Source organism: Coloeus monedula (assembly GCF_965178545.1).
Source record: "Coloeus monedula genome assembly, chromosome: Z".
Taxonomy (NCBI): Eukaryota; Metazoa; Chordata; class Aves; order Passeriformes; family Corvidae; genus Coloeus; species Coloeus monedula.
In genome coordinates, this window is record NC_138822.1 from 18,283,221 (window position 1) to 18,427,399 (window position 144,179).

Consider the following 144,179-nt stretch of genomic DNA (forward strand, 5'->3'; position numbering starts at 1 on the left):
GGCAGAAAAGCACAAGCTGAAAAGCGGGAAAATCCACTTAAACGTAAGAAAACACATTTTCGCCGTGCGGGAGGTGATACTCTTCGGCAGGTTGCCCGGAGAGGAGGCGGCACGCCCCACTCTGGAGGGCAGTCCAGCCTGAGCCACTCCGGCCTCGGGCCACCGTCCGGGGCCGACCCCACTCCGCGACGGAGTGGGATGGGCCGCCCACCCGCGGTGTCCGCGGGCCCTCCCCGTCCCTCCCCCGCCTGCCCGGCCGCGCTGCCCTCCCCGCGCCCCGCCGGGGTGCCGAGCGGCCGCGCTCAGCCCCGCCGCACACCGCGCCCCGGGGCGGCCGCGCTCAGCCCCGCCGCCAGCCCGGCTCCCGGCGCGGAAGATGCTGCGGCTCTGCCTGCTCGCCGCGCACGGTAAGCGGCGGCGGAGACCTTCCCGCCCGCCCGGGACGCGCCCGGGCGCTGCTCCGGGGGCAGCGGCGGCCCCCAGCCCCCAGCCCCCAGCCCGCGGCCCCCGGGTCGGGCGCGCCGTGATTGGGGCTCGCTTTGTCCTTGCAGCTCTACGGCTCGCCGGGGCGGCCTTGCTCTTCCCCGGGTCGTGCACCTTCGAGGACAGTGCCTGCGGCTACCAGTGGGACTACGCGCATCTGCCCTGGACGCTGCACGGGGAAGGTGAGAGCGCTGCCGCCCCCGGGCGCAGCTCCCCCTGGGCTCACCTTTCTCCCCGGCGCTGCCGGACCCCGCTCCGGGCGCTGCCGGACCCCGCGGCGGGGCGGCGGCATCTCGGGGTGCCGCTGCTGCCGGCGGGGCGGCGCCGCTCGGCTTCCCCGGGGAAGAGCCGCCGTCGCGTCCCTCCCGTGTGGGTGGCAGTCCCCTAAGCTGGTGATGGGCAGACCCTGCGGGAGGCGTCTGCACAACCCCGGCACAGGTATCTCCGCAGGTTTCCGCAGGATGCCTCGGAAATCTCCGTTCTTTCTGTTGGGAAAAGGTGTCTTTTATCAAACCATCTTTCTAAAAAAAACCTCACAGCTGCCACATACCTATTAAGCTGCATTATTTTTTTTCGAAATATATTTTGGGTTCTACTCCAAAAGTGGATGCATTTCCAGGGCAAAAGGCAATCTTTGGCAAGATTATCTTTACAACATGTTCAATTAAGACTTTTCTCCATTTTATGGTACCTTCAGTTCAACAGAAAAAGTCTTTCAGTAAGTTGTATTAGACTTACAAGACTTAATGCTATTGAAAAGAGGACAAAATCCAGTCACTGCACAGAGTTTCCCTGCAACTGTAACTAATTCTCAGTAAGTTTTCAGTGTGGGCTCCAATTTTTGAGAGAAACTACATGAACATACCAAAAGACTAAACAAAAGTATACACAGCATGATTGTAACTGGGTAATGAAATAGTTTAATTTTGATTACGTGCTCACCAAATTGTCATTCATGAAGTGAAAGTTGTACTCACACAGAAAAAGGGACTATGTGGTTTTAGTTTTTAAGCACTAAAACAGGTGCCAAGAATAATGAAGAGGTGAGTACAGATATGAAGAGATAGACACCCCCTCAGAACCCCTTAATCAGTGCTCCATTCAAAACTGGCTGGTCCAGTTTTGTATTCCGCTTGTCACTCAGTTGAGGAAAAAGATTTTTTTTCCTCCTGATTCGTGCCCAGTTATCATCTATGCAAAAGAAGTCACCTTCATTGTTACTTTTTAAATTAGTTAGTAGGCTTTGAGAATGTACAAAAAAAGCTCACTCAGAAAAGCCTGCAAGGATGTCATAATTAAAATACTTGATTTTCCTCTTATTTATTTGATATATATTTCTTAGTTTATTTATTTATTTAAATATACAAAGATTTTACTGTATTTTTGAAGATGCTAGTGGAAATTTAGTAACCATCTTTGCTAACCCAGCTATGCCTCCTGACATCATGCCCTCTTAGTCCATCTGTCTGCAAAGTAGTACTTCCTCCTTGTGATTTACAGGGTAGTGGTAGTGGTATTGATTCAGCTCCAAGGGACTGTGAGATGCTGGGAGCAATATCTGCAGAAATGGGTGTGCATCATGTTGTGCACATCCACACTACAGTGCTTCAAGACACAAGGATGTTTAACCAGAGGTTTGGATCAGCAGCAGCCTGCTTTTTTCAGTGCACAGAATGCAATTTTTGTTACTGTAGTTTGATCTTTCTGTACAAACATAAACATACCAGTGGCTGCACAGCTTCTGTTATTGCACATCTTATTTTCAGAGATACATAATGGAACTGTAATACTCTGGTAGAATATGTGGTATGCCAGCTCTTGTAATAGGCATAGTTCTGTCAGCATTTCCATTATGAACAGTTTTTCTGCAGTCTGTAATTTGATCATAGCAAGACATTCTGTGCAAACATTTGGCACACAAGGTATTATATTAGTCTCTTCAGAAATACATTCAAAGAATCACAACTAAATCTAGCTGAAAATAATTCATTCAAATCTACACAGTAGGTGTGCAAAACTAGTCTTCCTTAGATGCTCTTTCATTCTTTTGCCTCCTAAAACCATGCTCCTTTTGGCAGCACTGTGTCCTGGTGTTTGCTGGTCAGCGTATGTATATGTGGTAATTTACTGGGACAACAGGGGAAGTCAAAAATGGGAGAGACAGCTTAGCTCTGAATTGTTCCACTTCTCCTTGCATTGCTTCAAAGTTGCTTTATTATTTTAAAATGTTATTTGTAGTATAGAATTACATTCAGCAGGTCTTTTATAGGGATTATCTGACTTGCAGTGCAAGTTCTTTCATCTTATAAATCTCTCAGTAGTGTAGTCTTGTGCCAAACTGTCAAGGTGATGTAAACATAACTAAAACCGTGCCCAGGAATTTCCACTCCATACTTGAAAGTATTTTGCCCACTTGCCAAGGAAGCCAGTATCTTCTGGTGGGCCAGAATAAGTGAGAATGTGAGAATAAGTTTTGCTTTTGTTTACAGCTATGCAGTCACACTAAAATGAATATGTTTCTAAGGTTCAGCTGCTGTTTTAAATGTTTCTGGATTCTCATTAGTGTTCTGGTAGTTACAGCATACAAGATTTTTTTTTGTTTAATTTTAGAATTTTCATAATTGAAAATATTTTTATTCTTTTAGCTAAAGTTTTGATACCTGTAACTGGTATTTTAGGGCCCATTTTAATCAAGTACAAATCAAAAGAAAATACTCAATACTACAATGGATAGCTGTTTCACTCCTAAATGCTTTACTCAAGACTGGCAAATCAGGCCCTAGTGAAGTGGCAGTTTGTAAGAGCAGCCACACAAGAAACAATTCACGCATCTGTCCAGTAGACCTGTGCTCCCATAAAACCTCTGCTTCAGTGAAACCCTCTGTAAGCTTCAGGCTCTCTCACATGACTCTGAATTCTGGAATAGGACCATCGAGTATATCAAGGTGCTTTTTTCAACTGTTGGCTTTTTCAGTCACTGGCTAGCTCAGTGTTTGCCTTTTAGAACTATAATGATTTTAGCAGACAAACACCATACAAGGAAAAATGTAAAATACAGAAAAAACTGTGGATATAAATTTCTAGTGAGCCTGGTTATGGCTGAGAAGCACACCCAACTGAGGTCATGGCCCAGGCTGGGTAAGTACAGCATCAGGCTTGAGGCAGCATGTTCCTTAATGAGCCAGTTCTCTTTTCAGTGTAAGCTGGGAAACCCCATGCAACATGTTGTGCTTCATGTGTTCGTAGGATACCAGCTACACAAGAAACAGTAAAGTTGTTGCTCAGGAAAAGACCATTGTAATATGATCCTGGTTTCTGAAATGAGCAACAGATGAATTTGTATGTTACCAGTGATAAGATCTGAAAGCTTTATGTGAGTTGCTCCTAGACATAAATAAAGGGGACAATGGTCCACTTTCATTTCAGAGGTGTAGGCACTCCCCCAAAAATGTTCTTGCATTCATGATGCCTCTGAACAGATAATTTATTTTTACATTCAGAATATAAGACAAAGATCAAACTCTTGGACCCAGCAATGGATAGGAAATTTAGAAATCACATCTGTACATATTGCTACTGTAGTAATTAGAGCTAGTTGAGAAGTTTGAATACCATGTTGGTTCTACTAACACCTGCAGGTGTATAGAGCATGAGTTCATGTCCAGTTATTTTGGGGCATAAAGCTTTGCAGATGTATAGTGGCTGATTTCCATAGGAATTTACTTCTTTATCAGCAGTGTATGTGTGGCAAGGGAGATACCAGTTAATTCTAATACATACTGTCAAACGGTGCAGTGTAAGAGTCATCAAATAATCTTGAGATTTTCTTTAACCAAATTGCACAATTATTTTAGAGGACAGACATACTTTGTAAATGCAAAATGGTCCTTGAAACAAAGGAAGATGCTGTATGTAATAGGCAATAATCCTGAGTAGAGTAATAAATAAAACCTTGCAGACCCACTTAAAACAGCAGTAGGAAACACAGCCTTGGGTCAATTGCAGCCATTCTGAAGTGTTAGGTTTGGGCACTTTTTGCATTCCGCTTACCCATGTCCGGCACAGAGATGGCCATAACCTGATTGTAAGAACATCCTGCTCACAGCATTATTACAGATAAATTTCATTAGACACAATAATTATGGCATGTCTTTTCTGTGACTCTAGGCAACATTTACATTTTTGCTTAGAATATCTGTACAGGACTTGTGTGAACTGTGTGTATGTTTTGTTTTCTATTGCCCTTCACTCTAACAGACCAGTTTAATAGTGCTAAAAATAATGTGCGTTTTGGCGGTCAGCTTACATCTGCCCTAATTGAGTTTGCTATGCTGCATCTGCTTGCCTGGATTTAGGCACTAGATAAGAAACTGTGTCCATTACCACAGCAACCTATAGGGAAGAGAGATTGTTTATATTAGCAATGTGCTCCAAAAAGCCAGTGATCATTGTTAAATGTGCCTATGCATTGCCTAATGAGTTTTGTGGCACTGAAATACTAAAGGTATAACTGGTAGTTGATACAGCTGTATGCACTTCGCTCTCATAGGGTAATAGACAGCTTCAAATGCATATTTTTGTGTGTGTTGCCTTCCTTCTAAAATTCTGGAAATGTGTATTACTTCGTATCTCATGTTGCCAAGGGTATATTTTAATAGCACACATTTCAGGGGTTTTAATAATGTTTTCTGTTTCTGCAGTATTTTGAATGGAAAGAGAGATTTCACTCAGAAGAGTGATTACATTACACACAAATATGGCCTTATTTTCTTATCCTTAAAGCATATGCCTATTCTTGCCACATTATTCAGACACTGTTCCTGTGATACACTCCAAACCGGCATCTATCAGATTACAATTTATGGAAAGCTGGTGAGCAAGCAACATCTTCTAATAACAGTTTCAGGAAACTGAAGTGTGTCTTTTGAAACATATTTATCACATAGCTACACTTAAAAGTATATGGAAAATAATTTCAAGAGACAGGACAGCTATTGGAGGCCATCAGATAAGTCAGGCGTGAGAGCAGCAGCATAAGGAATCTCAAATCTAAACATTGCCTGCATACCATTTAAATAGCTTGTATTTACAGCTGTGCCATATGACTTAAAACTGACCTCTTTTGATCTGAGCTCTCTGATCTTGAATGTCACATCATGTGGTTGTAATATGCAGAGTAATGAAGCAGGTGATAATTGGTGATCTTACGTTTTGTGGCACAGCGAACACGTAGTGCTCCGTCACAAACCTACTGGCAAATAAATTAGCACATTTGAACTTAGTTTTCTTTCCATCTATCTACAGTACTTTCCTGTACATTGGAAATACATAATTTGAAAATGTAAAAAAAGTTGTAACATTGCTGGCTTTGTACAATTCTTGAGATGAGACAAGTGGTCTCACATGTTTGTTGTGAGATCACTGTATACTTGCGAATCAAGGAGACTTGCACCAGCTTGTACCTAGCTGCAGCAGAACCAGGCTGGCATACCACAGTGCTTGTTTGCTGGCAAGATCTCAGCTGATAAATTCACCCTGCCATGGGAGCATATTGGTTTGGGTCTTCCAAACCTGTAGCTGGGGCATCTCTGCACCAAGAACTGTCTGATGGAGGGTAGAAGCCCTTAGATTGCCACATAGTCTGTTTTGCCTTGCTCTGATAATTTAAATGTTCGTGTTCCTGGCCAAAGTAATTGAATTTGGAGTGACAACTTTCCTTCCTGAGGAGCGGGGAAGGAAAGACTGACTCACACACTTCTTTTATGCTTAGAATCTCATGTTCTTCTCATTTTCCTTTGCTTCTGGTGCCATTTCTCCTGTGCACTTGACTTTGGCTACTTAGCCACCACTCTGGTGTTAGCAACTCATTTTTTTGCGCTGTTTTCCTGTTCAGTCTGTCACTGGCAGTTTAACAGTAGCACCATGTGTGAGTAGCATTCCATCTTGCTCCAGCCTACCCCTTGTCTTGCTGATCCCAGTATGAAATCTGACATTTTGCTTGCCCATATAACTTCCATCTTAGGCTTCTGGGTAATAGCATTTTTATTGAACTATGCCCACATTACAGTTATTAGCATCTTTTTTCCCCACCTTCAGAGGCAGATCTTGTGCAAAAATAAGATGCCCAAGAGCACTTTATGTCCATCAAGGGCTTCAGCAGCAGTTGCCTAGGCATGATGACACTTGTGATAAGTCTGGCCTTTCCATTTGCAGCCGGGGAACAAACAAAGCCTAAATTGTTATCAGTGAGTCACTGCACGAGAGATGAGTTTCAAAGCATTCCTCCTCTCCACAGGATAGTAATGTTCTCATAAGATTATTTTCACATACAGCTGTTACTGATTCAGAGCTTACAGAGTCAACAACTGCTGTAGTGTGTTTTACACTGAGCCATGGAATTTGGCCACAAGAGAGGGAGGATGACCCTGAGAAAATTCATGTTTACTGAATATACCTTGCACTTCTGACAATAGGCTGGACTTTGTTTTGAATGAAAAACCTGAAAATAGATAATTTGCCACGTCTATTAAAAAAAAAAAGCAAAAGCTGTAGGAGGGCAAAAGAGTATTCGGGAGATGTGATGGAGGTGAAATCACCTCAGTCAAAAAATCACTTGCATGTAACCCCTGACCTTGGAGATGTGGTTGAAGTTTGCTAAAATTCCAGTACAATCATGCAAAACACTTGCTGAAAACTGCTAGAAATATTTTTGAATTGCTTTCTGAAAAAGAATGAAAGATGCAAATGAGCAGAAGTTAGGTTTCTTTCAGGAATTTCAGGATGCAGGCATGTCATGATTTCTTTTTATTAGTAAAACGCTGTCAGGCAGTACTTCATGGTTGTTGCACCTATTACACTATATGTGTAATCATCTTGAAAAATGAAGAGGAAAGCCAATCATTTGCCAGTTCATTTTTTGGAGGGAAGGAAAGGTATTTTCGCTATAAATTTTGGTAAAGATCCAACGTGAGTCAAGATCTGCGGTGAGGTAAGGTAAGCTTGCACTTGTGCTGAAAGGATGATCACAGACACTCTAGAAGCATTTCTACTAGTAAAGAAGACTTGTTCACCTTGCACATGGTACAGACTTCAAAATTTTAATAGAATCAGCCTGAAAATGCCCTAATATTCTTGTTATATAGGATGCTATCAAGTAGAAGCATTGGAAGTTTATTGAAAAAGTAAGTCCAGACCAGTTACAACTAGTTGGTTTGTTCCCTTTTTTTGAGTTCTCCCATTACATTACCCTCTGAGATGTTTCATCCCCAGCCACTGTGTGCAAAGAGCAGTACAAGCAAAGCTGTAATTACTTGACTAAACTTAAAGCTTATGAAAGAGGGTCAAATCTTCTATGGTTACATCTCAAGAAAATATACTTTTAAGAAATAGAGAGATTTTCTTTTAATGTTTGAGTTTTTACTGTCTTAATAATACTTTTTAGCAGTTATGCTACTGAAGGCCAGATAAAAGGCCATAGTCATCCATGTAATTTTATATAATGCTTTGATTGCTTAGAATGCTTTATATAATTTGAAGAATTTTATTGCTCCCATTGAAAAGAGTAAGCATGTTTTGTCCCATCCTTCCCTGTGTGCCTCTAGACAGGCAGAGGTTAAAGTGTGATTATTGTAGTCCTTCTTCACATAATAATCAAGCCAAACATTCCTACAATTTAACATAACAATGTAGTGCTCTTTCCTTAAGAGAGTGTCTTCTACGCAGTATGGCTGTTCCTCCAACACATTTTCCTTTGCCAGATGTGGCTCAAGATCAGTATTTGAGACTACTCTAAGAGTGTGAGTAATTGTGTTGGTGTACTTTGAATGCTGTTTTAAATAGATATATTCTCTGATAAATATGAGCTACATGTTACTAACATTTTGCTCTGTTCTGAAAACCTTGTGAGTCTAGTATGAAAATAATCATGAATCATGGTAATTAGATCTCCGTTGGAAACATTAGTCAAAGTGTTTTAGGAAACAGAGTCTTCACAGTTTTCAATTAGCAAACCATTAAAAAGTTTAAAGAGGCACTGTTGTGACTTGACAATTTTCTTCAAAGTTCCTGGCCCACAAACTGTGTTTGGTATTAAAAATACATAAAGAGCTACAGAAATGGAAGGTTACAGCTGTTGTATACAAAATCATAGTGAGATGCAAATTTATTGAAGGAAATAATTCTCTGTCTTTCAGATTCTCTTATTTTTTGGATGTTATATCACTGACAATTGATCAATACTGTAAGACTGTTGCTTTGTCTATCCCTCATGGTTCAAAAAGGCTGGAGCAGGCTTCTGCATGACAGTGGTGCCTAGGAAAATGCTAATGCATTTGTGGCAAAATGTTATGCCTGGAAGGCAAAGAAGCCAGACAATCATACCTGATCTATGAGTAAGCAGAAGATTTCCCTGTTCTCTAATAATAACATTAAAGATCATGTTCTAATGCACTAAACAAAATTTAGATTTACTCTGTAAACACGTCAATAAAATTCTAAGTGTTCCACAAAGCACTTTCTGCTTGCAGTAGAAATCCTCAGCTGATAAATAGATGGGGAACCTTAATTGTCCCATGTACTTCCTAATTCATTTGTACATCTGGCAATGAAAATGTGTCTTCTTTCACAGGCCTCTTTCACATTTGCTAAACAGTGTTTTTTCCAGCCTGTAACATAGTTTCTTTTCACAAATTATCATGTGTACAACTTGAGAAGGCCCTTGAAGAAGGCTGGAGTCAGCAGGTGGAATGACTGCTTTCTCTGGGTTAGAGAACTGTGGAATGCAGCAAACACCACTTTAATGTCTGTCTCTTCATTCCAGGGCTAGATGATGAGGTTGGTGTCTGGCTGTAAGAATCCAACCAAACTCATAGGTACCTGTAAGGCAAAGTCACTTCTGAGTTAAAATCTTTATGGATACTACAAGACTTGTGAGCACTGGAGGGTCTTTCGGGAGAACATTCCATGTTTTTATATTGTGGCCTAGTTCGAAACAGCTTGGCAGAAAAGGCCCTGGGGGCCTTGGTGGGCACCAGGTTGGACACGAGCCAGCAATGTGCCATTGTGGCAAGGGCAGCTAATGGTGTTCTGGGCTGAATTAGCAGTGTTGCCAGCAGCTCAAGAATGACCCTTCGTCTCCATTCAGCACTGTTGAAGCCCTGTCTGGAGTTCTATCCAGTTCTGGCCTTGTCCAATTCCAGCCTTCCCAGTACAAGAGTGACATGAACATACTGGAGAGGCCCCAGTGAAGGACCATGAAGATGATGGAGTGGAGGATCTCTCCTATGAGAAAAGTCTGCAAGAGCTGGGACTGTTCAGCCTGGAGAAAAGAAGGCTTGAGGGGGAAGTTTATAGAAGAAAAAAAATAGAAGTACCTGAAGGAAGAATGCAAAGGGAACAGAGCCAGGCTCTTTCCAGTGGTACCCAGTGACAGGAGCAGAGGCAGTGGGCACACACTGAAGCACAGAAGGTTCCCTCTGAACATCAGGAAACACTTTTTCACTGTGAGGGTGGCTGGGAGGCTGTGGAGTGTCTGTCCCTGGAGATACTAAAGAGTTGTCTGGACATGGTCCTCAGCAACTGGCTGTCGGTGGCCCTGACAGAGCAGGGTAAGGACAGATGACTTCTGAAGGTGTCTTCCAACCCCAACTATTCTGTGATATCTTCATATTTTTGACTGAAAGTTAAAAAAGCCCTACTTGCAGTGGTCTTTCAGAGATATCTTCACACACAGTAAAAGAATAAAAGAATTTCTGGTTCCTTTTAAAGTTAAGAATCAAACAGAACAGTCACATGTTATGTGTAGATGCCTGATCCATTTATATGTATGTATCTCTGCACCCTCATGCAAGAGAAGAAATGAGTTTGTTGTAGATGCCGTTAGATGATCTCTTAGTTGTAAGCAGGATATGGAGAACTTGCTACTTACTGGTGTCTTTGGGGCTTGATTTGCATGTAGCTAATGTTTCTAATGCTCATGGCTGCAGAATTTCATGGGAAGCAGATAGGTTAAAGTGTACAGCACTCTGATGCATTTTGTGACAGTATCTGTTCTTCATAATTTCCTACTTTTTAAGTAATTTCCATTTGAAAGCTTGTCTTTGATGTGTTCTGTTTTAGACACGGTTGTTATCCTGAAGAAGTTTTTTAGCAAAATAGTTGTGCTCCATCTAATCACTCTTGGCACATCATTCTGCACATGAACCTCCTCGACTGAGACCACAGTTTTGCAGCTGTTTGGCCAAAGTGAGTTGAGTTCATTTTAGGCCATATGAGAGAGTTGACAGAAATTGGCATCACTGTTTACTGGAGTCAGCAGGGAGGCAGATGAATGAATGGATATTGACTCTGAGTTGTTCTCAGCTCATCAGACTAGATTCAGGCAAGTGATGAAACAGATGTAGATGTCTGTGCTGTCTCCCTTGCATCTGTTTGGGAAATAGAGTCCTAAATTCTCCCAAGCCATGTATCCTCAAGCTGACCTGCAGTTCATTATCAGTATTTATGCTGTTGTCTTCTCCTAGCAAATCCCTTCTTCTCTCCTTCCCCTGAGTGCCAGATGCCTGGTGTACTGCTAAGTGTATTTGCTGCCTTAGACATGTAAACACTTGTGGCAAACAATCACAAACATTTACAGCAAACAACCACAAACATTTACAAGCTCTATGTAGGAGCTGGAGCCAGCAGACCAGGTACATGATGACACATTTCTTCATGCTTCACAATCTTCCTGAGATATTTGTTATCCCAGGAGAATCATATTTGTGTACCCAAGTGTCAGGTGATAGTCAATTTTGTCCTGTATGGTTACAGTAGAACAACAGTGAGAATCTGTAGTAGAACTGGAGTAATGCCATTGTTTTCCTATTTTGCCTCTACTCTATAGTAAATAATTTCCCATTATAGAGCCTGACAGTTTGGTGTCATACTTAACAGTTCAGTTCAGAAAATATACTCAATACAGAATGCAAGAAAATGAGGAACTTTTATTTCTGCTCTGGCTTTAAGCTACAGCTTAGTTTACTCTCATAGCTGTGAACAAATTTGGATATGGTTTTCCATAGTGTAAACTACTTTTTGATTGTGTAGATTCCTGAGTTCTTAAGGAAAGTAAAGTCTGCCTTGAGTTCTAGAGGACACAGACATACCCAAAAGCAAACTGCAAATGCAACCATCCTGGTATCTGAATTTTAAAAGTGTAGCAAATATAGTAGCAATAATTTTTTAAAAGAAAACTGGATATATTCGATATTTTCTTCCCTTAGAGGTAGGCCTTAGAGACATGATAATATTCCGGGCAAAAGCAATTATAAATTCTCACACTATATAGAATAAAGTGTGTTTTCTAGTCCATGTCAATATACTGGTTTTCTTAATGTCTGCATCTGCAGCTTAATATTGAGATTCACAGTAGTTACAGTCAGCTATTAACATATTCATAGACAGCCTTGAAAACTGACATGTAGCTATAGGAATGCTTCATTTTAAGATATTTTTTATAGCATTTCAAGTAGGGTGACCTTTAACACTTTAAATATGCATGCATATAGCTAGGCAGTGCTAATCTAAGTTGTGCTTTTTAGAAGCTTAGTTGAAGTTCACTAACAGGGAGGAGGAATTCAAATGAATGAATCTTTTCTAGTTCCTATATAGTCCTTACTTTACATTTTAATTCTTACTAGACATTTTGCAGAGGGATTTCTTTCCTGGCCAGGAAAAAAAATGTGCTTATGTGCTTGAGTGGCTTTATACCAATACCAGATTGTTCTCTAAATATAGCCACTTCTAGTGGCTATTTTAAACTGAGTGTCAAACTGGAGAGTTATTAGGGCAGTAACTCTAGTTTGTTTGAAAAAGAAGAGAGATCTTTGCACAGTGAAGTTGTCTTATATGGAAATAAGATGAGTGGTATGTGCAGTTTGGACTACCACATGTAGGTAAAAACCAGAAAGCTGTAATTAGTGTTTGTTTTTATATAAATTTGGAGTAGACTTCACAGCTGATGGGTGTTGAAGCCAAAAATGAGGTTACATGATCAGTCATCCCTTACTAACATAGGAATGAGAATCTTTTCCTGTGCTGGGTCAGCTAGATACTTTTTGTTAGTTAAAAAGTTCTCTTTTCATGGTTGATTAGATTTTGCGCTGTTTTTTAAATTTTTTTTTTCTTGGAGAGAGATCATTTTGTGTTTTCTATTAGTTATGCATCTAGAAGAGAGTTTCATTGCTGTGCTTATAGTTGAGCTGCAGGTTAGTCCACTATGAGAGAGAAAGTTGAAGCCCAGAGCAGTAAGAAGTCTCAACAGAAGTCTGCAGTCTGAAAATATTTAAACAATTCTGTGAAAAGAATAAAAAAACCTACTTTATCTTTGAAACTTGCTGGAAAATGGAATTGTTGCCTGCTGGACATCTGCACTAGCTGAATCATCCTCATGAAACCTTTTCTAACTCAGTGGTTGTACCATCTTATTTTGTCTAGTGTGTTTATGAGCTGTTTTGTACTGCAGCGTACCCCCTGGCAGGGAAGGGAGGCAGATGGAAGGGGCCTCACAGGAACATGTTGCTCTAACCTAACAGAAGGCAGCCTGTAAGGTCTTTTGAGGAGAGATGTTCACAGGCTGTACCTGGCCAGGGAATCTGTGCATTTTGCACACGTGTTGCTGGGTAGGTTATATGGTGTGCACAGGGAATCTCTGCAGGGTTTCCATTACTGCTCCTGTGGTCACTGTTGTCCCCTGAGGTACCTCAAGGCAACAGGCAACAGCCATGCAAAGGCTGGATGAGAGTTTAGGAGTGCTAGATTGTCCAAAGCCATGAATGCATCAAATAGTTAGACCACAGTAAATCTGTTGAAAAGGATGCTGAGGAAGTCCAGGTCAAAGAGGGATTGATATGCAGCATGGAATTTTAAAATTTAGCCAGAAGCCATGGCTCTGCTTTTCAATCACTTTATCTCTTCCAACTTTTTATAGCAGTATATTGCAAACAATAATTTTTTTTTCCAGAAAGCTGAGAGAACTACAAAAATGATGAAATATCGAGCCCTTTATCAGGACTCTATCAACCACTTCTGCTGCCCATCATCTCTAGCTAATACCAATGGTCTTATGTCAGCAACATGTGTGCAAGCATCCACAACCAAAGAGCCATAAGCTGTGATGGAGAATGGACTAGTGCTGTGACAACTTCAGTAAGCATCAGAAAGGAGCCTGAGATGGTTTGTTCAGCTCCAAACTTTTATTCTTCATTAAATTATTCCCTGGTCAAATTAAAATCTGATTACATAGGTAATCTCCAAATAATTGGTTTTGCTGTTTTCTCCAGTTATGACATCATTTTAGTTTTCAACTAACATTAAATAAATTAATGTCTTTTAAAACACCAGTGGTAATGAATTACTCTATACTTATTGCTTTATTCTCCTATCTCACCATCTTAATGCGCAACTGCATTAATATTTGATAGTAGTTATGTGGAGATAAGCACAACACAGTACAGTGCAGACACAGAAATGAGGCCAAGAAGAGGGTATGGGCTGTAGGGGGAAATCGAGACCACCAAAAACTACTAAAGCCCTCTGTGCCATTTCCATAAAGGTCTGAAAGAATGTACGGTGTGTGGTAACTGATTCACATAGAAGGCAAGAAATTTATTTCCAAGGCAAGGAAAACTTACCTGTGAGAAGGTAAGTCCATGAAGCCTGGGTACATGACACCTCCAGGACCCTGGACACCCCAGCTGCATCAGTGAGGTGGCATGTTTTTCTTTCTTCTTTTCTCTCTCTACACCTCTTTAATTAACATCTCTCTCTCTCTTCCCTTTCACCCTACCCCTTTATCCAAAACCCATGGCTGTGTGCTTATATAGGAGGTCAGAGACAAACACACGAATTTCCTTGCCAAGGGTGTAATTTACTAACAAAACTTGGTAAGCTTTTGCAGACTCACTGACTTTTCTCATTCCTTTTGACCAGGAGAGAATCTTGCGTACTCCCTTACCCTGAAGGGTGGGACGCCACAGTTATGGAGTGAGTTACAAGGAAGTAACTACAGGTGTATTCTCTTACCAGAGATTGAGCTATCCAGTTAGATCTGTTTTCAGTAAAGCTTTGTGGGTTTTTAATTTTCTTTAATTTTCTCTGCCTGGGCTTTGTGTGGTGTGGAGATGAAGAGGAGGAAAGCAGGTTTAACATTTGTTGTGTGCCTCCCGACTTCAGCCCTGCTGAAGTTGGTCTATATTCTACTGAAGCAGCTTGGGTCACAGGTGTCAGAAAAGCTGGGAAGCAGAGAAGTTTTCCTCCACAAAGGATTGAAAGGACAACCATGGGCATTTCTTGAGGCCAGCTTCCTAACTGCTAATACTGCTATATTTTGCCTCAAGAGTTGGAAGTGTAACAAAGAAGCAATTCCTTTATTTGCAAAAGATAAAAGTTATAGAAGACTTTGATTTCTTTTTTAAAGCAGATTCTTAAACAGCCAGCATGGAAAAAAAGGAACCCAAATTAACACAAAAAACCACGTTCAGTAAAAAATAAAATAAAATAGAGCAGTTTTAAAGACAAGGAAATAACCATATATATGAGTATCTGTCCCTTGTTGCTTTATTTGTAATGCATGTTGCATCCCTTGCTTAGTAAAGCATTGTGTGCTTTTTTCCTTCTTAAAATTTTTCAGAAAATTTAGATACCTATTTGAATGATGTATTTTATTGACCCTCCCATTCTAATTTTTTTTAAATGGAAAAAGTAAAAAATATATAGCAAAGTTCTTTGCAGCATTCTTGTGTCATTACAGTTTCCTAAATTCAGAATGTGAAGATTTTTTGCCTTAGATGATTGTTGTATACTAGGTCAGCTTGTATCAGCTTCTTGGTTGCATTAGAGACCAGGCTTTTGAAGACTGGTATGTGAGCCCTTGTGCTTTCTCTCCTTCCTCAGAGCACTGCACTTATTCAGTACTTCAGTTTGTTTCAGTATCATGCACTGAAAAGTTGTCTTTTTATTTTTTCCAAGTTCCCAATGATTATAAATATTCCCCTTGTTTTCCAAGATAAAACTTGGCAAACGTCTACTCTTGTGGCCTAGTTTACTCTCAGCTTCTGAGGTGTGGAGGAGCACCATCTCTGGGAGTTTCCCCCTCTGTTTTCTCTGGAAGTGGGACTTTCTCCTCCTTCACGTTAGAGGGAGAGGCTGGGGACCATGGCAGAAAGTTGCACTGATACCACATTTCATGACAAATGTCTCTTGTGTGTGTTGTGAAGCAGCTGTTGATGCTATTTGAGTCTTGGAGCAGAGGCTGCAAAAGACATTGCTACACCTTCACCTTTAAGAGTTGAGCAGCCTGTGTATGAAATTTGAACCCAAAATAACAGTTGTGCAGCTCGTCTAACATTTAATAAGGAATTAACATATAATAAGGAATTAATTGTCTCTGTATTCCCAGAGACGTCCACTGATACTTCTTGGATGAGCAAAACTGCAGATTTCTTCAGTAAACAATTAGCTTTCTCTGCAAGCAGCAGAAGTTTCTGACTCTGCAGGATAGCAGGCGAAACTCGTGGTACCAGCTGCACGGACAGACTTGAAAATCTGTTTCTTGAATTGTTTCACTAGAAACAAAGCAGTGAGTCACTGCCAGTGACCATCTAGCCGTGCCAGCACTCCTGTCAGCGCTGTGAGCAGCGAATGGGAGCACATGCACCCGGCGCGAGCTCCTGGCTCCCATTTCCCCTCAAGGGACGCCTGTTTGCAGAAAATACTTTTCCAACAGAGAATTCACTCTTCCTGGGGAAGCTGCAAACACAGAGAAAATGCGTTGGGATCGGCACTGAATGTGTTTGTTGATGCTGTATGAACTTTGGTAACACCTTCAAGCATTCCAACATTTGTCTTGTCTCAACTTCTGAGTTATACTTTATGGCAAATATGACACTAAAAGGCATTCTCAGAAAACATGGACTAAGGACTGTTTTTAGAAAGACCACACAAATCTTGGCAGATAGAGCAAAGTTATTTCTGCAGGGTTTATTTTCTGCAGAGTTTGTTTTTATTTAGAATACATGTGAGGCACATGCTGCTTAGTTGGGCTTGTGTGTTGATACAGTCAGTACCACAACCAGCACAGGCAGTCCTCCACACTGAAAAATGGCAGCAGGAACTGGGAGGCAACAGGAGCGTAGTGTCACAATGTGCTTATTCTACACTTTATTCATACCTGAGCATCCATCTGTGACCACTCTTGGGTACTAACAGCCAGCTGGGAGGAGGAAAGGTCAGATCTGCTGGCACATTTTGGGGTTCTTTGCATTGTGAGCAATGCATTGGGATGCACATTTGCAAGGGAACCATTCCTGTGGGGTAATGTTAAGCGCCCGGTGAGATTTGGCACTCCGAGCATAAGTTAATTTAAATGGTGTTTTATGGATTTACCTAAACTTAATTGATGTCTGTTTGATCACCCTAGGATCATAGAATCACAGAATATGCTGAGTTGGAGGGGTCCCATCAGGACCATGGAATCCAACTCCCAGCCCTGCTCAGGACACCCCAAGAGTCACACCATGTACCTGAGAGCATTGTCCAAACTCTTCTGTAACTCTGTCAGCCTTGGTGCTGTGACCACTTCCCTGGGGAGCCTGTTCCAGTGCCTAGGCACCCACAGGATGAAGAACCTTTTCCTGATATCCAATCTAAACCTCCCATGACTCAGCTTCATGCCATTTCCTGGAGTCCTGTCACTGGTCACAAGAGTGCAGAGATCAGTGTTTGCCCGTCTGCTTCCCCTCATGAGGATGTTGAAGAGCACAATAAGGCCTCCCCTCAGTCCCCTCTTCTCTAGGTTGTTTAGGATATAAAGTAAGTAGAATAAGGCCTAATAGCCTTAGTGATCCCTTAGGGGGAATAATAATAATAATAATAACAATAATAGTAATAATAATAATAATATCTAATGAGAGGCTATAAACTCTATTAGTTTGGAAAGTTTTGACAAGTTTTTACTTACTTTGACCATAAACAGGAGTCAGTGAGGACATCTTGAAGGAAACAGTGTCATGAACTGGCAGGGTCAGACTGATAGGTTTTTTTCAATGACTCATTTGTATCTCAGGTTTTGCTGCAGTCTTGATAAATGTGTCTTACAGCTTAAGAGGGCTATGCTGAATTCCTTTACGAGCAATTGCCTGAGGATAATACTGGATATTCACTGGAATGACGTTACAGAAATTGCTAAAATTCACCTACATTCTCAGGAGCTTTTCACTTCAAAAGCAATCTAGAAAAAAAAATGGAAGTATTTGAGGCTTGTGTTACAAATAAAGTCTTAGCATCTGTGATGACAAGTGTCCCAGGGCAGCTGGAGAGCATTTGAAGGGGGTGCCTAAAGGAATTAATTTGTTGACTGTTGCCTAGTGAGGGCAAGCAGAGAGGCCACCACAATGTGACAGACATGCGAAGACTGAACTGGGACAGACAGATGGCAGAGCCCTGTGCCTATTCTGGGTGACATCCAATGGCCTGAGGTGAATTCACATGTGTTAGGTGGTTCACTGAGTTGGACAAAGAAGAATTTGACTAGCTATTTTAAGTAAAATAAAACCCAGGGAAGCTAAAATATATCAAAACTCAGTTGCTTACAATCAGCAGTTAGATATGCTGTAGAAAGCCAAATACTCCTTCCTAAATCTCCTAAATGACTAAACACTCATACCACCGATTGGCATCTATCTCTTTCTGTTCCTTATACTGGAGTATGTGCAAAGAGTTGTCTTTTGCTTTTGATACTAAGTGATCCTCACTAATTATGGATAGTTCAATTATCTTGCTTGGAGCAGAAGCTTCACATCTGAATCTCCTTCCAGTGGTACTATGGACTGCAACTACTCAGGGACAGGTGAGAGAATCCTAGGGCATCACCCCCTCCTCAGGGGGCAGAGGATGTAAAATACTTTGTGAATTTATGGATATTGAGACCATCAGTACATTCACCACTGTGTGTGTGAGATGTTGGAGAGATTACAGTTATATACCTTGGGGCTATTTTAATAAACCCTTCTCCAGTTTTGCAGATTTTGACTCTGAGTGTACACCTCATACACACCCTCAGTTGTTACCAGGCCCTGCCAAGCAGGAATGATGTACAGGACTGCAAGCCTAGGAGCATCCCTCATAAACTGAAGCCAGTCTTTGAAATGGCTAATTGGTGAATGCAATTGTGCAGAACTTCAGGAAATATTAGCGATGGGCCTTCTTGTTGTGATGTTGAACATCAGTAGATGTGCTCCTTGACTGAAGGTTCTGTGGTTGTGCATGTGGAATCCTCACCCCTGCATGTTCCTGGTCCAGGAGGAAGCTTGCAGGGACAGAAGATGAGTCACTGCAGCTGCTTTCTTGCTTAGGGTTGGTTACTTGACAGTGGCCATTGAGTGAGCAGAGTCGGAGCAGAGGGGTTGCTCAACAGCAGCCAGCGATAAACGCGTTCCAAGACAGTGATCTCCAGCAGTTTTTGGAAACTGATGATGTGGCTTGGCCAGTTCCCTCAGGTGACCTTTGACCAGGTTACTGCCAGCACCCATCTGGATCTGATTAGCTCACCTGTAAGCTCTTTCTGTAGCCAGCTGTTTCAGCTCATGTATACAAATATGTACCTCACCTGTCTGCAGTTCTGTCTGCATTTTATGATGTGAGATCATTGATCAGCCCACCCTGAGCCTGCCAGTTATACCAATGATTCTGGTATAAAAAAGAATATGAAACCACTAAGCTTATGTCAAGCAGCAAACTGAACTCATGGGAGTTCAACTTCTGATGCCAGTGAAACCAATATGTATTTCAAGTATTTTTTTTTCATCTGTGTAGGACCTGTGGCCCAGCTGAGTATTAGAATAAATGTAATTTCTACAACCCAAGCTTGCAGTTTCCCTTGGAGAGATAACACTTGTGGACAAAGGTTACATTTTAATTGATCTGATGTAGCAGGGAGAGACAGACAAGTTTCAGGCAGATGAGCTGTTTTTCAGGGTAATGCAGTAGGCTGAGTGATTCGGCAGATGCTGAGAGCAGATCCAGGCAGTAGAAAAGTTTAGCTTTTATAATCTTCCATTTGGTGCATCCGCATGGTTTGCAGTTGCACTCCAGAAGGCCATCGGTTGAGGCTTTTTTATTTCCCCAAGGGAAAACCTTCTCCAGGACTCCCCATGCATGCTGTACCCTACTCTCTCATTCACCAAAGCCAAGTCATGATGGGCAGATTTTTGTTCCCTACTTGTGCCAACTCCAAAACTTGCTTGCCCTCTACCTCCCAGGGCCACTGCTTCCTGTGACCAGAGTCTTCCTGCTTCCCTAAGCCCAGGTTTGCTGCAGAGCTTGGCTTAGATGGTGAGCACCACAGGCTTTTAGTTTAACCTGTTTGGAATACACCAAGGACATTACTCAACCAAGAAATCTTTACTTCTGATGTAAAAAAGCCTGATCTTCCAGATAATGGAAATCCAGACATGCAGAAACCAAAACAGGGTTGATTGAGTTGGAGTATCTCTTTCTTCTCTTTCTTAAACTCTTACTCCCTGTGGCTGTTCTTGTCACTCTGATCCAAGGAGGCCCCATAAATTTTCCCCTTTTAAATCACAACAAGAAGTCCCTTGTTTCATGGTCTGGCTCACCAGATTCCTTATGTTGGGTTCCTGCGGGGTGCTGGCCTACAGTTTGATAGATTTTTCTTCAAAGATGTGCCACGAAAACTGTGTGAACTACAGTGGGCAGGTTTGCCTTGACCAGGCTGAGAGTGCTCATATCACAGAGCACATTATGTGCACATAATACAAAGCAGAGCTCATGATATGTTACAGGCATACTCCAGCACATCACACCACATGCACCTGTGTAAGCAAATAAAAGGAGTGATGAGCGAAATGAATAGACAACATAATGAAAAGGAATACTGTAGGAGTGAAATTTTATATTTTTCTGCTGAAGGAAGGCACTCCACTAGGACAAGCAGCTGTGCTGGAAGAGCTGTCACAGTGCATTCCCCTGTGTGCTTGATCCTGGTGGAAACACGATTTAGCAAAGAGATAGAGCTAGTTATGAAAGAGATGGGAACTATGAACAAATAGATGCCTGGTGATTTCTACTGTATCTGCTTTTTATCTTTAATATTTCCTGTTCACTGGAGGCAATGGAAACTGATTTAGGATGCCAAAGAATAAAGAGAAAAATTTTCCGTTCAGAAATTCACAGCAGAGAATCTTGTGTCTCCAAATACTACCTATGTTCTTTTAAAGTATACAGCTAACAGAAGTCATGGAGATGTCTTTTGGAAAGAGCTGTTTCAAGGAAAATCAGAGATACCAAACAAAAACTTGGCAGCCTTTGTGTCAGCTCATGAAAAATTGTGAAAATTATGTAATGAACAGTATGAAAATGAGAACTCAGTGGTGTGAACAGCAGATTACTGGGACTGATGGGTTGGTTGGAACAACAGAAACAAAATTTGAAAGTGTATAAAAATTGTTGAGGTTATTGTGAAAGGAAAAAAACCCACATGCTTCTGCTCAGAACAAACAGGAGATCTGGTGCATGATGTAAGGTCCTTGGGACTTGAAGGAGATCAAGGAGAGGAAGCATCCTCAGTATACTGGAGCAACTCCACTAAATCAGAAGGAGAAAACGGCAGCTCAGGCTGGACCCTTGCCAGACCTTCAGAGGCAAGCTGATCGATGGAGACTGCAAGACTTTCCAGAGTGGTAGTAGCTGCAAGCAGATGCCGCAGCCACAGAGTGTTTTGGGGCTAATTGTATTAGTTTTGACAGGCTTGCTAACAGCTGTATTTCTGAACTTCCTGGGGGAGCAAAGGCCAGGGCAGGCAGTGGAGCTGGTAGTTGATTCATAAAGCCATCCTTTGGGAAAGGAGCCTTGGAAGATTTATGCCCGAGGGCTGGCAAACAGGAGTTCTCTGGCCTGGTCTGGTGAATGTGGCCAGAAAAAGGTCAAATAATTAATCTCAGTCCCTGTAGAGAGACCCAGTTCATAAAGTAAGGTGAATTGGAGAGAAGGCTGTTGGAGGAACTCCTGTTGTCAGGTTTGTCCATTTGGCCACAGGAAGGTGGGTGACTTCCTGGGTGAACTACCTGTGTGTTCATCACCCCAGGCTGTGCTTTTCTAAAAAAAAAAAATCTTTTGTTTTTAATAAATACTACTCAGCTTTGTGAAAGTTACCTGGAAACCCTCTGGACTCCCTGAAGAAGATGACTAGCACAGGGGTAGATCTGGTGGGGTATTCAGGTTCCCTCCCTACCTGGAAGGGCAGCCAGCAGTGGCCAGGCGGGACCACAAGCTTTTTTTGCAAAGAGGTGAGAGCTTTAGGCTTGAAACTGCTGCTGCCCCTGTAGACACACAAGAGAAGGAAAAACCTTGACAATAGCAATGCATGTCAGTCACTGCAGACAACAAACACAAACCACCCACCTCCTGCTTTTCCATCCCTCAGCTATTTCCACAGAGCTACTTTTAAGAAACCATGGAGGAGAGAAGGAGGCTTAAAGAACAGAACATTTTTTTTTGGTGATGACAACACTGATTAGTCCCAGGGTATTCACATAGGTTGTCTGGTGTGAATTTAACAGCTTACCAGAAATAAAAAAATCTGTGGCTTGATGGGAATGGAAACACCAGTTATACCCTGCAGCATCAAGTAGCTTTAATCATGGCACCACCCTGAATGTTTTGGGACTGAGTCTCTGCATTCATTAATGTGGACCAAGTTTTTCCACTCAGCCCTCTGTGTGTTTTGAATGCATCCATCCATCCAGGGGAAAGACACTGCTCCTGCAGGTCTCCCAGGGGCCAAGGAGAAGGGATTAAACACCAGCTCTGGCAAAAGCAGATCACTGTTTGTCTTGTTTTAAGACAATTTAATAAGTGGACACTCTGAAATAAGTTACCTTCCATCATAGTTTTAATCAACCCCTTTCCACCAATATGGAGACATAAATACAAGTAGATGTAAGTGAAGAAAATAACAGTTTATTAGCAAAACAAAATAGCAACAGGCAAAAAATAACAGTAATAGTCACTTGTTACAAAGGTGTTGAAATCTCATTGCCTCTCGGGGAACAAGGGGAAACTCAAAATGGGGGAGTGACCCCCCCCCAAGATGGTGCTCTCCTCAGGCGACCGCATGGTCTGGGAGACACGAGGAAGATGGCAGACAAATCCCTCTCGGTGCAACCTTGTCTCTGGATAAAAAAAAAAAAAAAAACCAAAAAACCAGCAAACCAAACCAAAACCAACAGGAAGGCAGGAGCTTACAAAGCAGTTCTGGTGGCAGAATTGCTGGTGTTGCCGGGACACCCCGGCCCCACGCTGTCAGCATCCAGTTCATTGGGTGTTGGTGCTGTTGTCTTGCTGCCTCATCCTGAACTCCACCGGTGTTGGTGCTGCTGCTCCTGAGCCGTGGGTGTGTTGGGGGAAGAAACGATCCCCTGGTGCACTGCAAAGAGCACCCCCCAGCCCCAGTGGCTCTAGCCCCACACTGCAAAATTCACTCTGAAACAGGTTTTTATTGGGAAATGCAGCTTCTCGGGTTGCTACTGTTGAGTCCAGAAACCTGCCCGAAACAACCTCCTCTGAAGACAAGAGAGAAAAAAAAAAAACCATGAAGGGGAGCCTCTGCCTTGAGCCAGAGCTCGGAGGAAAGAGAGTTCTGCTTGGGTGACCCCTGGCTTTAAAAAAACCCGGTACCCACTGGCCCTGTGATGCCATTTCCCACTGCACTGCTGGGTCTTGGAGAGACAGTAACAGTTCTGGGCAGATAGGTGTGGAATAAAATAACATCTTGAGTTATCCACAATACTCTTGCTGTGTTTTCTTACCTACACGATCCAGCCAGGGAGAAGGGCATGGGGCCTCTATGTGCAAACTTAATTTGCAAAATTTTGTCCCTCTGACTCTATTGTTAATATTTTTAACTTTTTCTGGAGATGTAAGAAGACTTAATAGGTCTTAGAAAGGTACTGCTTTGCTACTGTTTTTCCCCCTCTTTTTTTGGCAATAAAATATAAAAAGAAATCCCAAAACTAAAGCCAAGACCCAAAATCAAGATTCTGAGATTCCACAGAAGACATCAATAGATCAACTTTTGTCCTAGCAAACCCTGGTAATATTCTTTCCTGTTTCTATGTGGGAAATAGAGAGAAAATCAAAACAGGACTCACAAATGTTAGATATTTCTTGTAGTTTTTCTGTATAAATGAGTACCTAATCAAACGTAAATTCTTAACTTTTCTTGCTTCGAATTTCCTTATTATGGCTTCTCTTGGAGTTTGCTGCTTATATTCAGTTTTTCTTGTAAAGCTGTACTGTGGCTGAACTAAGTGAACAGCTGTGTCAGACATAAACCCTACAAAGAGCCAGAACATGTCTGTGGTTACCCTTCCAAATTTTTACAGAGGAAATATATAATTGAAAAGTGAACTAGTAATTTTATTTATCTCAGTAGTTGTTTGGGGTTTTTTTTCCCATTTTTCTCAATGCAATTTGTTTTAGTTTATTAGCCAGCATCTGGCTTTTTGTCTTGTTTGTGCTATTTACAGAGAACGCAATCAGTGTAGTTTCTGTGCTCTTTTTTGGAAAAAGCACTATTTCTGATCTCAGAAGCCCTTTTTCCTAAGCCATTGATATAACCACTGCTGACTGATCTACTGATGCCCATCTAGTAAGTACATTAAAGTATTTGTTATATATATTTTTGGAAAACTTGGGTGAATGACTCATGGAATTAATGCATCACCAACTGTAATTGAGAGAGGCTCTGTACAGAACTGCTTATTAGAGCAGCAAAATGACAGACATTGATACAGAAGGATTTAAATGATCTCATTTTGTCAGTCTTGCTGCTGCAGTGCATAGTTGCACTGAGGTGGGATAGGTTTGAAACACAGTGTCCTCATTCCCCCCAGGCTCAATGTTTTGTTTGGACATGGAGGAATATAAAATGAACACATGCTTAGTCCTGTAAAGTTTGATTCAGCTGTCAAGCAGAAGACAGTCGAGTTACATGGTAGGTAAAAAGTCATCATAGAAATGTAAAAAGTGCATTACCTACTATCCTGAGTAGTGAGAGACAGGTGAGGGAAATAATCTGAGTCTCCTTTCTCCCATCTCTTGTCCTGGCTGTAGGTGTTTGCCTTCACCAGGCATCTGCTGGCTGTTAGCAGTCAAAGGTAGTTAGAAATCCCTGGCTTTTGTCATCTCTGCAGAAGCTTGTCTTTGCTCAGGAGCTAGCAGGGCTCATTGATGGAGCTTTAAAATAGATGTGCCAGGGAAGGTGACAATGTCAGGCTTGCCCTTGAGAAGCTGTGGGATGACATACCAAGGTTAGAGGGACAGGGTGCAGGTGAGGGCCCTCAGGCAGTGGACCTGAGATGTACTGGCCACACTGAGCACATTTGACATCTTATGGAGACAAGCCAGGGGCTCCTGAGGTAACAGAAGCCAAGAAATACCAGTGAAATATCTCACTGAAATGAAAGGATGTTCTTCCAAGAAGGCAACATGAGCTGACAGCTCAGCTGAGGTGCCTTTGCACCAGGGTAACAGTGTGGGCAACAAACAGGAGGAATGGGAAGTCACTGTGCTGCTGTGAAGTTATGATCTCGTTGCATTACTGAAACTGGGTGGGACAAATCCCATGACTGGATTGCACCTATGGATGGTGTTCAAGAAAAGAAAGGGGGTTGCCCTCTCTATCAGGAGGGGGATTGAGTGTGAAGTTCTGTTTCTGAAGAATAGGCATGAACAGATTGAAAGCCTGTGGGTAAGAATCAGACACTGAGACAACAAAGAGAACCTCATGGCTGACACATACTACAGGCTGCTCAGACGAGGGGAGCCTGTTGACAAAGCCTTCTTGCTCCAGCTGCAGGAGGCATTGTGCTTACAGGCTCTTGTCCTGCTGGGGGCCTCCAACCACGCTGACACCTGCTGGGCAAGTAACACGGTGAGCTGTGGGCAGTCCAGGAGACCTCTGTAGTGCATGGCGGATAACTTCTTAAGGTTATAGACAGCCCTACCAGAGGGGATGTGATACTGGACCTGTGGGTTGCCAATACAAGTTAATTGGGGCCAACAAGATTGGAGGCAGCGTGGGCTGCAGCGATCATGCACTGGTGGAGTTTGCAGTCCTGAGGGATACGGATCAGGCAAAGAGTAAGTCAGAATCACAAATTTCAGGAAAGCAAACTTCCAGGTCATCAAGGATGTAGTCAATAGGACCTTCTGGGAAACTGCTCTGAGGGACAAGGGAGCAAAAGATGTGTGGCAGATCTTTAAGGATGCTTTCCACAGAGAACAAGAACTAGCAATCCCCAGGAGGAAAAGTTCAGGCAAGGAACGCAGGAGACTGGCATGGGTTAGTCAGGACCTGCTGGTCAAACTAAAGGGCAAGAAAGAAATCCACAGTCAGTGGAAGCAAGGCCAGGTATCCAGGGAAGATTACAGGGTCACAGCCCAGTTGTGTAGGAATGGGGTGAGGAAGGCAAAGGCAAAGCTGGAGCTTAACTTCACAAAGGTCACAAACAACAGCATGAAGAACTTCTATAGGTGTGTCAGCCAGAAAATGAAGGTCAAAGAAAGCATGTACCCCCTTGATAAGCAAGGCTGGCAAACAGGATGAGGAGAAGGCTGAGGTGCTCAAAAATTTTTTGCCTCAACCCTCACTGGCAGCCTCTCTTCTCACACCTCTCGAGTAGATGGAGTGTAAAATGTGATTGGGGGAGCAAAGTCCCTCAGAGAGAATCAGGTTTGTGACCACCTGAGGAACCTGAAAGTACGTAAGTCTATGCGACCTGATGAGGTGCATTCCAGAGTCTTGGTAGAATTGACTATGTAGTTGCCAAGCCACTCTCCATGATACTCAAAAAGTCATGTCAGTCAGAAAATGAAAAAGAAAGTTCAGCTTTCCTGTATTTGCACAGCCCGTTACCCTGCTTAGGGCTGCATCTACCCTCTGAGCAAGTAATTGCTGGAAATTGTATGCTTGTGTTTCTGTGTCATCAGGCTTTTCCTAGAGTTTTCTGACTACTCTCATCTGCCTTCCTGTGATTTTGAAGAGTACTCTGTTGGTAACTCCTGAATGATTGCTATAAATTAGCTGTCATGGGCATTTGCAGGAGGATTGTGGCATGCTGCAAAATGAAGCTGCATTTTACATTTTTGAGAGGCTATACCACTGTGCATTCATGAAATTCTCCACAGACTGGAAAATTACTCCCACAAACAAGTGTGGAAAGTTGTCTGCTTCTTTACTCCAAGGAACCCCTGCTTTGCCTTGCTTTGCTCTCACAATTGCTCTGTGTCAGCCCTTGAGGTCTGCATTGTGAGACCTCCCTTTCTGCATCAATGGCACATCACTGCTGTTACTGAAGTACAGTTTAGGGTAAAGGCCATTTAGTCAATGCTGCCATTCATTTGGAAGAAGTTTAACGTTGGCATTTTCTGTGCTTGGTACTGCCAAGTGCCACGCTCCCTGATCCTGATTAGCAAAGCATTTAAACTTACACATAAAGCGCTCTATCAGTGCTCTCATTGATTTTGGTGCAGCCAACTACACATTTAAACTTTCAAAAGAAGCTAAAATTATTAGTTTGGGAGTGAGAGCACTCTGTTTCTGGAGAGGTAATGAATATATACAACTAATCTTTTTAGAAAAAGCAACCAACCCCACCCCCAGTTAAAAAGGGAGTTCATGATCTTTGCTCTCATACCTGTGGTGAATCAGACAAAGTGTGAGCAAGTGCACAACACACAGAGAGCAGAGTCAAATTTACAGTGACATAAACATCCCAGTTGGAAATTATAAGAGGTTTTCTTTTAAACCACTATTTTTGTAGAAGAAACCTTAGTCTACTTATAATTAAGTTTTAAAACCTGGCAGCCATTTAAGCTTCCTAGCTGGTAATTTGAGGTCTTCATGTGAATGTATTTTTCTATGTCAATGCTGATTTATTTCTGGAAAAAAAAAAAAAAAAAAGGAAGATTACTATTACAAGAAGGATCTGTTTTCTATGGGGTTTCTCTTGCAGTGCAGACAAAAATAGGGCTGAAATCTAAACTGAAATTGCCAGGTATGGATTCTGAATTGTAGGTTTCTTTGTAAGTAAAATGATCCAAGTTCAGACTAGCCTAAAAACATAGATTCTTCATCTGAATTGGATATTGTCAATTACATCAATTAAAACCAAATGTGCAAGAAGCATTTGACTTCTGATGGAGCCTTGGTGATTTCCCTCTATCTTCCTGTGAAAAAACATGCATACTAGGGGCAGGCATATGCCAATAAATAAATGCCGTGTGTGCGAACTTGTGTGAACTAACTGGACGTATGCATGCAAGTGGATGCTATGGACTCCCATTTTATGTAGTGGCAGATTAAGTATTTGGCATGCACATTAGGTGCCTATTTTAAAATATTTATTCCTGTGTTTATTTTTCTTTCAAATACCGCTGCAGTAACAAGTTACTTGTACTTAACCAGTGATTTTGTATCTTTCCCCAGTAGACTAAAACCAGACAGTAGATATAAAGAGAAATTATGATAAGAGGCAAAAAAAATTCCATTCCCTAAAAAGGGAAAGAAAATGCAGCTTTTCTTTATTTGCACAGCCCCTTACACTGCTTAAGGCTGCAGCTATCTCCTAGCAATCATTTATCTTACATCAGTTAAACAAAATGTTCGGTACAAATGGGTTGCTGTGCACTGTGTCTGCAGCTGAGAGATGGAGCAGATGCAGGGGGATGCTGTAACATGCACTTCCCAAAGAATCAGGTGTTGTCAGAGTGACTGTCTGTTCCTGGCATCTTCCTGAGGGTCGGTGGGAGAGGACTTTGGGAACCTCATAAAGCGGATCTATACCTGCTCTTTGCCTTGAGGGGGTAGTGACTATCCATGAAGATGATTTTCTTTCATTGGAGAGAATGCTTTTGAAAAGGCAACAAGAGAGCTTCTAGGAAGGAACCCCAGAGTGTCTTGGTGGGACACAAAGAATGGGAGGGTTCGGGCAGGATTTGGGAGGGGAGGGTGTGCGTCAAAGGCAAGCACTGTATTAACATCAGTGTGACTGCTGAAGTTCCTGAGTTATCCAAATATTTACCTATGCATGGAAACTGACAAGCTCTGTGGTCAAGTGAGATGAGATTAAGGAAGAAGTATATGCTGTGGAGATTCTGAAAAGGCTAAGTGTGACGTGCTGCTGGGTAAAGGGCTAATTTGACACAGGCCCTGACAGCACTTATGCTTCCAGCTCGGGTGATGTGAATTAGTATCAGAAGTGAGACTTGTCTAATATACATTGACACTAGGTTAGAAGGATCATTTTCCTGATAGTCTATGGGATAATGTTTCAGACATCAGTCCTAACTTGTCTTACTGTTTTGTTTTGTGGTGTTTTGGATTTTTAAAACTTATTTTAACATTTTCATTTTTTGTATCACTTGTTTCTGGCATTGCTTTTCAGGTTTCTGTGACTCCTGTATTCCATTTAACTCTTCTGATCTTGGTTTTGATGTCTTAGTAGAGCCTCCAGGACCTATGTTTCACTGAAATTTGTTTTCTGTTGCCTCATATTTCTATATGTTGTTTCTTTCACACTTTTTTTGCCTCCTCATGCACTTCTAGCTTGTCATTGCGCCCTTTCATTCTCATACAGAAGGCTGTTTTAGACCCTGCTCCAGAGAGTAATTCTAAAATAATCTTGGACTGCTGATATGTTTAAATGTTGCTTTACATTTTGCAATTTTTTTGAGTCAGCAGATTTGAACGTGTTTATTTTACTACTTAAGAGTGTCTTTCTAGTTTTATTCTTTGAAACCAGAAATGCTTTGGAAGTTTTTAGCTGCAATGTTCCATTTTATGTATTGTTTTGAAAATTAAATAAAAATAAAAAGTTTTGATCTATAAAACAACTAAATATTCCTGCAAAACATTTCTAGTGTGCAAATTATCTTGTCAATCAAATTGTCTATCTACAGCTATCAGTTCCAGAGGGTACTACTTAGTAATCTGCTTTACACTGACAAAATATCTTGTCTTAAAATTTCCAATAATTTAAAAATTGTGTTTAAAAATGGTGGGAGACACATTTGTATGAGTACAGTAGGATATCGAAAGGTTAAATGACTTACCAGATGAGTGCTGGTCTCAGTCTCCTGACCTAGTCCTAGAACTACCATTCCTTCCTAAATAAGTATTTTTTCCAGAGATGCAAAAGCAAAGCCTGCCATTTACTATTCTGATGCGTGTCCCTTCCCAGGACATTACATTTCTGTGGATACGTCTTATGAGGGTGAGAAAGCAGTGCTGTCCAGCCCTGATCTGTACTCCGAGGAATGGAGCTGTGTCAGACTGATTTATCAGATAGCCACAACTTCAGACACCTCACCTGATCCTGCCAGGCTCAACCTGTACCTGCGGCAGGAAGGAGAAAGTTTTGATCGTTTGCTGTGGTCGGCCAAGGAGCCATCGGATAGCTGGCTCATAGCTAGCTTAGATTTAATGAACAGCACAAAGAAACATAAGGTAAGCCCAATTTTAGAAGATGCGACAGGCTTTCTGGTGCATACGTTGGGCTGTACAAACTGCTTTTTTAATGTATGCAAACTTATTTCGAGTCCTTCTAAGGCTGGCAGCACGAGTCAGCTGAGCCTTCTGTCCCTAGCACCCATGAGCAGAGCTGGCACCAGGCAGTGCTCTGAGCAGCAGCGGTGGAGTAGCTCACAGGGACACACAGCCAGCTGAGCCCTGCAGCAAGGATGCCTCACCTCCTGGTATCCCTGCGGAGCTGCTGGTGCCACGTGGCAGATACGGGAACTCCCAAGCCCCGGGTCTGCGGCTGGGCTCACTTATTCCTGCCCTCTGTGCCTTTCTGGAAGGAGTCAAATGCTGACGAAAGAATATTTCTACCCAGAAACCATCATGTTGTGTCACTCACAATAACATCTTGCATAACCACAGCTGAGCAATATGGAATTCCATACTCTTAAATGAAGTGTGGGAATTTTTTGCCTTTTCTCATTGTCCTTCAGTGTGTCTTCTGTACTTGAGGAAGAGCACTGGCTCCATCTTTAATGCATTCTGCCAAGCTCTTTCAGCAAAAGCACATCTGACTCTAAGGATGATGGTTTCCCAAGATATATTTAATTTGTTCCCCTGTTTATCCTGTTTAAATATTCAAGGTACTAATGAAACTCTAAAATTGACAGTTTGGTTTATATTGTGCAGCTTGTACTGGAAGGTGAAATGGGACAAGATAAATCCACCAGTATAGCAGTTTTTGAAATCAAAATAACTTCTGGATATTGTATTGGTACGTACTCTCTGCTCAATCCTCATATTCTCTGCACAGAAAAAAATACCTTGTTGGCAGTTTTAAAAGTGGATTGAAGGTCTGGGTTTAAAAAAAAGACAATGGCTTTTTCCTGATTGAAAAGTACACTGCCATATTCAATATAGATAATTTTAAAGCTAAGATTTCACAAAATAGTAAGTGGGGTTTTTTCACCTATCTCTGTGATATATATAGACATATTACATACAATAATTAATTCCAAATCTATTTATTGTTCAAGCAGGAACAAGTGTTATATTTTAAAAAAACTTTGCACTTCAAATACTAGACATAACAGCTGCAACATTATTTCTGCTCTCTGCCTGCTTATGGCTTCCTTACAGTGGCATCCAGAGACTGCAGACTCAAAACTCTGCTGATATATATTTACACTTAGTGCTGTTTCTTCATGACATTTGCTAAAAACTGCTAATGAAGTTCAAAAATTCCAGTGTCTAGGAGGCTTGAGGATCTTCACATTTCTGGAGAGCTCTGGTGGAGTCCAGCCAAGTTGTCACAATTCTTTGGCTCTGTGAAGGAAACAAAGCAGTTGCATTACTGTTATGAAATACTAATCCTGCTTTGCTTCTGGCCATCCCTGATTTACAAGTGAAAGTTCTGCTTTGACTATTTACTACTAGGAGGCGATATATTTAAGTAGGCTTTATTTGGTTCTAAATTACAGCAGTCCTATGCTGGCAAATGATGAAAAGACAGATTGGCCCAAAGAAGATGGAAATGAAAATTTTATCAAAAATTGTGGATAGGTTTGCTTCTATTTATTATAAGCTCTTAAATGCTGCATCCAGTTTTATAAATACAGGCATTATCTGCTCTGCCATATGTGAAGCAAGGCCAGTGCTTAGTAATTTGCTCTTCCTATTTCTGTAATGAAAATGTGTGCACTCAGCTGGTGGTGTCTGCAATTGCAGAATGTGACTTTGAAGAAAATCATCTTTGTGGCTATGTGAACCGCTGGAATCCTAACGTCAACTGGTTTGTTGGTGGAGGGAACATTCGGAATTCTCAGTCTATCCTGCCCAAAGACCACACACTTAACAGTGCACTGGGTAAGCAACAAATGTAGAGCAGAAATATAGTGGAAAAATCTGAATCTGTGATTCATGTATGACTCTCATACTGCGAGTTATTATTATGCGAGTTCTTTCCATTGTTGGGTTGGGGTGGGGATGGTAAGAGATTAGAATGAGGTTATGGGATTTTGCAGAAGTTCACACAAAATTGTCTGTAAGCTTTGTAATAAGGCTGCTACATGCTTTGCTAGGATTCAAAAGTACTCAGAGGTAAGGGTAAAATTTTGGATGGGAGAGGTGGAAAATTCAACTTTCTGCATATTCTAAAAGTATGGGCCACAATAAGTTTCAGATTCTTGTACTGCTGCTCTGTACATCTGGCAGGGGTTTTCTTTCCAGTGGCTGTTGAGAAAATTGAGTAGGAAAACCAAGGTATTAAAACACGCTTGGAGAATCTTGGGTTAAACTGTACAGTTTAGAAGTTTTGTTTCTTTCAGTCAAATGTGGTGCTGTTAATACAGCCCCTCAGCGGCATAATGCTGGAAAGAATTACTGGAATTTCAGCACTTGCCTTGTATGAAATGCTTGTCCTGGACACCTTGCTGGGGGAAGAGTTTTTTACACAGCCATGAAGAAGGGTTGGGGGATAACTTCACCTTTGCACAAGGTTCCACAGCAGGTGATGGTCAATACACCTGGCTGCTGGTGCTCACTGTGTGTCTTGGACAGAATGATGCTTGTGGCAGTGCAAGGAATCACATTATGAAAAGCAGGGTCGATCCTCTTTCCTTAACTCATGCCGCTGTGCCTTTTTATTTATTTCACAATTGTGTGAGTTGAGTACAGAGTGTCACTCCACCCCCGCGTCACCCCCTGGCACTGAAATGCTGGTAAAATTTTGGTGAAAGTTTAACTCGCCACAACTTCAACAGCCGACAGCAGATCAACCTATTAAATAAGTACTGTGACAGGAAATGCTCCCAGCTGGGAGGGATGTGTTTTCTTGTAGCCACAGCATTTCTATTTCACACCAAGCCCTCACTGCTGACCATTTACTGAGAATACCTCAAGAAGCCTAAAGCCATGGAAGAGCCTTCTTTTTGCAAGAATTGGTCTGTGGAGTTGCATCATCCAGGGAGATTGTAGCTAAGCTATGAGATGTGCTAAAACTGCAGAACAGAAGTGCAGCTGAGAACCTCGCAGGCAAGTATCGCTGAAGTCACCAGTCTGGTGCTGAAGTGCACAATCTGGAGGAGACCTCCAGCCAAGCAAGTTCTTTTCCCTCCTTCCACTGGAGTGAAGCAAGAAGTGACATCTAAAGGTCTGAGTCCTCTGTGTGCTAATTAACATAGTGATGCCCACACAAACCTAATTGCACAGTTTGCAGTGTTCATGCTGAAGTACCCCACCAGTCTGACGCTTCAGTCTCCTCCAGGCTTTCTACCTGAGAAGAACCATTTTTTTGTTCATCATACACTGCTTGATGCTGTGTTTCGGGGAGTGCAGAAGAAGAAAAACTACAGATGCACAGCATGTTCGTGAACATGGATGAGTCCTGTTTAAATTCAGATAACACTCCCAAAATTAAAGTATTAGAAAATTTGAAAATCCTGCAGGTCATATTGGCTCATATTCATGATAGGAAGGTACTCTCCTCATGTGTAATGCATTTTTCTGCTCATTAACATCTCCCAAAAATCTTCTTCAAGGATTTTACATAAAAACTCAAGTCTATGCAGTAAAAATAAGTCATTTATAAACCAAATCCTAGATAGACTGAGCAGAAATGTACTGATTAAAAGGTATTTGTTAATAATTTGATATATTATATGAGCTGCTGTATAAAACATGAGGAAACACATGGCTTTGTTAATTTACTTGGGTTGCTTCAGTATAAGTTGCACTTGAGAAAGACTAAATACGATACAGAGCTGTTGGGAGGGAGGCAATTTACACAGTTGTTATACATTTTTCCATTTATGAATGGCTCCCAAAATTTAGAGTTTATTACGTTTCAAATATAAATAAATATATTATTTATGATAATAATAAACACTTAAAAATTATTTATGATAATAAAAGAAAGAGCTAAGACTGACATTTTGCCAGTGGTATTTTAGCCAAACAATTTTGGGTTGCGCATAGGAGGAAAGGAGAGAAAAAAACCCCAACACTAAAAATTTTCTGGGAAGCAACCATTGTTGGCCAGATCATAGATGTGTATGTCTAGTCCCTGTTCCTCTCCTGATACTTCTTGTAAGTGGTGTTCTTTAAAGAGTGTCCTTATACAAAGGTTTTTCTTCTGCTTCTAGGTCACTACATGTATGTGGATTCTGTTTATGTCAAACATTTTCAGGAAGTGGCCCAGCTAATCTCACCAAAGACCATGGCCCCAGTATCTGGCTGCTTATCTTTTTATTATCAACTTAAGCAGGAAAGCAGCATTGTTTTTACTGTTTACTTAAGAGACATGAGTGGCTTTTATGAAGAGATCTGGAAAACAGACAGTGCACTGAATGCAGACTGGACACTAGCAGAAGTTGACTTCAATGCGCCATATCCCATGGAGGTAAAACAATCCTTCCTGTACAGTCCAGCTGCAACTTCCAGGTTGCCTCAGACATGAGTGCCAGCTCAGTCTAAGCCAGGAACATGGCAGGGACTATCCAGTATCTGAAAGATGTCTTTAAAGATGGTGGTGATCTGTGATTTCCTTTGACCTTTGCATAAGGGTCAAGGAAGGATCACTTTCCACACTCATGCTTGATTTTGAAGCCAGCTGGTGCAGTGCTTTATTGGAGTACCTTGGGAGGTTGTAGAGTCTGACTAATGGGAGGTTTTTCAGTTGCTGAATAATATCAATGTTCTCTCAGTTCCCTATTTTTGTGACTCCATGATCCATTTTTGAAGATGCTGAGTATCATAAAATTATGCATAAGAAAAATACTGCAGAAGAAAAATTCAAACCCATATTTGAGGTCTATTCTCCACCCTACTTAGATCCTGCAGTTCATGAGAAAAAGTCCAAACTTGGCTCCTAAGAGTACAGTAGTCCTTGGATTTGAAAGACAGCTCTTGATGGTTATTATAATGACTTTCGAGAGTATCAGAAAAAAATGGAATTTTTTACTCCCTAGAGTTTACTAAAAAATACTCAAAACGTAGTAGATTGAAATAAACTGTATATGCATTATATACATATGTGTATACTTACATGTATATTTTACACATATATGTAATTTTTATATATATACACACATATACTCTCTCTATACATAAATACTTCTAACAGATGGATTACGAGTAAATTCTATTTGCTTCAATTCTACCTAAGTTATTTGCTAATTCGCCATAAACCTGCAGATTTCCAGAAATTATTAGGGGTAAAGCTAATTTTATTGAGATGTTGCACAGCTCTTTTATACTCTGTAAAGTCAATGATCATCCATTAAAATCATCAGACTTCAGGGAAAGGAGGGTGGCTCTCATAAGGCTTCATAATACTGAATTGTAAGTGAATTACTGATTCAGTAAATACAAATTAAAAAGTGAAAATCATTCCTAGCACTATCGATGGAAATTAATTAATGATCACTTAGAGCTTGGCAACACGGTGGTTAATTTTGTGAAAATATCCTCTTGTTTTCTGGTGGCATTCAAAAATCCATCCAGAATGTTGGAAACTATCCATACTGGAATAAATAAGATGTTGTACCACTGGATGAATGCACAGGGTACCCTTGCGTTCGGCCGGGTATGCAACTTCAGCTCTCTCAATTAAAAAAAAAAGTTTTTAAAGATTAAAAAAAGATTAAAAATATATTGTCCAAGAGGGAGATGCAGGTAATTAAAAGTATGGAGAAGTTACATTAATGAAATAAGAGTTTTCAGCCCTTACAAAAAAAGATCAAAGTAGAGTATGGTAGAGGTTCTTAGGAGTCATGGAGGAGACAGAAAAGATTAGCTGTTCCCTGTTTCTCAAAATTTATATTGCTGTTCCAAATTCTTAGCTACCATGTAAGTTTTAAAATAAAATAAACAGAAGGTCTTTTAATATATGACACAACTGTAGAACTCACTTCCACAACATACCATAGATACCATTATTAAGATCAGTTTAAAAACTGATTAGAAAAATTAATGGGAAAGAAAGAATCCATGAGGAATATAATGTAAGGGAAGAAGAACTGAAAGCCTGTCATTGTCTTCAGTTCTTTCTGTAGGGGCTCTCTGCTGGAAAAAAAACCTAAAAGGCTAAACAGGCCTTTAATCTGCTCAAGGAATTTTTATGTAATCCAACACAGTAATTATTTTAGAGATCATTTTACAGAAGTAATTATGAAACCTTACATATAAATTCTTTGGTTGCTTCAAGAGAGTATTCCTCCTGTTTCATCTGGCTAAAGGAGATTGCTCAGGATTCTTACACTATCTCCTAGTTTGCCTCCCATCCTTAGGCAAAACATCACAGGCATTGCTTTCACTGAAACGAATCTCACTCTGAAAGTGTTTGTCCTTATTTCCTTGCTTTGTCCCTGGGGCTGGCTCTCAAAGCTTTCCTGTACCTCAGAGCTTTGATACTTAAGAGAAGTTTTAAGACACTTCCTCAAGAGTTATAGATTGTCCTCCACTTACTTGAGGAAATTATATCCCCTGGGAATGACTAAATACAAGCATTGTTTGATCTTTGTGGTAAACAAAACACAGCAATAGCTTTTCTGGTTCTTAAATAAATTCTGTACAGGAAACCTTCCCTGACAGCTAATGCCAAGTCACGCGTTTCAGTGTCTGAGGATGTTTACAGAAAACTGTAAAATTCAATATTTTAATAACAGAGTAGTGAACACAGGGGGGGTTTAGCTCGATTCAGACAGATTCTAGATAAAATTGGAGTTCTAGTCAGTACAGACTGATGATTGTAAATAGTGGTTTTGTATAATACAATGGCAGAAGTCTTACTGCATCTTTAAAACTGGTGCTTCATAAAGCAGAAGACCCTACGTTCCCTTTTGTTTTTCCTTGACCTTGAGTGAGCAAAGATCTACTGCCAAGGTCAGGCTCTGATTTATATCCCTAATAAGTGATAAAATTTAATTTGTGCCAACACTTGCAGGACTGTATGACATGTGCTGGAGTCTGCCTGGGACATCCAATCAGAATTCTGTATTTCAAAGACATGTGCCAAAATTATTGCTAAGTATATGGCAGATGAATAACAGCTTATTATAATTTCTAGGTAATATTCGAAGTCGCTTTCAATAGCGCTAAGGGAGGTTATGTTGCCCTTGATGACATTTCTTTCTCTCCAGTTTACTGCAGCAATCAGACAGGTATGACGAGCTCCTACTGCTATTCATCTCCCTTGTTTTCCCCCTTTGCCTTGCCCCTCAGAACTCTGTCTGTCAGTATTTGCAATATTTGGTGCTAACTTCTCAACTGACCAGTGTCATTGGGCTCCTCTTCCTTCAGAAGACATAACAGCAGATAACAAGAGTGCCATTCATTTTTTCCAAAAACCAGGCCTTAATGATTCTTTTTCCAAAAACCTTGCCTCAGGGTTCTGCAACTGGAGTGCTGGACTGAATGCTGTATTTGCATCACTACGGGTTTTGAGAAAGTAGCACTTGCAGGCCTGTCACAGAAAGAGAGGGTGGATTTTCCCAGGTGTGGTGGTATGAGGAAGTAAATGCCCTGGGCTTTTCATTAATGCCAGTGTAGGCGGTTTTTTGTGCTACATGCCCTGAGGTATTCTTCAGAGCCAAAACATGAGCCTTACCTTCCTGTCTTCAGTCTCCCAGGAGGTATTACTCATGTCAGACAGTGTCGTGTCTGTCAGGTATTTGTTAGGCTTTCACAACAACAAACACCACCTGAATCCATGTGACCTCTGCTGTAGAGGCACTTGGGACAAAGGACTTTGTCATTTTGAATGCAGCCTCTTAAGTAGCTCTGTACTGGCTGCTGGGTTTTTACTGTTGTACTAAACACAAGTCAAAAGCAGATTAGTGGTTTCCCACTGATACCATCTATTCCTTTGGTCATAAATTTGAATTTTTTGGCTAATTCTTTGAAGTGATCAAGGAAAAAGAGGCTATTTCTTCCCCCTTTTTATCTCAGAGTATCTGCTAGCTCTGTCTCCACTGCTGATGGAAATAGATTCCAGATACATTAATCATTAATAATCCACATCTCCTGGCTGGGTAAATCCATTGTTTCATTATGTCCTCAATACCTTTTTGGTGTTTACTTTATTTTGCAACAAAAATCCCAAGTTATGTTTGCAATTTTCAAGGGGTTGGAGCTGTGTGCTTATCTGTGTTTTCCATTTTAATTTTCAGACAACTTATATGTATAGAGGAAGGGGATAAATTTTATAGCATTTTCTGCCCCAATGGTTAAGTTCAGATCTAATCCGAATGGTTCAGAATCTATTCTGAATATGATAGGTTCATATAGAGCTTTGCCTACTAACTTTGATTTTGAAGGTTGGTTTTGTGGTTGTTATGGGGTTTTTTATTTGAGAAATGAAATTAAATAATTTCCTTTGTACTTTGTTGAAATACAACACATACTGTTTGATCCTTCAGACTTATCAAATATTGTCATCTTCAATTCTTCTGAGTAGAGACATTAAAAAGCAAGAGATCTCAATTTTCCTTGTAATTCCGCCATAGCAGTATATAGAACAGCACTAAGTTTTTTCTTTATATTTTTGTGGAAGTTTTGTTCAACAAAAGCCTCAATATTAGCCAAATGGAGGAAGAGGTACCAGAGTACTAAACTTGCTCAGCAACAATGAACCAGAATATGGGTTTAATGCCATGTGGTAGTGCTCCACCTGCCTTTTCTTTAACTAGGAAAGCAGAGGTGGGAGGCCGCAGCTGCAGGAAGAGTAAAACACACCGACGGGGCATAGATTTGGCCTATCTGAGGCTGAAAAGACCTCAGGCATCACTCCAAAGCCAACTTTTTCTTCTTCTGAAGCTGACTGTCTGTGTACCTGTCCCTGCTGGAAAATCTCTCTTAGTCTCCATGAAGAAGGGTCACGTGTGCCGCTGTAGAGTGGTGCACACAATGTCCTGGGTCTGGGCTCCTGACAAAGCCAAAATTTGCTTGATAGCTTTGGGTTGTGCTCCTCCTTCCCCCAGCACCTTGTGTAAGAGACTGGTGAGGCCTTTAAAGAAGTGGAAATGTTTTATTTGTGGGCACTTTTTTTCAGACTAAAGCAAGTCCTGACCCATGAATTCCATAATGCAGGTTATGAGAGAGCCATCAGCAAGGGCTGGGGGGTTGTAGCTTTGCTTTTAATCAACTTTTCTATAAATGGTTCAGCTTTCCTCACTGCAGTGTTAGCACTTTGTGAGGCAAGCTGCAGAGAAAAGTAGCCATGAGGTGGTACATGAACTAAAAACTATTTTACTTACATACTTACAGCATGCGTATGCACACACGTTACACATAAAGGACTTTTAATAAGTGCTCTTTAGAAAAATACTAGAAGTTGATGTTCAGTGCACACATGGGCACACACACACACTCATTTTGTCCTAGTATCTTTTCAATGAAGGAGCAGATGAAAACAAATGGTTAGGATGTCTCTGTGAATATGTCCTGAAGGAAGAATCTGGTCTTAATATCTGTGGCTTATTTGTGTTTTAGAGGGACTATGAAGCAGATTTTCTCCTCGCTCCAGCAAAAATCTAAGAATACTTGCAATAGAAATTTGATAGTTTGATTTCATTGTGACTATGCACTATGTATGTGTAACATCTTTGCACATGCTCATCTTCTGTAAAGAAAAGCAAGATGAACCAAACTATGCTTTGGCATCCTTCTGCTTCAAATACCTATGCTTATCACACTGTACTCATCCTAACAGAACATCTGTGTCTTTCTTTTAGGAACTCCTTTCAATCCTGCCAATGCAGGCTGCAATTTTGAGGAAGATCTGTGTAATTTTTACCAAGATCACAAAGATGGCCCAGGATGGAGCAGAGTGAAAGTGAAGCGAAATGTGTATAGAGCAGGAGATCACACTACTGGGTTTGGTGAATCAAAACTGCTTTTTCCTAGAAGAGTCAAACGATATATAAATGCTATATAAAAGGTTATATAAAGGTTAACCCACTGTATCACTGTTCACCTGTTAATTAATATCACTGGCACAATGGTTAGTCTGCCTCACTGCAACTCTCTGTGATTAAAACTGGTGTCCACAGCTTGATCCTGTCTGGAACTCTGGCTGTGCTTCCCCATGTGTAAAGGAGGAAGGTCACCTGTTGAATAGTCAGGCAGAGCCATAAATCAGAGTATCTTCACTATACTACTCTGTAGTTGCTGGAGGGATGAATCCACAAAAACATGCAAGTAAATGTAGTCATAGCTTAATGCACTGTTTTTACTATAGAGGAAAAGTGGCCTTTTAGCCCTTCTGGGCTTAGGATAGTTGTCATTTTTAAGGGAAAACTATCTATTGTGTAGTGAAACCACCTGGTGAAAGGACTGTGAATAAGTTCTGAAATTCAAACATCTCTTTGTGTATTTATGGTTATTAATTATATGTGCTAAAGTCTCACCTCCTTATAGTTGGTGCAGAGAATAATAGGCCTTGTGCCCTACCCTCCTTTTTTTTGTCTCGCAGTTGTAATCTTGAAGCAGACAGTTTTCCAGTGAGGCCAGCAGGCCAGGGAATTTTTCAGGGTAAATTTGATAAGTACTTATTTCTGGTAACTTAGCCATGTGCCAGTTTAGCTAGAAGCAGACAGGATGCTTTTGGAAAAAAATTGTTATTTCCTGTCAGAGTGTGATAAATCTATTTCTTGCCAGTTGGAACCGTTTTTATAACCCAAGTCTGATGCAATAACAGAATCTGCTTTAATAGCAAATCAGCTGTGCTAATAGAATATGAAATACAATCATTATGCTGTCTTGCAGGTTATTACTTGTTGGCAAACACAAAGTTTACATCACAGCCTGGGTACATTGGACGTCTGTATGGCCCGACCCTGCCAGGAAACTTACAGTTTTGTCTGCGTTTTTATTATGCCCTATATGGGTTTTTCAAGATGAGTGGCACTCTTGCAGTTTACATCTTTGAGGAGAATCATGTAGTTCAAGAGAAAATCTGGTCTGTCTTGGACTCTCCAAAGGGAGTTTGGACTCAAGCTGAAATCTCCTTCAAAAAACCTATGCCTTGCAAGGTAAGAGCCAACTCTTCAAATTTGCTGAATTCTTACAAGAGATTTTCCTTGCCTTCTCATCTCAGAATTCTTGGTTACACAGGAATTAAACCTAAATGAGCTATACCTACAAAGTGAATTAGTATTCCCCAGGAAGTACAGTGGTGTGTAGGATGTTTCCTCACAGCCTGGCTGCCATGGGAGCCCCGATGTAGGGGCTTTTTACCAGGAACATGTACAAAGTTGCCCTGGTGTCCTCAGCTGTAGTCACAGTATTGCTAGAGATCTCACCAGAGGAGCTCTAACAAAAGCCAGTTGTGTCTCGGTTTCTCAGCATGCTCCACATTCACTCATTTTTGTTTGCTTGTTTCCTATGTGAGTCACATCATCCTCATACTCAATTAGAGATTTTAATTAATCAAAAAAGCACTGGTTAAGTTCTGGTCAAAATGCGGAGTTGATCCTACTTCCCTAAACTTAACTGCTGGGCTACAATATGAAACCAGAAATCAGTGTAAATGAGAGCAGTGGGCTTGAAGAATTTGCAATGCCACGTTTGAGAGGTCATTATATTATCTCAGCAAGTTAATAACACATTGGTATTTGACATCACCTCCTGACTAAGTCCTTAAGCCATTGTATTCCTCATTTCCACTCTTTTTACAAAGACTGACTTTTACACGTATTTCTGTAAGCGCTACTTCTGTAGTGATCCTGATTTCTGTAACAGACTTTCACTATCAGTGAGTCATCTAAGGAGGACCAGACAGATCACTACATGTTGACCAGAGTGTGATAATATGATGAACATATGAATGGAAGCTTGTCTTGCAACTAACGCTTCCTAAATTAAAGACAAACATCTTAAGCATTTTGTCCACTACAAATTAGTTTTTGAAATAGCAGTAGTTACTGAGCATAAAAGTTCACCAAAACCCAGCTGCCTAACTGTGTTGAGGCAAATTTATATTTAAAATTTCAGTCCTACTTGTTGACTAGTGTTTTCTGTCAGATACCTGATACCTTAAAGCTTCAGTGAGATTTTTATTTACTTTATGCATAAAACATAACAGAATTTATAATTCCCTTTCAACTGTTAGAGAATAAAAAAAGAATTTTATTATGCCCAGCAAGTGCATACTAGAAAGGTTTCTCATATTATCATCCCAAGATATTTGTGGAAAAGTTAAAATGGCAAACATAATTTACTTTTGTCATCTCCTGTTTAGGTATTTCTTACTGGAAAGGTTTAGTAGCTTATGTATCATAATCAACTGTGTGAGTAGTGATGACATCTAAGTATGACTGTTAAAACTAGTTGACAGCCTTGGAAGTGGCAGGTTTTTTAGCATCAGACATTTCCAGCATGAAATTTGTGAAGAACAATTTTTGTTTCCCTAGAAGTCAGTATATCTAAAACAGTTGTGAAGAAGCTTACTTCACTGCTTTTGAGCCTGAAGATGTGTAGGAGGGGGAGAAACACCATGCTCTGCAGCATAGTTTATTGGCCTCTGGCAATTCTCAAAAACCTTTACTGGGTGCTTCAGGTCTTGTGAAAGTCTTCTTCCTGTGGAAACAAGTTGCAAAATGTTTCTGTTGTGGAGGCATTCCTCAAATATCACAAAATATGAGATTTATTGTGCTTTACAGAAGTCAGCATGTGTTCAGCATACCATAACTAAGGCACCCCTTAGCTAAATAACTATGTATTTGGCAGGGGGTTCAGTTTATAAAGTCTTCCTTAGACAAATAGAAGAAAATCGGTGAAGTTCTGAAACATGTTAATATGGAAAAGTACAATATATGTTTACAGATGGAAAGGTAGCATAAAAAAGACAAATATTGCCAAAGTTTAAGCATGTCTGCTTAAGGCAGAGGGTGAAAACCTGGTGTAGTTATAGGCTGTCTGCTCGTAATATTCAGAAGTAGGCTTGAATGAAGTTGCACAGTGAACTTGATTCTGGCTTTTCCTTGCAATCTCATGCCCAGCTCTTCAACCTTAATACTTTTGTATTTTATGCTTTATTTTGTTTCTTCTTTTCTAAGCCAACAGAAGGAAATGAAGTACTACTATGTGGCACTGTGTAAACACTCAGGTTAGTTATCCGTGAAGATGTGTCTGCCTAGCACCCAGTGAAATACCTGGCAAGAAACTCTCATTTCAATGTGGGGCAGCAGTGGAGGTTCACCAGAGCATGTTTTGGTTGATAGAAAGGAGTGGTGGGAACCAGCAAGTCAGGGATTACACTTCAGGCTCCAGAGGGAGACAGGACTGAGAAATCTGACAGAAGCTTGGCTTCTCTTGTCCAGTCTCCTGCAACCTGTCCTTGTGTCTCTTGTATCCTCACTGAGGCATCTTTATTTTATATAACCTGTCCCATAGGCAACAATCCACCCCTCTACCTCCCACCCCAATCCTCATCTTACTCCCAGCTCTGGACAGTCCAATTTTTTTTCCCTGTAATACTACTCATGTCTCACTCTGTTTGCCCTGCTTGTCCCATTTCTTACAAACTTCAGTTTTTAAAAAACTAATGACTTGACAGAAAGTATAGTACTGGCATAAAGACCAGACTCTGACACTTTTCTGCTCCTACTCCAAAGCCTGGGAATGCTCAAGCTTTTCACAGATTTTTTTTTTTTTTTTTTTTTTTTTTTTTTTTTTTTTTTTTTTTTGCTTAATAGGGGCAAAATAAACCCTTTTTTCCTAGCCTTGTTCTCGGAAATGATGGAACTGTTTTGGATTAAATCTTCCAAAAAAGGCTGTAGCAAGGAAAATCTGAGCTGAAATCATTGTGTCTTGGCAATGTTATAAGCAAGTGAAAAACGGTCTTTTAGTGAAGAGAGGTGGTCTCAAAATAAGATAGGGCTGCCACCTTTCCTCTAATACAGATGTAGTGACCAATGTGCCTATTTTATTGTTTTCTGAGATGCATGATATGTAGACTTGGATGGCAAGAAGTTGTAGGCATGCACAGTAGTTTGGCTGAGAAGCTTCTTGGTTACCAGGTGTGACTTTTGGATTGGGTCAGCACCTGTAGAAACAGTAAACAGTCTCCTGGCAGTTCCTTGGCAGCCAGTCAAGTCAGCGACACAGTCGTGTGTCCTGAAGGTCATAATGATTTTTGAGCCAGAGAATAATTGCTCTAAAGTAACTGATTACCCACATCCTTCATCTTTCTTCTACTACAAATACTACTCCCAAAGCTTTGAAAACAATATAAAATGTAATTTTTTAAAATCCATCTAAGGTTTCATTTTGGTAGCATATTTTTTTTGCATCGGGACAATAAAAAGATGCAGATTTTCATCTCTTGGCTTCTGTAATGGTTTTTGCAAGTTCTTTTTGAATTAGCTAACTGCAGTCTGGCACGAGTTGATGGCTTGAGTTCTGTAAGCAGGAAATGTGAAGCTGGCCAGCTGGCTTTAACATGACACTTTGAAAATAAAATGCTGTAAAGGCTAGGTAGGTATGATCCAGTTAAGCAAGTCATAAATGTCTATACATACATACATACATACGTACGAACATATGTGTGTGTGTGTGTGTGTGTGTATGTATGTGTGTGTGTGTGCACACACTGCAAATACGTATGTTGACGATGCTAGTGAGAAGGCAGGAGATTTAAAGTCCTGATTTCTCAATTGGTACTTGCAGCACTGTCTCTTCTAGTTGATGTGAGTACCTATGATCCTATATACACACAGTGTATACTGATTTATACTGTACCCAGGGAAAAAGTGTGAGAAGGAAGAAATGAAAAAAAAATTCTAATATTTTTTATAATCACTTAAACCCTTCATGGTTTATTGTATAAGCCTCTGGAAGGGCAGTATGAAAACCTAAATCTGAAATATGTAGATTATTTTCATTTGATTGAATATACTGAAATTGATCTTCCATGCCAATATGTCTCAGGAAAATATAAGAGCTAACTGAAAGAAAATTATACATACCATTTGCATCCTTGAGAAGCTCACATGAAATGTGAAGCAAGAATCCACATTTTAATATTGTGTGTGTGTGTGTATGTGGGTAAACACCACCATGGAAAGATATTTCTTTTGTGCAACTTCACAATGAAGTCAAATGCCTAGATTAAAATGAAGGTTTGACTTCAACTGGTTCTGCTTATATCAGTTCTACTCATTTCTGCTGGATTTGGGTTACCATTCTGAAGCTCAGGTTTTTGAAAGTAAACATCTTGCATTCTTTATCCACCATGCAAGCTTTTGCAATGTATAATATAGTGCTTGATACTTTCCAAAGAGTTCATAATCAAATCCTCAGAAAGGTCACCAGTGTAACAGTCCATCCTATTTCATCAGAGTAGCTGTGGCTGCATTTTTGCATTTTCATTCCTTAAGTATTCTTTTCTTCCTCTTTGATGTTTTTTTCCTCACTCTCTTTACTTGAGTTCATCTGCTTGCTTTCACTCATCCTCTGTAACTAATTTTAGTTGCAATTGTAAGAAAGGAAAATCAAGTGACTGAGTGTTGTACTTGAATATTTACATGTTTTAAAACAAAGAAAAGAGGACTTTCTCAGAAAAACTAAACACCGAGAAACTGTGCTGCAGGATGCTGTGGAGACCAATAGTATACATACATTTTTAGAAGGATTCAACAAATTCATGGAAAATAGACTTCACAGTGACTGTAAACACAGTGGTTCAGTTGTGACCTCCAGTTCAGCAAGTTCTTCAGCTTTTTTTGGGTTGGACATACTATAAAAGCTTTAGGGCTGGTTTGTTTTTTGTACTGTTTTCCCTAAATATCTATTATCACCCCGCTGCCTTCCTAGCACTTGATCTGAGTGTCTTTGGACCTTTCTTCTCAGATCATCACTGTGGTGATGCTTAATGTTAAATTATTCTAACATTTCTCTTTGGTTCTGAGAAATCTGTGTTTCCTGCTTGTCCACCAAAGTCATAGGTAAATGACTAAATTAATCTTGGATAAACGATGAAGTCCTAGATCCCTGTGATCAAGTCACCAGTATGAAAAACACAGTTCTCCAGTCAGGTGCCAACTGGAGGAGGGTAGATATCCTCATCTTCACCTCCTCCTCCTCCTCCTTTGAAAAACTCACACTTGTGTCAAATAAAAGTGATTTTTGGTACTGTTCCAACAAAACCTTTATTGGTCTTCCCACAATAAAGTATCTACCCTAAAGAGGCTGGAATGAGCTGCAGTTTTATAGAACAGTCCTTCTGTCCTTCCTTCTCTTACTTCTAATATAAGAAACTTCCTGAAGAACAGTCACCAGAAATGCCTGTCTAAAATAAGAATGGTAGGGCTTGGAAACAGTAGAGTAGTGCTTGCAGAGTGTGAACCTTAGTTCCTGTGGTGCTCAATATACAGTTATGGAAACAGCATACTGGAAACTGAATTAGTTACTCAGTTTAGGAAGCAGTGCCGAAGTAGCTTGCATCTCCACAGTAACTAAGCAAGGTAATATGTTGCATGAAATACTACATATCTCCTTTTGGTATCTGTGATACTTAATGGACACTTTCCTTTTTTTGCTCAGTTTCTGTTCTGGGCACTTGGTATTATGATACTACACTGCTACCTCATCTGACAAGATTCTTTGGTCTATAGGCAAGAACCTTTCCCTCTCATAAAAAGAGCCAAGGAAGCTGTTTGACTGGAATGAGGATAGAGCCCTTACAGTAGATTTGTGGAAATCTAGGAGGGTGGTGGGGGACAGATGAGAATATCAGTGTCCTGTATACATTTGTGTGCAGGCAGTGTTCTCTACAAGGCTGGGCAATCCAGCAAAAAGAGATGTAGGATAAACAGCCTGTGGCACTAGGTTATTCTGTTAGCTTTATATTTCTGTTTCATTGCATGTTTCTGCCCTTGGACAGGAAAGGTTTTCAAAAATATTTGTTCAACTGTCACAAGCTTATTACCAATGTTGTTACAGCGCGGATACTGCAACACGTGTATCAGACAACGAGGCCCGTGGAAAAGAAATCTATATGGACAGATTCTTGGTAGATGTTTCAGAGATGTTTATTTCCCCAGCCGCATGGCCGGGGCTCTGCCCAGGAACTGTTCCAGTCACGGGACCCGAGGGTCCTTCTGCCCGCGCAGGGAACACAAACCAACCCATGGGAACGAGGCTGAGCAGGGGCAGGGAAACCCCGTGCCTGTGCCCTCAGGGCCCCTCTGCCAGGGCTGCACGGCAGGGGAGGGACCCCAACACAATGTTATCCAATTATTTATGTAGAAGCTTCCATATTATATTATTTTTCCCACAGAAGCTTGTTGTATTTACATGGCAAGAAACTGAACTTGCCTAGTGAGTGCCATTTTAAATCAATTTATTTTAAATGACAGAAGCTTGCAGATATTCTAATTTTGGCTTAGTATCTTACTTGTGTTCTTGATAAATGCATTTCTGACTGTTTAAGCCAAAGAGATACAAGCCACTTAAAATCTAGTTTAATTAAGCTGGTTATGAGTAATTTGGTCTATGCTTATAACATCTGTATTGAACAGCCGTGAGACAGTCAGAATGGTTTTCCCATCCCCGGTGCTGGTGGTCAGTCCCTGGCTTACATGCTTCTATGGCTGTTTATTTGCATAACTGACTGAAAAGTCAGACTCCCTGTCTTGTGAAAACATCTTGACTGCATCTTAGTGTCAGGTCACACTTCTGTTTCTAGTGTTCAAATTATTTTTTGATTTTATAATACTGAGTTTTGTGTCACTTTGAGGAAGTTACAACAGTAGCTTCTCAGAAGAAAACACCTTGAACTCCACTATAACTGTCCTTCTTCTTTAGGAAATTGAACTTTAAATGTGTCTAATTGACATACTGAGTTTTGTGTCTACACAGATTTACAGTTTACAGTGTGTCGTTTAAATCTAGGAATATTCATTAGGGTGGAATAAGATAAATTACCTTGCTGCAGAGGCACAGCTTGCTTTTAAGTCACCAGATTGGGCCATTTTAGTGTTTTTCTTCTGTTTGGCTGATCTGGCTCTCTAATTGAGCAAGGTGTATACTTTCTGGGATAAACAAGGAGGAAAGAAAATACACAGAACATAAAGGGATTCAAGGGAGTCTTCTCTCCTTTTTTCCTGTTCTTAGTCCAAACCTCCTATAACAAAGCTTCCCCATTAGTCCTTCCTTACACTGGGGGTACCTTAATGGATGTCCTCCTACTTCTTCTCCTCTAAAAGCAGAATAACTTCATACGCGTGTGAGTTTTAACCCACATTCTGCTTGTAGAGTTGCAGAGTGCTAAGGATGAGAAGTCCCTTCTACTTCACCCAGTATCTGCAGCACAACCCAACATGGTGTCTTGGCAGAAGCTTGCTCGACCAGCTGTTCTCATCTGGCACTGCTCATCCTGATATCATCCAGGAAAGTGCTAAGAAAGGATTATTGGTACTTTGAGACTGAAGGCCAGGGCCATTGATTAAGCACTGCAAAATAAACAAACAGCTTCCATAAACTGGGGCAATGGTTTGGAAGGAAACTGGTGCCCTAGCTGTGTCCTGTTATTGGAACAAAGAGAGACATGAGAGATGTGTTTTATTTTTCAGTAATACAGGCAACAACTGCCTGCACTGGATAAGGTTTTAGCTTAGCCTCCAAAATAGGATGCAAGTCTAGGAATATCTGTTACCTAGCTTGAAACTATCAGTATGTTGTTCATCTGCCATGCTTTATGACAAAAAAAGCTGAGCACAAAGAATCCCCTATTCTCTTCTCCAACGCATGAAATAAAGTAATAAAATTTTATTTTGGAAAAATTGACCTAGCAAATATTTTAATTCAAAACAAGAACAAATGCAAAGCATCATGAAATTAGTTCTATTGAGACTGTAGGAAGGATTCAGAGATCTGACTAAGGGTGAAAATCAGTTGTTGAGTAAATCCAAGTTGATACAATTTTGGTAGGTAAAGTTCAAATACTCAAATACTTCACTTTATGACAGAAAAGGATATCTGAAACAGAAGAAGAGTGAATAAATTTGACCTGTGAACCAAAATGTTCTAGTCCATTGCCTAAAACTAAATCAAGAATGTAACAACAAAATAAGTTGAGGGGACTGTAACAATTTTAGTACATTCACTATAGCCAAAACTGAAAACTCCGCATTCCCAAGCAGAAGCTCCCACACTCCATGCCTGTGAAATCACAAAGTCTGCTCATGGCAGTGTGTCACTCAACACCACAAAAATCAAGTGGAAAGTTAGTGAAGCTTAAGCTACAGATGGCAAAGCTGAACAAATTTACAAGTGTCACTGAAGCAGATCAATCCTTTGTTTGTACAAAGATTACTGGTTCAATGACCTTTGAGAGACCACAGTTATTGTTGTGATGTTTCTGAAATGGAGGACTTTCTGCAGGATCCAATGGGTAGTTATATACCTTGTATGGAACAAATTACTGCAATCTAAGAATAAAGAACTTAATCCTGCTCCCAATGATGTCAATACAAAGACATTGCTTAAAACATGATACCACAGTGTGGAAATGTTGTTTCACAAATGAGGACTGACTTCACCCTTACATGTGTGGTTTTCTGAAGATTCATGGATTTAGGGCTATAATATGTCTTTAGTTTATTACATATGTTCACCAGAATGCATTTATTTAAATTCTGGTGAATGATATTCACTCAACGTTAGTATCTTACTTTACACTTATTTTATGCATTTTTTCAATAAATGCTACTGTTTTTAAAAGATTGCCCCTGTGTCCTGACAATGAACTTACAAAGTATGAAACAATTTTTGTCCTGTTAAACCTTGAGGCTGAGATACAGCCCTACAGTGAGGGGGGAAAAAAAAAAAAAAAAAAAAGTGTGTGGTTTAGGCCACTATACACTGAGCAGCTATGCATTCTGTGCAGGGGCACTCCTCAAGTCCATACCAGTACCAGTTTATAAGACAGATAATCAGTAATAACCAAGACTGAATGGAAGAGTTTCAAAAACTGCTGCATGCTGGGCAGCATAATGCATACATGCTTCAAGGTTTTTGGTGTAGTCACGTTCCAGGCTGTTTTATAAGCAAATGGGTTAATAAATACTATACAGCAAAGCAAACTGGCAAAATACCATGTAGGTACCATATCAAAGATATTACCAAGCCTACTAGAAGACAACATACTAAATAATGCTCTAACAACTTTTAAAAGCATTTTTGTATCCACATGAAACTTGTCAGTCAGCATGTAACCTCAAGTATGTAACTGAGGTGTTGTCCAGAATATTAAATGGTTAGAAGTGACACTATTCCATCTCCAATCACTAGCATAGACCTCAACACAAAGGAATTGTTTTGAAAAGCTCCTCCCAAATTATGGTCATAACCCTAGTGGTCAGACAGATGGTTTGGAGTAGTTAGGCCAAGAAAACCACCAGCAATGTTTTTACAAAATAAACCTTAATGTGTCTTCTATATTTCCAACAGATTGGTGTCAATCTTGGCAGAAGGGCAGCTGGGACTCTTACAGTTTCTTAACATTTTATTTTGTTATCTCATGAGTGACATGTATTTTTCATGGCAGAATTAATGTTTACTCAAATCAAAGATCTGGGATGTTTTTATTAATCTTCATGAACTCAGATGAATACTGTGAATTATGCTTAGCATTTCCAGCATCCTGCTCTATGGTATTATGGCATTGAGTAATTTATGAATAATCCCATTTTGTGCAGAAGTTTCAGTTCATCTCTATTATTCTTTGCACAGCCATTTCTCTTGCCCATCATTCTGAATTACTCTTTCAAATTTATTTTTCCATGGATAAAACCTCCTGGTTTTCAGGATAAGATAGCTGAGGATATTTGAGCTGTTCATGTTGGGTATTGCACAAGAAAAAACCACAACAACCTCAGCGAGTCATGTTTTCTCATAGACAAAAAAATACTCTAGTAAAATGGGAATTACATACAGACATATGTAATTTGCCTATAAAAGTGAGAAAATATTTTCTGTTGATTGAAAACATACATTTAATCCCCACTGGAATCGACATTGGCAGAATGTACCAAGACGAAGCAGATTCATTATTCCTGTTCTGTAGATTTCAAAATTGTTTGTGCATTTAGAAAAAACACCAAAATTTCAGACTCTTAACAGTACCAGGTTCTGTATCTGAAATCTCCTTCCTGTATTGCAGGTTGTCTTTGTCAGCTGGTGTAAAAGCTTCTGGGACTGTGGACTTGTGGCACTGGATGATGTATCATTGAGCCTGGGAAGCTGCCAGGCTGCTGGTAAGGCCACGTGTATTTGTTATCCAACAGCTGCTCTCCTTTTGAGTAAGAATTCATCATACACCTTCATTTTCCAAGCCTATCCTACAGCTGCCTTCATCCCATTGTGGTTTCTTGTCTTTTCTTTTTTCCCAATAAGTATTGTATAAATCTTATTTTTGCAAAGTAGCAAACATCCAGCGAGGACCAGTTTTTGGGTACTAGCTAGCTCCTAATAAATTTCAGTGACTCCAGAGCAGTTGTGATGGCCCTTTGAGGGCATTAAAATTTAAAATTAAGCCACAATCCAACTGAGTGAAAAGTAGTTTTCAAATGATATTTAAGAAGCCAGGAAAGGACCCAAAAGCAGTATTTTTCAAAACACAGCATTATTTTTTTTAGTCCTGAAGTACAGTTGTGCAAGGCCAAGACACAGCCTTACCTGAGCTGCAGTTCTTTAATGAAGACAGAGAAGAGCAGTCCAAGACTTCCTCTGTAGTAGGAGGAAATGAGTGGTTTTCAGCAAGACTTTACCCTCTGACATGCACAGGCTAACCTCTCTGAACTCACCAAACTCCCCCTTCTGTGGCTTTTTGAGGTTTGACAATACAACAATTGTATCCTAATTTAGAAAATATTCTCATGAGGCAGGCACAATCTGCAGTCCCATTCTTCTTTGGAATAAAGCCATGCCTTTCCAATGGTCCTAATAGCTTTTTCATGACCTCTTTAGATTGGATTTCATGCATTCAGGCTCATAAACCAAAGAGAAGTCACATGTACAAAACAAGATGCCATTTTTCTAAAGTATTTCCAACAGTTGTCTTGCCTTGCTGTAATTCGTAAGTAACTGGAAAAGGGACCAAAGGTGCAGAACTGGTGTCTGGGTGTGTAGTCATGCCATGGCTTGTCTCTGATGGCAGCAAAACAAATGCCTGAAAAATGCCCCAGAGGTATCAAGGTTTCCTTCTCTTCAAAAGGCAAAGGCAGCTCAGAGTATCTATTTCTGAATGACAAATTCAGATTACAGCAGAAGACCTGACAGAAGCCTCCTGGCATGCACCTGAATTATATCACCTTTTGTATGATCTAATAGAATTGAAATAATGAAAATACTCTAGTAATTGCAGCTCCATGGTCTGTTGTAGGCTGCAGTAGAATCTGGTGCCAAGGGAACAGTGGAGAGCTAAATGTGGCATTTGATTTCAGATCACAGAAACTCCAGTCTTTGACAAGGTGCATTTATTATGCTGGAACTTATTAATCTGCTTGGGGTGCCAAAGCAGTGAAGAAAATTACACTGGTAATTCTGTAACAGAGCCTGTTATAGAATCATAGAACTGCTAAGGTTAGAAAAGACCTCTAAGATCACTGAGTCCAGCCATTAATACCAAAATACCTCGTAAGATCATCTGGTCCAAACCATTATTGTGAAGAATAATAAACTGTTTAAAATAATCCTAGTACATGTCACTGAGCTAGACCAGGGCACAGGTTTTCCCAAAGATGTGAAGAAAATGAAATTTAATTTAATATGACAGTTTGAAGGTAGCTTGTATAATAACCTTGTGGCTATTGTAAGCATTGCTAGGTAGCTATAATTGATGTCAGCAGGTGAGGAAACACAATACGTTACTTGTATAATCTTACCATGTATCAGTCTAATGTATTTGAAGTTTTAAGCCATGTCCTCTCCTTACAGATTTATTGCTGCCCAGTCCTGGAGAATGCACTTTTGAAAAAGATGAATGTGTGTTTACCCAGAAGAAGAGAGGTGGTGGGAGCTGGCACAGGAAGAGGGGTCCAACTCCCACTTCTTACACTGGACCGAAAGGAGATCACACTACTGGGGTAGGTGAGTTAAGTTCCACATTGAACTTTCAGAACAGAGATTGACAGTTAATAAAAAATACTAATTAAATATTTTAAATGATAACCCAGAAGATAGAGAAAGTTTTTACTCTTCTTTTCAGAAAAGTTACTAATCAAATGAAGTAAGCACATTCCACAGGGACTCATGAGTGGTTTTGAGAATGTGACATTTAATCTGAATTATCTGCAGGCCATATAAATAATTTGGTTGTCATGTCCCAAAGCAGCCTTTTCCTTGGGAGATAGAAGAAGAGGACGACTCTCCAAACCCCACAGAAAAAGCTCCTTCCAAACTCCCAGCTTATGTGAATATTCCATGAAACTGATTTTAGATCTATTTTCAGTTTATGTGGATCACTAAGTAGTCTGAGATGTGAGGCTGATGAGCTTGACTTTAGAACTGAGAGCCTTTTAAGCCTGGTCTGTGACAATGATTATTCCTTAGTTCATCTCTTAGCAGCAAGCTGTGCAAGTGGTTGGGATCTCTTCTGCATGAGCACCTTTGGTTTCAAAAGAAAACATGAAGAATAAAAGAGATTCCACAAGCCCTTTGTCTTGAAAATCTGCTCTACAAGCTCACCAGTGTAAATTCAAGTATTTAGGCAGGTATTATCTATTGGCATGAGAGCGCAGAAAACTGCATCACCACCAACCACTGCCTAAAGTGTACCCTCAGATGTACATGCAGCTGTCTCAGAATTCCAGTGAATCAATCTCTATCAGAGTGCAATTCCTGGTGTAAGAGCAACTATGGTTTTGTATTCTTTTCTGTGGCTGCGCATTTCAACAGATATAACCAAGTTTTTAAGGGTTCAAGCCATTAATTGGTAGAAGGCAAATTCATATGCCCCTCATTCCATCATTCAATTATCACCAGCTGGAGCAAACTGAGGTGCATCAGAAGACTGAGGAGCATCCCCACATGACATCTGCTGCATAAGGCAGCTGTTCTGAGATGTATGCTCTGCCAGCACATGGTGAACTCAGATAACGCAGCAACTCTTCATGCAGTCCCAATGCTCCCTTTTTGTTGTGTTATCTGCCTGTCTGTCACCACAAGTCCTGGGGGTGAGATTCCCTTCAGAGGGACAGGGAATTCCCAAGGATCAGTGAGAAAGGCAGAATGGCGCCAGTGGATGCTTGAGAGTCTCTTGTGATACTCAGGAGTCCTATTTTCTGAGGGTCACAAAGCAATGTAGATTATCTACAGCTGCAGGTCCATAATATATCCCAACATAATGTATCCTACTTTGCTAATATTTACTTGTATATCTTTTTAAGGATACTACATGTATATAGAGGCATCTAACATGGTCTATGGACAGAGAGCATACCTGGTTTCAAGATCACTAAGAGGAACATCTGGAAAACAGTGCCTGACATTTTTCTATCATATGTATGGAGCTGGGACCGGATTATTAAGTGTTTATCTAAAAAAGGAAGGGGATGAAGAAGAGATTCCTCTGTGGAGGAGGACAGGGGAACAAAGCATCTCATGGCTAAGGGGACTGATAGAATATGAAAGTGATACAAACTACCAGGTAAGAAAAACAAGCAAGAAACAGTCAAACTGGAATACTGAAGTGGACGAGGGGAGGGGAAGGGAGGGGAGGGTATCCCTTGAATAGGTTGCATGGCTATTATTTTTTTCAGTCCTTCCACTGGTGGGATTCATGAGAAGTTGTGTCTTACATTTACAGATAATTTTTGAGGCAATCCGTGGTGTGTCAATAAGAAGTGACACTGCTATTGATGATATTCTGTTCCAGGCAGGACCCTGTTTGGGTAAGTTTCAACGTACTTTGTAAGAGACACCTGGCAATTCACAGTGCTTGTTTGTAATTAAGTGGATGATACTTCTTCCCTTGAGTCCCCCATTTAATGGATTTGAATTTAGTATCAGGCTGCTGGGTTAATGCAGAACTTTTACTCTCTAATAGGATGTGAGATTATCCTCAGCATCTCAGCTAGTAACATGGCTGTAACCCTTTCTAAAAAACACATGACAGTCCCATTTAAATCCAGCACGTTAATTACATTCTGCTGTAAGTATTCTTACGTATGACAAAAATACCAATAATTACAGTATTTCTTCACTCTTTATATTCCAGAAGTGGAAGAAATTCAATTCTCATCAGGCTATCCTGACAGCTTAAATGAAATTGAGTATTAAATACAGTCTGCTGAAAGGAATGAAGCAGAATAGAAGAATTGTATGTAAGAAACTGCACAAACTGCCTATTTTAAAATATGCTTTAAGTAAATACTGGACTGGTTTGAATACACACCAATACGTAGGAAGAACTCGGAGCACTCATGTTCCTCGCCTTTTCAATGAAATTATTGACTCAGGGCTTCTTAGATCATAATTTTTTGATACTCTTTCCTCTTTTGCATGAGGTATCAGTTATTACATAAAGGCTTCCCATTTTGCATAGATCATTCATTTTTAATTTTTTTAACATTTCTGGTATATAAGTAAAAAGAGGAAATTCAAGTTGCACAATTGAAGTCCAATATTGTGTTATCTTAAATCTGCATTCAGTGAATGTTTTATATTGGGGATAGAATGGATCTTTGTTAAGAAAATTATAAATGTTTTGAAATAACAAAGAAAATAGTGTTAGCTACTAGTATTATCCTACAGGTTAAGTGCAATTATTCACAATGACAAATCTCTCTGGGAAACTTAATACTCTGCTGGCAATTTTTTGTGAGAGTGTATTATTTTACTATGACAAATATATTTTTCAATAACAAACTCAGTTCTAGTGTTCAGTATCATTCAGCATAAGATGCTGGCCTGTGGAATTATATTAAATGAAACACTTTAAAGCCATATGTTTTCTGGGATTAAAGTCTTGTTGTTTGTTTTTTTAGTAAATAAGTTTGTATACTCACAAAGAATGCACTTACACTTGCCCAACCACAGATGTCTTGCATTTGTATCAATAGGAAACTGAATTCACACATCTTGTTATTTTTTAAGATTTTATGTATTTGTGTGTAAGGGTTTTTTGGTTTTTGAAATTACTATAAATTCCTAATAAAATGTAACTTTTGAGTACCATCTTATTGCTCTGCTCTAGATTTCATACTAATCAGTGTAAGGAGAAAGAGCTGACCTAACAAAGAAGCCTGAATTCATTATTTTGAACATGAAGAGAATGAAATGTGTGGGTCACATCACCTAAGAAAGCTAACAGAAAGCAATCTAAACTGCTGCAAGAAGCTGTGTACCGAGTGGCAGAAATTATTCTTACAGCCACCATATTGTGCTCCTTTCAGAACTGAGCTTATACTTTTCCTAACAGCTTATAAGGATCAACAGCACCTGGGATGATCTAGGCCCTTGACTCTTTAGTAAATTTTCATTTTGGTGACAGAAACAATTGAAGAGATTGTTCAATGCAATACTTCATTACTCATGTATTTATTTAACCACGCAGATTGAAGCCGTTTATGGTTTCCTAGAGACTGAGAAAGAGCCAAAAGGTATTGATACCTTATCTGCCTATCCTTACTTACAGTCTCCCTAGTCAGCTGCTTATGAACACATCACTCTTGCTATTATTCAAAAATGAAAGCAAACAGAAATAATGGACGTTTCCTATGAATCAAAACAATTTTACAGTAGTTCTATAAAGTGCATGCATTAATATCAATATTCATCTCAAATTGTCTAAGCAGAAAGCAAGTGAAGATGAGGTGGTTAAAATAATCAGGCTTGGTGGTTCTCCATATGTAAATTAAATGAAGCATGAAGTGCAACTGTTAGGCTCCTATATCTAAAGATTTATGCAAATCTACTTCACTCCATCATAGTAATCAGATTTAGACTGAGAGAATAAAAACGTAAGTGAAGGACTCTAACCTGCATTCCACTGAGTGTTTTCTAGGGACCTCAGTGCTACAGTGATTTTATCACTATCATTGAGGGAAGTATTTATCCACAAGATGTGAGGCATTATCCTGACTGGGGGGGGAAGGGAGGAGGGGGTGAGAGAAAAAAAACCAAACCCTGAAACAAACAAACAAAAAAAAAAAAAAAAGGAAGGAAAGAAAAACACACACACCCACCCACCCAAACAAACCAAAACCAAAACACCAAAAACCAAAACCAACAAAAAACCCCTTAAATTCTGCCTTAAGTAGGGAACATCACTTTTCCAGTCATTTTTGCTGCAGGAATTAAAGAACAGAGGCAGAATTTGAAAGGTGGCTTCATTTACTTCAGTGTCTGCTGAATATCAGTTTATAGAATAGGAAATTCACAGACTAATGAAAGAATGGCTACAAAACATTTGAAAACTGGGTAAGGCGCATTAAGACTTCTCTGCTGGCAAACTTCAGTTTTATGGTGAGATTAAAAAAAAAAAAATGTTCTATCAGCTCTGTCCAAATGGGACATGCAATTAATTTCTGTCCTGGATCCATCTTTATTTACTGTTTTTTCTTTTCTTCACTGCTGCAGTAGCTGTACCAGGACCACAGCAGGGCAAAGAAGAGTTCTAATGAGACTTGCCATACCAGGCCTGTTTAATGCCTGAAAATTTCTTCAAAAGCTACTGAAGAACTTACAAGTAATTGCTTCGATCCCAGTTGTGTCACAATCTGTAAAATGGAAATGAAAAAGAAACCCTGAAAAGCAGCTGTAACACCCAAAGCAGTAATGGGCTTGTATTTGATTGCTGTAAATGTAGCTTTGTGGTGGAGTGGAACTCAAGTTGTCCTGAGATCAGTGGAAAGTCCTTTTACTGTCCTGTTTAATATAGTCCTCATGTTTAATATTGTTTTTATTCTTTAAATATTGTCCCATTAGTTTTCATTTTATCATTATCCTTATTAATTTTCAAAAAGAGGGCCAGATTCAGATCTCAGTTACACCAATAGAAATCCAGAATAACAACATAAAATATCACTGTTATTCTGTCTGTATAAAGTAAATGAAATGGTACTCTGACTATGGTGTCACACCAAAATAAACCTATTTATAAACCTAACTTTACAATCATGAAGATTCACAAAGACAGCCTAAGCCAAGCATTAAAAGACTTGGCATTTTATCCACCCGGGTGTGAACAGACCTTGCGAGTGTGACTGCCCTCACTCAGGAGACCCACAGCTCTGAAGGTATGGTGGCGTTAAGGGCAAAGGCTGGAGAGAGCATGCATCTCCTGCAACGTGACAGACAGACAGAGCCCTGTTCTACCTCTCGCATTTTGAAGAAGAGAAAACCTGCCTCTCATCCCACCTCAAACAAAACAGGAGCTATCTGTTGTGGCACATTCCCCTGCCACACTCCTCAGCCTGGGCCACTCAGGAATTTTCTTAGGCCCCAGCCTTGATTCACGGCTCCTGTGAGTTAAGCTCACCCTTGAGCTTACCGGAAACACCCCTGAACTTTTGCTGCCAAACCAGCTCCTGTTGTCTGACAGGCAGTCTTGGAATGTTATTTACCCGGACCATTAGCCGGAATCACGTAATTAGAGAGCTGTTATGGTTGGAAGGGAGCTCTGAAGATCGTCTATTCCAACCAGCCCTGCCAAGGCAGGGTCACCTACAGCAAGTGACACAGGAATGTGCCCAGGCGGGGTTTGAATGTCTCCAGAGAGGGAGACTCCACAACCTCCGGGGGAAGCCTGTTCCAGCGCTCTCCCACCCTCAATGTAAAAAAGTTACTCTCATGTTGAGGAGGAACCTCTTGAGCTTTAGTTTATGGCCATTGCTCCTCATCCTCTCTCAGGGCACCACTGAAGAGTCTAGCACCATCTTCTTCGCAACCGCCTTTAAAATAGTCGTATGCATGAAACAGATTCCTCTCAGTCTTCTCCAAACTAAACACGCCCAGCTGCTCATAACGTTCTAAAGTACGCAGGAAATGTAGCGGTGACTGGAACACACGGCCACCGGAACGCGAGGCTCCGCACCAGCCCAACCCAGTCCCGTACAGGGCGGAGGCGCCGCGGCCCCCTCAGCAACAACGGCCGCAACGCCCCGCCCCGCCCCGCCAGCCAATGGGCGCCGGCGCCTCGCGCTTCTCGCCAATGAGAAGCCCCAGGGCGGCTCAGTCCCGCCCCCTCGGCTCGGGGCGCGCGGAGCGGGCCCGGCTCCCAGGGGGAGAGAGGGTTGGGCTTGGGAGGGGGGAACATGGCGGCGGCGCGGGAAAAGGGGAAAGCTGTCCGGAAGTCTGTGAAGGGTGGTGAGTCCCAGTCCCCCTTCGTCCTGGGCTCCATCGTCAGGATCTTCATGGAGAACTTTCTGTGAGTGAGCGGGTGGCGTTTCTCCTCCCTCGAGCGGCCGCGGCCTGCCCCATCCGCCCCGCCGTAGAGGGGCCGAAACAGCGGAGCGGGGTCGCCGCGAGTACCGTGGGCTACGGGAGCTGGAGGAGGGAGTGCGGGAACCGGTGTTCCCTGTAGAGTGCTGCTTTTCTCGGAGTGGGGAGCTCGGAGACACTGCTATGTGGGTTACGAGTCCCAGGCGTTGTCAGCGCAGTGTCGCTACCCTGGGGGCGCGTTGCCCGGTGCCGGCCCGCCTTCCCCAGAGGTGATGGTTCCTGTTGGCTGTGCAGCCTCTGCGTGCTTTTTGTCTCTCAGATACCTGGTTGCCAAGCAGTGGAGGAGGGGAGATGCAGAAGATGCTCATAGGGCAGTGGGGACAGGCCTTGAGACCCATTAGGGTGAAGCGTCTGTGGTCTTTGCACGTGTTTTTGCCAGCTATGTACTGCGAATATCATTCTTTTGGGGCGTATTGTGGTTACCAGCAGCAGTTGTCGGGCCATTTTTTTACGGCTCCCTGCCAGCCTTGAAAACCTTCAGTAGTGTAGTGCATGGGTCACGTGTTAGATGTTAATTGAATCTCCAAAGAGAGTAGTTTAAATCCTCATTAAGGGTTCAGATACCTTCTCTTCCACAAGTACATGGTTTATAATATTGTGTTGCCATTAAATGCTTTGTACTCCTGCTTTGGTGGTGGTAGTATTTCAGCTCCTTTCTGTGTTTGGCACAGTGCAGGAATAGAACATCAAATTATACAATTCTTTATAAAGGTAGGGTGTTAATTTGATATGAGTTTGCATGGGTGGGTTGGGTTTTTCCCCGTAGTTACTCTTGCAGTAGGCATGCTGTATGCACATGATGAAAGATATCTAATGGAGTTAGAAAAAAACCAAACACTAAGGACCGGCTAATATTGTAACTCAAGAAAGCTACTGCATGATCAATTTTCAGTCTTCTTTTTGATGCATAAAATAAAATGATACCCTAGTAAGTTCAATAAAAATTGTCATCATGTTGCTGATTTTCATAGTCACTGATTTTAAAGAAAGTTGTAGTGAGTACTCCGGCTGTTAGGTATATATTTCACAGTGTTGCTCTGAAATGTTAATTTTCACTCTTGTGACTTTCTTACAAAATGGTATTTCAGGATTGAGTCTAGATGAGGTAATTGTATCTGTTTAATAAAATCATGAAGTGTTTCTAAGCAAGTTCCTTTTTTTTAAAGGTAATATAGTGTTTTAAATTCAAAATCTTGCTGTGTTTTCCAGAACATACACTGTCTGTGAAGTATATCCAGGGCCTAACCTGAATGTGGTTCTAGGTGCTAATGGCACAGGCAAGTCAAGCATTGTTTGTGCCATCTGCCTGGGACTGGCTGGGAAACCTTCTTTCCTAGCACGAGCTGATAAGGTAACTATGAGCTTTTGTGATTTTCATGATTAATCTGAATTTCATTCAGAGCACTGTCCAGCAGAGGATGGGACAAAGATAGTCTTCCTTGATTTGCTTTACTTTTATAAAAAGTAAGGTGTCTAAATTGAAGAGTAACCTGGTCCAGAGACAAAGGGGGGTTGTCTTAATTAACTGCTTGCTGTCTTGTATAAGTTATGAAACAGAAACACCTGAATTGTAGTGCAGCCTGAGTGGACTAGAGGTTTTATCTGAAGATGGCTAAGCATCCACAGTGGGGTAGAAAAATGCTACTTAATGGCCTAAAAACATTTGATAAGAAGTACCAACTAAAGGAGAAATAGACAAAGTCTAAAATAAATTCCCAAATACATAGTACCTGTGGAAAGAATACACTCCTTATGTGTCTTGAGAATTCAGCTAGAAGCATGGAGGCACTGATCTTTGATTTAAATGGAATTTGGATTGCTCTACTCTATTTTTACCTTTTACTTTCAAGATCTTGTGTGTTGTCACTATAGTAGGAAGTTTATATTTTGAAATTTTCAGAGTTTTGCTATTTGCTTTCTTGGATATTCTCATTGGATGCAGTTTATCTGACTAGGTTTGGAGCAGTGAATCTGGGTTCTTAAATGATTGCCCATATTCTCTTGTAGCTGCTCAGTCATAAGCAAATGTGAATATGGGAATTGACTGCATGGCCATTACCGTGTGTTGGTATTTCTTTTTACTTTTCATGGTTTATTTTCATACTGTTATAATTTGCAGTTCTAGTACAGATATTCAGCAGTGTGTTTTCAGTTGTCTTGCCTTTGTTCCCCAAATTTGTGAGAACTTCTTCCTGTCTGTGGATCTGCTGATTATAATTTGTTCAGTTTTTACGGCTGAAGTTAACCAGAAATTGTTAACTTGTGGAGGAAGTTCTAATGCTGCTGGTGGAGGATAATAGTGTCTTCCTTTCTTTTTAGTTAGTGCTTTATTTTTCTTTTGATTATAAGTTTTCAATAAAATATGCTGTTACAGCAGCTCCATTATACAAATGCATTTTCTTGTAAAATAATACATGTAAATATACTGTTATTTTGCAGTAACAACTTGTAAATTAATTTTGTAGATCGGTCTCTTTGTGAAGCAGGGGTGCATGAAAGGCGTAGTGGAAATTGAACTGTAAGTAGTAAAATATTTCCTCATGCACTTTTAATTGGATCACTTCCCCGCACAGTCATTCACAAAGTTGTGAGAAAAAAATTTGGTGTACAGAGGTCTGTCTTTAAGCTGATGCTTTAATTTCTCCTTTTTTAATTCCTCTGGACTTCAGGATATTAAGTTTAAATAATTATCACACAAGAAATAGTCAGTGATGGCTACTCTTGATCTTGCTTTCTGAAGCATTTCACCTTGTCTTTATGTACAAAAAATGTATGGGTAATGATTGTTGTATATGATGTGTTTAGCTTTTGATTACATTTAAGGTTCTGATGATTTAAATGTAGTCAGTTCTGCCATCACTATGTGGTGGTTGGAATTCTTTTTATTGAAGAAAAAAAAATACAAAAGTCTTAAGTTTTAAAACAGATTGTTCTGCCTTCACTTTCTTATACTGATAGTGCTGGTATGAGGGGCTTCTCTGCATCCTCACTGAAAACATCACATACTGATACAAAAGTGGTAAAAACAAAGATCTGAATAGTTCCATGTAATGCAGTCTTAGGTAAGCTGTTGCAAAACAGAGCAACTGGAAATCATTTGGACTGTAAAATTCCATTAGTAGCTTCTGGCACAGGGCAGTATTACATGCTTCTTTTTTTGTGGCCGCTATGGCATGGGTGATTTTAATAAGCCTTAACCTGGTCTGTTTGCCTGAATGAAACTGAAAATAGAGATAGTCAACTGATTCATAACCTGTGTTAATTTGGATAACAATTGGCCACTCTGATCAGGTTTTCTAAAAAGAAAATTTTGTTGAGGAAAAACAATACCACAGCAGGCCTTGGGAAAAGTCCTGTCCATTTTTGTTGTTGTGGGAGCGATCAAGTAAGGCCTTCTTTAGAGATTGCCTAGGCAATGTGTTCAGGAGATGGGATGTCTTTCAGGTAGATGTTGTGATTGTTTTAATGTAGATGTATCTTGATGTTACTTGAAAATCTGGAAAGAATCTTGCAGTTTGTGAAGATTTAGCATTTCATGGCTCATTAGACCCAGCATGTCATGGTTGCAGTGTAGCTTAGTCCTTTGACTGGTAAAAAATATTTAAATACAACATCAGGGCTGGGAGACCAATGATGCAGAAGGTTGCTTTTTTGAAAGGAGTTAAAAATTGAAGTTCTGTATGCATGTATTGCCTTTGTTGAATTTGGCCCTTGGAATGTAGCTATACCCTAGTTATGGTAGTAAAAATATGCTAATTTAATGAAAGAAAGGAGCATGGCTTTGTAGGTCTTTTGAAGGAAGTCTGATAAATTAAAATGAGGTGGTGTAGGAAGTAACAATTCAGTAATCAAGAAATAGGATCATATCCCTATGTTGCTTAGTCCAAACACTGGCAACAGATGTGTACTCAGTTTACATTGACCTCTATTCTTGAGTCTCCTGAGGTACATGACCACTCTACAAGCCTATATTCTCCATCCTTAACAGTGTGCTTAACAGGCAAGAGACAATTCCGAAATCAAAATGGTAAACTAAAATTCTACTTCTTACTTCTTACTGTTGCATTTTAACCAGACTAAATTTTTGAAAGTAGGTATTGAGCTAGAAAACGAAATGGAAACTAATGTGTCTTTACTGGTTTTTAAAAGCAGAAAATGGAAATAAATTAGTATTTTTTCTGCTGTATGCTATTTTTATTTTCAAATGAAATATATATGCACAGCTTACTGATGTATTTCTGTACACTAGCAATTCAAAGACATACTGCACCTCCTTCACACCAATTTTAAAACTTAGTAAATCTCACACAAATTACACTTTTATAGAAACTGTTCACATTTGTAACAACTTCTAAGTGTTTCATATATTTAGCATGAGCATCTCATTTATATAGATAACTTCTGAGTTGAGATTTGCAGATATTTTTGATGTTTCCCGTGTGAGTTTAATTCATCACTGAAGTACTAGATTTTTCTGAATCATGAAAATGAGAATCTGATGGTACTGTCCAGTTAATTTAGATGAAATATTTAGCTATCTATAAAGTCTAATAATACTTTGACACTTGGTAACCTTTGACACTTGTAACGCTTCTCAGGTATTCTCGAAGTGTAAACACTTATTTCTATTAATCAGGTTTAAGTCACCGGACAATATTATTATCACGCGTGAGATTTATGTGGTGAGCAATGCATCAGCGTGGTTTATCAATAAAAAGCCAGCAACCCTGAAAACAGTAGAAGAACAGATTGCAGCCTTAAACATCCAGGTGGACAATTTGTGCCAGTTTCTTCCTCAGGTATGAATTAATTTTGAAAGACAATGGGTGCAAATGGAGTACTGTGCTTTGAGAGGATTTTGTTCCTGGTTAGCTTGAGCAGCACTTCTGCTAGTTCAGTGGGACAGTACAAAGAACAAGAGGGATGAGGAAGCCGTGCTGGTGTGATGGTGAAAGAAAAGAGGAGCTGTGTGTCCTTTTAAGCTCACTAATTGAGCAGTTTTGTACCTGTTGACTCTGAAAGGAAAAAGATACTGATATTCCCTGTCCTGGTGTTCAAGTAGCAGCAGTTGCTAATAGAGCCTTTCCAGTAATGTCAGCAGTTTCTTGAGCGTAGGGCTTAAAGATGTATAGAATTGAATTATCTAAGAATAAAATCATCCTAATGGGAAATAAGTCTTAAAGGAGAGAGAATATTAAGAATACTACTGGCAGTTTCTGTATTTGAATCCATGTTGAAGCAGGTCAGGATTCCTGTGCGGGTAGCTAAGTGGCCTTACATTGCACTTTAAAGTTGTGACAGGTTCCTTCCCAGTTCATGTGGATCATCAGGAATGGTAGTAAAAGGAAACCTTATCAGAGCCTAGCCATGGCGTTAATGTTGAATTCAAGAAGGCATGCAAAAAAGCATTAAAGTTTAGAGAGCTAATACTGCAGAAACAAAAATATACCAGGTGTTTGATGGTTCGTTTTCACTTACATACAGTATTTGTTCAGAACTTTCAGCATACTATGGTAACATAACTTTGTGTTTAAAACAACCTTTTCTCTTTAGTACATAAATGTCAGTTCAGTCAGTATTACTGTGTTAATAGTTCTGGTTTATTTGTTCTCTCCCAATGTATTAACGACAAGCACATTTCTTGAGTCAGTCTCGGCTTTGGATGTTCTTCTGCTTTCGACAGCAGTACTTCCTAATAGCCTTGGCTGCCAGCTTTAATAATACCTTCTACGTAGCTTAACTTTCAAGTTTGTCATAATATTTATACTGCAAGGGTTTAGCTTCAGCAGGGAACAAATGCTCCTGAAAGCTGGGTTGCTACTCGATGAGATGGTCGTTAACTATGCCAGAGCTATGTAGCATAGAACTGTAAGTCAGGTGATGCTTGTGAGATGTATGCCACAGTGTATAAATCCAGTATTGCTGTATTGCACTGTTCCAGCTAATCCTGTATTTTTATAACTTCTTTAAATTTCATAGGACAAAGTTGGAGAATTTACAAAACTGAGTAAGACTGAGTTGCTCGAAGCCACTGAAAAATCCATTGGTTCTCCAGAAATGTACCAGTTTCATTGTGAACTGAAAAATTACAGGGAAAAGGAAAGAGAACTGGAGGTAAAAATGCACTTTAGAGAGCAGTGAATGTATGAAAAGTGAAATAAATTTTACCCTGACATGTTACAGAATTAGAAGATGCTATTTATTTACAAAGTCCGTGGTAAGTTGATTTTACCAAACAATGCTCATCTTCTCTCAGAACTCCTTCACTCTGACACTCACAGGCTTGTAAGTACAAAGACGTGTGCAAAAGACAAAGAAAATATGGCTGTCACCAAGTACTCCTCTCTTCTCTGGGATTTTTGACTGGTAACAAGTTTCCTAGACAGATCTTTTATGTCTTCTCTATGTCATTGGCTATTACAGCATGGTCCATTGCTTTAGTGTTGCTCACTTCCTTGAAAACAAAGGGACAGACAAAAAAGGAAGAGGAGTGGTGTTTGGGAACAATGTCCTTAGCCGTACAGGCCATTCTTGTAATCCTTTGTTCTCCTGTTTTTATCTTTTTGGGTGGTTCCCCTCTAGTTACTGCTGTACTAAAATGTCTCCACTAGCATTAAATTTCTGCTTTAATGTACACGTAATGGGTTACATGTAGACTAGTTTCTGAGAAGAGTTTTCACAAAGTAGATACTGTAAAACATGAAAATATATATTACAGAACTTGTGCAGAGAAAAAACCACCTCACTGGAGAAAATGAAACAGAGGGTTGAACGGTACAAGCAAGATGTTGACAGATACCATGAATGCAAGCGCCATGTAGACTTAATAGAGATGCTTGAGAGGAAAAGGCCATGGGTGGTAAGTTTCATTTCCAGTGTTTTCTCGCCTAACCCATTTTCCGTAAGATAGTGAAATTAAAAATAGGCCAAAAGTTGCTTTAGAAGAAGTGTGACCAGAGTAATATGAATATCGTTACAATTGCTCAGTGCAAACAGGCTAGGTCTTGAAATTCTGTTCTTGGCCTAACTGTAATGTTTGCTTACATACCCAGCTGTACTGAATAAATTGCTTCAGAAGTAGTTCAGGTAGTTAGTGCACACTTCAGAAAGCCAGCAGGACAGGCCAAGAGCAGTATTCCTTTTATTCTGTGCAGAGACAACTGGTTTAAGTGCTAGCCGGCTCTACTTGCTTCTTCAGCTGTAACTCTTTTTACATGTTTTTTTTGTTAATTTTTTTAGAGGTTAAGTTCCTCTTAATTTATTAGTTGAGGTTTAATGTGCATGACATACATGTCAGTGAATTAAAGTTGTCAATCTCAAAAATATTAGCATTTGGACAGAGAAATTTTAAAACAAATTTGAAAGAATGTAGAATAAAGGACAGGTCATGTTGGGATTTCAGGGATTGTCTCCGGATTACTGAGAGATGTCGCAGAGATGATCTGTTGCTGAATCAGTCTCATGTTTATTGAAGGATGAGACAGGAGAGATGTTGTGAACAAGATTTCTAATATCAAAGGCAGCAGTTACAGTAGCAATAGCAAAAGCAGTAGCAGTGGCAGCTGCAGCAAATACAAAGGTCAGGGTTAGCAGCAGCTGCAGCAGATCCAGAAATGCTGAGGTAAGTAGGTAGGAGCTTTTTTCTACAAGGCCTTTTATACTTCTTTAAGCCAGTAAGCAAATGCTGCAAAGCTTGTTAACACATTTGTACCAATCACCACTCTACGTGATTTTGCCGCCATGTATATTTTCTTATCCAGTCAACATACTGCTATTAAGGCCTATTGCACAGGCTTATATTGCTACATCTTAACTTTCTAGGAAACTCTACTATAGAATTTATTGTTAAACTCAAAATTCTTTACTCTTAACCTATTACTATTATTTCTTGCATAAAACATATTTTTACTTGTTAAAAATACATTTCTGCTTTTATAAGGCATACTTATTTCAAAACTACAAAACTACATTTGCTTTAAACTGCAAAAGCTCATTGTCTTAACTCAGGCAGCTTTTGCCAAGGTCTCAGATCGAAACATGTATCCATTTCTATCTGTTCAAGCACAGTGCTGTTTCTGTGCCCTGTCAGCGCCTGCGGGTTTTCTGTAACGTCATTTCCCACAAGGTCATTTAGACAAATCAAAGTCTTTCTGAGGAGCACTTTGGTACTAGTTTAGTTTAGTGTTGAATGGTCACTCAGATTAAATTATTCTAAACAGTTCAAACTGATGGGGATTTCGGTTTACTGAAACAATATGTTGTTTGCCTTGTTTGCAGGCTTTGTAGAGTTCATGAAATACAGATAAAGAACTTTCAGAAAACTTAGTTTACTATTTGTGAATGTGGAAAACTTATTTTTTGCAATTTTGCATATAACAAAGCCTCACATGGCTATTTAAAGAACTTTGTGGCCTTCGCATCTTGAGCAGCTGGGTTCAAAGGGTCCTCACTGCCTTCAAATCTTGCTAACAGTGGAGGGATTTAGGAGTAGCAATTGAAATAGATGGATGGTGGTATGTGTTAAGGAACTATGGTATACATTCTGTATACCAGTCAGTACTTGCTGAATGATGGGAGTTTTTACTACTACATGTGTTAGCCTGGTGTTGCATAATTAATGTAGACTGATACTGATTGTTTTCTACTGTAAGATATTTGCTTATAAAGAAAGGCTTGTTGGACACTGGCAGAGGAAGACTAAGCTAAGAGTTTTATCTGCTGACAATTAAATTGCCTTCCGTAAGTTAGAGAACATTCCTGCTAGTTACGTGTTACTTAAGCAAGTTTAGTCACACTTTGTCACACCTTACTCCCACTGCTGTCTTCTGGACAGTTTGTGTTGCTCAGTATGTTAAAGACTTTCAGTGGATGCATTCAATTAAATGTAACTTTGTTGGCTGCTGAATCCATAGAAACAACAGTGTGCTTTGACACCTTGGTGGAGTTCTGATTAACAGTACAGAATCTGTAGTGTATATTAGGTTCAAGGGAAAGAGAAGAGAACTGGAGGTAAATATACACCTTAGAGATGCTGAGAGCAGCGACTGGAGGTAAATTACAATACATTTTAACATGAGATCTTCCATGTGCAGAATTTACAGTTGAAATCAAAGGTCATCAACATAATCGTTTTACTAGGTAGAAGATATCTGAACTACAAACTGTAATAAAATTCCACATTTCTGTTGCTGTTTTGTGATTTGTCAAACTGTGACAGAACTTTTGGCATTGTCCTACACTGCAAAACAGCAAGCTCTCTCTAAAAGAAGAAATATACTGTTCTACAAGGGTGTGGGGTTTTTTGTTGTTTTGACCTAGCACTGTTTAGTCCTAAGAATAAATGTTTTTTTGGGTCTTAAAATGGGGTTTACTGAAGTTGAGAATAGTATGGGAGTTTATTCTTCCTTTTGCGGATGGTTCATCAGCTCTGTCCTCCCCAAAACCCAGGTTTCAACTTGAAGGCTAAACGCACCTAGCTGTTCAATTTACCTTTGTAACAAAGCAGAGTAGCTACAGGTGAGCTTCCAAGTCAGCTGGAAGGCAGATGTATAAACACTGCTCTATGTTATGAAATAGAGAAAACAGGCAGCCTGAAAATATTTAAACTCAAATATGACATTACTGTTTCTTAATTGTAAAGAGAAAGTCTAGTGAAGAGCTTGTTCATGTTTTGACCACTGTTGAAGTGCATTTTTATTCCGAAGACTGTTGCCTTTCACCTGAGGAACTTTTTTGTGGTCATGTGCTTTTTTCTAGACAGGGACAACTGCTTCTATATGTGGAGAATTATACGCCATTTTCACATATGTCTATGTCTAATAAGTTTTTGAACTTGTACTGTAAATTCCATAGAATTCCATAGTTCCTGTAATCATGTAGTGTGGAACAAGAAAACGTGGTACACTTTGTAATAAGAGAACAAAGACTGCTTGATTAAGAGAACAAGGACTATTCACTTGAGGCAGGAGAGATGTAACAAAATTTCTAAAATGTAACAGGTAGCAGAAGCACAGTAGTTTGCAGAAAAAATTGTTATACGAGCACTTGTTTTAGGAGAAAAAAACTGATGTGGATATTAGGAATGTGATCATGTATACTATTAGTTAGCAGACACATGAACACCTGTACTATTGGCTATCCAGACTCATGTTATTCTAACCTGATAGTGAAGGTATTATAAAAGCTATATACACTTCTAATAAATATACCACGACTGGAGACAGTGCATCATTCATATGTCACAATGTAGTTTTGAAAATATATTTTGGTCAAGCCATGTCCATTCTTCTTTTCCTCCTCTGACATTTACCATTAAGAAAAATATTGTTTTAAGATGCACATGACTCTTGGGAGAGCTGAAATGCTTTGGAAGTTCTGCAGGTCTTTAGTGGAGTGTGCAATTACAAGCATCAAAGTTACTTGTGTACAGATTACCAAAATACAGAGATATTGTGTATATCAGATTTTCTTAAAGGGATCTGCTGTATAAAAATCACGTCATGACAGTTCTATGGAACTTTCCTGTACTTTGTATCTGAAGAATCTGAAGTGTAATTGTATGCATGTGCATTTGCTTTAGTCTTGAAACAAAATGCCTTATTTAGAGCAGAGCTAAATTTTAAGCTTAGTCTTTCAGCTAAGTGAAAGTATAATCCCTTTACCTCTGTAACTTTGTAAGAGTGGCTGTAACAGTTCTGTGACTGTGCTTCACAGAATTAGAGCAGCTTTTTTCAAATACTTTTTGACTCTTTGAAAAAGATACTATGAAGAAAGACCTTGGATTTTATAGCCTAAGTTGATATATCTGTGATTAATCAGGTTAGTTAAGTAACTATGAAAAAGTGGTAGCAGATAAAGCCAAGTCACCTGTTACAGATAGCTTCCAGGTGGTCTTTATTTAATATTATTATTATTATTATTATTATTATTATTGTTATTATTATTTTAATGCTCCAAAGTTTGGAATAAGATAGGTGTATGTTCTGAATTAGGGGCTTTCTTTAGTGCATACAAAATCAAACAGCCTTCCCTTCTTCTGTTCCCTTGCATACCTGAATCTACTCCTCTCTCTGGTCCTCTGAACATCTTGGTTTTTTTCTCATGAACCTTTCATGGTCTCATGGAACATAATGTTCTCATATGTTTCTTTGTTTGGGAGAGCTGGGGAGAGGTTCCCCTTCTTTTTGTGCCTTTCTTTTTAAATTTTTTTTCTCACCAGAGAGTATAATACACACCAAAAGAATCACTAATAATGACTCCTTCAGCTTAAACTACTTTCTCTACAAAATTTCCACCTTCTTGAAGTGGAGGTTTTTGGTCACCATACTGCTTACCATCTCTTTTCTCTCATGAATGTATCTTCAGCTAAACTTCCCAGATAGCAATGGCTTTGGTGTTTGTGGTGTATGGTGGAGTTTTTGCTTCTTTCTTGAAAGTATGTTCCACTCTGTCTCCTTGGTTTACTTCAGCAGTGGTTGTGTCTGTTACTTGCTCTGATGATCTGTCCAGCTCCTTTCCTTTTCTTTCTCCCAAAATTGTTTGTGGTTATTTGCTCCTTAGCTTTTAAACTTCTGCCTAAGTAGTCTCAAACTATGAACAGAGATGGGCTATGGAGTTTTTTCCGCAATGATCCTAGATGGACTTTAGGGACAAGGTGGTTGCAGACAAATGGGTTGTTTCTTCTGCCACTTGAATTGCATATTATTTAAGAAGCATTGATTATGTGTCCTCATTCACTGGGGACTGAAAGATCCCTACAACTCCTCGTCATTGGAACTAGTAACATTATTACTTAAGTAGTTGCTCTAATACTAGTTTGTGAAAGAGATTTTTCTTCTAAAATTCATGAGCAATTAAATAAAATGTTTGGACAGTATAAAACACTGGAATAGAAGACAGTTTTTTATTGTTTTACTTTCAATTCTTCCAAGGAATATGAAAATGTTCGTGAGCAGCATGAAGAAGCGAAACAAAACCGAAACCAAGTTAAGAAAGAACTGAAGTCTCTGAAAGAAATGCAGGCCCCATGGACAAAAAAAATTGAAGAAGCTGAAGAAAATTTAAAGAGTCTGGATATGAAAACCAGAGATAATGTAGGTATTGAAGTTCTTGTTTAACACAGGTAATATTTCAGGTGTTCTGTGTTCAGCTTTGTAAAATGTAAAATAATAACCTCTTTCTTTGAAGTGCGTCATAATGGTGTTTCAGCAGAAATTTTTGTGAAGCACCTGTGCCCTTGGTTCTCAGTGCCTTCTCCATGTCTGTTCAAGGAATACATTCCTTAGTAAACCTTTAGTAGCAATTCTTCAGTCTGCTCTTGGTTTCATAAAAGCAAGTTTTAAAATTTCTCTTTGTTGTACCTTAAAAATCTTCAAGGATATAATGTCAATAGTTTCCCCAAGTTAGGTACTTCTTTTGAATTAGATGCCTGTTTTCATCTGTTCTGTAGTTCGGGTTTGTGGACGCTCCTTTTACCTTCTTACCTTTATTTAAGGTAAATTACAATTTTACTGGCCTACAAGCATTCCTCTAATATCGAATATAATTCCACAAGTAGGACTTGATTTTTTTAATTAGACAATAATCTTCCATCAGTTGTGAATATTTTTATGCATAAGGAAATTCAATGATAAACCTGTTACAGTGCGGATACTGCAACACGTGTATCAGACAACGAGGCCCGTGGAAAAGAAATCTATATGGACGGATTCTTGGTAGATGTTTCAGAGATGTTTATTTCCCCAGCCGCATGGCCGGGGCTCTGCCCAGGAACTGTTCCAGTCACGGACCCGAGGGTCCTTCTGCCCGCGCAGGGAACACAAACCAACCCATGGGAACGAGGCTGAGCAGGGGCAGGGAAACCCCGTGCCTGTGCCCTCAGGGCCCCTCTGCCAGGGCCACACGGCAGGGGAGGGACCCCGGCATAAACCTACCTATGTGTTACAGTTTATGTAAGTGTTTTGAACAGCTGGGTTTATGGAAAAATATTATTTCCATGTGAAAAATAAGAGTACTGTAATTCACTGCAGGATTTTAACTATTATTTACTATTCAGACTGCAGAAGTCATTGAACGCATTAGCTGCACAAGTTTGCAGTGGATAACCAAAGTTAAATGATCACTTGAGAATGTTTGTTTGCTGCAGTGAGTTCTGTTTGAAGATAAGTGACCCACTTAGAGGAGTTGATGTGGAGACTCATGCCACCTGTAGAGGATTGCTGCCTTGAAGCATCTTGTAGAATGAGTCTGAAACTTCAGTGGCATTTTAATGCACTGGGAGCTAATAAACTAGTCATGTGCTTCCTTTAAAAAAAAAAACCAAACAAATGAAAACACCCTTGCCCCAAACAAAAATCTAACCCAAAACCAAACCAGAAAGACCAGACCAAAAACCCCTACAGACTGTTGTTCAATGTTTTTGTTGTGATAAACACTGTACCAACAATATGAAGTACTCAAGTACCTCATAATAAGAAAGGTCTTTGGTAAAGGTATTTAGGTTTTTTGTCCCACATTATTGCAGTGGTTTACTATGCTTTGAGTCAAAATACCTAAATGTTAAAAATGTTGCAGTCTTACTGCAGTTGCCTTTTTTTGGTGTGGTTGGGCTTTTTGTTTTGAAGGTTTTTGTTGTTTAAGGGTAAGTGTACTTTCTTAGGGGAAGTTAACAGCTGGAAGCTTGAATTTTCATAATGCAACAGTGCCATCATGCTTGCGAATTGCTATGCTTTGTTTGCACTGCTTGATCTTATCCCGTTGGGTTTTACTGAGATGTTTCAAATTACTATATTTTTTTCAAACGGGAAAGAGTTCCACTTAACCACTGGTACCACTGTTCTTGGAAGTATTGGGCTGTATTCGTATAAAAGTAATCTTTTTAGTTAAAGGTTGTACTTTGTTTCTATGAGAAACCTAGGACAAACATTGATCATTTTAGTTTTGACTTATGGGGAGCTTGCTCAGCATAGGCCACTTCCTACAAAACAAGGGAAGAAAACCTGAGAGAATGTACAAGACGGTTGATTTATACTCTTGAATCTGTGTATTTTTCTTCTCAATCTAAACTTGCTGACTAAAGCTTTCATATACTATATATTTGCAAGGTTAACCGTATAGTGAAGTGTTGCTTAATTTGAATCTGGAAAATGGATTAGGTACATTTGTTCTACAGTATTCCAGAAGCCAAAAATACAGTAAGAAGGAAAGAGGATAGATTTGAAATAAGTAATTTATAGAAGACTTAACTGAGGTACTCTAATATGGCTTTCCAGTGATTAGTTACAATTTTGTATTTTATTTATGACTGATACTATTCTGTTAATAAGACACTTCCAAACCTGTTTTGTTCTGATGTTAAATGATACGTCCAAGTCTAATTTGAGTGATTATTATTTTGTCTTGAGCTCAGAGTCCAGAATTGTGGAAAAAGACAAAAGGGAATATGTTATATATGTGGTTAGGCATAAGCTATTTGTAAGATACCAGGCAAGTTAAGAAGATCTGCTACTTTTTGAACTTTTTTGACAGTAACTTCTTTTCAGGTGCTGAAATTTATTTCCCTCACACATACTTTCATAGTTTGGCTGTTGAAGTATCCTTGGAAAGGAGAATCAGTGCTGGTTGCACTGTCAGGAGATAGTTCTGACCTAATGTAAAAGTAGCGCAAGACTTTTAAGTAGCTTAAAATAGCTTAGGCTGCTACATCTTCATTAGTTCGTCACCTTTTCATAGACTGCTTGAATTTCTTGTAACTTAGAATTCTGTCTTTGTACAAATGCAGGCATTTGGCGAGAGTTTCACAGGTTATTATTCTTTAATCCAGAAGGAGTTGGTTAGCATCAATCTGGCATTAAGGGAAAGCAGTTTAGTATTTTAAGTCTGCTCTATTCTGGACATACAGACCTGTAGGGAGTATAATTCTCTTCAGACCCTTTGCTCCAGGCCTGTATCCATTATCAAATTACTTTAATTCTGATTGCTTCTTGAGATCTTTCTCCTGACATGAGGATATATATGTGAGAGCAGAAATAAACCACCTCTTCATTTTGTCTTTGTTGCACTTTGTTGGCAAAAACCCTGTATGGAGTTGTAGTTTTGCCTGGAAGGAGCTGAACGCAAGGAAAGGCAGAGTTAAATCTGGGAAGAAATTATTGTATCCAGACATTGCATGACTTTTTCTCCTGTCTCTTTGTGTTAAAACCCTTTCAATTTCTGTGTGAGATTAAAAATTTTTAGTAACATTTGGTGGTTTGGGCAGTAGGATGTGTAGAATGTGGAATAAAATAAATTGACCCATATTGTAGGAAAAGGTTGATAAAATGGTGTATTTTCAGAACAGTTTCATCAGGCTCTTTAAAGACATTTGAACAGAGTTAACTATGCAATGCAATTTTTTTAGCAATATTTAGTAGTATAAAGCAGTCTTTTGTGGTTGTACCATGAAAATCATAAAGATAGTTCTAGTTAATATGTTCTGTAGGTAGGTCTATATATAAACATATAATAACTGAAAATACAATGATAACTGAAAAACTGAATTCCAGTTCCTTGCTAGTGTCCTGACTGTGAGAGCCTTTGGAATGGCTTTGTGAACATTGTGCATCAGTTTCCTGGGAGAGAGCTTCCTCTTCAAGAGTGCCTCCCTGAGCTCTTTGGAAAGAGCATCACAGATCAGTACCTCATAGCAGTCAACTGCAAGACCCAGACGTATTTGTTGTTTGCTGTCTTTATGCAAACACCTGCATGAGTCTTAAAATTTTTGTGCTTTTTTGCGGTTGTGGTAGGGAAAAAATTCTGCATAGTTTTATTTTCTCATTCTTGATGTATCTTAATGTTTTCAGTATGACTGACTGCAGGAAAATGTTTCTTCCAGTGACAGTGCTGTTTTATTTCTGTGTCTACACTGGAATTGGCTTACAGTCCTTCCATCTTTCTGCAATGTTCCAGTATTCTCTTTGCAGTGCTTCAGCCTTGAGTATTCAGGGAAGGAGGAATTCAGTTTGCAGAGGAAGGATAGTGTACTTCCCCTGTGTTTGGAACTCAGCTGTGTAGGTGCCTGAGCAACTTGACCTAATAAAACAAGCTCTGAGAAAGGAATGGGGCAGGGTGGTGCCAAGAAGTTCCTTCTAACCTACGTTATTCTTCCACTTTGTAGAAGCTGAGTATAGAGAAGGGGCAGAGACATAGATGCCTACACATGAGCCAACAGGTTGTCAAGCTCAGCTGTGTGGGATCTTGCTCTAGCACAATTATTTCAGATGTAGGATGACATGGACAAAATCTGGTTTGGCCATCCTGTGCCTAGGAGCTTAAGCCTTGCTTGCTCTTTAGTATCTCCTTTCTTTGCAGAGCTGGTTTGGAGAAAGAGGCAAGAACATTTTATAATTGTAGACGTCGGTATGTAAAATTTACATTGAAATTAAGGATGGAGTTATTTTAATTTCAGATTAGGAACTTCCTCTATATGTCATGCCTGAATTTGCAGACATATAGCTTAGCTGCATGGTTGTGAACAGTACAGTATATGTGGTGTTATACAAGTCTTCACAAATTGCTGAAATTAAACATGCTGCAGATACAGTTAAGAATAAGAAATGAGTGAGTATGACTTTCTAAGTAGTAAAATGCAAAGTAAATAGTTATGCATTTACAAGATGTTGTTCAAAATCTTGACTACTTTTTACAAATATAACTGAATTTATGACTGTAGTTTAAATACCTTGCTGTATGCAGACTGCTGAAATCAGAAGTATCTCCCAGAAATGTAAAGAGAAGCAAGATGCTTTGGAGATGAAAGATAAACAGGTAAGAGTCTCTTTATCTGTGACTTTTCTTGGTGTTTGTTTGGGGTTTTTTGTCTGCTCTTCTGTTAGCAGAGGGGCAAATTTCTATGAAGATGCTGCAAGTGCTTGCACTCTTCACTCCCTCTGCTGCACAATGAGTCTTTAGAACTCTATTAGTCCAAAAGAAATTACTGAGGGAGGGGTGTGTACTGCATAAAATGAGTTGCCTTATGGAGTGGATAAATGTGTGTGTATGTATAGATAGATACAGATATATACACACACTGTTTGTGATAGGCTTTCCTTGGAAAGCTACAGCCTGTGTAGTGATTCACTCAGCACTAAGCATACCCTCTGTGTGAAAGGCTGGGGTTATTGCTTCTAAGTATATGCATCCTGCATCTTGTAAAAAGAAACATCCTTGCAAGGGCCTGTCGTAAACCAGTCTCATCTAAGCACTTTGTCAAGAAATGTACAAATGAAATGCATAAGGGTGCAGAGTTAAAACCTCAAAGTTGTGTTTGGGCTATGGATTTTACTTAATCATAGACTAAACTTCAAATGTGTTAAGCAATTGTTAAGCAGTTTATTAACCTTTAAGCTTCTGCTTCTGTGAAAATGAAGGAACATCATGAATTGACTTACAGGCTTGGTTGTATTTTTGCTTATGTTCTTCAACTGCCATAGTGCTACTGGAACTGTGTCATAGTGCTGTTGGAACTGTAACAGACTCGTGGGGTTTTGGTGCATGATTATGTCAGCATTTAATAGCAGTTGCGCAGGTATCCTAGGTATTTGTTATAGGGTCTGTATACTAAACTATTCTCTTGATGGAAATACTCAAAATTTTTAGATTGAAGAAATTAATCAAGCATTCAGAATGAAAAAGGATGAAGAAACAAACAGGCAGAAGAAAATATACCAAACTCAAAAAATAATACAGGAGTGGCAGAATGAACTGGATAGAATGGCAGTCTGTGAGAATCTTCAGCCACAAATTGATGCTGTTAATATTGAGCTGAAAGAATTACAAGAAGAAAGGGTGAATATTGATAATGATGTCAGTGATCTAAGAGCAGAAAAAACTAACCAAGAGCAGGAAAAGAAAAGTAAGTTACTTGAAGTTTTTTTGTCAATTTACTATTTTAATGACTGTACAGAATCTACGCTACTTACTGTAGTGAAATAATTCAAGGTGTTTACCTCAATCCTCCTAGTTGGTTTACATGTATAGCAGTCCTCTTTCCTGTTACCAGTTGTATTAAAAGTAACATGCACTTTCAAAATCGAACAAGAAGATTCAAAAGTAACAATTGATCTTAAAACTATCCTTCAAAGAATCAGTATTTCTGATCTCTACATAAGGTGACTCCTTTGCTGGTTTGGAGGTTTGGGGGATTTTTTGTTGTAAAGGAAAGTGTGTAGTTAGCAGGTTCTGAAAATCAATCCCAAACCTGATGGAGAAAGCAGTTTGCTTTGAAGATGCAGTGTTTTAGCTACTTCATATATTATATGCAGTGTATTAGCTGCTGATGCTGCATTTGTCCTTTCTAGATGAATTTTAGTTAACCTTAATTCCAGAGTTTCTTTACGCTGGTCTGGTATTTGCAGTTAGTCCTTTCTAAGAAATGAAATGAAATTAAAAACCAGAAGCTTGGCAGGTGGAGAGGGTGTTGTATACATATTCCTCAGTGAATGTTGCTCATTTGCACATACCTGTCTGTCTGGCACATAACTTGCCATAAAATCCAGGAAGAAACTGAGGTAGAGAGTCCAAGTGACCTGGGGAAGGAGACACTGTATTTTATCTCAGTCAGAAATTTTATCAAAAATCTCTGGTTTTGATCTCTGTCTCTGCTGAATAGCAAATGCTTTCATGCACGGTCTATTGTCACACATTTTGGTTTTTGCCAGCATGAAGTAACAGAGATATTTCACATTACTAGTCCTACTATCTTTTTCCTTTGGGGATGTGTTTATATTTAAGTACAAAGGTAGAACAAGTCTTGATGAAACATACTTCTAAGGCAAAATTCCTGTATTTTTACTGTGCCTACCACATTTTGTTATTCCTTGGGTAAATTTTCAATTCTGTTTTAGATGTTAAGCTGTAATAGTTCCTAACATTTCTTCAGAAGTAGCAGCATCTCAATTCTGGAAAGAGATGTCGTTTACTGGAAAGTTCTTGTTGTTTGCTAACAACCTTATTTTTGGAGGAGTGTAGTCAGTAGATACCAGAAAATGCTGGTTATAATGTGTACTTGCTATGGGCTCTGTTTAAGAAACTTCCTTAAATTACAGGAATAATTGATCGCCTCGGACAACTTAATAATATAATGCATATGAAGGAAGAGAACCTTAAAATGAGATTCCGAGACACACACTCTGCTCTTATGTGGCTAAGAAAGAACAAAGAGAAGTTTAAAAGAAGAGCCTGTGAACCCATGATGCTTGAAGTAAGATGATTTACTTGCATACCACTCTGTTAATGGTTAGATTATTTATGTCTTGCAACACTTTGAGAATGACTTGAGGACTTCTAAGACACATTTTGGAATGTCATGCCAAGTACATGCAGGATACTCATAATTAGAATTCCATAGGCAATGTAGTAATTGAGTAATGTGGGATGGCACCTTTCCTCCTCAAGAACATGCCTATTGCAGGTTTCCTTTAAGGTGCAACCAGTTATTATCCTGCCTTACTACTTAAGACTTAAGTAATTCTTAGTTGCTGCTTAAAAAAGCAGTGGTAGTAACCAGTTATCTCCCCTTGCAGCACAACCTGCTCAGCTGTGGTTACTTCTCTCTGTGATTGATCTCCGAGTGTTTTTTTGGTTTGCTCTACCCAGCCATCCAGAGATGTGGAAATCTGTTGCTAATTTTGTTTTGTGTTTTAGTTTGATTTGATAGCTGCTGTACTAGCTAGTAATAGCAGGGCTAAATTTTCAAAGAGGACATTGGTTTTTTTAATGCATTCCTCCTCTTGCAATATATGCTCTATATAATGTGAAGAGGATGAAGATCTCCAGTTGCACTTCTTTTCAGAATTGCAAACTTACTAATAATGTATTGCTACAATTTAAATTAGTATATTAGAATATTTATATACAAATTCTTACACTTTGTACATGTACTAGGACTGCTCAAAATTACTTTTATTTAGAATAGAATCCTAAGTATTTCTTGTTATTAGCAGAACTTTGAATTCTTTCTGAAAGACCACATCAAGATAATTTTAAAAATGCCTTGATAAGGATGTCTTTACTTTTAGTTCAGGTCTCATTAACCTCTGTAAATTCAATTGGTGTTTAAATTTGTTTTTTCTGTGTTGAGGTGTAACCCCAAGCCAGCAGTCAAGTCCCAGGCAGCTGATCGCTCACTGCCCCACCTGCAGAATTGGGTAGAGAATCAGAAGAGTAAAAGCTTAGACAACTCATGGGGTGAGATAGAGACAATCTAATAAGGAAAGCAAAAGCCATGCACATGAGGAAAGCAAAACAAGGAACCAAGTCACTGTTTCCCATGGGCAGACAGGTGTTCAGCCATCTTCAGGAGAGCAGGGCTCCATCACTCATGAAAGTGACTTGGTGTCCTGGTTTTGGTCATGGGCAGGATTAAATTTTTTGCACTGGTCAAGAGGATCTGTGGCTGAGGGGGCATGGCCAGACCTTATTTGTTCCATACCACCATACCTCATTGCTGAAGGTTGAGGACAGGGACTCTTTCTTTTGAGAATGCATCCCTTTCAGGTTGGGAGAAGTAGTGGTCAGGGACTTTTGGTGTAAATTGTTAGTCTTACACCTTTTGTTTTTAAATAATTACTGGTTGCTTTCTGATCTCATTGCTGTTTCCAGTAAATTGTTCTTATCTCAACCCATGATTTTCACCTTTTTTGCCTCCAGTTCTCAACTCCATCCTGCTGGAGCAGGAAGCAGGGAGGGGACATGGGGAGTGAGCAGTGGCATGGTTTTAGTGGGCCTTCTAAATTGAAGAATAGCATTTCTAAACTATGACCTTTGGGAAGCCATCACTCCAAATGTCCCCCATTCCTTCTCCTCCTCTCATGCTATATGCTGAGCATAATGATCTGGGATATCCCTTTGGTGAATTTGGATCACCTGTTCTGGCTCTGTTTCTTCCCAGTCTCCCATGCACCCCTACCTTACTGCTATGGCAGCATGAAGAGCAGAAAAGGCCTTGGCTCTGTCAGAAATAACAACCATCTTTGTATTATGAACCCTCTGTTCAGCACAAATCAAGCCACAGCGCCATACTAGCCACTGTGGAGAAAATTAACTCTGCCTCAGCCTGTATACTTTGGTATCATATAAATTAGTCTCATGTGCTTAAAAATTCAAAGCTTTCAAATTGCTGTTAACTATACCCAGCCTTTGGCCAACTTGAGATAAATTGTGTAGTTTTGTGTAATTTTGCCTTTGTGTGTCATGTATGGTGACATAATGTCTAATTACTCGTGAAACTTAACTGAAAAACACAAACATTAGCATTTCATTCAGATTTGGAAAACTTCATCCATTTTAAGGGTGTGGGATTTTTTTCTTTGAAATTTTGAGACACCTCAGTTTGAGGAGTGTGGTGTTTTCTGTTGCTAATTGAAAAACCTTTACTAGTGCTGGAGCAGAGCCATTAGACGTGAGATGGGGGTGGTTGCAATTGTAAGGTCAGGATGGAGCAGGAGAGGGAGAGGTGGTATGGTGAGAGATGGTGATAACTTTGGGAATACTGAAAAAGGTTATGGATGGCTAAAAATTAAGCACAATGACCTGTGACTTACAATAGGTTTCCTTCCATGAGAATTGGTTGCAAAAAAGGCAGGCAATATGTTTTTTGAAGACATTGTTCTTTTTTTCATTAAATGTAGATGTGGGCATCATCTTGACTATTTAAAATGTTTTTGGGGGTGGTAAGTCCAATTGTATTAAATCACTTGCTCATTACCTTTCTTTATTAGATCAATGTGAAAGACAGTAGACATGCTAAATACATTGAAAGTCACATTTCGACCAATGACATGAGGGCTTTCGTGTTTGAGTGTCAAGAAGATATGGAAACATTTCTGGTGGAGGCAAGTTGGCACCAATTTTAAAACTTTCTTAAGTACTCAAGTATGAGCCCTGAACTTGGGAGTCTACCAAGTAAATCTGTATCACAGCAATAGATATCTGTATCATAACAAGTAGGTAATGCAAAGTGTTCAAATACTTTCTTCAGAATTAAGGTTTTCTTAAAGCTTAGACTAACTGGTGGGATGCAGGAATATTAACAAGATGTGGTTTTTTAGATTTTTTTCTTTGGCCAGGCAGTCATCACTTAAGCAGAAAATACTGTGTACAAGAAAATGGCTAGAGCAGAAATCTACAAATTTAGTACCAAAATTTTCCAGTGCCCCTTGACTAAAGAGGCAAGAGACCATCTTTTGTGACATGCAGTGGTGCAAGCAGCAAATCAAGCTTGTATTTTCTTAATACTGCTGCCTCCTGAATCAGTGAGGAGATTGTTCATTTTGGAAGTCAGGCAGATGATGCAAGAGGAGAAAGCCAGAAGACACAGTATTAAACTATCACAGTGCTTCCCAACTACAGTCCACACAACTGTGTATTTAGTGACAAGCTGTCCTGCAATTTTTGAAGACTCATCTGCCCTTCGCAGAAGCCAATCACTTTTGTATTCCTGGATGATAGTGGTGGTATCTCAGGTTCTAGGGGCTTATCTTGCTTGTATGGTTGTGGGACTCATTTCAAGGCTGCTTTAACCAGCTCCACTGGTCTTTCATTTGTATGATTAGCTCTTTAGAGTGAGCACTTTGCTCTGGATTTTTGATTGCTTTTATTTTCTCTAGCATGTAGTGCTTTCAGAGACATTAATAGAGTTTTCTTTTAGAGAATTTGGTTATTCCTGAGCCAGAGTGAATTTGTGAGTTCTTCCAGAGGTCATCAGTTTAAAGTAATTCTGACTCTGTGAATCAATAATTAATATTTTATTTGCATATAGTGAATTTTCCTCGTCTTTACCAACTAATCTAATATAATCTAAATATAGATGCGTGATCATCAGAAACTAAGAGTGAATGCTGTATGTGCACCTGCCGAATCATGTGCTGAAAATTTACCATCAAGACCTATTGAAGAATTACAGTATGTATCTGATTGTATTGGGGAAATGGTTTTAAATGCAGTGGGTTTGTTTTGTTGCTATATATTAGAATTTTCTATGCAAATCAAATTTTCACCAGTTCAGTTCTGGGTTAGTGAGACTTTTTTCTGACCCTTTAGTAACTGCTGAACTTGATTTGTGATGCTTGCTTTTTTTAATTTCTTCTTCAGCCGGTATGGATTTTACTCATATTTACGAGAGTTGTTTGATGCTCCTCATCCCGTGATGAGTTACCTTTGTTCCCAGTACCGTGTTCATGATGTTCCTGTGGGAACTGAGAAGACTAGAGACATGATTGAAAGGGTAAGGTATCTGAAGAAGCATAAATGCATCTGTGGTGTGGAGTTTTATTTTGGAAATTATTTGGCAAGTAAATGTTGAGAATGCAAAAAATTGCTTTAGCAATTTTATTTATCCTTTTTATTTGCCCTGTAGAAGTGGGAACATTTCATGATGGGCTAACATATTGCAAGACATTTTAAAAAATTCAGTCACCTTAATACAATACTTTACAATACAATACAGAAAGATACATTTATCTTTCACCTTTACCAGTTCCAAGTCAGTGGCCTGGTTTTGGCCAAGGACAGGGTTGATTTTTTGCAGTAGCCCATAGGGGGAGTGGCTGAATAATCGGTGTGCCAGGTCTCCACATATATTGACCATAGCCCCCATACCATAGAGGCTTTACTTGCTTGGTTGCAGTGCATGTTCCACAGTTATGGATAACCTGGGAAATACCGTCCACGGTTAAGTACACCCCTTGATCACCAGCCCATCTGTATGTTGCATCTCCTCCCTGATGACCTGAGGCATCACGGGCCATGCCCCCTCTCAGCTACTGCAAAAAATTAACCCTGCCTTGGCTGAAACCGGGACAGTTGTGTACCGGAGTCTGAGCTGTAAAGTAAAGTGAACGCTTTTTACTAAACCTAATTGACAGAATATAACTGATGCTGCATGTATAAACTGAAAAATGTTTTTAGTCAAATAGACCTTATCCTGTGGAAGCTTTTTGCTTTGTCTAGTTTACTGGACATTTTTTCTCTTTATGTATCTTGAGTTATAGTAAATCTTTGGTTATTTATAATATCATTTTTGACATGAGTAATTTAGAACTAGCAACTCTGGTATTATTGTACCTTCTTTTTTCCTACAGATGCATTTGCTTGACTAATACATTACAGCTCACTTTATGGTTTCATCTATTAATTCTTGAGTACTTTGTTTCTTTGTTACACAGGATGCATGTGTAACATGTTACATATATGAAGCAAATACAATCCTTGTTCACGGTGCAGTACAAATACTAATGGTGTTTTATTGGTGTCTGTAATATCTTAACAATCAGACCTGTTTAATTAGTTCTGGCAACATACTCTGACAGGATCTCAATAGTTCTTTGCTGACCAGTCTGAATTACAGGCATAATGCTGCATTAAACTTAGCATCTTTGTGCAAAGGTTGTTAGTAAGTAAGTCTTGCGTAAGCTGAAGTTTTTTTACTGTGGATTTTATCAAGTTTATTCCTTGTTCTGAAAAGTATTGCCTTAAGTACTGCTTTTGTCAGATTAATATTCTTCTGTGTTTCTTAGGTCATACAGGAAACCAATCTGAGGCAAATGTACACAGCAGAAGAAAGATATGTTATTAAAGTATCTTCTTATACAAAACAAAACCTCTCTAGTAACACATGCTTGAGGGAGGCACAGTTTCTCACTACTTCAGTGGATACAGATGAAAGAGAACAGTTGGAAAACCAACAACAGGTAGAAATGTATTTCTGTAACAATATCTTGTGAACTACTGCCCATTTTATCATTCATTAAGCAGAGCCTACTTGCATATGTAAGTATGGTATGTAGTAAGAATGCTAGTGGTGTGTGTTCTTTTATTTCAGGACATCAATAATGTGTTAAAGTCGTTGGATGCACGTTTGACTGTACTGTTCGACAGACAGAAACTTCTGGAACACAAAGACAATAAGCTCAGGCAGGAGAAGAAGGCGCTTTTAGAGAGAGGAAACCAAAGGAGACAGTTGGAATCAAAAATTGGTGTGAAGTATGATAGGTAGGAAACAAGCTATGTTATCTATGAAAAATGAACCATTTTTAAAAGCAAAGATATTTTTGGTTTCTCTTACCGCAGTGTGCTTTTACCCTTAAACAGTAACCAGTAGTTGAGCATCAGTCAAGACAAGGAAGGTGTTTAGAAATTACAACCGTATCTGATACAACATGTAGCGATGTTCCAGATGCTTCTCTGTAATAAAATCATAGGATTCCAGTTAGATATCACTGCATGTATTTACTCAACTATTAGGTTATTGTTCTGATTTTGTTGCACATACCTAGATAATACCATAATGTTCATAAATGGTACTAAGTAAGCATGTCAGGGATTGAGTAAGACCGCAGTTGTCCACAGTATTTTTCATTACATGTTTTTTGTTTTAGTAGGCCTGTGCAATTGGTTTTTCTGTTACTCTGTGTCAAAAGGCAGAATCTGGGCATGGTTCAACAGGTGTTTCATTTAAGCTTACAATCCCAGAAGGCAGTGTAGACAACATTAACATCCAGTCTGGATCTTTCTTGTTGCTATTTAGGAGCACTGTCAGTTCTTCTACTATGCATAAGAGAACTTTTTTCCATCCTGTCAGTGGTTTCCATGGTGGAATGATACTGCGCTGTTGTTATTAGTCTCTTGTCTATGGTGAACAAACCGAGCACCCTCATCCTGTGCTGTAGCCCCTGACCATTTTGATTGCTCTCTACGTTTGTTCCTAGTTGTTGAGGTTTGGCAGAGTGGTCCAAACTCTGTGCAATGCTGAACAGAGAGGAAGAATCACTCATCCTGCCTGTGCTTCTACTCATGCAGCCAAGGACTGTGTTTGCTGCCAGGGTGCACTGCCTGCTTATGCGCAGCTCACTGTCCACTAATACCTCAAGCCCCTCCCTGCAGAGCTTTGCTGCAGCCAGTCTGTCCTGAGCTTGTATCGCTGCCAGACCCACTGTCTTCCCAGGACAGGACTCTGCGTTTGCCCTTACTGAATCACATGAACCTTCTGTCAACTCCTTTTCCAGCTTTACCAGACCCCTCTGAACTGCAGGCTCCCCCCAGATCAGCATCTAAAAACTTGACAACAGGGCCTTCTCTCTTCTCTTCCATGTCACTGGCAGGAGTGTTAGAAGGACAGGCCCCAGAATATAATCCTTGGTACTGACTTGTGGGCAAGATACAACAAACCAAGAATGACCATAGAAGCACATTTTTTTACCTATTTAGTCTTCAATTAATCCAGACAGTGGGAATGCAAGAATAGTGTGGGACATGGAACTGAAAAAATGAGGGGAATGAGTCTGGATCCAGCAGACTGAGAGGAAGGTGGAGCTGATGCAAGCTGATGCTCCCACATGTGTCCAGTAGTGAGGCTAATCCTTACTTGCCACTAGACACACACGGAACACATCTAAACAGCCTATGTGTATGTAGTTAGACATAGCACAGTGGGCACACAGAGCAAATGCAGCGCCGGTGGCTGCCTCATGGTGGTACTCTGTCTGGGCAGGATGGGGTTACCCTGGTTCAGTGTCTGTGCATATCTGTGGGCAGTGGGGATCCCATTGGCAGCTGGTTCCAGACACTCTGAATCTGCACGGTAGCTAACCCTGGACCTCTGTCTCCTGAGTTGCTGGTACCTGGAAATGCAAACCCCTGAGGCAGTAGCCCTGCTTCTGTTGGCCTGTGCAGACTGCCTCCCTCACCTGTTTGTGCCTGCATGCTGAACTGGCTGTGACTCTCTAGTTCCCCAGTAGCTCATTCTGTGGTCCTTGTCTCAGAGATACATAGGTAATAGATATGTACAGAGGTAGCCATGACTCCCCAGTCTGCACCCCATAGCCAGTACCCCTGTCATCTTACCCAAAAATACATACACATGGCAGCAGTCTGTGTCAGCTAGGCTGGTCCCTCCAATAACCTTCTTGTGGTGTCACCCTGAGTGACCCACATACCCTCTTGGCTCCCAGGCCACTTGCTGTCTAGTGTGTCTTGGTCTTTATTAGGGATCAACCACTCTCTTGCATGCTTGTACTGTGGTGCTGGCACCATGGACAATTGCATCATCCCATTCCTGTGGCTGTCACTTAGGTACACTCGCTCTGGTCTCTCCCAAGTAGCCTTCCCCTCTGACTTGTGATTTGACTACAGTTGCTTGTACTTAGACTTCCATACACGAGTGCTGTGGTAGGCATGGGTGAAGCCAAGATGTAGGGTATTATTTGGGCTTCTGCCAGCTGCCGTTGTCTCTCTTTTATGTGTGTGCAGGTGAGCTTTTATCATGTATCCTAACAGAAGGCTAAAATTGACATAAGTGGCAACCCCTTGATCTCCTGTCACCTCATGGTTTTACAGTTGGGTTCATGAGGTATGGCATGCCCTTTGTAAATGGTTGCTGAGTCTCTGACCACCTTCTCCGTTATGCCCCTGAATTGCTTCCTGAGGGGACTGGCTCCACAGTTTTCCCAGGAATCAAAGTGAGAATGATCAGTTTGTAGTTTCCTCTATCATCCTCTTAGCCTGTTCAGCAGTTTTGGAAGATCTCCAACTGCTTTGCAGCTCACTAAACATCATGGTTCCTTTTACGTGTTCTGAAGGTCTAAAACAAGTGAGAATTCTGTTTTTCCTGTACTAAGATGAGGATACAGTACCTTTTTTTGGCTAGAATATGTAACAAGAATTAAGTAAACTTCCTGAACTCTGCTGTGTTGTATTGTTGCAAGGAACTATCAGAAGAAGAAAAATCATTCCTTACACTGATTTTTTAAAAAAATTCTGTAATTTGAAATTTAAAGTAAAGGACTATGCATGCTGAGTGATGCTGTTAGTAGCCAAAAGTGGAATTTCTTTAACTGTTATTTTTTTGTCTTTTGTATTTCTTTGGCTTGAAGTGCATAGGTTGGGAATGCCTCTAGTATTTGGAATGTTTAGGACTACAAATTCATATTCTTGATAACTGTTGGTTCATCATCAAATTTAAGTATTTTTTGTATTTTTAGTACAATTTATTTTAAATTATTTTTATTATTAATCAAATATTGATTCCTCCCATAGTTTAAGACAGCTGGAACAAGATGCTATCGACCTAGAGAAGGAGTTTCAACTGGCAAATGTAAAGATCAAAGAAATAAACAAACAGAAAGCAGGACTTGTTAGTGAATTGATGCATCTCATAAAGGTATGTATTATGAACTTCGTATGTGTTCCACTTTTATGAAAAGTCCAATTCTTGTAATTTAAGTAGGAGGCATGCGACGTTTGGATGTGTTACTGTCAATGTTTTCAATTGAACTACTGAATAATCTTTTTCCATTTTTCATCTCCTTTTAAATTTTTTTTTTTCAGTTTGCATTCTGATAATTATTTTTAATTCACTTAAGAGAATTGAAAACTGTGTCCAAGTTCACACTGTAGAAACTCTGTGTTACAATGACACATAGTAAAAACCTCAGACCTTGGCTCACCATTGTCGTCAGATGCTAGCACTCAAAATTTTATTTTATAGGTCCCGTAAGTCTACAATTGAAACCTTATCATCCCTTTCATTATGGGAGAGGATTTGTTTGTATTTATATGCTGATCATAAAAAACATGGTGTAAACAGCTGCTTTCAATGCCCCAAGTTTGTAGCTACCCTTTAGACAGTAAAGAATCTGTTGCTGGTTTTGAAGCCTCTAGACTGTTCCTGAGGCTGACTTGTTTGAAAAAACCCCAAACATTTTAAGGTCACTGCTGTCAAATCAGGTTCTAGTGATCATTAAAGCCTGTTACATAACTTCCCAACCACAGCCTCATTTTGTTGTCATGTGCTGTTCCAGTTAAGACTTTAATAAGAGTTGCTGTATGCCTTGTCAATCAACTGCATTGTCATTACAAGATGCATATGTATTTTGTGTTTATTTTTTGACCTTTTTCCATCTCTGTGACATACGACATCCACCAAAATCCACCTGTTGGATTCTTCTCTTTGAGAAGCAGTTGAGATGGCCTTGGCTTTTCTCATATTTCACATATTGGTATATAGTGAAGGGAAGGAGAATGGGGGGAAGGAGAGTTGATGTAAAATTGTGGGTTGGAAGTGTGTGTGTGTATATATCTATGTATATGTATTTATATATATTTAGTTGAAATTATATATATGTATGGATACATGCATGAGTGTGTACATGAGGACTATACATCTTGGGGAGCTTGGGTCACCACTTTTTCATTGAATTTGACAGCAGTATTGATGGGCTGAACACAGTGTGAGATTGTTATGACTAGAAGGACTGGCAGTTTCCAAAGCCCAGTAGTGATTATATCAGTTTTGAGTCTGGTGAAAAAACCGATGCTCTGTTTTCCTGTGTGTAGAGGATCATACCACTGAACATCGTCAAAGTAACTTTGGCTCTTCAGATAACAAGAATGACTGCTGAGAAGAACAGACTACAATCAGAGTACAAAGCAGGAACTGTACAGCTAAGAGCTGCACAGGTAACAATATTTATGAATGCCAGGGTATCTGTTATGAAAACATCTCACTGGGAAGCCTTTATGGTGTTGAAAAGGATGCTTCTGTGTCTTTGTTTAGAAGTGGGTGTTAGAAATGCTAAATATTTAGCCTTGATTTCTGTAGTTTGACTTCAGCCTCTTGATTTAAAGGAGAATAGTAGCTTTGCCATCCTCAATTAAGACAGCTAAGGTGCTGTGAAAATGTGCCAGTCATCTTATCCTGGATCTTTTATTATAATGAGAAGTGTGTAAAAAGGCCAGCTGTTACTCAATTGCTGTTCTTCTGAGTCTGTCCATAAACAAGTAGCTCCAACCCACATGCGAAGTACAAGCTCAAGATGAACCAGAAAGTGCAGCAGCACAACAGAGCTATTTTACCTTTCTTTATAGCTCATTTCTTCGTACTGTAATTAAATGCCTAGAAAGCTATGCTGTGTTCAGATAAAAAGTCTGAGGAGTTAGTTCCACAGCAAGTACTCATTTCTAAGAGCAGAGGATGCTGTCATTGCTCATGGATTGCTGCAAAGGTCAATTTTTTGTATTTGTGTAGTAGTACAATCTTTCAATGCGCTGGGGAATAAACTGTTAAAGAAAAGGGCAGTAAGTTGGGGTTTTTTTCCTTGTCTTGCAAGAGTCCAGTCAGCTATAACCTACTAAATCAATTTGATCATAAAGATAAAAGTAAAATCAGAAAGCAGCTTGAAAGGTAGGAGACAGTTACTTTGCATGGACAGGTACTTCCAAAAAGAATGGCCTTAGCATGCAGTTAGAAAACCACTTGAGTTACAGTTACCACCACTTGCAGGAAAATTAGGCAGAGGAGAACTTTCTAAGAGGAGCAGAAAGTAACTTGAAGACAGAGACAAATCCAGCATGTTACTTAGAAAACCGCTGTTGCACAAGTTCTCACACATGATGCATCTTTTGCTCAGTTTGTTAAAGTTCCGTGAAAATCACTTAATTGCTGAAGCTCAGTAAGGAGTAAGAATGTGTTACAAAGCCATGAGCCTCATGTCAGTAGTGTCCATTGTTACTGGGAAATTAATTTAATGTTTTTAGTTGTCTCTGCACACATCTTCATCATTTAGAGAGTAGCTTGGTCTGGTACATAGTTAGATGTCTGGTCAGATCAGTAGACAGGATTTGTGATTTGTAACATTCTGATAATTCTTAAAAATAGCCTCCTTCCTAATAAAAGGTGTGTATGAGTCAAATGGAGTCCCAGTGAGGCCCCCTCAGGAAATCAACAGGAACATTATCATTGCCATGTACTTTTAAATATATAGAAGGAATAAGGAATCAAAACCTGTGTATTTTTATTTATATTTATCTAAATTTTATTTTGCATATGGGCACTGACAAAAATCTGGCAAAGTTGAGTGAAAATTGAAACCTAGCTTGTTGAACTGTCAATGTATTTATTCTAGTACATGCTTCATAGTAACATCAAATATCTATTGCTTTCTAGTCTTCCTGTTGCATACTGAAGTTTCTCCTGCCAAACATGTGTTTTCCTCTTCACTGAAGAATTTTACTTACCTTAGCTTGGATCATGCATATTCAGTATTGAATCTGTTTCAGATTTTACGTGCCTGCAGATCAACTTGAAATCTTGTTTCATGCAGCTGTGCAGAGCTCCCTTCAAGTGGGAGCTTTATATACAATTGGGAATTGAGATTCCCTTCTTCAGATGATTCAGAATTTATTTAGGCTCTGGAAATATCAAACACATGAAGCTAATGCTTTTTGTATAAAAAAAAGTCTGGGTGCCTCTCACAGGATCTTTTGCCTTCATTATCATGTCAAAACATTTCAGATGAAGCCAGTTGACTTTTAAATTTGTGGGATCCAAAATACTATTACAGGGCATGTGCAGATATCCAGGGGAATGTAACCATTGTGCTCTACAGTTGTATTTATGCTAATTCAGTATAACGTGAGATCTTGGCTGTAAAGAAAAGGAGGGACATTCTTCCTTTATTGTTTTATCTGTACAGCTCTGATGCCAGTCCTTGCAACCCATGTAACATTTCCCTCCTCTACAATAGACTTTGTGAAGTGGAGGGCGTGATCTAAGAAAAGCTGCTTCTAAAATTTTTCCAACTTTCCTGAAAATACCAGTGCAGTATAGAAAAATATTTTTACAGTGTGTTTGTGGAGATCATGAAATGCTTATCTGCAATGAACATATCTTTTTCGTAGTGCTTGGTGGAGAGAGAAGGAAGAACAGGTTTTTTTGAGTTGATATATGCTAAGAACAGCAACCCTAACTCTTGTGAGTGTGAGATGATCACTAATGATCATACCAGTTATAACTGCTTCTGTTGTATTTAGTAAGTAAAGATCAACTACATTTCCAGAAAGTAATGAGGGTGACTATCAGTGTCTGTGTCCTGTATTTTAAAACTGTTGAACAAGCATTTCTCTAACTGTATGATTTCCAAATGAAAACTGATTTTTTTTCACCACTGGAGGGCTCCTATATTTAGCTAAAGTACACAACAATAAAACTTGAGAAGGTAGCTCTGGAATCTACATGCACACTTGTAAGTTGAGAGAAAACAAATTTAGCTGTTTTAGAAGAACTTGCTTTTGATCAGTTTACCTTGGCATCTGTTGACTTGATGAGCAGAGAGGTATAATGAGTTCTGTTAGTTGAAGCAAATTTTTTTGATATTTTAGTAGTCTGGTTTCACCTACTTTTTCTGCTTCAGATGTGGTTTGTTGCTAGTGTGCTAGTGTTAACTCTGGAAATTCACAATAATTTTTTTTTTTAAGAAAGTTTTTTTTTTTTAAATATCTTTTAATATTTCTAACAGCAACGTTTTCATGAACTGGATAATAAGAAGCAACTTCTTTATGAGAAGTGCGTGGAATTGATGAAACAAGCTCGACAGGTCTGCAGATTGGGTCCGGGTCAAGATTTTCCAGAAGAATTTCAAGTTGTATGTACAAAAAGAAATTTTCACATATCTGTTGAATTTCTAACCTCTCCTGCAAAAAACAATTGTCTGTTTTTTATTAGAAGGCTCCCAGTAAAGGATCACGTGTACTTCTGTTATTGTCATTAGCCTTTTAGAGCACCTTTAAAATAGTGCTGAGATGCCCTTTGACTACCACTTTGTTTTGTGCACAGGGGAGAGAAAATTTGATGTGTGATTTCAGTTGAAATCCACAGCGTTGTATTCACAGAAATAAAAAGAGGCCATATTTTTCTTGCTTCCTGCTTTAATGGAGCAACACAAAAGAACCGAAGTCTCTGCCCAGCCTCCTAGAAGTATTCATTTGCGTGGCTTATCTAGCCATGTTTTGTACCAGATCTCTGAGTATCTCTGCCTGCACAAGTTGGGCAACTAAGGAGCAACTAATAGTGTGTCTTAGTTACGTAATAGCACTTCCAACCTTATTTCTCTGTCCAGAGCAGTTAGTGAGGGAATCTTGCTATGTTAAATTTGGACTATGTGACACCCCGATTAAAAGTAACAGAATTAGTTTATGGTTTATCCTATTTATTTATTTATTTTTAGAAAACTTGAATCCTTTGTTAGTATTGCTTTGTAACACATGCAATCCTTTGTCTTGTAGGCTTTTCAGACTCTTCCAAACACATTGGAGGAAATTGATGCTTTTCTGAATGAAGAGAAAACCAGGGCTTCCTGTTTCACAGGCCTCAGTGCTTCAGTATGTTCCCTGCTTTCCCTCCACCCTCTCTCTCTGCCCCTCTACCCACATTGTACTTCCTTCCCACTCTGTGCTAGATCTCTTGGAATAAGTTAGACAGCAGGAACAATGTGCTGTAAATGCATCTATTCAGATTTCAAGTAGGTTCTTTAAAAAAGGTGCCTTTAAAAAAAAAAAAGTTGTAGTAATCTGAGAGAAACAAAGCTTTACAGTTTCTTTGCTTAAAAGATAGAAATCTATCTTGTTCAGTGTGCAGTGCAGTAGTCTGTGTAATTGTTTTTGAACAGTATTGGTGCAGTGTGGTATTTTTAAAGTCATGGTTAGAATTGCCAAATATTTTGCTGACTGATTGCTTTTTATTTTGGCAGGTTGTTGAAGAATACAATAAGCAAACACAAGAAATACAGCAGTTGACAGAATATCTAGAGGGAAAGAAAAATGAGTTGAATAACTATAAGCAAAACATTTCACAGGTAATAGCTCAAGTTATCATGTCTGTGTCATTATAGCCCTACATCATTGTAGGAATGTATGTACAGAAATAAAGGGTATCATTTCAGATTGTCTTGAGTGCAAACTGAGATGTTACCTCCCCTAATTATGATGGTTTTGCAATTTAAATGCTATCTCCAGGGGAAAATTCAGTTCTTAAATTGATTTTACATGGATATGTCTATTTTTAGGTCAAAGAAAAGTGGCTAAGCCTCTTGAAAGTGATGATTGAACAAATTAATGGAAAGTTCAGTAAGTTTTTTAGTTCTATGCAGTGTGTTGGTGAAGTTGATCTTCATATGGAAAATGAGGTATGATTGATTTTTTTAGTTTAACATTCATGTTTTCTTGCATGTTTTGCTCATATATTGCTAGAGAAAAATAACAAGTCATGTGGAGATGTTCTTTTTAAAAAAACACTGAACTTCTACTCAATGCTTTGGTGTACTAGAACTGACTTACCAGTCTGATTGAAGGCAAATGAGTCTCTGTCTAGGTGCATAGGGCTTCACCTCCTGACTTTTGGAATAGGTCTGCAACTTACAGATCTTGGTTAGAAACATTGTATTTACTTAACAGTTACTCAGATTTTTCAAGTTTTTGATCTAAATCTGCATTTTTAGCTAATTTTTGTCCTCCATTATCATCTAAATCTTCTATTACTAGGCGTTGAAGTGATTTGGTTCTACATGTAGTTTCTACTGGAGTCTGGGGACATTTTGTCTATTCTGAAAGCAGTTGTCATTTGACCCTATTACCTACTCAGTAAGCCTTACAGGTAGAGTTTGCCTCTGGTGAATAGTTTAAAACATTAGTAGAACTTGGGGAGAAATACTCAGTGTGATAAACAGGAGAGAGAAATCTGGTATTTTGTTTTAAGTTGATTGCTGAAATGATGATTTCAAGACTTTCATGTGTTAACACATAGACTACATTATAGTGAAAGTTTACACATAATAATTTTTTTATCTTTTTTTTTCTGTTGTAAATTACTCAAGCAGCTTTTCTCAAAATAGCAGTGGCAGTTATTACTCAGGGCAGAAGAGTGATTAATAAGGCTCTTTATGTGAACTGCATGAAAAATGTTTACCTGGAGACTAATAATATGAAACAGTAGAACACTAAAACACAGACTTTTCAGGTCTTTTGATAATTACCTAGGCAGATCTATATTATATAAAAACTATCTTTCAGATAAAAGTATGTTGGGAGAGAGAACACAAAAGGAACAGTAAAGCAGTTTAAGAGCAAAAGGAGTCTGGAGTGCCTTCCAGAATCTCTGCTTTGGAAGGTCTTGCTTTTCTATAGTAAGGATGTCACAAATAGTTTCAAGAGATTAGCTAGTGGTACTGTGCTAGTGAGTAAAACTTCTTTCCTCAAGGGATGAATGGCTACAATCCAGAAGGGTGGATAATCTGTTCTCGAGTTTGTATTCCTTACCTTCTCTTCAGGAAAATCTTCTGCCTCACCTGTAGATACGAAGAGGGAGACTCTTGAGGTAGAATTACTTTTTATTAGAAGTATTTCTGTGACACTGAAGTTCAAGTCTCTGTTAGTCTGCCTTGTAGGAATCTTGAGGTACGTGGATGTTCTTGGTGACACTACCTACTGTCCCCATTGGATAATAGGAGGAATTGGACATTAGTAGGAATTTCTTCACAGGAAGGGTGATTAAACATGGAATGGACTGAGGAGGGAAGTGATGGAGTCATCATCCCTGGAAGTGCTTAAGGAATGACTGGATAGGGCACTCAGTGTCATGGTCTATTTGACAGGTTGGTGTTCAGTCAAAGGTTGGGCTGTGATCTCAGAAACCTTTTCCAACCTAATTGATTCTGTGATTCTGTGTGAAATGCTTCACTGGGTTCTTCCTTAACATCCTAGCAGAAGCCTCTGTAAACATTCTGACTTTACTTGGTAACACTTAGTAGCCAGAATTCGGACTGCTAGCCATGATAACCATCACATCCCTTGATTAACCACAAGGAGTTTTGAGCATCATTTTTGTCAGGTTTTGGAATGTCTGGCTGTTCTGCAAACTGGCATTCCAAATAGTCTGGCAGTAGTCAAGGTCTGACTGATGCCATCATGGCTGTGTTGGACATGAATCTTTTTTTAACTTGGTTTTGCTAGACTGTATCTTGTTCACTTTTTCAAACCTAGTTTCAGTCTGTGCCAATGCGTCTGAAATTACAGTGGGTCTAGAGAACCTTAGATTCTGGGTTTTATTTCTCCTTACATGAAGTTGTAATCAGAAAAACTCAATCACAGATATTCCAAGTTGGAAGGACCCACAAGGATCATCAAATCCATCTCTTAAGTAAATGGCCTTAAATCCAGCTCTAAAGTAAATACAGGGATTGAACCCACAACTTTGATGTTGTTAGCATCGTGCTCTGACCAGTCAGGCTAACTCAGTGGCCACGGAACACAACTTCAGGAATAATAGAGAGTACTCTGAAGACTTCTTTTTCGTCTTATGCATGAATACATTTCTTTTCATGGTCTTTCTTTTGAACCACATCTATTATCCTGATACCTTGCATCATTGGCTGAGGCTAGTGACAAGTTTCACTTTCCTGTTAAAGAAAAGCCAGGGTTGGAATCCTTGTGTGTGGTTTTCCTGTTGAGGTATGAAAAGGAAATGGCTGTCCTGGTGGATTTTGGGCTGCTTGTACTTGAAGAAGTTCAGATTGGTATTCAACCTACACACACACCCCATTACTCCACTGTTCAAACTAATAGTATCCTAAGGCATTGTTTTTCTGATGAATGGGATTTATAGGGGCATTGCTTTCTCCTTCTAGCCAAGATTTTTATTTTCCTGTTGATGTTCTTACTGTGGATGAAGCCTTTCTTAACAGCAATTAACAAATCGTAGTCACGGAGAAGGAATGGTATTGGAAATTCTGTAACAAAAGTAGACGAGAGGTAAGGAAAATAGATGAAACAGAGTTAATATATTGATCTTAAGTTGAACCTGAGTAGTTGGTAGACCCGTGTACATTTGTATAAATGTCCTTCAGTTTGCATGTCATCATAAAATAAGGTGTAATACAAAGAAAATGAGTTTAACAGGTGCTGGCTTCTACAGGAGGAGTATGAGAAGTATGGGATTCGCATTAGAGTAAAATTCCACAGTAGCACTGAACTTCATGAATTGACTCCGTATCATCAGAGTGGAGGTGAGAAAACTGTTTCTACTATGTTGTACCTGATGGCTCTGCAAGAACTCAACAGATGTCCTTTCAGGGTTGTTGATGAAATAAATCAGGTGAGAATCAATAGTGCAGTATTGTTCTTTCTATGTACAGATGCTTATGACATAGTGGAGAGAACAGACTTTTTTTTTCTTTTCAGGGAATGGATCCAATGAATGAGAGAAGAGTTTTTGAAATGGTTGTGGAAACTGCTTGTGAAAAAAGGACATCTCAGTACTTCTTCATTACACCAAAGGTGTGTGGCAGAAAATTAAATAGGAAGTTTAAAATGTAGGAGATTTGGATTTTGTGTGATAATACACCTGTAAACACTGTATAACTTACCTCTGTTTTGCCTAAGAATCTTGGATTGAAAGGTAACTGAGAGGATTTGTCCACTTTGAGGACAATCAGGCAAGAATTCAGACAACTTAGACCAAGGTTTATCTCCTCAAAAACCCACTCTGGACTTGTGGTCTCACTGGAAGTATAATGTGTTAATCACCAGTGGACAGGATTACCATGGAAAAGGTTGTAAAGGTAATGCCTCTAGCTGACAGAATTCAGACTGTAGCAGAGACCAGCTTCCAGATGAGTTAGATGATGATACTGGAGGAGGAGCAGGCTGGTGCTGCTGATGTCTGAAGAAGTAGAAGAGTCCCACATCATTACTGGAATAGTTTTCCTGTATTAATCTGAGACTTACAGGCTCAGAAAAGGTGAGATCTGTGCTCTGAGAGGGACCAGTTTGATTGTACTCCTTGGTCAAAACTTTAAAAAAAGTAGTTGACTTACTAGGCATGCAGTGATGCAATGCCAAGGCTTGAATGGGGTAAATAGGCTGGCTGTTCACCTGCACCTATAACAGAGACTAATGTTATATTCAGCTTGATCCAAGACAGATTGAACAGTAAAAGTTACTTGTACACCAGGGAGACAAGCAGTCAGTAGTATGCTGGTTTTTATTAAGATATCATCTTATCATTCTGTATCCTGTTAACTTGTATTTTAGAAAATCTGGTTGGTATGTCCTGTTTTTTCAGTAAATAGCAATTGAAGGGTTGGATTAAGGCCACCTTGTAGCATTTACCTTACTGGAAGAAGATAGAAAGTAATGCTTCTTGTTCCTTCTGATCTTGCAGTATGCTTACCTCCACGCAGTTTGGTCGTTTCCTGACCACATTTCTTCTTTATTGTTCTGTGTAATTTATTCCCTTTTGTCTTCTTGTGATTCCTCTCCTTATTGGATCAGCTTTTCTGTGCACTCTCCTACTTAGAGAAAGAACAGAGTGATTTGGATGTTGAATGATAGATAGCTCAACTAACTCTAATACTTCCCAAATGTAAGGAGTTGTAGAAAATTACTGTCTGGGGTCCAGAGTCTGTTTTAAAAGTTGAGTCTGTTGTCAAATTACTAAGAATAGAGACAGGGGAAAATTGAGTGTTCAGAGCTAACCAGAAAGATAAAAATAAAAAAGAAAAAGCAGAAGTAAAAAAATCTCAGAAGTTCAAAAAAGCAAAAAACGTCAGCATTGTGGTAGGAGGAAACTCAAGGACAGTGTTGCACCATTATTCAGCAACAAGAAACGGTGTTATGAAGAGGTGGCTGAAGATACTCTTTGTGCCTCCTTCCTTCTTCCTGCCCCCTGCAAGCAGGTGATCACCACAGTTAACATGGCAAGTTATGATGGCCTGTCACAAGAAAAATTAGTGAGAGAGCATGTCAGGTAAAGGCTTAGCTGATGAGAGTGTTTGTGTGGGTGGCATTAGAGGATAATTAAAAGGCTGCACAGGGCAAGCAGAGAAGGCCAGACTCTGCTGTTCCATGGCTTACCTGCAGTTCCTGACTCCACGCTATATGTCACCACTTACTAGAAAGCAAGTATGTAATCACCTACTAGAAAATGTGACAGTTTGTCATGTTAAGCTGAGTTCTGTGTGTGTACCCAGTGGATACAGGGAAAAGTGTGACTCTTTTTTTCAGTATGTTGACATCTCCCCTGTTTACATTTTTAAACAAGTTGCAGTGGGGAGGGGTATAAATTAATATACAGCAAAGTTGATTAGGAATATTTTATTCTGAATAGTTGTGAATCACTGTCATAATGAGTAGATGAACTGAATATGTTCTTAGAAGTGGGTTTGAAAATTGGTATTTTTAATACAAATCTGTGGTGAAACAGACTACGTTTATTAAACATACGGATAATCACCATGTTGGGAGTTAATCATTTTTTCACTGTAAAGCAAGATTAGAATTCTAAATAATCTTAGGTTAGGTAACTTTATTTGAAAATAGGATTCATCTCAGTACAGACAAACATAAAATTTGGTATTTAAGTGGGAAGAATAAACAACAGCATCTAGTGTAAGGCATAAATGCCTAAATGGCTGGGGAGAGGGAAGTGGCAAGTTGAGCATCAGTTGCAAGTAAATTGTTGAATGTAATCCTGAGCACTGCTTGTAATCTACAGTTTGCATGATATCTTTGTCTGCTGGGCTTGTGCTTGGCAAGGTTTGGATTATCGTAAGTATCCAGCTTTGGCTGTTAAACTTCAGAAAATTAGTACAGGGGCTGGATACTCCAGAAGATAGCAGTGCAACTTCTAGTAATTTTGATTGTTCTGAGTTTCCACCAATGGAGATTGCTTAGCTCAGAGAAGCACAAGCTAAAGAGAGACATAGATGTACTTAGGTACAGCTACTATCTCCTGCTCTGCCCTGGGTCAAAAAGGGAAAAACATGATTCTGTGCCCACAGTGGAGTGGAGGTATACTCTGTATACAGCAAAAAAGCAAAGAGATTGTTTGCAACAAGAAGGTACAGATTAGATATGGAGATTTTCTTTTAATAAGAATAGTGATGCTGGAAATTGGGTGAAGAATGAGTCCCTGTAGAGGGGTTTTCTAGGAACAAAAACACTTCATTTTTCAGGCTGTAATCCTAGGATATTGATCTTTTTGAGATCTGAGGTTTTACATAGATCTTATTCACTTTTTTGACATAATGGGGAACATCTAGCTGTTTTGACTTTGGTTTCTGTGTTTTTCACCAGCTCCTGCAGAATCTCACATACAATGACAAGATGACTGTGCTGTTTGTCTACAATGGGCCTTTTATGCCGGAGACATACAAATGGAACATGAAACACATGAGGAGACGGCAGCGGCGGCTTACAAGGATGACTGAATAATGGCATATAGCTATAGATACATAGTTCTACAGAAGTATTTTATATATCTTTCTTGAAACATCTGGCTTTCAAGAATTCAGAAATTGTCAAAGAGGAAAACATGCAAAGAATTGATAATTGAGAACTTTAGCGCAAGTTTTAAGAGCCAATGTTTGACAGATTTGAAATGCATGATTTTCTTTTTAGGTCTTTCATAGTGGTCACTTTCTTCAAAGAACCTACTTTTCTCAGTAGTAGGTTTAAATAAAAATGAAGTTTATTTTTTTTTCTATTCTATCAGTTAATGCAGCATCAGAAGTGCAGATAATTTTTCTAGGTTATCCTGGACTTCCTCTGTGACTGTTGTTTTTTAAAGGTTTTTTTCCCAAAAATTGGAATTTGCTTTTGGTAAATAACTTTACCATAGATGTGGATAGTATTCCATTTCCCTATTGAAATGCAATTTTTTAAAATAAATTCAGGTGATCTGTAGGAACAGAATGGTTTGTAATGGTTTGTTTTGTAAAAATAAACCTGAAATTAATATAAAGAATATGATTCTATGGATGTATTAATGTTGAATACATACTTTGTCTCAAAATTAATAAATAAATATAATAATATTTCATTTTGTAGTGCTTGAAGGATAAGGTCTTTCTAGCATATCTCTTAGCAAGGAGACTGACAGAGTTCCAGGTCTTTGTGAAACAGTCAGCTAGTGAGCTTGCAGAAGTAAAACTAAGCAATATATAACTTCTTGTGTGTTTGTTCTTCTAAGTAAAGTTTGATACATTTTTGGTGATAGAGAAAATAGTGCTGCAGATCTCACATGTAAGTGAAACCCAGGAGGCTTTTTATAAGGAGTCAGCTGCATTGGAGTGATTGTACAGTCAATTGCTTTTCAACAGAAAGCCATAAAAATTTTTAATAGAATGTTGGCCATAACTGTTAAGCACTTGGAAATGCAGGTTATCAACAGAATGTTGAATACCTAAAACAAGGTCCTGATTATTAAGTTAACTATTAAAAAAGTAAAATTCAACAATTCAATGTCTGGTTTGAATGGGTGTTTTTCTTAACGGTATCCTGGCAACGAACTTTGCTAATGAAACTGTTATGTCAGTCTTTGATATTCTCATATTTGAAATAAAATAACCCACTACAAAATATGAGCTTGAATCTGGAAGGTTTTAGGTATTAAAGAGTAAGTATTGTAATTGTTCTTTTGAATAGATAGATGAGCTTTCAGTGCAGTAGAGAACCACTCATTCTTGTTACTGCAGGCCACTGTTGGTCAATGGAATTGTCTGTCTGTGAAATGAGTTCCTGGACACAATTAGTGTCCCAACACAAGTATTGAAGAGAAGATCTGAAAGTATGGAAACTCAGGCTGTGGTCCAGAGATAATTTGGTCAGCAGAGTATCTTTGACATAATTGAGGCTACAGGCCTATCTGCCTGTCCACTGTATTGAAAGGTCTTAGTTTTAAAAGTATTCTTCAAAACTGTCTATTATCAGGGAGTTTCTCCATGTGAATGGTTTCTTTTCCTGTACCTTCTGTCATTCATATTGTTGCTGTTAACTGTTCATTTTTGTATCTCATTGCTGTTTGCGGTAAATAGTTCTTACTCTCTCAGCCTATGATCTTTGGCTTTTGTGCCTCCAGTTCTCCTCTGCAGCACACTGGAGGGGAGGGGAAAACAGAGCAAGAGAGCAGTGTCTGGTTTGGAGTGTCTTGGTGGCAGCACTGAATTGAGGAGTAGCCTTCCTAAACCAGGCAGATTGGCATAGTGTCTGATGGGAGGTGTCTGACAGGAGAGCTTACATCGTGGAAAGCAGGGGAGGGGGAACCTTGGCACTCTAGCTTCTCTGTAAATAACTGAGCCAGAATTACTTTCTTTACTTCTGACTCACTAAAACACAGTATCCAAAATTACTTTTCCTAGAACTTTTTGTTCCGGAAGTGTTTTTTTCCCCCATACCTTGCTAATTGAGAATAAATCCATGATTCAGTACACTATAATTCGGGAGAGAAAGGAGACACAGAAAGAAGTTAAATCCTCCTCTGCTCCAAGAAAAATTCTTCACCTGTCCCTGCCTGAACATCTGAAAATCACATGACTGTTTCTGTGCTATTGCACCCAGACCAGGCTTGCCAAAAGCCATGCTTCTATGAGGCTCATTGATCCAGTGTCCTTTGCATATTCCAATAGCCTGGGTGAAGGGCAGTTTTTTTGTAGCAGGGGCTGATCTAGTAGTTGCTATACCTCATTATACTTTGGTGCTACCTTCAGTCATTGACAAGGCTGAAATAGTAGGGAGAGGGGAGGTAAATGCAGAAAGCAGGTATTTTTAGCCACTGAAAGCTTTTCAGGCTTGACTAGTGGTGTTGAAAGCCAACAGGGAAAGCATGGAAAAATAAGGGCCAGTAGCAAAAGCAGAGGCAAAAGTAACAGAGGTGATACACAGTGCTACAAGAGCTTACCTACCAACCTCTCCTGTGACTCAGCTCTTTCCCAGTGGTGCAATCCTCTGACTCCCAGTTCCCACATATATGCTTTCCACCAAATTCCACCAGCTTTTCTTCACTAATCTGCTCCCCAGTTGCTCTTGGAAGTAATTCCCCAGTTCTCCAGTCTTTTTTCTGTTGATCTATTACCCCTGCTAGGCCAGTGGGGTTTTTTTGACAGTAGTACTAGTTTTGGCTGGGATAATTTTCTTCACAGAAGCTTGTATGGTGTTATGTTGGGTTTGTGAACACTGTTGGTTACATAGGGATGTTTTAGCTACAGCTGTATGGTACTTGCACTGCATTGAGGCCTTTTCTGTTTCTTACACCGCCCCAAGAAGTTAGCACAAGAAGTTTACAAAAGGCTGGGAGGGGGCACAGGCAGGACAGCTGACCCCAACTGCCCAAAGGGCTATGACATGCTGTGTGACACTGTCCTCAGCAGTAAAAGCTAGGGGAAGAAGGAGGGGTGTTTGGAGTTGTGTCTTCTGAAGTAACTGCTGTGTGCAGTGGAGCCATGCTTTTCTGGAGGAATAGCTGAACACCTGGCCTGTTAATGGGAAATAATGGATGAATTCCTTGTTTTGCCTTGCTTGTGGACACAGCTTTTGCTTTCCCAATTAAACTGTTTTTATCTCAACCCACAAGTTTTTTCACTTTTACCATTTTGATTCTCTGACCCATCCCACAGGGGGAGGGTCACTGTGTGGCCCTGAGCTGCTGCCCAGGATTAACCCGCAGCAGCAGAGTATGTTGGTCTCAAAACATGACATTACACCTGTCATTATTGCATCTGGAGATGCATGGGATCTTAGTAAATATCTTGGCTTGCTGTGTATTCACAGAAGAGCAAGTCACGTGCTCACAGAGTGAGCTCTTGGGGAAGCACAGTGATGAGAATGTGGCAAGTTAGCTGCAAACGAATGACAGACTTCACTTCGTTGGGGATAAGGAAACCATGCATGGTAGTGGACAAAGCTGATCTTGCAGGAAGCAAGAAGGAGGGGAGAGATGGCAACTCAGAACGTGGTGGCAGAAGGTACCAAGGAGCTTTGGAAAAGAACAGAGCAGAAGAGTGCCCAGGTAACATGTAACATGGATGGTTCAAAGTGTATCTGCATCATGTAATTTAAAGTAGAAAGATGTCCAATTCCCCCTTCCCAATTTGTAACCAAAGCTGTAGACTCTGAACATCATGCAGCTTGACCTTATCCGCAGTCCATTAACAATGGTTTACCTCAGTTTGGGTCATGTAATAGATTTTTCATGGACAATAAAGGTTTTTTGGTTGGGTTGGGGGAGGAGGGGAGTGTTGTTTTTTCATTTGGTTTGGTGGCTTGGGTTTTTTTGCGGGACTACTTGTTTGGTTGGTTTTGTTGTTGGTTTTCCTGACGAATTACAAACAGCGTAAATCCAAAGCAGATGATCAGTACAAGAAGTGTGAAGGGACTTCTCAGACACCACCAAAGAGTATCAGCTCCACTTTGTGCTCCTGCAGTGATGCTTAAAGGACTGTTCAGGTCAAAAGCCACTCATTTTACAGTTTTCTATGGGCCTCATCGGCTGAGGAATCTGATTCTGCTCTGTGTCTGCTTCTGAGCTGAACTGTACTGCCCATGAAGGACTTTTCTTGTCAGAATTTTTGTAGTATTTAAAATACACTTTGCTGTATAAAATATACTGGCTTTGTGCCAGTAAATTTAAAGTGGTACAGTTGCCAGTGTGCATGCAATTCCATAAGCATCAGTATGTCAGAAATCAGTATAGTCATGAAATCATTTCAGTAGCTTATATTGGGAGAGCCTTTTATTTTAGTTTGAATAAATTTACAGGCTGTCCCCCTTGAAATGTTTGTTTAAAAATGATACCTCTAAGAAATAATGGTTCACTCGATGTAAGAGTTGAATGTAGTTCAGCTTCTAGATAAGGCCTGGATTATTTTATACAATCCAGGAAAGCAGAGGCAGTGATTTGCCACCAGCATTGCACAGGCTAATAATACAGTTGTGGTTTTCCCTTGCATTTTTTGACAAAGCAGTTATGCATGGCTTTTCATAGACCCTAAAAAGGTGCTTTCTGCTTGGAAACACAGTTCAAGGCCACAAAAGCAGCCATTAACAGCAGAAGAGCCCAAACCACTGTACTTGGTGCTCTAATATACCTTACATCTGTGTCTTCTGAAACTCTTGCTGCTGGCTTTCTGGCCCTGCCCATTAGCCAGAAGAGAAAAAAAAAGCCATTGAGAAAGTCCAAGATTTCTCTGTGCACCTTTTTAGCACAGTGTTGGAATGGCTCTGATATTGTCTGTACTCTTTGGTATCTTTCTCCATGCGTTCTGAATTCCAAGAGAGCATTTTTGGATCTTGAAATAGTGAACTGCCCTTATGTACTCAGTGATTCTCCTCGTGTCGTGGTTTACACACTCCATTTCCTTTGTACCTTGTGTTCTGCTGTGCAGACACATAGGCATTATATGACCTAAGAGGCAATAGACAGTATTGTCTAGACTGATGGGGTTTGATATGAAAAGTGATAGGATGTTTATCAATTATCAATTGAAAGTCAACAAGCCAGTAAAAATACAGCAACAGTTGTAGCAATTCAAAAAATACAAGCTCAAATCAATAGGGACTCTAGCTCACTCCAAAAGCCATAGATGAGCCAGAAAAATACTGTGTGTAATCATACAGAAATAAATGTCTGTTCAGGATTAGAACTGATGGCAGTCAAGATCTTCTCTTTTGAAATGGGAAGATTTCCACAATACCTGTGGAAGTGTTTGAGGAGGTGTTTTAGGGCTCAGAGAGTTTCTCAGCTGAGGAGAGCATGGCAGAGAAAGCATGGTAGCTGAAAAATTCTTGCCGCTGGGAAAGCTTCTCCTTCTTTAAGGGAGTCCCTTAAAGAGTACTTGAGTAAATACAGTATTCTGACAATTGTGCATTTGCATTAAGTTATTGCTGATGAAACTTTTCCATTGTGGCTGAGCAGTGTGAGCAGCTCAACTTGAAAGAGGTTTGGTTTCCAAAGTAAAAGTCATTGTGAAGGTAGTGGTTGTTACAGAGCTCTGATGCATGAATGAAACCTCACAGACTCTTTAGCCCTTCAAGAGTGAGTGCTGAGTAACATTGTTATAGACTCCTTGGAGATCAAAATTATCCAGGTCACCCAGCAGGCAGATTCAAAAAGCCAGCCTTCCTTGTGTGTGGCTTTCTGAGCCACTCTGCAGGCATTTAACTGGACTTTTAAGACATTTTGTGGCATGTTCCCTTTCTTTTTTCCTTGGTAGAGAGGAAAAATGAAAATACAGGAGACCCTCACAACCTTGTAGAAATTGTGCTCTTAGAATCAGCAGGTCTGTGTTCAGGGTCACACTTCCCCATGCCACTGATGCCAGCACCACTGTGGTGCACCCAAGTCTTTGCATGATGTACCCATTGCTAGTCAAAATTTATACCACTCCTGGTGCGACCCCTCTGTACAGTGTACTACATCTCAGTGGTTGGAAACATTCTTCTAAGGCCTTCTCTACACTAGGCAGATTTTGGTGGCTGTTCAAATTACAGCACTAAAACCAACTATTAAAAGGTTTAAGATGAAGAATGGTAAATTTGTGGAAAGTCTCCTATGATGGGATTGCAAGGGAATGAGGCCAATGCCATAGCCCTGTGTCCCTTATTCCTAAATCAATGACAAGCCAAAAAAAGAAAACATTATGCTGAGTTTTCTTATCTGTCCTTTAGTCATCCAGCCTAAGAAGAGAAAACTCGAACTCAGCATTGAGTCAAATCTGGAAGCTACTTAACAAGTTTTGTTCCAGCTGCAGATGGCCATCTTCCACCTCTTTGTCCCTGCCTGCATTGCTGGAAGGTTACATGTTCCCGCGGGTCCAGGGCTCATCTTGCAGTCATACCCACGTACCAGGTTAATTCCTGTAAGTGGTGTGGTTGCTTTCAGTAACTGTGATGTCAGTGACTGTACTGACTGTTGGGGAGTTTTTTGGCACAGGGTACCTTGCCTTTCCCTCCTTCAGAGGCCAAGCAGATGCTTTTTATCTCCATACACCAGTGACTGCTCCAAAGCCATGGAAAGCTCAAGGCAGCAGTGTGGCTGCACAGGCTGAAGCATCATTAGCTCACTGAGCAGCTGGCACAGTGTTAGCCAGAGCACCACTCTGAGGTCAAAAGCCATGGAGCAGTGGGAGATAGACTTCTTGGGAGCTGGAGCATGCAGGTGTTGGGACACTTTTTCCTGAGTACAACTTGTGTCTCTGTCTCCCTGCTGTATTGGTAGAAGGAATGCCTGGGAAAAACCTCTGGAAAAGTAGAGAAACATGACCCTACCTAAATGATGACTAGCAACACTAAGACCTTTGAAGCTGGTTCACATACCACTCAAACTATAGATTTCATAATGTGCAGTATTTTTTTTGTACTGACTCAGGCTGGTTTACATGACCACTGCTTGACTCCAGTCATTCAAGACAACATTTGGGTTTTTTATTCCTTTTTTCTTTATTTGGACAATATATATATATACACATATGTACAAAAAACATCTATGCCTACTTTTTTTTTCTTTTCCTTTTTTTACAATTTCATGTGATTTACAAAACAGGACAGCAAAATAACTTATAAAGAATAGGAATACTGTACAAAAATAAAACTGATTAAACTGTTGGGAGTTGGTATTTTACAGTGTTACAGATCACTTGTTTGTAAAACAGCATTTCAAAGTATGTGTCCAGTCTGCCGTCTGCTGGGCTGAAGCCATCTGCAAGCTGAAAACAGATCTGTAATGTCGGTCATGAAAAAAGTTCAAAAAGAAATATGTAATATAGCTATACCTTTAAGTCCATGACTTCTCTACACTAACGGACTTTCTTAAGAAGAGGAGCTGTCCTAACTTCAGCGCTATTAAGTACTTCCAAAATAGTACAACAAGTACATACGGTATTAGAGAACCTGATTTTCCTTTTCTTTTCCAACACTTGCAACACTATTTAAAACTTAACTTCAAGATGCAAGGAACTAACCTGCAGTTTGTTTTAGGTGTTAAAGCCACTGTTTGCTTTTACTGAAAGAAAAAAAAAACCAAACCAAATTAACAAAACAGTAAAACGAAATCCCCAAACCTGATTATTCCTAATGCATTCTGTTAGTGGTTAATTAATCACATTAATGCTTTCTGTCCAATGCTGAAATACAGCATGCATTACCATTTAGGAAGGGTTTTTTCCAGAAACAGGATCTTGTCACTGGCAGTGGTGACACATGCCTTGCATCCCATTGTCCCATGGACTAAAGTACCTCCCACCTATTTCAGACTTCGCAGAAACAACAATGTTTCTTTAGGTGTGCATTCTACCCCAAATACACAACATGGAAACCATAAAGCTGGCCATTACATCAGTTAATCCTGGTAGCTAAGTGACGAAAATGTTTACATACTGATTAAGGAGCTACTTATCAGCTGTAGCTTCCAGTTGTGGTTGATTGGATATGAGGATCTCTTGTATATCACAGGATCGGGTTTTAATTTTCCAAGTGCTGCATTTGTCCCACAAAATGGTGACAATCCAGACTGCAGGACGGAGGCTTGAAATCTAGCTTGATCTTCAGAGAGAAGAACAAAGATGAACATAGATGCACCTTTGAATCTCATCGGGCTGCTCGTGGCCCTGACCCTACTCCACAAGGCAGCATTAACAGTACTGGTAAGCAGAACACTTTCTGTATTTCTAGATCAATAGAAACACCAACACTACCAGTTTTTATTACAAAGAACCTATGTCCCTACGACTCAATCTGAATACAAGAAATTAAAGTTTGGTTTCTAAAATAAATGTTTCAAAAAGCTGAAACGGAGGTAGAAAGTGTGCTTGGTTTCCTGATGTCTTCACTGAAGAAAACACATCCCTTTTTATTCCACAGACTGTTCAATATCCCCAATGCTTTAAAAGCAGTTCTCTTCACATAGACAAGATCTATCATGAACTACACAGGTAAAAACACAGTATGCAAACTGATTTCTAATGCTGAAAGCCATATACAACTGTAGAGGAAAACACTCTACTCTCCGAGTTAATTTTTTATGTTTGTTTCTAGGAAGCAAGCTTTTTATCAGCTAAAACAATAAGATACTGTAATTGCAGGTGTGCTAACGATCTTTTATGTACAGAATTTTACAATATGATCTAAATTCATCTGCAGTGGAGACACTTTGGGTTTCAGTGTAAATACGCACAAAATTAATTTGGCCCTAAGTCTCTGTAGTAGGGCTGCACCTCCCCTTCCCCTTCTGGAGGAAGGGGTAAAAACTAAACAGAATAATGTTTCTTGAAAAAATTAATGTGTAAACAGAATTCTCCCCCCCTTACACAGCTGAGGAAGGGAAAAAAATATATCACTGATAACCTCTTAAATTTCATGCTTTCAACATAAAAAATTTTGAAATATTCACTAATGACCACAGCTGAAAGTTTTCATTCAGTGATATTTCTGCTCCTTCTAAAGATCAAAAAATAGCTTTAAAATAAAAGTAACATTGCCTTTATCAGCATTTGATGTGCCATGCATGACACAGGTACAAACTACCAAGAGAAGCTTATATCATACAGGAGTATTTGCAAGACACCTTCTGTATTTCAAATTAGCTTGTGGCATTCCCCCATACTCCATAGAAAGAGCAATCAAGAGATACAGGAGCCCTTCCAAAGTGCTCCTTACAGTAATTTTAGGTGTTTCCATTAGCAGAGTGCTCTTAAGGAAAGGTCTACTCTCTCCATAAACACACACAACTCCCATAGGACTCCAAGGGAGTTAGGCCATGGTATGAAGAGAATAAATCTTTAAGGCAAGTGTAGGAAGAGAAAAAGCCTTTAAAAAAAGCAGCAGTTTGTAAAGATGGTAGCTGCTTTGTGCACCCATTCAAACAAACCACAGCAGAATAAAGCACTGTCAGTGGCATTTCTATAATACAGTACTGTATTATTGACAAGTAAAGTATAGGATCATATGAGAGACATATGCTTCAGCTCCCACATGCCCGCCACATTATCTAGGCTGACTTGTATTTTTCCACATAAGTGAATAACAGAGCTAAATACACACACAGTCAGAAAATTACTGAGCTCTTTATGGGGATATTTTTTTTGCTTTAAGTATCTTCTTGAGTCATACATGTTTTCACTGGAAAAGTCCAGCTTATATTCAAAAGTATAGTATATTTAATAAAAAGAAAAATTAAAAAGACCTATTTACTTTAATGGGCCTTATTGAGTATAAGTTCACCTTATCTCAGTATATCAATCAGACACTATTGTAATGTAATGTTTCTCATAATAGTCTCTTTAAGTGCCGGATCGCAGAAGATACACAGAAGTAAATCCACTTCTACAATGTGCTATGGAGTTCTTATCTGAGAGTTATTTATGTGACTCGGAAAGTGTTTTTACTCGACAGACTCTAAATACAAGCAGCATTACACTGTTCAACATGTTCATGACACAGCAATCACAAAGACTCTGGGGTCATGCTACTGTGGTGGCACAGGCCAGACTGCCCAGTCATAGGTATGTACACCAGTATCAACGCATTACATTAGAAGAGGTGGTCACCTCCTTGCTGGCTGCCCCTTCCCTCCTCTCACCCCACAGCCCACTTGTTCCAGACCGTTGTTCTCAGTGCAGGGCCAGGAGGTGGAAGACGGGGAGGGCGATACTGAGTACGTTTGTTTTTTTCAAATGCCGGCTACATGTGCTTTTGGACAGCGAGGGTGACCGGCGCCGCAGCGGATGCTCATGTTCTGGCACCACTGCCTGCATCTTCACCACAGCCTGCCTCTTCCCCACTCCTCCCCCAGGGCCAGCCCTGCCTTCACAAGGAGCTGCTGGAGCTGGACTTTTTGGATCGCTTGATCATGCTGGGGTGGAACTCGGTGTGGCGGCGGGCGTGCTTGGTCAGGTGGTCGCTCCGCATGAACCGCTTCTCGCAGAGGGGGCACCGGAACTGCTTCTCGCCAGTGTGGGTTCGGTAGTGCCGTGTGAGCTCGTCAGAGCGGGAGAACTTTTTAAGGCAGTCGGGCCACGTGCAGGGAAATGGTCGCTCACCTGTGTGGAGAAAAGGACGACAGATTTAGGGGAGCAGGGGAAATGCAGATCGGCACATGCCAGCTTTGCTGAGGAACCAGAGAACATGCTGCTGAGGGGAAAAAGCTGCTTTTGTTTCCTGCCATGGTGCCAACGTCTGTGGAGTTGTTGATAACTCACTTCATCAGGTTTCAGTCTCACCTCCAGCAGAAGCCAAAACCCCCTCCAAACACATGAAACTCACATTCTAGTGCAGAACCTTACATGACCTGAAGACTGTCAAAACAACAGATGAGCTCTGCCTGTGCCTGTATGTTTTTCATGTTGGTCTCACTACAGTAGCTTGGGAAAAGAGTGCCAGAATTATTCCTCTGACACTTCCATTCTACTGAATTATTTGTAACAGTTAGAAAATTATGCAAAAAAAAAAAAAAAAAAAAAAAAAAAAAAAAATCCTTCACCTAGGGCAAGTCATTCCAGCCCAGGAAGAACTGAGTGGGGCGGCATTGAGGAGAACAGTGAAGCCTCAGGGCTGCTAACATGTAGGGCAAAACTGCTGCACCTGCAGAGGGAAGTTCCATGCTCCCCTGTCAGTCCTTCCCCTGGAAATACAAGGTGTTCCAGCAAGTATCAATCTCTTAGACAGCTGATTTGAAGACAGGAAAAACACCTCATTATTCACGCTCTATCAGAATAAATGTTTGCTATAATGATGAAGAGCAAACCCGAACACCTTAACCTAAACCATACCACAACTTTGCTGTTACAAAACAGGGGTGCAAGGATTGGAGAGCACTCTGTGTCATCTTCCTGGCACTCCACATCCCTACCGTTCACCTCTGTGGGTTGCACAGGCTTTGTCTTCAGGCACACACACAATGCCTTTGGAGCAGCAAGGCTGACCCTAGTACACAGCACAGATGGAAACTGGTGTTTAAGTTCACACAAAAACTTTCCACCACAGACACCATGCACTGCTGCTGTTCTGATGCCTTAATTTACTTTCTTCAGTCTCCTGAAGGGAATATAAGTGGCAGCTCTGTAACAGCTATTTATAGTCAACCATGAAACACAGGAACTATCCCAGGAGTTTTCCAGCTTGGAAGAATTGGAAAGAAACTCAGGAACTCTAGTATTTCTTGGTACTGGGGTGTTTGGCACAACAGGTGAGCTCATTTTACATTCAAAGATGAAACAAAAGAGGAGTAATTTACAAAGTGAGTCCTGGAGTTCTCCACAGACACAACAGCAGAGACAAAAAGCTACAGACTTGAATGAACAGCCCTGAAGCCAGGAAGACAATCAGCAGTAGGCAGTGTGTCAGAGTCGCAGGGAGGAGAAAGGAGGTGGGGAGGGACCCACTGATGGTATCCAAAAGACAGATAAGACAGAGCAGGTAAGCTGAGGTGTAGCTACACCATGGGCCCTGAAAGCCCTAGTGAGCCACCCTGAATAATGCAGCTGCTTTCACCATTTGGGCTCCTGATTATTTGTGCTCCTTAACAGGCAGCTGCCCTATTCCAGACCAAGCAGTGTGCATGGAGCTGAGCTGGATGAGTGGGACTTCACAGGTCACAACAGCCCTGTGGCTGCTCCCCCTGCTCTTGCCTCTTTCACCTCATGGCCTTGCTGGTCCTCAGTCAGGGGAGAAGAATGGAGCAGATGAAGTCAAAGCCTGAGGCTGACAGAGGCAGAGCTGACAGCCATCCTGAGTCAGGGCTATTTTGTTTGTTATATATGCATTTCTTGGCTCCCTGATGTATGCTCTTAGACATGGTTGGAAGACCTTCTGAACAACCACCACCTGCATAAAACAAATTAATTAATTAAAACAGTATGTACAGTCACACGTACATGAAGACCACGACCACAGCTACACAGTGGAGCAGCACCGAGAGCTGTACAGAAGCCTCACAACACTGCCCTTGCCCAGTGCCTGCCCTCAGCATCTGAGGCAAGTGTTTCACTTGTGCTGCTCTTTTGCAATCTATCTCATGGTTTCTGTCACAGCTCCTAGAAGCAGGTGGCAGTGGGAGGTGCAGAACAGCTTTCTTGCTCCCCCTGGGGAGCGTGGGAGGAGCGCTATACATCTTGCACGTGTGGAGCCATCTAGGATATGCCTCTGTGTCAGGCACTTGCACCCCAGAGCAGTGGGAGCAACTGAGACACCCTGCCTCATCCCCAGAAACCACATTGCCAACCACCTACCTCAGGACAGCTCTTCAGCCTGCAGAAGTGCCCAAGTGTAAACAGGGAGATTAGGTGCCTAGGCTGGATAACAAACACCACGGTCTTGGGGGTGCAGCCAGCTCCATTTTAGGCATGGTAGTATCCAACCTGAGTCGCTAAAAGTAATATTTAAAATCTGGCCTCAAGCAGCCCTCAAGAAACTGAACTCCTCCCCATGCCCTCTTGGAATTGTACATGGGAAGAAAAAATGAAGCCCTGCTTCTGGAATTTCCTCTGACACATGACAGCAGCAGCATGACCTACCCCGCACCTTCACATGCAAGGGAAAGCACTCTGAGGTTATGCAGCATAACCACAAAGCTTTAGGGAAAAGCAGGGCTTGTTCAGGATCCCTTGAGGGTCACCTCACCTGCTGTGCCTTTGGCACTGTACTCTGTAGGGAATCAGCCCTGGCTCGGCTGGGGGAGGACAAAAATGCTGCGGGAGCCTGGCGTGGTGCAGACGCTTGCTACCAACAGGAGAGCCGCTGCGCACCAGGACGGACACAGCAGGGATCGCGGGCAGAGACGGGGGGCCACGCTCCTTTGGATGCACCTGGATGCCACCAGCACTGTCCCCCACCCACCGCCGAGCTCCCAAGTACAGCAGCGGAGAATGGCGTCACCACCTCGGCAATACAAACCTGCAGAACCTGCTACAGCCACTTCGGAAGTGCCTATATGAAAGTAGGCACAACCCCTGACACCTGGATACATTAAACTCCAAGCTTCTCAGAGCAGAGACAAGGGGGAGGGAGGCTTTTGCAGGCCCTCAGGGGTCGTCTCCGAGCCTGAGGAGTCACTGCTCCCCTTGGTCACAAAGCTGTAAGGGATGACACCAGCCCCGGTGACAGTCTCAATAGGTGCAAGGCAGGCAGTTTGTCTCCAGGAAGCACTTAACGCAAGGCAGAGACGGCTGATGGCATGTGATACCTGTCCACTCAATAAAGCTGGCAGGGCTACCTGTATTTGACGTGCTTTCTTTTTAAAGCAGCAGAGGTGTCTGTGGAAGAGCCCTCTGAGGAAACACGTCTTGCAGCTCATGCGCTTGCTGGGCAGGCAGTGGCCTAGAGAGCTGCAATGCAAGCTAGTGCTGCCTCCACCTGGAGATACGGATTTCTGTGTCAGCTCAGGCAAGGCGTATCTTTTCCCTATGATTCTTCTCCCTTAGTTTTGCGGGTAGTAATGCTAAAGCTTGAAACAGCAGAATGAACCACTAAAACGCAATTCTATTATACACTGATTCCCTTAGTGCCTGTATGCTACTGACATTTTAAGATATACTTCCAATGGGATTTTCCATCAAGACATGAAGGAAAGGTCAATGGTACATCATGGTAATTAAAACTATGTCTGATTGGATCCTAACACAACAGACACAAGATGTAAATAATTCTCTTTAAAAAAAAAAAAAAAAGAATATGTATATACACATATATCCAGGGCAGCTTACAGAACTAGGCAGTGAATGAGAAACTGATTTATAGGTTATAGGAATAGGTGCATCTGCAGACTCCCATTCTTAGTGCCCTGTGGTACCAGGAATACAGTGAGAGACATAGTTTATTCTGAGTATAAGCTAATAGTGGTGCTTCACAGGTCTTCTCTACAGTCTAAAGAACTCTTGCTCTAGCAACCCTGGCTTACTTTAAATCCCATATGGCTATAAAGGCCTTTGCAGAACCTATTCATCTTACCCTCTTGCTTCACCTGTCATTTTCTACTTGTTCCTTCTCTCCACTCTCTACCACAAATGTTTAGTTTCTTCTTTCTGTGCAAGTTTAAACTCTATATCCAAGCTATTTTGTATGACCTGAGGCAGGTCCACTTTATTTTATCCCATTTCCATTTTAATCTGAATAGACAAAAAATAATTTAACTTTTTTTCCTACCCTGGGACATTTCATATTTCCCCACACTGCAGTCTTATGCAAAAAGGGTTTCTGAAAAAAGAATACAGAGTGGGCATTAGCTGACTCATTAACATAAATACAGGTAGTAGTGGTATCCTGATTAGTCATCTACCTTCTCACCAAAAAATGCTGCTTTATGTGTGGATGACTGAGGTTAGGAGCTGCAGTTCATGGTGGCTTTAATACACAGAATAGCTGCTGTCTCAGGTATCTCTCACTTTTCTCCCCAGTCGTTCGCCCCACACACCCTGAACGAGCAATTTCCTGTGGGACACTGGACTTTGACTGAGTGTCCACACGCAAGATATTCTGGTGAAGATAGATCTTCAGGGCAGACAGATTGGAGGCCTTGCAAGCAGGCTTCTTCCTCTTCTCAGATATTCCAAAATCAGATCATTAGAACACATGGCAACAAGGTACAGATACTAATGCAGAGAGAGATCAGCAGTGAGGATGTTAGGGACCACATGCCTAAACAAAGGCTTCCTGGAACACCTAGACCATGGTCATGAAACCAGACAACAGATCAAACAGATGGGATAGACAACAGATGGATGGGTTCCAGCAAGGGGTCTATTCTGCCAGGATTTAGAATTAAACACAACAGGTTGATTCAAGTATTAAAATGCTGCTTTCAGGATGTTCTGACATTCTTAAAACTAGCACTCAGCAGCTGCTTGGACATACAGGTGTTTTGGGTCTCTTTCAAAAGTCCAGATGCAAAACCACCTGCTACAATCTGCTTCTGCTGAGTCTAAATTCCAGGAAAACTAGGTCTTGCTCTTATCCCACTGACACAGTATCAAACGCAAGGGATGCCCTTTCAGCTTCTCTGCCACAGCACAAACCTCTTTGGCTGGGTTACAAAAGGCTTTCTCTGGGAGACTGTGCACATATACACAGAGAGAGATCAGTCAGGGAAGCAACTTGGGAAAGATCTTTCCAAACCACCAGAGAGCTAGATCTATGCTTTCTTAGCTGAGATGAGTGCCCTCAGCAGTACGTTCATGGATACATGAGACAAGTCCTTACCTCTTCTCCTTTCCTGACTTATCGTCATGTGAACTTCCTCCATTTTGCAGTAATACTTGAATATTAACTGAACAATGGAGAGAGACCAACTCCTAGCCTGGTGCTTAGGGCACTTACCTCGGATCAAAGGACATTGGGTTTATGCTCCTGTCCTGTATGAATAATCAAATTTCCTTGCTAAGAGGAAACAGCTTTTACAGGGAAAGGAGGAATCCAATTTTACATGCATTCAGAAAGATAACATAACTTTTGATATTTCACTCTGAATTTATTAGCCACTGTTTCAACAGACCTTTCCCTCAAATTTAAGGTATTTATAGAGTGCTCTCAGGCTATGCACATTCATCATTACCTGAATACAGATGGTGAACTGCACTACCACAAGTGAACAGTGTCTGAAGTATTCTTTACCATCACTCCCTCAGACTCTGTTTAATTTTCAATTGGCCCTTCCCTGCTCTTCCAGCTGCAGGCTTGGAAACTGTGCAAGACCAGAAGCACAGAAGCAGCAGCCTGGTGCACAACAACACAGCAGCCAACAAAGAGAAACAAAGGAGTTCCTGCAGGGATCCTAACAGCTGGGGCTGCAAGAAACACAGGCTAACAACAGCAGCACCACATGGTCTTCAGTGCCACTGCACAAACACTGTGCAGGAACTCTGTAAAGCTGCAATTTCAATACATCCATCTGGAAGCAGGAATTGTGCTCTTATGGATAATGTCTGCTCACTGCTTCTGTCCTACATGTGAACTTTGTCATGCTGACTCAATTGATAAACTTTTCTGGAGCACCTTCCCACAAGTGACACATACACCTGCTTAAAATTTTAATTTTTTATCATAAAACAAGACAACTGGGAATCAGGCAACTTTGAACTTAATCTTGAGGATTTTTGTCTACCTTACTCAGCTGGCAAGGCTCCCAGTCAGGATGAATATGTTTCTCCAAGAGCTGGAAAAATGCCCATTAGAACTCCAGCAATTTGCACACTTTCGTTAACCATGGTATTTCACATGGCAATCTGAATTTAGCAAAAAATGTCGGTTCCACTCTTTGGTCTTATTCTAAAGGATCTGGCTAACTGGCATTGCATGAGCTGGATAGGAGGAGCGTAAAATGCTAAATTTCAGATTATGCTCAAACAAAATTACTGAAAAAGCTCTCAGCAAGCAGACGACTGTCAACATACCAGCATCTGTACAGTCTGTTGAGTGAAATAATCTAGAACACAAATAACAAAGCAGCACAGTCAAACCCAACCGATACAGGGGCCAGTCCAACACCACAATATCTGGATAGCAGCAACAGGCAGCTGCAGTGTTTGTTCTTAACTCTCTGCTGGAAATGCTCCTCAGCTTCCCTGTGCAGACTGCCAACCTGTGGGTTCACACCTCTGCCTAAGTCATGCTACTGAGCACTGCTGAGAGCACTCAAGAGTGCATCAGCTGCCTGGTGTAACAAAACTCTTGGCTGTGTTTGGATCCAGTTTACATGATGATGCAGTTGTCTGAAAAGACTAGGTGAAGAGGGAGAACTTTTCCCACATTTGGGTTTTGTGCATCTAAGCTCTTAATTAAGGGCACTGGATGTACATGTGAAATTCCCACCAATCCTCAGGCTCCTCAGGCAAGCAAACTCCTACAAGTCCTGTAGGAGGAAGCATCTCACAAACTACTTTTATGGTACCTTTCTGTTCAGGAAGGAGGGATGGGGAAGATCTGATCTCAGTGGTCATGTGCCCTTTAGCTGGATTATATTTACACCATCAAATGCAAACATGAATTTCATACAGCTTGTTTCTCTTCCCAGTTTCTCTCCCTGCCCTTTGCTCTGCACTTCCTGTACAGGCTCCTAATTAAGATTGCTTGTTTGCTCTTGTATGCCTTCACTTTTCCTGGAAATCCTCTGGCCTGCACATCCCTCTCCATTAAGTTGTTCCCCCTACTCCGTCTCTGAGGCTAATAATAACCCTGTCATAACCACACCTCTACATCCACCTATTTAGAGAATTCTGTGCATTTTGAAGGTAACTCTGCTTATCTGCTGTTGCTTGTTATTTTCTTGGTCGGATGAGTCATTCACTTTTTCCTGACCTCTGTACCACTTCCAGGGCTTGCGTCTACCTAGGCATTTTTCTATGCTCTGAAGGTCAAGTCTGCAATCTCAATGCTCAAGACTCCTAAGCAGATAGGCCATTTATAATCCCTTCAGCCAAACTTCAGCCAAGTTTACATGTCCTATACTCCCATAACGCCATTCTGTAAGTGACAGTGAAACTTAAGGTATGGTCATGTTGTACACTCATCCCTCCACCTGCCTTCCTGACAAGCAGCTTTTGGTTTGGGAGCCATGAGGCATAATGCCACCTTTCCTCTCCTACACTAGCACCGTGCGCCTCAGAGATGCTACTGGGCACAGCTCATGCTGAAGAACAACCTTACCTGTAGTGCTCTTCTTTCTCAAGACACCAAACTTAAATCACAAATTCCAAGTCACTTTTGGATGGTAGTCAAGAGGGAGGAGAGGCAATAGCTCAGTTTCAGTGATGCCTGTGTTTGTATCCCTGCACCTTTGCAAACTAATGTATTTTGAATGTAGGCCTAGTGAGGAATGAAAAGACTACTCTCCCAAGAAGGGGCAGGGTTCAGACTTCCTTGGCTTCCCCATACAAATCCTGCTCTACTAAATCAAGCTGAGTTCAGTGGGACTAACAGCACAAGCAAGGGGGCTGTTTGCACAACAGGATATGCAGTGCCATCTGATGATCTTTTTCTGTAAAGATCAACTCAAAAGACAGTTTCTGATGGATAGCTAATTTGAGCCTTCTGGAAACGGAACTAGCATTATCATCAAAGGCCCAAACTTCAAGCAGTTATATAGATATTTTTAGTATCTGAAATATGGAACCCTTGAACCAACAAGTTTAAAGAATGGTTAATAAGATACAGACTTCTAACCTCTGAGCATCAAGTTTTTGCCTTCTATTCTTCTACTTTGATTTGGTATTTTGCTTCTAGCTTTGCACTACGTTACCAAAGATGGTCTGGTGAGTTTTTAGATTCCCAACCACTACAAAGAAAGGGAAGGATCCAGAGCTTCCCAACTTGCTTGGTTAGGATTCATGAATAAAGAGAACTGTGAGTACAAAAAAGTTCATGGGTGTGAGCAGAAATCCTTAAGCCATTTTCTAAGATAGAAAGACTGGGATTAAATATTAAAAATTTAAGACCAGGAAGCTTCTACTGGTGGCTGTGCACCTACTTCCACTAAAGGCTACACTGCAGCAAGAAACCTAGTTGGTGGCCTGATGAAAAAAGGCAGATAGATGATAGAGAGATTCTTTGAAAAAAAAGGAAATAAAATGGTACTAAGGAGGGCACATTAATGCTCTGCAATACACAGTTATGAATAACTCCAGAGGTCCCATTGAATCCCACTGTTGCTAAGGAATTGTTGTCATCTATAAAAATAATTAACGTTATCAGTATCGTTTAGCATTTAAGTTAGCTACAATTAACTTCACATTAGGAAGCTCTGAAAGTTCATTACTCCTGGATGTCTGCAGTGATTTTAATCACACGGAACTACCATGACAGTACATCAGTGTGTCTGAGTCAAATGCCTCATACTTGGAGCTAAGGCCACCCACTTGCGAGCAGCACATGCTAAACCTCATACCACTTCAGCAGTACTTATTATAACACTACTGCTTACAGCAAGCTGTGTGGGTTGTACAGTACATTAATTTACATGTCATCACACAGAATGTTATCTCAGCCAACGTCTATTCTGGTTCCCTTATTGGGGGGATATTTGAGCATGGGGTAGTAAATGGAAATGATACAAACAATGTTTTCTTTGTCACTTATGAGACATCATTTTGGAGAGCATCAGTTACACTCAACCTCCAAAAGAGCATCTGAGCTGCAGCCTGAGTCGGTAACACAGCTATCCTTGGCAGCACATGAGGTCAGCATAGGGTCACCACTGACCATCCTCTTTCCCAGCTCTCAGAGAAAGTCTATCTGCAGAGCCCATTGCTGAACCATATCCAGTAATCCTACACCTTCTCTCCAGCCTCTTGAGCTAAGCACCAAGCAGATCTGCCAGCAGGGCACCAGTAGGCAACCAGCACGAGGTCTCTTCCTCTGCAGTGCATGCACACCTAGGCACACAGGTGAACTGGAGCAATGGAAGCTGAGCTGGAGCTCAGATGTGGTCATATCCTACCCAACCTGTGTCAAATTCTACAGCAATGCCTCACAGTACATTCCTTGGGTGATAAACTCGTTTTATATGACACCACTAAACATCACCACCAACAGACAAAACCCGAAAGACACCATCATTGACAGAACCGATGTGAAGCATGTGAAATGTGTTGGCAGCGTTTGTATCTTTTGATTCACTCTTTTCCATTCTTTTACACAATCCTTTAATGCAGAGCATTTTTAAAGCAGCCTTTTTGTACTCCACTATGATCCCAAGAGTAAATCAGACCCATAAAGGTTTTTATTCAATCATTTGCACTGAGAGTCTAAAAACAAACAAATAAACAAAAAACCCACCAAAATGAAAACCAAAAACCGAACAGAGAAGTCTGCAGCTGCTGTCCCCTTGGGGTCAAGCTGCCGCAGATACGTTTCATCTCCAGGTTTCCATGTTGCCACACCCTCCGAGGCGCCCGGGCGAGGGCCGGGAATGGGAGCACACGGCCTGATGAATGAAGCCCTTGTGGAATGCGCCAAAGCTGGATCGCGACAACCGATAGTACGAGGCGCTGCCGCCGGGAAGAACGGGGTCGGTCCGCCCCGCACGGCGCCTCTACCCCTTCGTCCGGAGGCGCGGGGCAGCGCGGGGGCGGTTCGGGGAGCAGCCCGGCGGTAGTCTGCTCCACCGGTAGGCCCGAGCGCCTGACACCGACTTTAGGGGATGCGCTTCCCGAGTTCCCCCATCCAGCCCGCCGGAGGGGGGTGTGTCCGCAAGCCCCAGAGGTGCCGCTCACCGACGTTCAGGGAGACGCCGCCGCCGCCCCCTCCCGAGCCGAGCCGCCAGCCCCGCTCCGGCGCCACGGCCCTGGGGCGTCCAGTCCCTGCAGCCGAGCAGAGTTCACCCGTAACTCTGCGGGCGCGGGCCCCGGGCTCCGACGGCAGGAACAGCGAGAGGGGCGCGGGCGGGGACTGCGCTGCCCTCGCCTCCCCTGCGGAATAGGTGCCGAGTTCTGACCCGGCTCAGGCGCTCGTCCGCCTACAGCGCCAGGAAACCTGAATCCCACCGCCCCCTATGCTTCCCTCGCCGACGCCCCGAGCGGACTCGGCAGCCACCGCCGCCATCCTCCCAGCCGCGCCGGACACGCGAAGTTCGCTCCGATCCCCGGCATCTGCCGCCCGCCCCGCACCGCCCGCGGGGGCCGGGCCGGTTCCCAGCCGGCGCAGGTGGGCGGCGGGCAGGGCGCGGCGGGAGGCTGTGCCGCAGCCCCGCCCGGGGCAGTCGCCAGCTCCCGTCGGACAAGGGGCGCTGGGGAGAGAAGGGGCTGGGGGAGAGCGGGGAAAAAGGAAGGGGGGCGTGAAGGAGGGATAGACACGAACCAGCCCCGAAGCCAGAGCGGCGCGGCAGGGCGGCGGGGGGCGCGCGGGGATGCCGGGCGCGCCGCTGGCCGGGTTCATCCGAGGACAAGCGCTCGCTCCCGCCCCCCTTCCTCCGCCACCGCTGACCTGTGTGCACCCGGTAGTGCGCCTTGAGATGGGAGGACTTGCCGTAGACCTTGCCGCAGCCGCTGTAGGGGCACTTGTGCCGCTTCTCGGCCGCCAGCTTCCCCTTAGGGGCGGCCCCGGCGGCGCGCAGGCGGGGAGACGGCCCCGGCGGGGGGCTGCGGGGCGGGCTGGAACCCTGCTCGGTGGCCGCGTCGCTGTCGGAGCCCGCGTCCTCGTCGGGGCTCTCCACGCTGTCACTGCAGATGGAGGGGGCGGGCAGCGGCCGGTACTTGTTCAGCTCCAGCAGGCTCTTGGCGATGGCCAGCAGGGCGCAGTAGTCCTTCCAGGCATCGCGGGGGTCGCGCAGGTCCCGGGCCGCCTCCCCCTCGCCCGGCACCTTCAGCCGCGCCGCCTCGGGCACGGCAGAGCGGTTGGAGATGGAGACCAGGCACTGCGCCGCTACGAAGTCCACGTACGCGACGGCCGACATGGTGCGGCCGCGCCCCGACGACAAGGGGGGTTTCCGTGTGCCCTCAGTGCTCGTCCGCCGGGCCGACCGCGCCGCCGCCAGCCATGGCCCGCCCGCGGCGCGGGAAAGAGCGGGGCGGAGGAGGAAGGGGGCGTGGGGGGCGAATAAATAGCGGGGCGCCGGGCAGGTCCTTCACCGCCGCCCCCCGGGGGCGGCGCGCAGCCGGCGAGGGGGGAGCGCCGCCCGCGCGGCCGGCCCGGGTCCGGCGCAGGGGCCGGGGGAGAGGATACCGCCCGTCCCGCGCCCCGCGTGCTCCTGCCCGGGGGCGGCCGCGCCGGGGCCCATCACGTCAGGCGCGGAGCCCCTCCCGCCCCGGCCGGTCCGCGGGCAGGGCCGGCCGGCTGTGTTTACTTTCTCCCCCCGCCACTCACGGCGCCCCTTTTCTAAGGGAGGCGTGTCCGTCGGGCGGCCTCCCCGCCAATCCCCGCGCTCCCTCCCCAGGCCGCGTGCTACTCCGGGCGCCCCGCCGCGACCGCTTAAAGCAGCGATGCCGGGGCGCTGCCGGGGCCGGGACGGCGGAGGCGCCGCGGCTCCGCTTCCCACTTCGAGGGTCGCGCCGCCGGCCCTGCCGCGGCCCGGGGAAGTCGGCGGCGGTCTCGGGCGCGGGCCCGCGGTGGGGGCGGCGCGGGGCGGCGGCGCCGAGCGGGTTAAGTGGCTCCCTGGAAGTCCTACGGTCCCAGCAACGGGCCGGCCAATGGGAAGTGAGCCGGCTGATGTCACTGGCAGCGCCCCGCCAATCAGCGCCCGGCCCCGAAAGGTACGCAACGCTTGGAGGCGCGGGGAGCGGCGGGCGCGCGCTCCGGTCGCGGCCCCCCCGCGCCGCTGCCGGGGAAGGGCGGGCGGAGCGCCGGGGATGCCCCGCCCGGGCCGGGTGTCCGTGGCCCCGGCGCGAACCCGAACTGGCTCCCCTTCCCTGCCCGCGGCACCGGGACCCGCGAGATGGCTCCGCGCACTGCCCGCGTGGGCAGGAGGCGTGGGGACGGGAGCTGTGCAAGAAGCGGGGTCCCGCGAAGCCCTCCGGAGAAACCCAGTGGCGGCGTTACGTTGCACAGCGTCATCGCTGAAACAGCCGGCTCCGTAAGGCGAGTCAGAGAGAGACCCTCTGTGCCCCCACGATGAGCGGGGCAAGTACCCCGGCGGGGGTCACCGGGCGCGCACCACCAGGGAGTGTTTTTTAGAAGAGTTTTAGAGCCGCCTCATAGTGGCTGCCGTTTTGCCACTGTTGGCAAATAAAGGTCAGGTTGACACCCTGTCTCCGAGTAAGCGTCGTCCAACCTAAACGAATCCCAAAAATCTGTCACCTCTACCCAAATAACACGCCCGCATCTCTGCTCCGTCGATCGCCCCGAGCTCACAGAGTGTTGTGAAAGTTAACTGACGTCTGTTCAGCCAGAGAAGAGTGAAAAGTTGTCTTCTGGATCAAGCACTATTTAAAGGAAGGGAAAGAAGTTGCCATCACCCCTAAGCCAGCAGTACTGAGATGTGAAGTATGTCAGTATGTTTTGCAGTTTTGCAAGTGTCAGGAGAAAGAGTAAGAGGAAGACTCTGCCTTTGAAATAATGCACATGAGCCTCTATACAGCATTAGCCGAAGTAACACAAGTGCCTCTGAAATCACCATCTAGGTGGAGAATCACTCCTGTTAGACGGAGGAGCTTTTTCCCTCCTTTTGTGAACTGCATCCTAAGGAGAGTGAGTCGTGGCAGGCCAGGGTCCCTAACTGAATCTCACTGCCCTCAAGTGCAGCCCACCCTTCCTTGCAAAAACAGACGGGGCCTGAATGGTGAAGAGCTTTATAGGTTGCTATTAATCTTATTAACTGAATGTGGAAATGATGAGGAAGTGGCTACCAAAATGAGGCAGTGTTGTTCTTTTCCTGCAGGAGATAAAAATTAGTAACGTCAGCCATTTTGTATGCTAGCACACTAGATCACTACATGTGACCTCGGGCAGTAATAATCCTTTGCCGTGGATAATTGGCATCAGGCTGAAATAATTTAACATGTCATAACCAGAAAAAAACCAAACCCAAAACCAAAATGCACAAACAAAACAAAAGAACGAGAGGCTGGGTCTGTAAGTGGATCATCTGTAGGCTGATGAAGACCAAAGAGAGAACATGAATAGAGCAATATACCTAACGAGGTAGTCATCAAGTCTCAGTCATCAGTCAGCAGGTCACTCTTACCTGTTCTAACAGCATTTTTCCCAGCTGATCCAGCATCTACTGGCCTCTGGTGCTTAAGAGACAGCAGGCAGAAGAAGAGGTGTTGATCTCCAGGTCTGATAGGAAGGAGGAACAGAAGGTATTATCGTTTCTGTAGCACTAAAGCTGTTGGTATATGTCTGGTTTCCATACAGTACTTGTGCCTACAACCTTCTGCTTCCTTCAGAGGGGCAACAGCATTTTACACAGAAAGCTGCATCCCTGGCATGTTAATCTGGATATCCAGGATGTAGCTTCCCAAGTTTTATGTTTGTCATCTTTTTTTTCACAGCACACTTTCAAAGCTTCTTTGGCTGAGAGTGTTCAAAAGTTCCTGCTAGGAGATGTCCTCACCCACATTTCAGTGACATGTAAGTTGCTTCCCAGAAGGTGATTTGCTTATTTCATGTCAGATTCTCACATTAATAAATACCTCTTACATTAATTTGTAGAGTTCAGAGAGGAAAGTGTTAATAGTGCATTAAAATGAAAGAGCCAAACCTTTTTTGTTTGCAAGCTTGTTTTGTTTTAAGCTAACTCTTGGCTAATTTAAAGATTGGAACATGATCTATGCCCAGTTCCACAATGAGGATGCATCCTAACCTTTAAAAATAATTCCAATATGTCTCCAAGAATATATTGCCTATTAAAGACAATATATTGCCTTTCTTTTTGATGTATGTAGTAGTCCAAAACTCCAAGACTCCAAGCTAATTAGGTCCAAACAATACTTAGGAAGTAATGCCAACAGAATTTTATACTTGTACAGAGTATCAAAATGACCGTGACTGCTTTCTGAACAGCAACACACATGTGCCTGGGAACGGGATTGTGCTCACAGACCTCTTTATCTCCAGATGATAGGGGCCATCACTCAGATATGATAGTGCTGATGGCAATACTTGGATATGATTTCAGAGCATGCATTTAATCCATAGTTCAGTTTATAATTCACAGCTAGTTTTTTGCAATAACTAGGCTAAGCAAGGATGTTCTCTTAGATTGTAGAGATGAGATGTTAAACTTGGCAGGGGGGTAGGAACTAGGTGATCTCTAAGGTCCCTCTCAATCCAAACCATTCCATAGTTCTAAACCCACAACAGCACTTGGATATAACCCTAACACCTTTTGTCACCCAAGGGCACTGACTTGTGAAAGCCTGAAGTGCAAATTCAACCCACTGTTTACAGCTCCAAACCAGCTCCCGGTGGGCAGATGTTTGCTGTCTGCACAGTCCCTGGGTAGAGGAGCGTAGCACATCTGGGTGGAGTCAGGGTGGAAGTTGTCAGTGGCTCCTTTTAGGGCAGCTGCTTGTTCTCTGGTCCAGAGGGACAGCGTACAGACAGGAGCTATTATGGGGAGTTGTGAGCAACGAAGACTGTAACCTCCAGGTGAGTGAGAAAGGCACAGGTGGAGGTGCAGGTCAGAGCCAGGGGCTCACACTTGAGGGGGCACAGGGAGATGTTTGCAGGGGAAGTAGCAAAGAGAAGAATCAGAAGTGACGCTCAAGAGCCTACAAAGAAGGTGAGGGAGAACAAGTCTGTGTGTTTGTCAAGGAGAAGGACTCTTCTCCTCACCAGAGGGATGGGCACAGGTTCTATGAGAGATGTAAGGCTGCAGGGGAAGAAGAGCTGTTTATTATTTCTGATGCTTTCAAAAATGTCTTCTGTTTTCAAACCCAGAACTTTTCAGTATGAAAGCCATGCCAACTACCCTTTACTCCACGTACCCCACATCCTGTTCACCCTGACCCTGTGCCTAAAATGTTGCACCCTTTTTCTGGAGGATGAGGATGACACACACCTGGCAGGCACTCTTGGAGAGACACAAACTGGGGGAACCCTCAAGTGGTTTTGCTCCAAAAGCCAATTTGTGTTATGACCTTTAGTGCCACTGTGGCCAAAAAGACTTTCTTTTGAGGAGCAAATAGTCTTGTAAAGACAGTCTGAATCAGGTGTTCTGCTTCAAACCTTGTTCTGTTGCTTTTTGTGGGCTGTTCTATGGAGCACAGAGGTTTCTTCTCTGATGGTGTCTTTCTGCGAAGACAAAATGAAGAAATCCATCCTTCTTCTGCATTAATATTTCCTAGTATTTTGGAGTCACAGGCTCCAAACAGTAGTCCAGATTCTGCTTTTTTTCCATCCTCCAAAGCTCATGGCATAAGCTCCAAATGATTTGACAAGATGCTGAGGGATTGATCAATAGTTAGAAATGGTTGAAATTATATATCAAGATAAATGGCCTGTTTGCTGATGTGTGTTCTTAAAGCCTGTGACCATGCTGAAAATTCATGACTGATATTCTGGCAACATGATGGAATAGTAATTCAGCGGTCATATAAATATGAACACATTGTAAAGTATTTTACACATGTGTGGTATCTTTCATACCAATGCATTGCCCAGATTGTCTGCATGTATTGTCAGGGAAATACAGCAACCTCTTCCACCAGACAACTGCCACAACTCCCATTGTGAAGCCTGGTGTGGTAGGAAGGAAGTGCTTTAACCTTTTGAAGAAATGACTCTCAGTCACTGAACACACAGAGCAGACAAAAAGTTGCTTTATAAAGCCATGTAATGCAACAGAAATCTTCAAATTCAGCTTTTGTAGATCAGAAAGATTCAGCAGAGTTGCTTGCTATATAAAGGCTTGCAAGACAGTAAGTATCTGCTAGCAAACTGTCCTTCCATTTTAAAAGCAGCTACACAGTAGAAGGCTGCTGACAGGACACACTTCTCAGGCCTGAAAATCCAGTAGTAGGATTATCAGTCTCAAATTCAACTTCCTTTAGACACAAGCATTGTGGATACAGAGCTGTTCTCCTTTCCTGTTTACTACTCTGTTGTGACATACCATTTACTACTTGGAGACTATGTTTCTCTGTTCTTACCTTTAACTTCTGGTCCAATTCTGCCCATATTCTGCATGACAGGATTGATTGTGGTCTTGGTCTTGAGGTCCTTCTAACACCTCTTGAATTGCAGCTTAACTGTGAGCAATTCAGCTGGTCTTGGACCTCTGTAGCAGGATGGCTCCTCCCTTCTGGATCTTACCTCTGCAGGTGGTAAGTACTCAGGGGATGTTGTGCCTCAATGAAATTACAGCCCACTTGGGCACCAGGGATCTGCATTTCAGCTTGGTTTGGGTGCTGATAGTGGTGTAGCCATGGCAGCATTGAACTTAGCGTGGGCTAGCTGCTTGAGTATGCACCCAGGATCCCAGATGGGTTTTACAGCCTGCATCAGACACCATCCTTCAGTGTGCATATGGGTGTGTGAGTCTCAAGTTCAAAAGTAGAAAGCTTGACTAGAGTTAATTTGGGAACACCTACCTTTGACTGTAGCGAAGACATCCAGTGAAAAATGAGCTGGCAGCAGAACGCCCATAACATATGTGGGGAATGTGGACTAGAGGTCAGCCTCAGTTGGCAGCACTTGGTCAAAGCTCATCAGATCAGTTTGTTGAGTGCTGCTGAATGCAAGGCCTTCAAAACTTCCTAATTAGCACTGGTGCAAGAGTTGGTGGCAGCTCTGCTGTTTCACCCTGGAAGGCTGTCACAGGGAAGGGATGCTGTGATACAGGTGATAAGTAAGCACTATCGGGCAGATCACTCTCTGGATGAGGTGTTGCAAAAGAAGAGAAAAAAGGCAGAAAATGGAGAGGGGTGGAAAAGCAATGAGCTGAAGTGCAGTCCATGTGCTTCGAGGATAGTGCGAAGTCCTCGAGGGTGGAAGGACGGTCAGTGCAGGCAGGAGCCCGTCACAGGCGCTGTCGCAGCCCCTGGGGCTCCGGGCAGCATCGCCCGCAGCCCCGCTCCGCACTGCGGGCTGCAGGCGTACGTGCGGCGCCGGCGCGGTGGGGCCCGCCGCCGCCATCGCCGCTTTAAGGCGCCGCGTCTGTGCGAGGGCCGCGGCGCCGGGTTCAGCTGAGGACACAGCCCCAGTTCTCAGAAATCCCCGCGCTGCGGGAACATCGCGCTCCGGCACGGAACGAGCTGCCCTAGATCGGGGGTGCCGGGCCCGCCCCCCGCCCGCCGCCCCCCCACGTGAGAGCCCCCCCACGCACACCCCACCCGCGGCCCCCGCCACACCGGGCTCTGCGGCTGTTTTCCTCGCCGAGATCTATCGCTGCTATTTCATCTTACTGTTTTGTTTGTTCGTTGGGTTTTGTTGCGATTTTTTTTTTCTAATCAGTATTTTTTTTTTTTTTTTATTCACCGCGGGGAGGCCCCTGCAAGAAAACGGCGTCATCCTTTTCAACCCTCTGCCTCCAAAAACAACCCCGACCCGAACCCAAAAAAACCTCACTTTTTTTTATATATAGGTATACTTTAGATTACGTATAGAAAATAAAAATATACAGCATATAGAATATAAAATGTTCGATATTATATACAATATAAAAATACTGTATTTTTGTTTTCAGTTTCATATCTAATAAATGTATACCTATTGTATATTATATATATTATTACATAGGCGTATGCATACTACGTCATATTCATATATAATAAATACAATATGTGCGTATTTAAATAATAAACATGCAAAATGTTTATGCATTGTATGTTAAATTTAATTTTTTTATTGTTTTCGTTTGTTTGTTTGTCTTGGTGGGGAGGTGTCCGAGCGAATCATCAGTCGGCAGGCGGGCCGAGCTGTCGGGGAGCGGGGAGCCGGCAGCGCACCGGGAGCGCCGGGGCCGGCAGTCCGCGGGAGCACACTTTTCTTGGGAGCTGGGGAGGCGGAATTACAGCCACCTGCGGTTTATTAATAGCGCCGCGCCCGCGCCGGTACGTGTGCAGCAGAGATACCCCTGTCCCAGCACCTACCCCCCACTCCAGCCACAGCCCATCCTCCTCCTTCTCCTCGGGAAGGGGACGGGCGTCCCCTCCACTAGCTCCGCCTCGCCTCACCTCGGATGCCCTCCGCCTCCTCCATCTTCCTCTCTTCCTGCGTCCCTCGCTCGCTCCCGTACCCGCCTCCTCCGTGCCCGCCTCCCGCATGCCCCCCTGCCCCGACGGGCGGGCGCGGCGCTGACCCGGCTCCCGCTGCCCGCCCACCGGTGTCCCCTCGCCATCTCTCAGGGTCCCGCTTTATCCGCTTCCAAAGTCCTCCGGACTTCTATGGGCTTGTGGCTTCCTTTGCTGCGGGCTGTGGATTTATTTTTGAGAAAGGTGGCGTTTCTCTGCAGAGGCACCCGAATGGGTTAAATCGAGCCGAGTTAACCCATCAGTGAAGGGCCTTCAAAGTGAGACGATGTCACATTAACTCCTCACCAACCCATTGTCAAAACTGAGATGTCACATTAACCCAGAAAAAAATAGAGACCGTGCCACATTAACCCACAGCCAAAACTTGAGGTGCTGCCAAGAGATGAGGCGTCACCTTCCTGCTGCAGTAAAGCTGCAGCGCCCTTCTACCACAGCACCAACACCCCTCGTGTTACCGTGTCTCCTGGCCTGTGTGTATGCGTAGTTCCTGAAATTAATTTTCTGCAAAGCAAAGACAGCAGGTTATTCTCCTTTGACTTAACCATCCAAGATTTTCTGCACAACGGTTCTTGACAAAAAGGTTTTAGGGAGGATGAGAGGCAGGGAAACAACTCAGAGAATGCTCGTCTTGTACATCCTGAAAACCGTACTTATTTTTAAAAAATATTTTCCAATACAGTATTTTATTAATGTATCTAATTTCCTTACCCTTTGTTGCTGTTTTTCATCAGAAACAAAAAAAGGTGCAGGGAGAGGGTGCTGGGGGCGGGGGGGAGGGGGGCCGGGAGGGGGCAGGGAGAGTCGGTGGGTGTTGCCTGACTTTACATTAGACTTTCCTGAAGTGGGAGTTGAAATTGAAGATGCCTGTATTTTTCTCCCTGGACGGTTCTCCTGAGGAAGTGAGGATCTTTTGCAATCAATCTCTCACCACTGTGATGCTATTACTACAAATCCTCCAGCAGTGGAAATCCTGAAGCATTAGCACAGACTGGCTGTGGAGCTTTCTCACCTGTAACGCTGGGGAGACATGCTGGATGCTATAATTGTAAGAGTACTGGCAACTAAATTTACAATAATGTGGCAGTTGCCACTGCTGGTGGTGTTACGCAGTTCACTTGTGAGACTTTTCCTTAGAAGTTTGATTCTTCATCAGAAGACATTCTTTCCAGACAAAGTGTCTGGGAAGCAGCTTTGCAATGAGAGGCTGGGCATCCTAGTAGACACCAAGTGGAACAGGCACCGGCAGTTTGCCTTTGTAGAAAAGAAGGTAAATCGTGTCCTGAGCTGCATTAGGAGCAGTGCTGCCGGCAGGTGGAGGGAGGGAATTCTGCCCCTCCCCTCAGCACTGGTGATACCACGTTTGGAGTTCCGGGTCCTGCTGTGGACTCCGAAGTACAAAAGAGACACGGCCCTACTGCAGCAAGTCCAGCAAAGGGCTGCAGAGATGTTTAGGGGACTGGAACACCTTTCTGTGACAAAAGACTGAGAGAGTTGTAACTGTTCAGCCTGGAGAAAAGAAGGCTCGGAGGGCATCTTAATAGTGTATATGAACATCTGAAGGGAGGTCACACAGACAGAGCAATTGGTGGGCACAAACTAAAGCACAAGTGGGTCCCTCTGAACATCAGGACACTTTTTCACAAGTAAGGGTGACTGAGCAATGACACTGGTTGCACAGGGAGGCTCTGAAGACTCTGTTCCTCAAAAGTAGCTGGAACATGGCTGTAGGAGGCCCTGCCTGACGAGGAGTTTGGATTACATGACCTCCACTCTGGATGTCTTCCCAACTTCAACCAGTTTGTGGTTCTGTGATCTGATAGCTGGGTAGGTTAAAAGTCAATATTTGGGAGTATGTGACAGAAAAAGCAAAGTATTTAAACATATGCCCTGGGTAACCCAGATGTTACTGTATTCTATATCTATTTGTGCACAAAATTGTTACTGTCCCTTTCAGACCCTGCAGCCACAAAACGGAAGAGTGGGGCAGGAGCTGGGGGTGCCGCAGTCTCTTTAGAAGTCAAGGCACTGAGGCAGAGGCTTTCTCCCACTGCTCCCTTTGCCCGTTGGCTTTTTCCTGCCTTTGCTTGCAAAAATACCAACTCTAGAAGCTGCATTTCACAATCAAAATCTGTGTCAAGTGGGAATTTTGCAACACCTGTCTGCAGCCACAGCACTGTGCTGGGACAAATGGAGCAACCCTGCTCCACAGGGTCACCACAGCTGCCTGCTTTTGCTTGTTAGTAAACTTATTTTTTCAGTTATATCGGCTCATATTTGTTTCTCCTTATTGGTGGAAAGGGATTGGTTAAAATTAAGGAGAGGTAACTCATTTTAAAGTGTCCCCCTCAACTCTCTTAAACCAGGACAATTTATTAACTTCTTTTCATAATTTTGGGTACTGTGGAGTAATATCCTCATATTAATTCTTCTGTGCTGACTGTTGCTGGTGAAGGGGTCTTGTGGATTCTACAGCTCATGCCTCTAGTGCTATTTCTGCTTTTAGGATTTACTTAGTACACAGCCTTTGTGCGTGTAGTACAACATGAGTTGTATGGTGCTTGAGTATGCCTGTGCTTGCGTATTTGCACCACATTATCAAAAATCATCTCTAGGGATAATAGAGAGACTAGAAAGATGTCTCTGGCCTTAAACCCGTTCTCCTAGTCCATTATATTTTCTAAAAGAAGATATCCCTGTTAAAGAAAGTTTTATCTTGGAAAGCTGTACTTAAATGTTATGATAGTAGGTCCCATTTTGAGGTTTGTCTGTATTTTGTTTAAGAATCAGTTAAGAATGTTAACTTGCTCTTTAACATTATCTTAACTGTTACATTCACCTCAGAATATAAAAAATGCTATTATAACCCTAGGGTGAAAAAAATACTGGATTGTTTGCTTAAACTTACAAAATACTTTTCTGTATGAAAATCAGCCATTGATTTTCACTGCCATTCCTTTTCTGTGCTCCTGTTTTAACATTTTTATCCTGTACTGGGTTTAGGTAAAATCTCTTCTAGTCAGCCTTGCTCTGAAATCAGCTTAAGATAAAGTCTGTGGCAAAGGAGCTTTAGTTAACTTGATTTTAGCTGTTTTGTGAGAGAGACAGAGGTGGCTTTACATATGTGGAACACCATATGGGCACATAAACACTACACAAATTCAAAATCAAAAATACCTACTCCATACCTGACTCTTAATGCTAAAAGAGCGTAAACTCCTAACCTGTCTTAAATTTCTCTGAGCTCCTGCATGCTCCCTTGGACAGTTAGGTTTTCATATCAATAAGCATTTGGTTTGCAAGTTTGCCTAGATTTCAGCCCCTGCTAAGAACATCAAGGCAGCTGTAGCAAACCTGCCAGGCCCATTGTGTTGTCTATAGCAGTAGCCTAGGGAAGAGTTTAAGAAACTGCTTTAAACAAGCTTCAAAGCAGCTCACAGGTTTTGTGATACCTTTATGTTTGATTGCAGAACACTAAGCAGCCCTTAGATTGAAGCCTGGGGTTCAGAACTTAGCCTGTTCCACCTGAGCATCCTAAGAAAGAGGTTTATTCTCTCATTCAAAGTTAATGGTTTTAAAAAGAAAGGTGGATACCATCTTCAGAATAGCCCACCAGCCTCAGTCCATGGTTTCAAAGTGAGAGCTGTGGATGTCAGTCTCCTCAGGAAATAGGAAATTCCGGTTTTCTCTAAGGACTGACCTTCTAGGAAGAGCCACATCTTCAGAACACACCAGGGCTGTGGCCCAGGCTGCAGACTGGGAGTTGGGAGAAGCCTTTTACTGACTTGACTAAGACTCCTAATTTCCAGAGAGGAGTGTGGCTAAAGGTAATTGTGTAATCACTAGTATTTTCTTGGCTGCTCAAAATGTCCTGCTACTTAGTATGCTTGCTCTGAAAGCCTTTCCAAGGCTGCTGTTGTAGGGCAGACAGAAACAGGCTCTGCTCTGGCTTCCAAGATAGTATATTAGAAGTGAACTCCAGTGTGGGTAGTTAACACTAAATTAGTGTGAAGAGGATATTAAGTTGTGCTTACTGTGCTTGCATAACCTCTAGTTTGGAGCACAGGCAGTGCTGGAGCATGGTTGCACAGCGTAGCCCGAGTTACCATGCCCTTCTCTTCCATTGAGTATGGAACTTCAAGTGCACCTCAGAACTCTGCCCTGCCACAGGGCCAGGAGAAGCATATAAATACTGTTGCACACATAGCATGAGATGCCTTGCTGTTGCCTCAGTAACTGGCAGAGCAGGTTCCTGTCAATGCAAAAGAATTGAGACATTTGCCACTGCAGTTGCATCACTGCATCAGAGTTCCTTTTCCCTTTCCCTTTCCTTTTCCCCTTTCATTTTTTCCTTCCCCTTTTCCTCTCCTGTTCCACTCTTAAAGCCACCAAATAATTTCCATCAACTCTTCCCAAATACAGTACTAGTGCCTATAACAGTGGAAGATCTCTGCCATCATAAATGCAGTGCAGGCTTCAAGTTCAAACAATTGTTTTGTGTGCGTATGACTTCCCCATGGTGGATCGCCATGCACGTTGGCATTGCAGACTTGCCTGGTTCTGTAAGCAGAGGAAAAGAAATGTACAGAGAATGAAAAAAATGTTAACCAAGATGTCAGTTAGCTGAATTTAATTATTTGATCAAGGACTTGGGCAACCAGATGACATAAAAGATACTTGATTTCCACAGCATGAACTCTTATGAATGTGTGTTCCTTCTTTCTAATGCATCTATTTACATATCCGTGCAAATATTTATATGTTTTCCACTTGTATGAAACCTAGGAAGAACAGGAATTGGTACTCATAACATTTAGTTGAATGCTAACTTTTTTTGTGTTACAAGTTCAGCACTGAATCTGACAAATGGCACATCTTGCTCTGGGTTCAGAGCTTTGTGACAAGGTCAGGATGTTGGACTTCAAGATTAGCAATGTACTGTTCAGCATTTCAGGCAAAGTTTATTGTTCAGATGAGTAGCCAGGCCTTGGCTGGGTAGGTCTAGCTGACTGTAAACCAATTTGTTTACTTCAAGATACACAGAGAACAAATCTTTTAAAGACAGAATTGGGGAAAACACTGGCTTCATGGTGGCCTTATACTGCACAAATAATGGTGCTGACATTCAAAACCAAATAATTTAACTCTGTGTAACAGCTGTAGAGGTTTAGTTTTTGAGTGATGCAAATGAACAAGACAGCTACAAGGGAGCTTTGCAGGATAAATCAAGCAGTCCTTCCAGTACCATTTCTAATTTTGTCTTCTACACCAACTTTTTCTGTGAGAAAGTTTTGTCTCACTAATACTGTTCAAGGAACAATTAGTGCTGTTAGAACTACAAAGCTAGTATGAAATATTCATTCTTATTCTTTGTAGGAGTGGGGAAGAGAGACAAAATAAGTCTATTATTTAGTCTTTCTTAATTTCATCTACTGCCATGAGACTCCCTTTACTTAATGCGGCAGAACCTGGAAAATTCTCCTTGTATGTTCCAGGTTTACTCTGGCTGAGAACCTCCCCTCACAAATGCATGTGAATCAGAAGTCCAGTTATGTATAGCGTGTTTCTGGTCAAGTCACACCAGCCAGAAGCAGAATTGAAAATATGAAATGTTTTCTCATGGCCTTTAATGCAAACATATATTTTGCCTGTTTAGTTTGGATTTAGCATCCTGAAGTCCAGAGACATTTAAGCATGCTTCCACTGGTTGCAATAAAATTAGCTTGCTGCCAGTGTTGCACATGAACATTTAAAAATATTTATAAATATTCATTTAAATTACCTATCTGGGTAGTTAAATTGTACTTCACGGTGTGCAGTGGCTGTTTAGCCCCACCTAGTATTTACACCTGCAAGAGGCTTATTGCCCATGATGCTGAATCTGCCAAGATTCAGCTGTTCAGATACATAATTTGTCCTGCTTAGAATTCAATATAAGATCAAATAATAAAGGTCCATTTCAGCAAACATCTGCCTATAGAGAAAACATTAAATGACTGTGCTGTCTCCCTTAATATCCATAATGCCGTAATTTGTGTGAGATTGTGAATGGAAATTCAATTTACCGGTTGATGTTTACACCAGCAGATGTTTTGAGTATTTCAGCATTCATTCCATCAAGTAAGTAAATATTTGTTATTCTATTTTTCCTAAAGCAGCATTGGCTGATATTGAATGATAGCAAAAGAAGTTTTAGTATTTCTGCAGAAATTAATACATATTCCTTCCCCAGAGGTTTCCCCTGACTCTCAAAGGCAGGAAAAATGTTTAAATGTGCGCTCAGGTGTATTTACATGTACATACGATTTTGGGAAGCGTATTTCAACATCAACACAAATTGTTTTCTTCCCATTTTACATATAAGCATTTGCTGACTTTCAGTCTGCTGTACCAGAGAAGGTTCACAGAGGACAATACTATTCAGCAGGTGCCAATAAGAACACAATCTGTGAGCTGATTTTATCTGCTTCTCAGGTTGCTGAAGGTATGAGTTGGAATTTCACTAATTATCTTCTTCTCCTCTTAGCTTATGAAATAAATGTATTTCATGGAATAGATATTGATACTGGAGTGAATACAGTTCTTTCCAGCAGATGTAAATTGCATTATATTTTGATCAATTGTTAAAGACCTTGCAAATGCTCACAGGTGCCATTGGGAAGTTTGTGTATAGAAGATCATGTAGTATCTTCACATTCTTACTCTGTTGAGATACAAACCTTGGGCTTTTTGGGATTGCAATCCACTGTTCTCATAAAGTTGGTCTAAAACCCCCAATTTTTAGATGTCATTGTAACCTTTGTTCTCAGTCAAACAGCTTCAGATTGCCACATTTCACAGATAATATTATTTCACTGTCGAGTAGTCTGTCCTCCAAGAATGTAAGAGATGTGGAAGCATTCTGATAAAGCACCATACCAGTTCAAGACAATTTTTCTCTTCAAATTAGATGAATACTGGAACATTCACAAAGACTACCTGCCTTATCTGGATTATGGTAGTGGAGCTCTAAATTACACATACAGCTCTCCAGCTTCTCCTGGCATGCAGGAATGCACAGCCTTAGCAGTGGTTAATGTCCCCTCTTTGGGAACAGCTCACTCAAGAATTCTCTTAAAAGTTGGCATATACATCCCTGAGCAGCTTTTCTGTAGTCACAATGTCTGTTGATTACTTGATATCTTTCCATGAATTTTAGTTGTTATTCCTATTAAATACTGTGTGTTGCTGATGTTGTCACTGATGTTCAGAATGATTTGTACTTTTGCACAAACACAGTACTATACTTAGAATAAACAGCATTTCTATTTTTTTCACTGTTGCACAAGAAGTATGGAATGCTTTTTTTTTTTAGGTGGTACAAACAATAAACATTGCTCTTGAGTTTGGTGTTGTTGTTTTTCACAAACAGCACATAGTGAAAATTTCTTCCAGGACAAATATAAATCTGGTGCTGATTCTCTAAATTAATCCCTTGAGGTATTCAGTTACTCACTAGGGCATAATGATTGCTATCAATAAGAAAGATGAAACCTTACACCTTTTGAAAGAGGTTCCGTACATAATGACCCTTAATCAATGTATTTTTAAACAACAATTTGTTTCAGTGAATATTGCTAACTGACCAATCAAAATGGTCAGTTAATGGAAGTTAATGGAACCTTAAAAATTAATATGACAATTTAGTATGAGCTATCCTTTTTTTTTTTCTTTTTGAAAATATGCAGTATCTCGAATGCCAGCAGTCAGTGAAGTTCTTCAGTTTCTTAAGCCTTACTTGGACTAGAAGTAAACTTGCTCTTTGAAAGTGAAGTAAACCTCCAGATGGACTCTGTTACTTCCACAATGTTGTTCCTGGTAAGTGGATTATTTATGGAATTATTGACAGAGTTTGTCTTTTGCTGTTTCATGCAGTCATTTTTTACTTTTTAACAAAATGCAATAAAGGCAAGAACTATGAGAAATCATGAGGAATAGGGCATGAATATGCACTGCCAACTTCTGTTTTACAGATAGTATAAATACATCCTGCAAATGTGTGTTGTATTCCTGACCCAAACATTTTTGCAATTTGCACTTGGAAAATAAAGATCCTTACTGACCAGCACCCCTTGGGTCTCTGAGAGGCAGCCCAGGTGAATAGAGAGTTAGCAGAGATCCTGATACTTGTTCTGTATTGTGCCTTCATGAGGAATCTCTAAAGACTTGAAGAGAAGGCATGGGAATTCATCCTGTCATTTCATCCTGTGCTAAAAGGAACTGCTTGCTCACAGGAATGAAGTCAATTCTCAAACAGCATAAGAATGTAGAGGAAGAACTGAGAAATGCTTTTAAGTTAGCTGCAGAAATATGTCCAGAGTGTAAGTATTTATGCTGGAATTTGATCAGGAGATTTCAACTTCCAGTCTTTCATTCTGAGAAGTACAGTGGCAGCTTTCTAGCTACCTCATATGGACATGGGTTTCTCTGCACTGACAGCTGAACAGCACTTCCTCACTCTGTGATTTCTAATTCCCTGTAAATTCTAATTCTAATTCTAATTCTAATTCTAATTCTAATTCTAATTCTAATTCTAATTCTAATTCTAATTTCATTCTGATCCATGTGGAACAATTCTACGTTTTGAATTACTGAAATTATTTTTGTAACTATCTCCTTATTCTCTAGGACTCTTTTGTCCAGCCATTGGCCAGAGCCATCATGACTCAGCTGATGAGATCTTGACAAACAAGCATTGGTAGACAGTGCTTTTTATTAAAAACATCTATGTGCTTTTGATATTAAAGTAGTTTTAACACTTCTCTTTCCTGATTTGTGCATAGAGATGGTTCTGCAGCACTGCAGGGCTGCCTTTGGCAGTTTTAACTCCCAAATTTCTTACGCTCCCCTCTACCACCATATTTTCTGTGCCTGTTGTGTGTACATCCATCCCCTTTCATTCCACCATCCACTCCTTTCTAAGCCAGCAAGCTACTAATAAAGGTCTTGATGAGACACTGAAACCAGGACCAACAATGCATCTTCCTTCCTGCTGGAGAAGACTGAGTTGTTTGATAAGCATGGAGCTTTATGCAGACAGCTACAACTATAAACTGACATTGGTTACCGTGGAACAAGTAAGTGTTGCAGCTGTTTAAAGGTGTTGCTCCTCTACAGTAAAGGCTTTATATTTCAAAAAGAAAGTAAAACCTAGTAAGTACTTTGTTTCATCCACACTTACATGTGGATGCTGACTGATGAACAGATAGGCTTGATTATAATACATGTAAGTGAGTTAAAATGGTTGTGACCTGAGACCTAACCCACCAAATGTTTGGGCTGTTCTATATGAATACTGTATCTATAAAATACATAAACTTCTCACATAAACATATGATAGTAGAGTTTGTTTTTAATACGTAACAGGGTCCTTTAAATTTAACCAGTTTTGCTTACAGTTATGCAGGGAGTGCTGTGTCTGATATACATGTTGTGGAAATGTAAGACAGAAAAAAACCAGCCGAACAGAAAAACCCCAAAACAAAACCAACCAACCAACCAACCACTGCAAAAAAAAAAAAAAAAAAAAAACAACCACAAAACTTAATTGCAAGGTACTCCATAGCAAAGATGTTTTGTAGCTGTTGTGGCAGCATTCATACATTCATTTTTATTCCTGCAGCTAAGAAGGAATATTCATGCTAAGAATGAATCTCCCTAAAAACAGAAGAGAAGAAATGTAAGCTTTTAGCATTTGGCTGAACAAATTCCTAAAGCTTTTAATGATCAAGGCAATTGCTGAACAAGAGTATTTACTAGGCCAGGGTACCTCACTGTGCACAAAAATAAATAAACGTAGAGGAGAAGGGAAACTGAAATGTGTCTCTGAGCATGCATTGTAATCTATGTCATGTTCCTTTGGGATAATTGGTCTGTTTGTAATTTCTTACTAGGGTATACAAAATGCAAGTTGCACTGAATATAATTTTATGTGGGTGGCTAAACTATGGTCTAAATATGAATTGACACTAAGATGGACATTTTATTTCCCCATGGTCTCATATTTAGATCTCCTACTTCATGGTTCTGTGAGAGTAAGCCTGCTAACCCCATTCTGATTTAGTACAAAAATATGGATCACTTGAGACTGTTCAACCATTCACAGAAAAATCCAGATAAGCTTTCCTTTGCAACTCAGTACCATCAAGAGCTGCAGCTTTGCTGAGAGGTAGTACTCTCACCCTTTTAATAGGTTGTTGCCCTTGTCAGTGTCAGAACGGATTAGTATTTGGATATGCTTACAGACACCAGTTGTGGGAGGCTTGTAAGATATTTATTTCCTGTCTGCAGCATGAACATTAAAGTAAAAAAAATTACAGTCCTAATAACTTACATAAACTTCTTCAGCATTTGTACACCAACGACGAAGGAGAGTGTACTTAGAGGGTGAAAATGAGAGGCAGAGAAATAGTTGTCCTGAGAGAGCATTAGTTAATTACAGGGAAAAAACTGAATAGTGGATGAGAGGGCAGATTTACTGATAGAGCTACAGGATCACAGCCAACTGCTTGTTAAGACCTTACAGCTCAGCACAGATGTCATGAGATAAATAATCAGCCAAGCTATGGTTTTAAGGGGACTGTAAACCTAACTCTACCCCCTGATTAGCACTGAGTATTATAGCACATATTCTTGTGCTACCAGGCAGTACTTGTGCATCTCTACAGTCCTTCCCACCATTTAGATTGACGGATATCCATCTTCAAAGGCTGTATCGTTGCACAGCCTCCCACTTCACCACTATGGCTGCACCTGGTCCCATTGGAAAATGCAGACTGATAAAAGATGCTCTTGTTTTGGAGTACCTGCTCTAACCATGTATATATATCTCTGTTAGGGAGGGCAACAGCTCTATCTTTCCTTTGTTCAGCTGTTGCCACCAGGTGTTCTCTAGCACTGTGACATGATAGATGTATATATTTCTTACTTTGTCTCTATAGTAACAGACTGCCAAAAGAAGTCTGGGAGCTCAGCCATGAGCATAGGAAAAATGGAGGATTATACCCCCCCATCAGGAAAGCAAACTCTTTAAATAAAGTGTTATGAATGGAAGACTGGAAATGGCACATGTTAAGTTTAGATGATTTAAGAAAGGTATTCTTCCATTCTATTTTGTTGCATGAAAGGCAATTGAAATGTTTGGCCTCACCTCCTAGAGGAAAGGAATGGGCATTCCAGTCTCAACACTTGCTTTTATTGTTAGTGCTTTGACACAACCTGTAATGTTGCTTTCTGGGTGACCACCATAGATTTTTCCTTTTCTTCACCCTTCATCTCCATCCCCAGTCTACCCAATGCATGATGGTGCAATCATACTTCTGAACAATTCAGTTCATTCCTCAAGTTTCTTGATGAGTTTGCTGATTTAAGCCACACAAGTTCAAACACCCTTGTTTTACTCACAGCATTCTCTGCGATCCAGCCTCTAACATTCCCTTTCATTTACTGTGTGGTGCTACCATCACTTCCTCACAGACCATCAGGTCCAGCTTAACCCAGCACCACCACGTTCACCACTAAGCCCTATGCCCAACTGCTGCATCCCCACATCTTCTAAATACCTCCAAGAATGGTCACTCAACCACTTCCCTGGAAGCCCGACCACCCTCTCAGTGAAAAAATTTTTCTTAATATCCAATCAAAACCTCACCTGGCACAACCTTAAGGCCTCTTCCTCCTGTCCTGTCACGTTTTCACTGGGAGAAAAGACTGACCTCCACCTTGCTACAGCCTCCTCTCAGGCAGTTGTACAGAGTGGTAAGGTCTCCCCTGAGCCTCCTTTTCTGCAGGCTGAACACCCCCAGCTCCCTCAGCTGCTCCTCACAGGACTTGTGCTCCAGACCCTTCACCAGCTCCATTGCCCTTCTCTGGACACGCTCCAGCTGCTCAATGTCTTTCTTGTCATGAGGAGCCCAGAGATGAATTCAGGACTCGAGGTGTGGCCTCACAGTGCCCAGTACGGGGGAACTGTGCTTTGCATTAGCATTGTTTAGCTTCAGACATATGTTACCACCTTGTGGTTTTTGGGCTTAGAAAGTGTTTCAGCTGCATTTCAGAGTGAGATCCAAATATGCAACACCTTTGTCTTGCCTTCAAAGTTCAACATTAGGATATAAGGGAACAATTGTAGAGTATGTAGCATATCAAATATTTTGGAAGCCATTGAAACTAAAAGCAAGAATTAGAAAATTAAAGTGACAAAATGCAAAGACTGCAAAGACTTGCCAAATCCTCCCTGAGAGGTAAAAGCTGCTTCCAGTTCAGTTTTAGATAGTTACAATTTTGGCTGAAAAATGGATGTGAGTAATGAGACCTTGTTGATCTTCCGTAGGCCATAAATGTCTTTCCTGTTAGCAGCACTGCAGAAGCTATTCCAGCCATTGTTCAGGTTTGTGGAAAATGTGTGTGTGTTGTGTGCACACACATACATGATGACATAGGTTTGCTACAGTATGGTACGTATTGATCTCTGAATTTATCTTATGTGAAGGCAGCAATTGTCTTTTGTGTTCACTGCAATTCTTTCGCCAATATGTAAAAAATTTGGAAAAACCTTGCATTTCACCACTGTCTGAAGAATTGGGGCAGCATATTAGCTATGAAAAATAAAAGATACAGAAAAAAATCTTGTGAAATCATTCCTTTGAAGCTGAAATAAAAACATTGTTATGCCCAGAGATTAATTATGAATAATCGGATTCTGACTTTAATCTGTTCAGTTAAGGGGGGAAGCATGGATGAGTTGGGGAAGAATATTTTTCCATCTTAAAATGATCAAAGTATTTTTGTATATTTGCAGAAATTGGTGGAGACATGACAGTCAGAGATGGGGCAAAAGGCTACCAGTTCAGAATAAATAATGGCATCAGATGAAACATGGAACAAATAAGGAAAAAAATGGAAGGAACTTGTACTGGAAGTCATGCAAAATCCTGCATGGCTTTGTAGAAAATAGTAAACTCTCAGTTTCCCCATAATGACCCAGGTAACTCTGTCGGAAGCCAGTTGTCTTCAGTTTTCATCTCTGCAGATATAAAAATGTCACAATGTAAAAATAATACTTGTACAAAAAAATTGTAACAATGGCCAAGGGCTGTTTGCTCAATGCCTATGCTGTGCAGTTAGACTTTGTATATTTTCTTTTGGTTGTAGATTTCATTATTAATTTCAAAGTTTCTCACCATCCTTTTTGAAACTCGTGCACCAGTGAGCCAGAAGTTCAGTCCTGGAGCAAAGGAATGAAGAAACAATGTGTTCAGGCCAGAGATGTATTTTTATTAGAGGGCAGTACTGGGAATGAGTAATGTTTGTTGTTTTTTTAACCTGCTGATGGATCTGGTAAGTGTAAGGCAAAGCTGGAGATAACTTTGTCTCCAGCATGCTCCATTTATTAGCCAACAAGGAAACTGCTTACTAGCAGGCATTGTAAGATTGAAAAGACAACAAATACCACAAACTTTTCAACACACACTCTGAAAAGTGTCCCTGTGTATAGAGCTGTCAGCCTGCAGCCCAGTAGCAGAGCCTAAGCCTGCGCTTTACAGTAATCCACATGGCACATTGGCCTGAGCTGCATCTCTCCATAGCCTCGTGATTCCTGCCTGCCTTCCCTATCAGGCACCTTTAGCCTGCAATTATTACCTACACTGTTAAGGACAAGTAGCATTCTTCCTTCATGGCTTTTCCTCCCTCTCAGCCTTCACTGTGGTGATCTGTGGTTTCATTTTTTTGGCATAACCTTACACCAGGAAGAAACTGTCAGAAAAGTATAGATCAGTTTTAGAGTCAGTTTGGGGTTTTGTGTTTGTAAGGACTCACACTTTTTTCATACCCAGGTTTCAATTACAGGTTATCATGCAAGAACAAGGCTCAGTGCTCTTATGTATATGGAATGCCCGTTTCAGATACAGGAAAAAAAAGCCAGATTAAATGTTGAGAATGCAGTACAAGTCTCACTTTCCTTCATTTAGAGTGTAACAAGACTCAGTGACTGCTGAAGCAATGAATCGCCACCATTTACATATACAGGTCAGCAGGGAACATTCTCTCACAGCTGAGAGCATCCCTGCAGTCAACACTTTGCTCCTCCCATGGCAGCCACCTCTCGGCAAACCCAGCCCAACACATACATTCCTATTCGTGGTCCCTTAACCAGCACACAGGCAGTGTGGTGAGGAGGCCACAGTTTTCACCGCTGGGAGGAGACCTGACCCATGCAGGGACCCTTCCCTCTTGAGAGATGTACCCCCACAGCTCGGCTGGCTGCAGCCCTGCGGGGGAAAGAGGTGTTCCCCTTTTATGTTGTCATTTCTCTCTGAAGCCAGTCAGAAGAAGTCAGTGGTGGACCCAGGGTGCGGTCTTGGAGTTCAGATTCTGGTGACAAGCAAGAACACTTCATCTAGTCCTTGTACGAGTGGTGTTTGCAGAAAGGGGGAGGTGTTCCCACCTTTCCAAGGTCACGATGCTTTGCATGGAAGTGCTTTCACTCTAACTAAACTCGGTGGAGGGTGAGTTGGGAAGGAAAGGACCTTCTCCACCCGACTTGAAGCGAGGGAGAGGAATCTCAGCGCTCGCACCGCACGTTTGGGAAGAGGGCTGGGCTGGCTGCGGGCGGACGGGCGGGCGGAGGAGCGCGGGTCGTGCTGCCGAGGGTGCATCACCGCTCCCGAGCGCCGTGCCGGGAACACAGTGTTCCCTGCCCACCCCTGAACTGCGAGTGAACTTCCCCAGCCCGCGGTGCACCGGAGACCGCGCAGATACACCCCGGGGGGCGGGGACAGAGGCAGGGAACAAGAACAGCAGGAGGGGTGGAGGGAAGGAAGTTCCAAAAGGGTTTATTTCATCGTAAGTACTCAAGGTGGAGTGTTGTTTGAGTTTGCTTTTTTTTTTTTTTTAATTTGTTTTGGGGTATGGGGTTTTTTTTTTGTTTGTTTTAGTGGTTTTTGTTTTGTGGTTTTTTGTTGTTGTTGGGATTTTTTTGTTTGCTTTTTTTAATCTCTCTGTGTGTGTGTGTTTTCTTTATAAGTTAAAAAAAAGGCAAACAAATAAAACAAAACAAAATGCAAGGCAATCAGCATCCCTAAGCAAACATACTTTCAGAAAAGATGTAGAAAAAGAAAAAGACATTGCTTTTACAGAAACAGATTTATGGCACTTTTGGGGTTTTTTTTGACTTCCTGCCATTGTTAAATAAGTACTTTTCCTTTACTCTTCTCCCTGCCCTGAACATTATAATTATGTTTCCTTCCCAAAGGAAACCGAAAGTGCTGTGACCCCACCTAAGAAAGAAAAGACCAAAGGTTTGACAAAGACCTCATCCCCACAAGTTGTTTTATTTTTATAAGAGTGCCTTTAAAGCAGGTATCTGTCAGAGGTTTTGTGCCATTGTGATGCAG

At 41.2% G+C, this 144,179-nt stretch overlaps 3 protein-coding genes across 6 annotated transcripts; 2 read left to right on the forward strand and 1 right to left on the reverse strand.

The window, feature by feature from the left end:
• Positions 1 to 376: 376 nt before the first annotated feature.
• Positions 377 to 55,397, forward strand: MAMDC2 (MAM domain containing 2; the record flags this gene model as incomplete). Its single annotated transcript, XM_082300955.1, has 14 exons — positions 377 to 407; positions 552 to 665; positions 29,781 to 30,046; positions 30,749 to 30,833; positions 31,787 to 31,924; positions 34,201 to 34,457; positions 37,125 to 37,218; positions 39,790 to 39,936; positions 40,823 to 41,088; positions 51,222 to 51,315; positions 52,997 to 53,149; positions 54,448 to 54,707; positions 54,867 to 54,951; positions 55,278 to 55,397. The coding sequence occupies 14 exons, from the start codon at positions 377 to 379 to the stop codon at positions 55,337 to 55,339; spliced, it is 2,052 nt and encodes a 683-aa protein (XP_082157081.1). The 3' UTR covers positions 55,340 to 55,397.
• Positions 55,398 to 59,314: 3,917 nt separating this feature from the next.
• On the forward strand, positions 59,315 to 100,566 carry SMC5 (structural maintenance of chromosomes 5). Of its 3 annotated transcripts, none has more exons than XM_082301350.1 (24): positions 59,315 to 59,429; positions 60,713 to 60,854; positions 61,969 to 62,021; positions 64,140 to 64,302; positions 65,483 to 65,617; positions 66,222 to 66,362; positions 71,434 to 71,595; positions 76,235 to 76,306; positions 77,138 to 77,393; positions 78,586 to 78,740; positions 81,259 to 81,372; positions 82,347 to 82,441; positions 82,631 to 82,763; positions 84,055 to 84,228; positions 84,360 to 84,529; positions 87,572 to 87,695; positions 88,871 to 88,993; positions 91,831 to 91,956; positions 92,597 to 92,692; positions 93,061 to 93,165; positions 93,376 to 93,495; positions 96,279 to 96,458; positions 96,545 to 96,640; positions 99,440 to 100,566. In XM_082301350.1, the coding sequence occupies exons 1-24, from the start codon at positions 59,317 to 59,319 to the stop codon at positions 99,575 to 99,577; spliced, it is 3,186 nt and encodes a 1,061-aa protein (XP_082157476.1). In that variant the 5' UTR covers positions 59,315 to 59,316; the 3' UTR covers positions 99,578 to 100,566. The 3 variants fall into 3 exon arrangements, with proteins under 3 accessions (XP_082157476.1, XP_082157477.1, XP_082157478.1); XM_082301351.1 differs by having other exon boundaries at positions 91,831 to 91,908; XM_082301352.1 differs by lacking the exon at positions 81,259 to 81,372.
• Positions 100,567 to 106,557: 5,991 nt separating this feature from the next.
• KLF9 (KLF transcription factor 9) lies at positions 106,558 to 121,878 on the reverse strand. 2 transcript variants are annotated; one of them, XM_082301650.1, is made up of 2 exons: positions 121,040 to 121,878; positions 106,558 to 110,172 (listed from the first exon to the last, which is right to left on the reverse strand). In XM_082301650.1, exons 1-2 carry the CDS (start codon positions 121,506 to 121,508, stop codon positions 109,940 to 109,942), a joined length of 702 nt encoding a protein of 233 aa, XP_082157776.1. In that variant the 5' UTR covers positions 121,509 to 121,878; the 3' UTR covers positions 106,558 to 109,939. The 2 variants fall into 2 exon arrangements, with proteins under 2 accessions (XP_082157776.1, XP_082157775.1); XM_082301649.1 differs by lacking the exon at positions 106,558 to 110,172 and adding an exon at positions 119,284 to 120,858.
• Positions 121,879 to 144,179: the final 22,301 nt, after the last annotated feature.

What these genes read in the sequence shown, in the direction of transcription:
- SMC5 (XM_082301350.1), top strand. Translation starts at nt 59,317, where the DNA reads ATGGCGGCGGCGCGGGAAAAGGGGAAAGCTGTCCGGAAGTCTGTGAAG. An exon ending in AGAGGAAAAGGCCATGGGTG is followed by an intron (nt 66,363 to 71,433) that starts GTAAGTTTCATT and finishes AATTCTTCCAAG; the next exon opens with GAATATGAAAATGTTCGTGA. An exon ending in TCACAGGCCTCAGTGCTTCA is followed by an intron (nt 92,693 to 93,060) that starts GTATGTTCCCTG and finishes TTATTTTGGCAG; the next exon opens with GTTGTTGAAGAATACAATAA.
- KLF9 (XM_082301649.1), bottom strand. Translation starts at nt 121,508, where the DNA reads ATGTCGGCCGTCGCGTACGTGGACTTCGTAGCGGCGCAGTGCCTGGTC. An exon ending in GCACTACCGGGTGCACACAG is followed by an intron (nt 120,859 to 121,039) that starts GTCAGCGGTGGC and finishes GCTCTCCCCCAG; the next exon opens with CCCCTTCTCTCCCCAGCGCC.